We start from the raw sequence: 144,179 nt of genomic DNA, 5'->3' as shown, positions 1-144,179 counted from the left end.
CTGTCTTGAATTAGTCGATTCCAGTCTGCAAAAGACAATCGTCTAGAAAAATTAGTAACCAAAGCCACCGACCATGTGGCCCAATCAACGTGCGTGTGGCCGGTCTGTACATGCCACAAGAGCGCCGTTTTAACCAAACGTCGGATTCCCACTTGCAATCTGTGAGCATCAGTCCAATCTTCTGAAGTTGCTACTCTATCTATATGATTAATAAACCCTTGAACGTCCTCATCCATACGTCCTTCAAACTTAGGTATACTATCAACTACTGCAGTAGAAGGTCTATTTACCATTGGTCCAGCAGTTACCAGATTCCGTAAAGCCGTGTTCTCATCTTGTTGAGTCCGAAGCGCCTGCAGTAAATCATCGTGCTTCTGTTGTTGTAGCACTCTATCGTTCGCTGCTGCTTGAGTGAAGGCCGTCAGTGCCTATATGAGGTCGTCGTTGGTCGCCATCGGTGCTGGGCTCAATCTGGCCGAAAGACGAGATGGTCTTGTTGGTGACGGTTGACTGACAGCTACACTCCCTCCTGATGAACTTGATGCTGATGATAAACCTGCGCGCCTTGCTGTTGTGGCTCGTGTGAGTGTCTGGAAAGGGACCGCTGGTTGCTTTGAACGTTCAGACATACGACAGCTTCGTACTAAAAAAAAAAATAAACTTCCGCACACTCAAAAAAATAAACTCGAGACGAATTAACTTCACCAATGGCCCGGTACCTTGACCGCGTGTCTACCACGTGAGCTTCCTTTCGTCTCTTTCACCACACAAAAAAAAAGAATTTCGCCTTTTAACACTCTAAAAAAAAAGAATGGCTGGTGCCCGCGGAATAAAAAAGGCAATGAACGCGCGGCAACAATCACAAAAAAGAAAAAGGCACGGGGGCGTTTAACGAAGAGGGTAGGAGGGAGGGGGAGAAAAAAAAAGAAAATGGCGACTATAATTATTGGACAAAAAAAAATAAAAATCAAGATGAGGGCGAAGGGACCAAATATACAAAAAAAAAAAATCGGCGTGGGAACTTTTGTGACTATCTCAAAAAATAATGAGACAATTCAATGGCCACATCTCATCACTGACACCAATTGTTGTGGAGGCCGAGCGGTTGAATGCAACCACAACGAATGAATAAACTTAAATAAAATGGGAATTCAGTGACTTACAGTTTGTATTGGGAAACCAAGGGAATTACACTCAGATGAAAAGGGGGTTTCTTCGCGAGAGGTAGCCAGTGGGTGAACAGGGCTCTCTCTTAATTGCTGTTACCAGGATCACACGCTCGACTAAAACCGACTGTCCTCCCTGGCTTGGGAGACAGACGAACTTGCCGGTGTCCCTCTGACGGTCGATCTGCCTGCTCCTTGCGGCCAATCCGCAACAACAGGAGTGAGAACAAAATGGAGAAAAATCCTGGGTTTCGGCACCAAAATGTGTCACACTGGTTTCGCACGGAATAAGTAAATAACTTGAAAGAACTAGGTTCTATGTGGTAGCCAGTATATTTCGGCTGAGGGTTCATGCCTATAGCCAGACACATACATGCACAACTGCCCGACCCACGAAACGTTGGAGCCCGCCGTCCTTTCCCCTCGGCCCGGTTGTATCCCTGGTGTACGTCTAGTTCATCATAGCGGACATCCCCACCTCTGGTTCGTTGCTGTCGAAATCTCTAAAAAACGACAAATGGAAAGATTTTCTTTACGGTAAGCTGGCCGACGCTACAGGGAATGCGCAAACGCTTGAACATAGGGATCTAGTTGCCGTTGTGAGGGCTCCGTTACGCAACGATAACGCCAGCCGACGCCTGGTCGAGCACATTGTAACTCTTCTGGCCCTAAATATACTGTCGATATGATTTTTTAGCACTGTGTGCGTATTCTTCGTTGACTGATTCTTCACGGTCGACTCCAGCTGGTCGACTCCTTCCCACGGCATGGTCGGGATAGAATTCGAACGATATATTTATAACATGGAAGATCACAGCTTTAACCATTATACCAAAGAAGCTATAATTGTATGACAAATATCTTGATGTATAAAATATTTTGGAGATGCAAGTGAAAGTTTGGACTTTAACTTTCACTCAAAACTAATTTGAGAGAACACTCCTCTTCCATTCTTTATTCCAAGTTATCAATCCCATGTTACATTAAGAAGCGGATCACATTAGACATTGTATTTCTCTGTCTAGTGACCGTTAAATTATATTTATTATTTCAACACAGATAGAAACACACAAATGCAATTGTCATTTGTTTCCAGTAAGATACTTTTTTTTTCGTTTTCTTAGGTGTACAACCACATTAAACGTTAATCTTGCGAAAGAAATCGAACAACACAATATTTATAAGAAGGATAGGGGTGATGTTGGAAGGCGAATAGGAGTTAGATTGTTGACACGGATGCAGAAGTCTGGGTCTCCGTCAACGGACTAAATTGGTAGCCCCTTGGCGTGGGCAGCACGATACTTGCTTGGGATTGCGGCAGACTGTTTGCTACCGTCGACATGGAAGAAATCTTGGCCGTTGTCGCCGATCCATTAAGATTGTGGTGATGCTGCAACAACAAATAATCCTTACCTTCTCTCCTTTACCCCGTATTAACAATAACAACATATAAGAAACAATAGAACTCGGCAGCGTCATCTGTCGTATCCGTCCCTACACGCTGGTCCTGATGGATTCTGCATGTTATATTACAAAGAAAAAGATTGGTCCCGCTAAGCAACGTTTTTTCACAAAAAAAAATCCTTTATATTCTCACCTGGCTATTCTAGCAGAACCGTGAGACTTATTCATACGTTTGATTCATCTTATTAATATTCATCTACGTTGATATGATGGATATATTTTACACTTCAGCATCAATAAATGAATGATATCATAAATTATATCAATAAATGAATATTAGCGATGCACTATAACGTTTACTTACGCATTAAAATTTCCCAATCCCGTCGTTTAAGTCCATTTTGTGGTAGTTAATCGTTGAAAATTGTTGTTACCAATCACGAGTATATCCATATATCACATATTTTAAATAAGTCTGAAGGATTCCACCGGACTCGGCATGATCGGTAAATAAAAAAAATAAGCTGAAGTGAAGTGTACTAGTTATGTTCAGCTCCTTGCGTGAGTTCTGGCCGTCTGATAGCCTTGTCTAGCTCCGTGAGCTTCTCCCGCCGCTAAATGATGTGATAGGTGGACGAATATAGTCCATGGAAGATATATTGCGCCATCACCAGCAGCCAACGGAAAGGAATAATGCGCCCTGGTAGGCCTAGAATACAACGGCTGATTGAGTGTTTGATTTTTTATTTTATTTTCAGTGTCGAATATAAAAGATAAGGAAACGTATCGACGACGGCTATCTAATGAAATGAGAATGACCATTAAGTGGGAAATTCTGGTCTTCTGCTCTGCATGCAATGAAAAAAAAATCACTTTTGTCTTCTTGTTACATAGTCGTCGTCGTTTCTTTAAGTGAACACTGTTACTAAGTGTGTGCTTCAACGAGCATGGATAAAAAGTCCACACGTTTGATTAGCTTTATTCTCGTGGATACATTTGACGAATGTCAGTTATGAACGTGTTGTTCACTGGTAAATATATGTTGCTATGGAAGACGGCGGTTGGATGGGCCAGTAATTTTTTGGGCTGAGAAACTATTTTGCAACGCTATTTTTACGTCTTTCGTACTCTTCTAATATCAGAAGGGCTCACGTGAAAACTCTTGTAGAAGAACAATCGATCAATGCAAGTTAAAAGATTGAATAAAATAATCAGCTTGACAATTGTAATAGGTTACGCTGCGTGGGCGCACAACACTACTAGCATTAGAATTAAGACAACATCATGATTCAAAGAATAATTGTATTTATCACATTTTCTAATTCACTAAAGAACGGGAGATGGAAGATAGGCTGGAAGATTTAAGGGACGGATGATTATAAGACTTCTCGGTAAGTTTGTCCAGATATAGAATTCGGCAGGGTAGAATTGAGCAGTGTAGGTGAGGAAAAGTTTAGACGGAACTGAATTTTCTTTGGACAAACTAGTTCTATTTATTTAATTTTGAAATGTTGAGGAATAGCTTGCATTTGGTAGCGTCAGCTCTTGGCCTTGGCTTTGTCGCAAACCATAAGTTTAAATTGTTCTTGAAGTTATGGGTCCAGTTTTTTCAGTTTTTATTGGCCTTGACTCTTATAAATAGCGAGGATGACATTAGAAAGTCAATTGTTCCTTTTTACATGCTATCTGAGTCTAGCTGCATCCTTACACAATGTTCCCCTTTTTTAACGGATTTCTTTAAAGAGACCTTGTCTTTGAATTTCTTTGGCCAGTTCCTGCAAAGCCGTCAATGCAATTGTTAAGGAAAGATGAGGTATCACTACACAGAAGGTGAAGAGGGAATTGAACTCGATGGCAAGGAGACTTCTGTTTTGAAGTCGGTTGTCATGACATTTTGTTTTGACAATTGTCTTCTGCTTGTTTCATTATGTCGATAGGGCATGTCAGTCAGCAAGGTTTACAACAAAAAGAAACGTTGGGCAGACGACACGACTGTCTGTCGTCATGGAAGCAGATTTTCCATCACTTTAACACAGGGCAGTTTTTTTTTAACTTGCAACCCTGGCCATTGAGTGTAATTCCCTAAATCTGGCATCTTTCAGTGGGGGGGGGGTTGGGTTGGGGGCTGGGTGGGTACGAGAGTGTTCATTTTATTCTGCAAGGGATTATGGATCGTTGATCTCTTTCTTCTCATCCTTCTTTCTATTACTAACTTAACTAACTTAACGTCATGATAAATTAGACCACCCAGGGTCTACATAGCCTTCACTGCGTTATCTCTTTCCTTGAAATTGACAAAACCATAACGCCTTCTCATTTCGATGCTTTCAATTAGTTTAATCTCCTCAAGAATAGTCTTTAATTTTTGGGGGTCAATTCATTCGAATGAGTTTTCATAAGGCACTAGGAAAGACAGTGTCATTAGCTGTGTTTTTTTTATTGTCCTTGCGGTCTTTCTCAACTCTTCCGAAAAATTCTTCTCCGATTTGATAGACACACAGTTGTTTTTCTTAATTCTTCTTATTACGGTGCAGCCACTTCTTTTCCAGTTTTTTCTAGCTCTTTCTGCAGTGCCTTCAATACGTTTTCTTTTTCAATTCTTTCTCTTGCTTTTTTCTCTTTATCACCTTCTGTTGGTTTTTTCTCTAGATTCTTTTCCTCTTCTTCTGCTTTTCTTTTTAGCCTATTTTCTGCTTCTTCTTTCCCTTCTACAAGGTGGCTCACATCCGCGTCATTAACTTATGACATGAGAAAATCTAACCCCTATTCTTCTTCTTCTTAAAATACTTGTTCATTCCCATCATAATTAGCCATTTTTTTTATTAGATTGCATTTGTGTTCTCGAGTATGTGCGTCAGTTGTACTAATGCAGGTAGACAAAACCAATTAGCCACGGTCGACCCCTGTTTAGGTTCGTAGTAAATAAAACGATTTGTGTTTTTAAGATAAGCACCGCACAATCATTCAATTTTTGTGGTTTTATCGTCTGCTATCGTAACGGTATCTATAACTATGAGTTACTTTACTTTTGTCTTCCTTGTCTGAATTTGTTGCCGTACATTAAGGAGACGGTGAAGTTTATCGCGATTATCGATCCACAGTGATGCTTTGATGGAATAATTGGTCTTTAAGTCGCTCATACATTATGTAAAATATAGATGTAGGTGAAAAATAAACAATGCTGTTGGTTTGACACAGTGTTTACAGATTCATTTACATGTAGTTTGAAGCATGAATTAGTCTAGCGGCGCCCTTAGTAAGTTGAAAACCCTCCGTAAAAACCAATTAAGTGAAGGTATCCACACAAAAATAAACAAAACTTTCGACATTATATTCTTAACCATAAAGCCAAAAAGCCCTTGCCGTCCACTATCGCAATTTTGTTCCGGAAGATAAACGAAAGTTAAAAAAAAACATCGAATCTAACAACCTGATATTGAAATTGCTGGAAATTTTGAGTATGAAACCGGCTTCACCATTAAAATTTAGCAAAGGAAAGTGACGGATTAAATAGTCTCAATCTAAAACTAGTTAATGGGGGTTCTTAGAGATGAAAATAATGAAGTAAAAACAAAATAGAAAATTGTGTACTTAACTTATTTATTCGGGTTGTCCAATTGAACATCAAAATTTACGCCAAAGTATGTTTAACTATTCAGGATCCACATAAAGCCCTCAATGCATCCTGTCTGTCTTCAAAAGTCACAAAAGCATAATTTCCTTACATTTCGATGGTTTCAATTTGTGTCGTTGTCGATGTGTCCAAACTCCTCAAAAATTGCCCTCCATGTTTTCTTTGTCATTTCTCTCGTTATGTATTGCACACGGAGAACTTTTACCTGAATTCGAACAAAGATAAATGTCAATGGATGTTTACTCTATAAATTGGAAAATGAATAAAACATTAATTAAATCTTAATTTTCGACAATGAATTGACATAAGGTTTTAGGTTAAAGTCCAATTTATTAACGCAGTGGCTTCGCTTGTTTCTCCTTGTGGTCTTTCATCTCTGTCCTCATTGACAGATTCCATGCCTTGAGCTCAGTCATTTTGTCTACTATGTGCAAAATGAAAATTAGAGTCATTAATACATTGTAAAGACATTCACAGTCAACACAAACTTGGAACGGAAACTTTGGAACGGGTCGTTATGGGTTTCAAACTGTACTGTTGGCATTGACACTGGGTTGGAGTAGAAGCCACTCGTCCCCCTGTAGACCCTGACCTACTCCGCTGTTGTTGTAAAAAAGGTTGAAATGAAAATTACCTCTGACTGTTCACCAGTACAGATTCACGACACCACACACGGGATTTTTACATTGAAGGCGGCAAGTCCCTAGTTACGCCCGCAAGTGAAGATCCCCTCGTGTTTCAAAATATTAACCTGGTTCTGTATTTTTCAAACATAAATTAAAAAAAAAACCTTTAAAAAGTTTTTTTTTATTCAGGTAAAACGGATAAAATTAATAACTTTTATCATCTTCAGGGCTGCTAATGCTGCTGCTCACCATGGTTCAAACCCCTTGTTCTTCATCCATTTCTCTGATTTCCCCAAGAACCATTTTCAAAAGGTGTGCTTCCTTTTCCTGGTGTAGCTAGTAGTAAAAGGTGTAGCTTAGTTTCTGGTATTGTTCCCTGCCTCCCAATTGAATATTTACTTTAAAGACGTAATCTTGATTTAACAAGAATTATTGACGTTCCCAAGAGAACCTCACTTCATCCGAATTACGTTACACTAGCGTATAAAAGAAAGCCGTGTACTCCTTAGCAATTTCACCGTTTTTTGCTTGAAGAATATGCCCTATTCGTTGGGCTTCTTGAGTAAGAGAACCACCGTTCGAGGAAATTTGAATGAGAACGTCCGCACGAGGTAAATTGAAGGTAGTATCGGCGTATTGTAAAGACATTCACAGTCAACTCAAACTTGGATATTTACATTACATTAAAAAAAGCTCAGATTTTTCTAAAACATGTTCTGTATTTGAATTGAGAAAGTGATTCAACACCGCCAATGCATCATTCCCAGCTATATCTTTCAACGCAACTAATACATCGTGGCTCATTTCAGTGCGTACCATCCCTGCAAGCCAATATGGTAATTTTAAGTGTAAATTATTCCAATAATTTTGAAACGAACACGAAACCTATTTGATACTTTTTGTGATTGGTTTGATTTTTGTTGCGATTGGCGATGGCGCCGGAACTAAAGGCCCCGAGGGAACAGGGAGAGGACTGGGGGAGCGATAAAAGATTTTACGGTTGTCCAGGACGGAAAGTTTGAAGGGACGTTGAACTGGAGGCGGAACGGGTCGGAATGGGTTTCAAACTGTACTGTTGGCATTGACACTGGGTTGGAGTAGAAGCCACTCGTCCCCCTGTAGACCCTGACCTACTCCACTGTTGTTGTAAAAAAGGTTGAAATGAAAATTACCTCTGACTGTCCACCCGTACAGATTCACGACACCCCACACGGGATTTTTACATTGAAGGCGGCAAGTCCCTAGTTACGCCCGCAAGTGCAGATCCCCTCGTGTTTCAAAATATTAACCTGGTTCTGTATTTTTCAAACATAAATTTAAAAAAAAACCTTTAAAAAGTTTTTTTTATTCAGGTAAAACGGAGAAAATTAATAACTTTTATCATCTTCAGGGCTGCTAATGCTGCTGCTCAAAAAGGTGTGCTTCCTTTTCCTGGTGTAGCTAGTAGTAAAAGGTGTAGCTTAGTTTCTGGTATTGTTTCCTGCCTCCCAATTGAATATTTACTTTAAAGACGTAATCTTGATTTAACAAGAATTATTGACGTTCCCAAGAGAACCTCACTTCATCCGAATTACGTTACACTAGCGTATAAAAGAAAGCCGTGTTCTCCTTAGCAATTTCACCGTTTTTTGCTTGAAGAATATGCCCTATTCGTTGGGCTTCTTGAGTAAGAGAACCACCGTTCGAGGAAATTTGAATGAGAACGTCCGCAAGAGGTAAATTGAAGGAAGTATCGGCAAGTCCCTTACTGGTAAAAATTGTTTAAAATTGTGGGTGCTTTCTGAAATTGCAAAGCATCTTGTGCCTTTTGGTCGTAGGTGTTGAGCTGAAAATTAATGGTTTCTTCATCTTTTCAGCATAGTGTTTCAGAGAATAAAAGTTATCCGAAAAAATAATAATTTTTTCATTCCGTTGCTGGTGGTAGCGAATAAGAAACTGACAGGCTCTAAGCTTATTTGGGTCCATCAAGAAACGAAACTTTTCTTTGACGAGTTGTAAGCCAGATACTCGCGAAAAAATTCTGAATTCTGAAGGCACTGTACTTCAGCGCTCGTCACCCGAGCAAGGAATGCACCTTCTTGCACCTAACCCAACAGGTACACTTGCCATTCAGATGAAATAAAAATGTGTACAGCACAAGTCGTGAGATTATTGGATAAGAGTTTCCTTTTTTGTTAATTTTTCGAATGTGTGCATTTTTTTTTGCTTAGAAACATTTTTTTTTATTTAAAGAAGATTCATTTGTTTCTCTTCACAACCAATTAATTATTCTTGATCTAGTTCTTGGTTCATTTGGTGTGAATATTAATGTGAATATAATTCCATCTTCTCACAGTAATATGTATTCCCAAAAAACTGTAGGCTAAAAATCAGCTAGCTAAAAGTTTCCCCAAGATCTAATTACTTCTCAGAAAGGTAATTCTTAGCATCCAGCATCAGTTTCAGATGATCTGGTAAGTCTTAGTGTGCCAAGAAGGGAAATTGATTAAAATTTATATATTTTTGCTCTTTTTTATTGAAGGAAGAAGAATTTTGTATTTGTTTGAATCATCCACATTCTCTGCTTTCTCATTTATACATGTATCAGTTAGGAGGAAAAAGCAGATATAGAGTCATTTAGATTCTTATGAAATGCACTACAGGTGTCTGTTCTTTTGATTAATTTTAGAGGTGTCTACCATAAGTGACAGTAAGTTTTATTCGTTTCCTTTGTTTCACTTCGTAGATACATTTTGTGATGAGAGAAATCGGGAATATTCAATAATTTTCTTATTTCGTCCTCTTCTTTTGCTTTTCTTTAAATGATGCCGACAAACTCCTTCACAGACTATCTGATGCAGCAGATACCGAGTTTTGTGGATTTCTTACATTATGCCAACCGGATAATCTGCTAGCCTTCATTATTTCGCGAAAGTTCGAGATGGCGAAACATTCACACTTATTGATAATCCAGGTTATATATCTTTCAGATTAAATTGATAAATGCCCATATTTTTAACGATTTCTTTTCACTTCAGAAATCATTACTGAGCGAAAGTCAACAGGAAATTCCTATTGATGTCGGGTGATCGTGCTGTCGCGAACAGTGGATTAAAATATGTCCAATTTTACAGGACAAAAGGTATTTTAGTTGCTGTTGGCCTTTTTTTAAATTCTTTGAGATTTTTATCGCCGTTTTTATAGATTTTGTTGCAAACAATAGAAAAAGATAAGGACGACCAATACTGAACCAGAGGACAACTAGAAGCCAGAGAACTTCCTCGTCAAGCTCAGCTCTGTCACCATGGTTTTAGCGTTCGGGGGTATTTTAGTCGAGGTAAAAAAAAGCCGCATGATATCCTACAATGACGTAACGCCTGACGCTCACAGCAACAAGAACAACGATAACCACTGCTGGAGGCTGTAGTATGTTAATGAATCAATATTTCTTATCTATTTTAAGAGATAACTTTTGCTATCCGTTTTTATAGGTGGGATATTAAGCGTGCACTCAACCCGACGCCTGTTGGGATCGTTTGTTCTCTGTCTCAATACGTTCAGGTCTGTCTGTCCTCTCCATAGGCTTATTTACTATTTGTCCCTAATTTTCCTAATTTGCGATTTGAGTCTTCCCTCAAAGATATTTGAGTGTCCATAGATGATACATTTTATTATGAAGCCCCACTTTGTGAGATTTAGTTAGTAGTTGTGTTAGTTTACATTATATTATGTAAACCCAAAGACATTGGAAGAGTGGGAGACAGCATGGAGGGAGTAAAAATCGAACCAGGGGCCTTTGAAATCAACACATAGTTACCATGCTTCGTACAACTTTGGTCCAATCAAAATTTTCAAATCTTTAATCTCCAAAAGAGATAATAATTGATCAGATCGATAGGTAAATTACAGCATATACAAAAAATTAAATACCATCTTTTTGGGACGAGAGTGTTATCAAACCGAGATTGGAAGGAGCCTGAACAATTGTCAAGACACTGTCAAGCATGTAAGTTGAAATAGCGTGCACTTCGTCGAACACCATAATACCCCATTCCTGGTGCTGCAGCCACATTATCTTTCTGAATTCCATAGACGAACAACTATTCTGATGTGCAATCATTTTATAGGTTGTGATCAGGATTTTACTAGCTAAAGGATTATCGTTAGCATTTAATGTGAAACGACAGATTATACCTGAAATGGAAGAAGCATTTGTTATTTGTATTTCAAGCGAGGATAAAAAATATGAATAACTTAACTATTACCAATATCAGCAATAGACCATATCTTGAACTGGGCTTTCCAATACTCGACTGTCAATTCAGAACTGCACATAATAAGAGCCATTTTATGCACTTTACAACACGCAGCTACACCAACCAAACTTCTAGCTACACAAGGCAAACAAAGGAGCCCAGAGTGAGCACGATCATGTGCAAAGGTTTTAAGGAGACAATCTTTCTGGTAAGGACGTAGTAATCTAATCCTGCTGGATTCAACTCAATGTTAATGTGCTGTTTTTGAGTGTCGTTACGAAAATCATATTCCACTATCAAACGGTAATCCATCTGGGAGCATTGCTGTTGAAAGTATCCAATTTTGTCTTCATTTATTTCAAATATTTGAAGAGAAGATTCATTTGTGTTGTCTTTATCTATTTCAACATGGCATTCTTCGATTACTCCCAACAGTTCTGTCAAAACATCTTGATATTGAGTCTCAACAAAATAGCAATTGTTCTTCAAAACTAATGAAATTTTTCCAGATGTGAGTGTTGAGATCTGTATGAATTTTACGATTCCATCAGGGACAACAGTTTTGCTAATTTTTTTCAAGCTGTCGATGATGTCTTGCGTTTCCACTCCACAACAATCAGCAGCATATAAGAAGTAAGGAGTCAATTTGTACTCATGTATGCGAAAGTTGTTGACTTTTACGACGCGTCAACTTCACAATCGCATTTTGGCCTGTTTTTCTATTTTCATTGATATTTAAGAAAATTCTTTAAAATAATAACAAAACCATATATAATATTGTAGATCGATCAGATCTCTATCGATTGATATAATTAGTTAAGCGATTTTCTTAGTTTTTATCTTAGAAATTCCTTATCCCGTAAAATTTTTTACTAACTGACAACACAGAGTCAAAATTTTCAGCCGTGAGCAAAATTGAGAAATTTCAATTCATGATTTCTCAATTAATACAGCGTATTTTTAGATGCCCTTTTGTTAAATTGCGTATTCCCTGCCATATTTTGAAAATCATTCATTAGTTTTTGTTAGAATTTATTCGTTTTTTATAATTTTAATTTGAAAAAATAAACTTTTTTTGTCCGGCATTCGAGTATCCGAGATGCTGTCCGGAATTCGTTATTTTACCCTAAGTAGCGACAAGAAAAGAAGTTCTAACTTTTTAAGTTCTGAGTCTGACTTGATAGATAGTGATAGTCACGTGAAGAGAATGATCCTTGTGATTCCCGTACTAAGTCTTTTTCGATCACCCATCATAACAAGTTATTAAGGATATATACGCAAAAGAAATGGCTTCATTTAGTGAAGAATAATAATAATAACAAGTAGAATTTATATGCCATATTTGCATCGACGTCACTGGCATGAGGGCGGCCCGTGTTCAACACTATGATTAGATTATGAAAATAATTTTGACAGCTATAGCCTATTCAATCATGTTATAGAAGATAAGTTTCGTCGAAATAGAATTAACGATTATATTATTTCGGAGAATCCTTTTTTTTCCAATCCATAACGAAGATATTAAGTTCAAACAAAATTAAAGTGATTGAAAAACGTTCGACGGAGAAACCATTGATTTATTCATTTTCTTTAGAAATAATTTGCAAATTCTGGGTTATAAACCCGATCAAACCTGCCTTACGATGACTAAGACGTTGACGGTGATCTGTTATAATCAGCCACATCTTAGAGAAGAAGCGTTCACAGGGAACAGAGTTGACAATGATACAAAGTGCTTTTCTTGCTAAAAGCGAAAGACGAGGATATATATTTTGTCGGGCCTTCCACCACTGAAAGAGGTCATCATGTTTTCCAATAGCCGACTCCGAAAGGTATGACTCAACTTCTAGGCGAGACCCAGCACGATTCGAGTTTGACTGATTGACAAGGGCTCGATTTTCCTCCAGACGATCAAAAATAGATTTTGGACGTTGACTCGTTGGCAACTCGATTTCGACTTCATCAATGGTGTTATTGTTGTCGTCAAGCAAAGCTGCCTTCCGAAATAACTCACCTTTAATGAAAAAGTAAGAACAATTTATGAAGTAAGACTGCAAATTTAAAAAAGAAATACTTTTGGCCATATGAACTGCTTCGTCATTTGGTAGCCCAGCAGTTTTATAACGTGGGTCCAGTATAGTTGCAAGAAGAAGGATTTTGTTGGATGCATAGAAAGGAAATCCTCGTTCTAACGTTGAAGCTCTCATGGTAGCAGCAACAGCTGCCGTAACTTTGTATCTGTTTGCACATTGGGAACTGAAATCTGAAGCATGGTGCATAAGTTCAGTGACGATCGAGATATATCACCTTAAAAAAATATGTTAGAATTTCTTAACACCATAATTTAATTTCTAGTAGTAATTACCGACGAGGCAGTAACATTCTTCTCTGACGACATTACTGTGGTTATTTCTTGAAAGGGTTTCAGATAATCCCTCAACATGGCAAGGTCTTTCAAATCAGATAAGGACGGAAAAGCTAGATCAGATTTGAGATCAGTTAAGACGTTGTAAATAGCCTTATGTTGTTCAAGAAAACGTGCCATCATTAAGTAAACAGACGACCAGCGGGTTTCATTGTCTCTTATGATCTTTAAAATTCAAAATCATACTTATGAGCTAAAATCTTTTGAAAATTGAAAAAGCTATTATTTATGCTCTGGTAGATTAAGTTTTTTTTGTTCGGCAGTAAATAAAGCAGTTGCTTTCGCACTTTGGCGAAAGTAAGAAGCGATAATGGAAGCCAGAAGATTTGCACAATCCGAAATATTGAGACCATGTTTTACAACGAGATTAATGGTATGAGGAATACATCCAAACCAACTGACTCAAAGTTTTCGACAAGTGGCCTTCATTACTTCCGCATTGTGGGAAGTTAATTTTGTTACTCGTTCCATTAGCCCTTGGTGTTTGCTGACCATTTTTTCAATTAGTTGCACATGCCCATCCGCTGTTTGGTTGTCAAGTTTTTTTATACCTAACGTAGCCGATCTTAAAACAAAATTCTTGCAAATGAAATGGGCAGTAAGAGCCTCATAATTGTCACAAAATTTGGATGTCCAAGCATCAATTGTCAACACAACGTCTGTAACATCCCGTTGTTGAAGAATCTCGACAAGTTTTTCTTGAATTTCATTTGCAAGTTCTGGAACCAGGCGCTGAATGATTTTAGTTCTTGATGGAATGACGTAATCAGGCTTTAGAGCAGCAATGAAGTTCTGGAAATATTTGCTTTCTCCAGTTCGAAATGGCAAGAGATCGTGACATAGCCACATAACATAAAGTCGGTCCAACTTGCTCCTCGTCACGTTTACCTTATTAGCCACCCTTTTTCAATTTTTGAGCAATCTTTTACAGCCAGGATCTATCTTATGGACTGATTTCAAGTGCTACACAAAATTGAAAACAAAAAATTAAATCGTACTCTATTAACCAGATAGAAATGTAAAAAAAAACATAATACCTTAATGAGGTTACTAGTTGAGCTGCCAGTGCGATTATGCATTGACGAACAAATTTTACATTTAGCTTTCGTTTCGTCTTTCGGGTCTTTTTCAAAAAATTTCCAAACAGGACTAACATATGAGGAACTAGACCCTTGTACGTTATCCAAAACCTTTAAGTATAGAATAAGTTACCTAAACACAAACTTAATATAAAATTACAGAACCTCAATATTCATCTCCTCAACCAAACCATCAAAAAAGTCGACATATTCGTCGTCACTTTCTATAGAAGCCATTGAAAAACTTGGAAAAGCCCATTTAACTCGTTTTATGGAAGATGTGTGCGAATTCAGACTCAAATTTATAAATGGAATGGGAAATTAGTTAAGGCAATATAAAGTGAGAGAAGAAATTGATTGTTCATCGCATAAATTTGGTTTTGCATAACCAAACCAAATTTAGTAACAAAACCATCAAATTTAGTATTCCATACTCTTCCGGCTTGTCGACCTCGCCTAATTGTGATTTGTGATTCTGAAACGAAAAATTCCAGAGTTAATTTTCAATTAATGGCAACGACGAGCGAGAACAAGTTGCATGAAATTTTGAGTTTTTAAAACTAATGGCTGGCCCAAACAAACCTCATCGGGTCTCACTGTTTTGCGCTTTGATAGTCATCCCCCAACCTGTCGCGAGGGGATTAATTATCTGTGACGAAAATGATCGTGGGTTCACATAAGTCCCCCTCTCTCAGTCGATGTGTGCGTAACAAAATGGGATCGCTAGAACAATTGGGGATTAAAAGTGTTTATAGGGCCTTGATGACTTGAATGTAATCAAACATTTGTCTTATTAATTACAAATGCTTGGTGCACGGCACTCCAATTTTTGCTGTCTTGTGTGTGCCTGTGTAGTAGAAAGAATATTTTCCCACCTGGTACAAAGGTTCAAAAAGGCTAAGAAAAATTGGTATGAAAAAAATAGTTATATACTTTTAGATGGATGACGCCTTGTTTGAGATTTAGGTAAAACCAAACTTACCACTGAATCCTCCTTCCATCACGATTGAAGAATCTCCTCCCTGCCCTGGTCGTAGCTCACCTGGCTGCTGTATCTTCCATACCACCAAAGCTGTAGTCATTATCTTCCATGCTGCAAAAACAAAAACACGCAGTGTTACAAATCAATACATATTTTTAATGACCAGTTGCCAATCTCTTCCGAACAACAAAGGTTCCAAAATCAATTGTCTGAAAATAGGGTTTCAAACTGTAACAATGTTGCACTTATAATTAAGAATAGAAATGTTAGTTTGAAGTTTAAAATTTAATTCGAACGCCAGTATTTTTCGTTCAGATTCCCTTTTTTTTGAGTAAATTGCGGAAATACAAGTAGGCTTTACATTCAAAAAATTAATTAAACCATAACGAAGACTTGTTTACATTTTTCAAGTGAAGTTTCCTTAGAAGTTTGAGGTTGGTTCGATTTATTGACAGCACGCCATTTCTAGCTGACGAAAAGTTTTAATCAACACAAATGAAGGTTGCCATGAGCCGGAGCCCATGACAACAAAGTAAAATACAACTAAAAATTGACACAATTATGCGTTTTTTTTTATCGGTCTCATTTAAGATTTTATATCCAATAAAACTACGCGGCAGTTTAAGTTAAGTTATTTGAATTTAACTGGCCGTCATATTAAATAGCCGGCAACATCTTTCGTCTCTCCTCACTCCTCAGTATACATTCTTAATCTTTGAAAAATCCAAAGTTTTATCGATAAATATCACGATAACTAAAGATCATCTCATAATGGTAACCGAAAATGTGGTAAGTTAATAAAATTGATTCTTTGGTAGTTTGTTATTTACATGTGATTAAAATACAGGAAACGTTGGACCCAGAAAATCTTAACAACCCGGTGAGTGCAAGTTAAATTTTCCACCAATTTATATTATATTCTTTCTATATAGACCAAGAAACCAGTGGATGCAAACATTCCCATAAATGCTATGGTAATGGGCTATGTAGCTAAGGCGTTTGGAGATATGCCGGAAATAGCTTTCAATCTCATGCGACCTGACTTGACAAAGAATGCCACGGCCCACATGTTTGCTCCTTATCTTCCTAATTCTGCAAATATTTGTTGGAGGTTTTGTCTACTTCATTGACGTTACTAAGGAGCAACATACCCTCAAGTACAAAGTCTTGTCAAACTTGATGAATTTGCTCGGGCTCATTACTGCATTTTTCACTGCCACTCTGGCAATAATGGGAAAAAATTGCTATATGTTCAAGGGATAATCGAGTCTAAACTTTTCACTTTTTCAACCTTGCTGGAAATAAAATTTAGAATGGAGCATGTCAGTAAATAACTGTTAACTTTTCTATTCTACCACCAAATTTCATATTCAACACATGCAAAAATGTATAGACAAAATCGACAGAACTTACCACAAATTACCACCATTGACAGTGTTGGTCCAGAACCAGCTTAGCTTTGGGCTTTTAATTCACATTGGGCTCAAAACAATATCAGCAGGGGCAGATGTAGACAAATTAAGACCAGATCTGTAGACTTATGCATCTTCCTCTCGCAAAGCATTGGCATGGACAATCTTGAAAGCCTCGTGAGATCCAAACTCCCTAATTAAAAACAGTTTTTTTTTCAAGCTGCTTAAATTGGGCTTGCAAAATTAGATTACCTGAGCTGCATAACCAATAGCAGTAGGGACCCAGCCTCGGACAAGCCCTCTCATGACCTCCTCAGCGACAAAGACCTGTAGAAAATTACATAATAAACATTTCTTTAGACTAAGGACTTTGTGCTTTCACTTCCCTTGGGCTCAAAACAATATCAGTAGTGGCAGATGCAGACAAATAAAGACCAGATCTGTAGACATATGCATCTTCCTCTCGCAAAGCATTGGCATGGACAATCTTGAAAGCCTCATGAGATCCAAACTTGCAGATTCCCTTAAAAAATAGTTTTATTAAGCTGCTTAAATCGGGCTTGCAAAATTAGATAACCTGAGCTGAATAACCAATAGCAGTAGGGACCTAGCCTCGGACAAGCCCTCTCATGCCCATCTCATTCTCATGCAATCCTGGTGCGTCTTAATCTGGAGAACTTTGTTAACAATGGACGGTTCAAATTTCTTTCTTTCGTGATGACCCTTGTAGCCAGTATTTCACTCATCTTATTGTCTACCAAAACTCTGATGCAAGAGGGTGAGCGTTATTATTTGGAATGAATTTTCAACATTTGAACTCAATTATTCATTTGTAAACCTTCACCCACTTTTGTCACTCTACGTACAATTTGTCCTAAATTTGTCCTAAACTTGTCTTCAACTTGTCTACGTAATAAAAATTCACCTCAGATTTTAATTGCGATCGTAAAGAAGAATCCAACAAATCTTACCAACCCGAACAATGGGGATGTTGAACAGGGCCACGTTGACATTCCAACTAAGGTTAGTGAAAGTTAAATTTTCCACCAATTTATATAATAATTATTTTCTATATAGAACAAGAAGTCAATGGATGCTAACATACTTGTCAACGCAATGGCCATGGGCTATGTAGCTAAGGCGTTTGGATACCTGCCGGAAATTGCATTCAATCTCATCCGCCCGAACTTAACAAAGAATGCAACGGCTCTAACCTGTTTGCTACTAGTCTCCCTGATTTTCCAAATATTTATTGGGGGTCTCGGGGTATCGACAAAATCAATATCGTTAAATTTGATGTCGTATTGTCTCCCGACATATGGATTTTTTTTTTCTGGATCAGTTTTCATAATGGTTGTAAGTGAATAAGATTATTTTTAGAATAAAAGTGTAAAGTGATGCTTGATGGGATCATAATTTCTTAGAGACTGTAATTACATAATCCTTCGAAATCAAGAGTGCATCTATCTGAAATGTGCATATTGAGAAAACATAAAATCAAATTTTAATCCGAAGGAAAACACCTGTGGACGATCTTAGGAAAATTGTCATATTTTTAAACATTAATTCTCTGCATAAAAATTTATTATGTAGAAATATTGAGTTAAACTTGTGAATATCCCCTCTAATGTTAAAAAATTCTTATTTTTTCATTATTTCTTCATAACTAACTATTGACAGAGCTATCTACTGACGACGCTGTAGCCACATCAACTGAGACGCAGGCGTAAAATACAGCAATGCCATCGCAAAATATAAATCTTAAAACATAACATTTATTATATTACCATTAGGCAACGTTGCCTATTTAAAATAAGACCTTTTTTAAGTTGCTGATAGACTACTCTACTAGACCATGGGTATAGAGAGATGGTTCAATGGTTGGAATAAAATTCAATTGTCATGTCTAAATAATGATTGCTTACACTTTCAGCACTAGGGTTGAATTTGTCACATTTGGCACTATATACAACCGATTCGATACTGTCTACAGTTTCGAAGGACATACCGAAATGTACTGGGTATGCACATTCGGCACTGATGTCACACACTACAAAGTCGGCACTGAAACTGGGTGTTAATAAAAGAAAAAAAACGAATCTGAGAACTCAAATTTTAATCAAAAGAGGTAGAATTGTATTTTAAAAATGAATTTAAATATTAATCATCAAGTTGACAGCAGCGATCATCATCAGAAAGGGCTCAGAAGTTCAATTTTGCAAGTGAGAAACTCAGACGAAATTTATTTTCTGATGATCATTCCACAATTCAAAAAGCTTCGCAAATTAATACGGTATACGTCTTGCGCAAATTTCAAAAACCGATGCAAATTCCCAATTATTGGCTCTGTGGAATTGTAGAATTTTTAAAGGGTATATAGGCAACGTTGCCGGATTAGAAAATATAAAGTTGAATGTTTTGAGATTTACAGTTGGCATTGGCGTTGCTGTATATTCTGTCTGTATCTCAGTTATAAGGCGACAGCGTCGTCGTCAGTAGTTAGCTCTGTCAATAAAAAATATGACATCTATGTAATGTACATAACAGTCTTAATATACTGATAGCTTTAACTTTGAAAAATACCAGCAACATGAGGTGGTCTGTTCTTGGCTCCCTCAGATGGATGGATCGGCTTGACAAAGATACGTGAATTTACATTACTAAAAGTTGTCGCGATGGAATTTGCTTGTGAAACCTTGGAAGATCCTTGAGAGCTCTGTCAACAAAAAATATGACATCTAAAAGAGGCTGACTGGAAAATAAGTTTATTGTGAATTTCCTGAAACCTATTTGTAATAGATTCTTGGCTTTCTTCTGTTGGTGTGGGTAATGATGTAAAACATGGCATAGAAATCCCCGGTTCTCGTCAACTCTGTCACTTCCCCTGCTAAGCAACCGACAATGGCGGCTATGATGAAGGTTAGACGGCTCTGCCATTTTAGGATGGTCCTATTTTTGTCAGAGTCTGTCCAGAATGAAATGGCAATTTTAAGAAGAGTGAAAACCAAAAGGCACACATTTACAGAAAAAAACCATTTCGGTGAGTGCGTGGTCGAATGCGAAAATTATCGACATTAGTCCCTCCAAACCGGAAATGAGATCCGATGAGGCCAGAAGATTTGCCTGGGCATTAAAAGTCTGTAAAAAAAAATATATATATATTAATATTACATAGGGGTTAATTTAATATAAATACCTTGCCTCAATTGCCTCAAGTGGCGTTGGCATAAAAACCACCTGTCCTGATCAATTCTTTAGTCATGCCCGAAAAGAAAGCGACAACACCAGCAATGATGAAAGTGAGAAAACTCTGCCAATGCACCATGGTCTTATTTTTGTCTGAGTCTACCGCCAGGATCCAGGCAGCAATAGCAATCTTAAAAATAGTAGAGACACAACGGCCAACATTATAAGCCATACCCATCTCGGTCAGTTGGCGATCGAAATCGAGCACGATGAACACGAGCTCTTCGAAACCACTAATCACGTCCGCTGAGACCAGCAGGTTGACCTGGGTGTTAATTGTCTGTTTAAAAAAAAAAAATTATTAATATTACATAGGGGTTACATAGGGGTTGTAGAGGGCAGGGTAATAAGGAGAGGGGAGGTCCCACACGCGTAAACACACACACCACACGAGTTAACCGGATACGGCCCGGCATAATGCCCCCCGATGATAATTACTTTAGTTCGGCGGCGTTCGTTGGCTCTGCTTGAATGTTGGGATCTTCCGCTGGACCGCTTCTTCCGGCTTGTTCAATCGATAAACATCCCCTTACCGCCCTTCAATGCAAAATTCCTTGGGCTGCTCGAGATAGATCTCTTCGGTGAGCTCATCGTAGAGAAAAACGGACGAGACGTCAAATTTGAATAAATAGAGGTCTTCTGCAGCAGCAATCGATAAGATAATGAGTAAAGAGTCATATTCAACGACAGGGGAGAACGTTTGGTCAAAATCAATCCCAGCCTTTTGAGAAAATCCCTTCGCAACTAAACGGGCACGAAATTGCTCTACCAAACCAACTATGGAATGTTTGACTGCATGCATTTACCCAACGACATTTAATAATTGTTCGATTTGAGGGACGGGGCACTTAAGTCCAAGTTTTCAGGCGGTTTAAGGCATCTTTTTTGGTTTGCATGGTAAAGTCCATTCTTTGGCATTGATACTATCAATTGCATCGTCATAACAAAATAGGTTGTCTGGATCGGGAAATGCTAGTGTGTGAAGTTTGTGTTATGAAAGACTGGATAATTTTGGGATTTTCCAATGTGGTTAGAACGACGGGTAGGTGGTTCGAAACCATCAAAATGTGTGACAGTATCACGAGATGATAGAGGATCAGGTAATGATTCAATTGTCGCGTTGGATTCAGTAGGTAAATCAGTGATTTCTTTTTCAATGGGGGAGTCAATATTTGGAATGAGTTCTGTTACAGATTGTTTCGAAGTTGCTGGAATGGCTTCTTTAGTAACAGCGGATTTGCAAAATATCGCATCGCAACTTACTCTGATCCTGAGGGTCGAAAAATCTATAAGCTTTTTGTGTTTCACTGTAGCCTACAAACAGAAGTTTTGGACTTTTGGGAACTAATTTTCGTCGTTGTAATTTGGTATGTGAACATTCGGATTTTTAGAATAAACGAAAATAGGAAACGTCAGGTTTTCGATTCAAAATTCGAATTTGAAAAGTAGTGGCTTAGGTAGTTTTGCCATGATGCCATGATGCCATGAATCAAGTAGACTACTCATGGCGGACTCCATAAGAATTCTGTTGGATCGTTCACTAACCCCGTTTTGATCGGGTGTGTACGGAGCACAGGTCTCGTGTCGAATAGCGTTGGTAGAAAGTACTTGTTAAAATCCCCATCTACATACCCCCCCTCCATTATCAGAACGCAGAATTGAGATACAATGTTACGTTTCAGTAAACATTCGAGTAGCATAGATTTTAAAATGATGGAAGGCTTCACAGTTAGTTTTTAGGAAGTAAACCACCTGAAAACCTGATGCGTCGTCTTGGAAAAGAACAAAATATCGAGAACCAGTAATAGAGGGGACACTCATTGGGCCGCAGGGATCGGAATGATTAATCTCACCGATTTTTGTTGCTCGGCGAAGACCTGAGTTCGGAAATGGTTGTCTATGGCTTTTTCCTAGAGCACATCCTTCATAAGGCTTGGGATCAACAGGATCTTTTGAGAGGAATTTGCTATGACTGCATTTTCTTTTCTTCCAAATTTCTTTATGGCTGCATGATTCGCATATCCAAAACGGCGATGCCATATATCGAGGGGAAAAGCAAGAAAAGCGACTGAAGTTGTAGCTGGCACAATTGATGATGCCGCTATGAAATGTGATCCTTCTGGTGACAGAGCTTTGAATTTCAGTTGATAGAGATGTTTGTCAGCGCGAGTCCCGGTTAGTTCAAGGTTGCCACAACGGTAAATTTTGACAAATTGTTTCTCGAAATCGGTTGTTATTCCACGGTCAGTTGCTTTTCCAATGGGGAATAAGTTTACTCCGATATCAGGAACATAGAGTACGTCTTGAAGAATTCCGTAATGGACGACAGCACCAATCGTGACTTGAATCTTGATATCACCTTTCCCTTTAACAACTAATGGTTGGTTAACTTTGCAACACCTTTAACATTCCATTGGTGGGAGACAGGTTCAAAAGAAGTGAAGTATTCGCGATGATCTGTCATGTGTTCAGTTGCGGCGGAATCAGCACCAATCATTTAAGTTAAGTTGGTCGAGTTAAATGCAGCAAAAGCATGTTCGAGGCCAAACGCCCTTTGCTAGGGGTTTCTTTTTCACCCTATTGATTGATTGCCAAACGAGCCACACGCCTTTCTTTTCTTGGTCACGTTGCACCTGTGCTTCTCTTTGATGTCTCTGATGTGACGTGGAGTGTCAAAGCTCTGGAAAAAAGGCAATTATGCTCTGGTTTCGACACCCGGCTGAACCCGTCATAAAACTGTTGGCCTGCGCCTTGAGGCTGCGGCATAACACTAAAAATGTTATTATACAGGATCCTTGATTGCTTTCAAGGATATGACGTTAAATTCGCGTCATTAGAACTTTACTTGGATAGTGCGCGTTACAAATAAATCAAATCAAATCAAATCAAGTGAACGACATTCTTCACGAACATGATTGTGGTACAAAAAATTTACTTTGTAAACACTGTTACAACTCCTTTATTTGAAAACGGAAAAATAAAGAAAAAATTGGGTAGGTAGACTAGAGAATACTTTACAATACATGTAAAAAATATTTCATAAAAAATAAATACAAATAGAAATATTTGAAAATTAAAATTTTGTCCAAGATGACCCCGTTCTCCCCTACGTGGGCTTGGGACAATGTAACTTGGGACCCTAGTGTGTTCTTAACTTCATGTCCACCACAGGGACAACAGCGTACTCCCAGAGAGTAGGGAAATTAGCTACCTTTTTTCTTTGTGTCTCTTGTTACCTTGTGAAATTTGCCCTATCGAAACCACGTAAAGCGCAGCAAAACGGGCCCTTGCAGTCATTTGCGTTGCCCTCCTGCCCGGTCTCGCAAGCGGGTACAGTAGCGACATTAAGATCCTATGTTGGCCGTACAGGTACAAACCGGCAAACAAATAATGAAGGGATGCTCTTTATTAGCATGATTGCGCCCTTTGGGTCAGTAACGGGAAATACAGTCGGCCGTTGGATTTATCTTTCTGAAAGCCATAGGGATAAATACGACAGAATTCAGCGCGCATTCGACTCGAAGTGCGGCATCATCATTGGCTATCGCGCGGGAACTTTCTACAGATACGGTATTACAGGCCCTGCACTGCCATCCAAATAACGTTTAGCCGCTTTTACAATCGCGGAGTCAACGCAACATTTCCAACAACAGCAACAACCCCAGATTTAACGTAACAATATTAAACAGCATTCAAACTAAATTTCTACGTCACCATTACCTTTAAAAGCTTGGAATTAATATCAAGCACTCTTACATTTAACCTTTTTCCCAAGAAGGATCGAAAATCCTCACTTTAAGCTTTGGTGTTGGTTTGGCTGATTTTATCCCTTCAACGTGTATGTGAAGCGAAATTCTTGTCTTTCGGAGTCAATGTCGGAGCGGCTCCAATTGGCCGTTACTCGTTCAACTACAATTGCGGATATTTGTTCCGGATACGTGTCTTGACTGCCTTGACAAAAAAATAATTATTATCTATGTCCGTCTATTCCTGCATTCCATTTCCTGTTCTTTTAAAAATAGGAAATCATTGAAAATTATAAAACAATCATCTTCATAACAAGTAGCCTACCACTTTCCATGACTTAAAGAGGACCTATTGCAAGATCTCTAGCATAAACTTGCTGTCCATGTTGGAATAATTTGGAGATTTTTAACCCTTTAACACCAGATAGTCTTTGAGAACCCATATTTTTTTATGCTGGTTGATATTGTATTTGATAGGATTGGCGGAGGAGCTGCGATGTCACTTACATTACTTGTTGTTCACTCTAATGATTCTAAAGAGATACACACAAAATAAGACTAGATCGTTGGCTGGACGCTGCGGTGATGGCGGTCATGGTAAAAAAAAAATCAACCTCCCCTAGTCGCACTGAAAGGAAAATAAGTTCTTAAAGGTAATACGTTATAAGTAAAACGAAAACTTAAAAAAAAAACACAACCAATCACAAGTTGACGACATTGGCATATCTTTCTGGCAAGGGTGAAGATCCCATTTAACAATTTCTCCAACTTATTTAACTCCGTCTTGAAGAATGGTCAAAGCCTGTACACCAATTAGGATACTTGTGTTGTAAATCAATAGCCTATAGTGTAAAAAATTCTTATATTAAAATCAACCATACAAATCCTTACGGACAAATCATTAAAAATAACTAACAGATTTAATCAATTATGTAATTAGGAAATAAAAATATGCCCACCATATATGGAGAAAGAGCCCTTAAACTGTGACTGCAATTGCAAGTCGAAGTTAATAGGTGCACATCACCATATTTAATGCTTTCCTTATCCTTTGGTGAGACATTTCAACTACGGAGTCCTTGAATGAGTGACTACTGACAACAGAGAGCGTGGCGGACTCTGTAGACTTGTCTTATGGAACCCATGCTGTCTATCGCTCAGCCAAAGGTGAGATTTTGCAAACCAGGAATGCCGACCAAGAATAAGCTTTTATAGAAATTTCCTATAAAATTGCTTGCCAAGTTGATTTGGCGGAGACTTTTTAGGTCATTGTAGGATGATTTGTGGGGCTTACCAATGATCCTGACTTTGACCGACTTCCAAGCGACAGGGGGGCTGGAAGGCAGTTACTTGAAGGCAATTGAGACACCGTTTAACGTGGCTTCAAGGATTGGCGAACAAGATGACTCCGTCTCCGAGAAAAATGGTTTTCACAGCTCTGAAGGATTTCAGTAGGATCGTTTGTGGCAGAGCCATTAATTCACATGGTACTGGGGACACTGAAAGCCTTAGTGCTTACAGAAAAAGATTTAAGGTATTTGAAAGAGTCAGTTGGAGTCACCTTAGCTTAAAACTCCTTCCATGATTTGCTTTTAGCACGCCTGAGTTATCTAGCTGCACAGTGTCGGAAGTTCTGTCAGCTGAGGTATTTTATTATAGAACCAAGCCTTGAAAGCCTGTCGTGCTTTAAAAAGTAAAGCACACAGCCTTAGGGACCACCAGGGCATAGATTTGGACTTAGTTTCCGAAGTTTTGGTTAGTTTGGATAAAGTTGCGCTCTTGACGATGGCTCTAGTAGTCAGCTCAATTTGGTTATCAATTCAAGATGCCAAGATAAGGTGGGAAAGAGGAGGCACATGGATTAGTTCAAATTTTAGTAGTGCTTGGTACCTGTCCTTATTGATGCGATCAACGTGGAGGATGTGGACGGACTTGGATCTTTTGTGCAAGATTCGATTGGATGGGTCCAATCCACTTCAAAGTATAGAAAACGGTGGTCAGAAGGAGAGGGGTCGGGAGAAACAGCCACCTCATAATTTGAGTTTCCAAGCTAGTGAGGGTCACATCTACAAAAAAGTTGCCTGGTGGGACCAACTCCAAGTCATGATGGAATACATTTGCTAAACTGATTTCCTGTTCCTGAATTAACAGTTCTAGCTCTTCGCCTCTGACTCTCTAGGACTGTTCCACATCCCGCTTCTTGCATTTGAGTCAATTCCCAAAATTAAATTGGAGGTTGACAGAGAAGAAAAAATATTATTGAAAGAGTACGAGAAGAAGGTTAGTGACAGGCATAGGTATATAGAGGCTAGGCGATTAACTCAAGAGTAAGGTGATGTCAACGCAGGCCACATGATTTTCGAGGTGTTTGGCTGCTAGGTTGCAGTTTTTGAAAATATAATCGCGTAAAAGGACGGCAGCACCTTAGGCATGATCGCTGAGCTCTAACTGGTAAGGAGACGAGAAGCCATTCGGAATATTAGCATTAGTGGGAGGAAAAGTTCATAAGCGTACGGTTCCTGGATTAGCAAAAAACAACGATATTGAGATCGAGAACCACTTTTCAGGGACTCAGACGCAGCTTTTGGGTGTCGAAGGTTAATCTGAAGGCAGAGAATGGAGGAAGAAATTGGTTGTGAGTGGAGAGAATTTTTGATTTTAGTAAAGGTGGGCATATGAGTGGATATTTTAACATACTAGCGATTCAAATATGCACGAAAACATTCCATGGCACTGACTTGTTCCTTAAAGCTTTTTCGACCTGCAACACGACAAACGTTCTCCTACACTTCTTCAACGCTCTTTATAGCGATGCATACATACCGAAAAATTTGAAATAGGCCATTGTAATCCCTATCCCTAACCAGGCTAACCAAAAAACGATGCAAACTTCTGTAGGCACAATAACCTTCTGTAGCCTATTTGAAACAATTATCACAAATCGTCTGTCATGTGTTTTTTACCCCAATAATCTACTCAATACTGAACAGGTTGGCTTAGAAAACAACGCTACACGACTGAATAATTCTTTAAGCTACACTACGTTGTAAAATTGGGATTTAAGAGGGCTCTCTGCTACCCTGTGCTGCAAATTCACTGCAAATTTTTGTGGCATGCAGTCAACTGGCAGGAGAAGCCAGTTTTGTCTTTGCTGTTGTCGCATCAAACTGCAGTGGAATTGTACATACTGATAAGAGGACCGAAGGTTTTTGTCTCAAACGCCAACAAGTGTCTAGCTGGGCTATCAGCTGGGCCCTGCGTTTTGCACTCAAATATTCCAATGACTCCCTTAGCGTAAACATTTTTGTCGCCTAAGAACACGAGTTCAGATCTTTTACTCCATGGGTCAAGCTGAGCGAGTGCGAAGCGCAAAATCTGACTCTTATACTTAACATTAGGTGTAAGATAAATATATTCTTTGGCATAAACGATACGTTGGAGGGCTACACCATAGCGTGTAAAGAGAAGCAAAGGATGGCGAGTGGCCAGCAGACAATGTGGAATATGTTCCAACCTGACGCGCAAACAGAAAATCAATCCAGCTTTACAGTAGTCAGATCGTCTTTACCGTATATGATTGTGGCCTTCTCTCTTGAATAGTTCCTTAAAATCGGGACGACAGGGATCGCTTGTCTCAGGGCCCTATGAACCTGTTGCTCTACTAAAGGCCCTCATCTGAGAGTCTCAAAATGTTCATCCAAGTCAGGCAGGCACACAAAAAGGTTTTATAGGTAACCCCTGGGGCTTGCCTGAACTGACTCTATAGTCATCGACAGATAGGCCCAGTTTCCATTCTCTGCTCTGTATAAAATGTTTTAACTTGTATATAATGCTTCTTTGTTGTGTGCTCAGCTGTGTATTAAAACTTTTATTAACTCAATGAATTCACTGTGATGCTATATTACATGTCAATCGAATAAACGGTAGCTACGCTCTGGACAAGAGCAACGTGTAAACCCAAAAAAGAGGGAAATATCAACCGTCACCATTTTCCTTGATATTAACAAAGCATATGACTTCGTTTGGTAAAACAGTCACCTCTATAAACTCCGTTATAATCAAGTAAGTCATTCAAGGCGATTTCAGGCCGGATTTTAAATTTTATTAGTTATCGATTTATCTCTGTTCGTCTAGGCCACCATCAATCCAATTTTAACCCTCTCAGAAACATAGTACCGCAAGAAGCCGTAATTTACCACATTCTATCCAACATTACACTCTAAGTTTTTATCTACTACTTTTCCCCTACTTTATATGGTAGAGACAAAAAAGTGGGAACACAGTAGGAAATTCGTTCTGCTTTAACATAGTAGAAAAAGATTTGATGGTTTCTATTTTTAAATAGTCTACTTTTTGAGGATATTTTCTACGTGTCTAAAAGGCAAAAAACTTCAATTTTCTCTACATTCTCAAATATTAATTGCGTAAAAACAGGCTTTGGTGGCTTTCTTAATGGTAATGTAAATTATTCTTGAATTTTAGCTTGCCAATTAGAAGGCAATACGAAATATCTGTATTGGATATTTCATTGATTAATGGTTTTCCGATCATCGATCAATACTCATTTATTGAAAAAGTATTGTTCACAGTGAGGGAGAGCACAAACAAAATTTTCAATGACATCTTTTATCGAGTTACGGTTCGATTGTATCATATTTACGATAATACCAAGCCTGGAAATAGTCGTCTCACAATTCAAAAAGTTTATCAATAATTGATCGAAAGTTTTCGACAGCTTCCTAAATTTGGTCATGCTTGAGTAACTTCGTATAACATGAACCTGCATAGCCTCCTCCTAGAGAACTTTGAGATTTCCCCCCAAAAAACTTAGCACCAAAAACAGACATAATCTGATGGGAAATATTGTTTTACGAAAGCCAGTACTTAATATTAAGTTATTAACCATAATATAAGATATTAACCTTATATTAAGTTATTAACCAACGAGAAGTCGATGCCGGTGAACATGTTTGTGACAATCCTGCTGCCAACCAACGAGCAGCCGGTGCACGTGCGGGCAAAAAACGAGTTGTCATTGTGGCCGACCAACGGGTCACCTACAACACACAAGTAAACTTCCTGATGGGTGGAAATTTGTTGAGTGCATGCAACGTGATAATTAAGATCATGCTTGATTTCACCAGACGATTGACTAGTGCTGGTCTGGCTTTCAACATCTTTTACTTGCTAGCCACCATCTTTCAGTTGTCAATATCCTTTTGGTGCAATCCATGCAATCACCTCGGAGAAATTTTGGAATAGAAAATGGTTCAAGTGGCAAAGTCTGCTTACTACCCTTGCAGCTGCGCTCGCATTCATCTTCAATACTGCCATCAATTCGTTGACAACCGAGGAGATGTATTATAGTAATTCTTCTTTAATACCTCCAAAGTAAGAGACCTGACGGTCTTTTACATTTCGACAAGGTGAAACATTTGTTTTTCTCGGTTTTTCTTCTTTCTTGATTGATCGATTCCGCCAACTTTTTTTTTTAAATTGCCATTATAGGTTGTTTATCGTCGGCCAATGGAGGCTCAACGTGGCGTATTTTTTTAATGGTTCTCAACAAGCGCAGATAGAGGATTGGTAAACTTATTGCAGTAAGTTCAGTCCTTAAAAAATGTTCCCTTTTGGTATTTTTTTTGCAAATGCATCTGCATTTCTTGTCCTTTCTGTCTGTCCTTTGCCTCCCTCATTATGTATGGAGGTTTTCCTTTGTGGTTTCATTTTCTGCAGGTTAAATAGACACATACAGTTCTTCAATGAAGAAGTAAAATGTATGTCGGATTAATTTTCCAAGCTTTTCTAACTAAAAGATAGCATTTTCATTTATCCATGTAAGATCTTTAAAAGTTGTTTCGTGGTTCAGAATTCATCATTGTAGTTTCAACAGTTTTACTTTGCGAACATTAAAATACTTTCTCGTTTTCTTCGAAAAAACACTGGAATGGTTTGACGACAAATTTGTGTTTCATAATTTAGACTGTTTAATGATTTTCAACTTTAATCTCTCAAATAAAACTTGAAAATTGTATTACAAAGAGGTACCAGCCGACACCTCCTCGTTCATTCAGTCTTAAACAGTTGCCTTGTAGATCATTCCCAACTAAATAGTAAGAAATTGTAATTCAAATTCTTAAAATGTTTAAAGAAAATAACTGTCGATTGATTTATCATTACACTATCAATGTTCACATTATGTGTCGGATGATGGAAGACTTGTTAACGTGATAAACAAAATGTATCAACCGAAATTCAAAAGGGGAACACAAACACAACAAAATATTTGCTGCAAGTTTTTATTTAAATTTTTTCTTTTTGTGTTTGTTATTTGCTGTAGTCGAGTGGTAGACTTTCAAGAATAGATGCTCTTTAATGTGCCAAACAAATGACTGCCGCTGTATAGCTCAGAGGACCTTGTGGCGATGCCGAAACTTACATGTACAGTGCCGAAAGGGACAAAATCGTTGCCGAGAAGGACACAATCGAAGTGCTGAAAAGCAAAACTCAACAACACCCCCCCCCCCAAAAAAAAAAAAAAAAAAAACCATCGAGCAGCCGGTGGCCGGTGTGGCCACAAAACAAGTTGCATTGTTGCCAACCAACACACAGATTGGTGGACTTTTTAACTTCCACTTTTTGCTTGTGAAAGTGATTTTCGACTTCGCTGCTTCCGATCTTTACCGGGGAGCTTACACTTTGAATATTGCTTACGCCACGTTTCTCGCACTGGAAATTTGTGTGTGTTGCGTGATGGCTTGTATAACTTTGATAAAGAAAACAATCCCCAAGTTTTCGTTATCTCTCTTTTTTCTCGGAATTGTAGAAATGTGCTGCCTTACTGTTAAAGGGGTCATTAACATAATGGGTGCAAATGGTTTGTTTTATGGATTATTTTACATTCAGCATAGAAAAAACACCTCTATTGACGGATAGTCCCTGGTTTTCCTCCCTGTAATACTCTACGAGTAATCTAACACATAAATTTGTTTATGCAAACGCCACCGCCGCAGCAACTGTCCACGCCACCGCACTTGTCTGCGACCCCGCCCATGTCCGCGCCGACAACGGACGTGTCCACGCCGCGCCACAGCCGCTGAACGTTTCCCTGCCACAGCAGTCGCACGTTTCTCTGCCGTAGCAGCCGCTCGTTTCTGCGCCGCCGCAGCATAACCAAGGAGGAGTGAACCTGGCAGCAAATAATAATCTAAAAGCAGGTAACCCACCTGCATGAAGGGTTACTTTTTAATAATTAATTTATTCTTACCTTGCCGTATTAATAATCAACTTTTTTTCAACAGTAGGGTCTAAATGTTCTCTGTTCTCTGTTTTGGAGCTGGGGTCAATAAATTGACACACGATGGAAATTTTATTCGAACTCTACTCGAGTTGGGCCAAATTGAGCGTCACTCCGCCGCCATCCGCAGCTGCCTGATCTGCCTGATCTCTGTCTGATCTGACGGGAGATTGTAAGGTAGCTTACAGCGTCTGTCCAGTTTTACTTGGATTCAACGTTGTAGACATTGTTCATTCTCGCGAGAGAAATGACCACGCACTTTTCTTTTAGAGTTCAATCAATTGTATTTTGAGTGTCACAGTACGTTCAGTTTACAAAATCACTTTTAGACAATAGAGCGGAATCAAGAGTCATCGATACACACAATCAAAAGGGACACTAAAACTGGCAGCTCTCCGCACACCGCCGAGCTCGCCATGAAAATCGCCTAAAGCTACTTGCTCGAATCGGCGTGGGGAAGGGAAACGGGTGGTATCGACGACATCTATAGTTAAAGTTAAAGACTCAGCAATTTGTTGTTGTGGCAAGGCTAGTGAGCGGGAACATCGCTGGCTTCATTTACGATACTGTCGAAAATTACTATTGGGTTTTCCTCGATCACACACAGCTTGGCCACAGGTCGATGATAGACTCCTGCTTTATTTCGTACAAGAGCGGATCTTGGGATTCCGTTTTTCCCAGGGTAAACTTCGTCGACACGGCTGATGGGCCATCGCCCTCTAGAGCGTTCGGGTCGATGACGAGCACCAAGTCTCCTACTTGTATGTGTCGACGATCAGCAAAACACTTTTTTCTTCTTAGTAGAGAGGGAACTACCTCGGCGGTCCATCTTCGCCAGATATGATCCCCGATTATCTGAGCGTTCCTCCATCGCTGACGAGAAGTTGGATTGGACTCGTAAATCACATCAGCCGGGAGGCAAAGATTTGCTCAGCCCAGGAGAAGATGATTAGGCGTTAAGACGGCCGGGTCGTTTGGATCCGTGGAGCATCTGCCTATGGGACGGTCGTTCATAATGGACTTCACTTCGACTAAAGATGAGATGAGAACTTCGTCCGGGAAGGAATGGTCCTGAAGGATGAAACACAAAGCATCTTTGGCCGTCTTAATGAGGCTTTCCCATGCCCCACCGAAGTGTGGGGGGGGAAGGGGGGGAAACGTCCACTCGATGTTCTGGGCGCCGAGTTCCTCTGCAATGATGGTTTGATTCAGGCGTTCAAGACCGGCCTTAAGTTCCTTTTCACCGGCTGTCAGATTGGTTCCATTATCCGAGTATACTATATCGGGCCGAATCCTTCGACGTGCAAATCTCCAAAAGGCCAGGAGGAATGATCACGTGTCCAGGGAATAAGCCATTTAAAAATGCACTGCTCGAGATACCAGACAGGTAAAAATGATTCCCCATCGTTTCTCCTTTCGTCGCCCGACAGTGGTAACAATAGGCCCAAAATAATCGATCCTGGTGTTAGAAAAAGCGGGACGATCGTCTTGAAGACGGTGGACTGGGAGAGTGCTCATCAAAGGAATGTCCGGCTTCGCCCTGAATCTTTTACAGTCAACACATTTTCTTATCATTCTGTTGACGGAAGTTCTGCCTCGGGGAATCCAGTATATTTTGTGTACAGCAACGAGCGTTCTTTCAGCGGTCGCGTGACGGAGGAGTAAGTGGGCTTGTTGCACGATGAGATTTGTGACGTGATGGTTCGAGGGCAACAATATCGGATGCTTGATATCCGTCGGGAAATTGCAGTTGCCTAGACGACCACCTACGCGGATGAGTTTTGCCTTCGAGTCGAAGAATGGAGTCAGAGTGATTATAGGTGAATCAGGCTTTATCTCGTTCCCCTTTTCCAGATTTCGGTACTCCCCTTTGTAGCTTTCTCGTTGGGCTAGTCGAACGAGGATGACTTCAGCTTCTCTCAGCTCGGGAATCAGGGCGTAAGGTTTTAATCTTCTTTCTTCGGCTGGAACGGAACGATTATGGATAAATCTGAGGACCCAGGCGATAATCCTTTTTTACCGACACAAGTTTGAGTTCTTTTGAATCAGTGAATGAAGAGGATGAGATTCTTGAGCCAAAGTTGATCCTTCAAATTTAGAATGGTTAATTTCGGGGTCGTTGTCCGGCGGCTCGAAATGTTCCGGCATGGCTGGCCAGCTGGTTTTGGGTTGGCGGAGAAAGGTTGGACCGGTCCACCAGCAGTTGTCTTCCGTCAGACAAACTGCTTCGATCCCACGGCTACAATGATCGGCCGGGTTTAAGACGCCCGGTACGTGTCGCCATTGTTTGGCCTCCGTCAGAGTGAGAATCTCGCCCACTCGGTTGGCTACCCAAGTGTGGTAACGGCAATGGGTTGAGTAAATCCAACGAAGTACCGTAGACGAATCGGACCAATACGTTTCAGCGTCTTTTTTCAGTCGTTGTTCCCTTTTAATCGTTTGAGCCAAACGTTGGCCGAGGAGAGCGGTGGATAATTCCATCCTCGGTATGGTGAGGTGGTGGATCGGAGCTACTCGACATTTTGACATGACGAACGAAGTCGTGACGTTTCCTTCAGATTTCAGCAACAGGTACGACACGGCTCCGTATCCAGCTTCGCTTTCATCGACGAAGGTATGGAGCTGGATGGATGTTGGGGAAAATGGTTGCATGCATCGCGCAATGTTGACCGATTCCAAATGATGCAAATAGGCGACCCATTTTTCCCATCGCTGGATTTTTCCCATTGATGGAGGAGTGGTTTCGTCACAGTGGACGCGTGCAGTTTTGCTAGTTCATAGCTGACTGAAAGGACTGGTTGGTGGTGAACGAATGTTAGGTTAAATTGGTCATAAGACAAAGGAGGGCAATAAGAAAAAAACAAAAAATCAGGACCGGGGTTACCATCTGCGCCAGCATTACCGGCTGCCCCGTCCGTCCCTGCTGCCCCTTCCCCGGTGTCCTCAAGGACATCGTCACCGGAAAGCCCACGTCGCTTGTGGAGAAGCGTCCGCCGTCGCTGGTCCAAAGTGAGCCTTCGTCGGTTCAGCCGACGCCGCCGTTCAACCGGAAAAACGGTAAAACAACATTCAATTGCAAAGTGAACCAGCTGGCCACAGCGGATTTAATGGATAGATTTACCTCATTGATTTTTATAATCATGTCCTTCAATTATCATCTTACAGGCATGGGGATGGCAATCAATGTTTGCCTCTTCATTGCCACAATTTTGAAGATTGTAAATGCGTCCTGGGTACTTGGAGTGAATTCCGACAAAAACGAGAATAGGACCATGCTCAAATTGCAATGCCTGTTCTCCCCAATAATCGCCGGCCTTGTAATTTGCTTTGCTACTGAGGTGGCCAAATGGACCAAGGATGGGGAGTTTTTCGCAAACGCCACTCGAGGCAATTGAGGACGGAAAATGTGTTTATTTTGTATGCGGCTCCGAACGTTACCCTGCCACAGCAGTCGCACGTTTCTGCGCCGTAGCAGCCGCTCGTTTCTGCGCCACCGCAGCATAACCAAGGAGGAGTGAACCCGGCAGAAAATAATAATCTAAGAGCAGGTAACCCACCTGCAGGAAGGGTAACTTTTTAATCATTAATTTATTCTTACCTTGCCGTATTAATAATCAATTTTTTTTCAACAGTAGGGTCTAAATGTTCTCTGTTCTTTGTGTTGGAGCCGGGGTCAATAAATTGACACACGATGGAAATTTTATTCTAACTCTACTCGAGTTGGGCCAAATCGAGCGTCACTCCGCCGCCATCCGCAGCTGCCTGATCTGTCTGATCTCTGTCTGATCTGACGGGAGATTGTAAGGTAGCTTACAGCGTCTGTCCAGTTTTACTTGAATTCAACGTTGTAGACATGAAATAAAGTAATCGTAAATAAAAAATAAAAATAAATAAATAAAATCAATATCGTTAAATTTGATGTCGTATTGTCTCCCGACATATGGATTTTTTTTTTTCTGGATCAGTTTTCATAATGGTTGTAAGTGAACAAGATTATTTTTAGAATAAAAGTGTAAAGTGATGCTTGATGGGATCATAATTTCTTAGAGACTGTAATTACATAATCCTTCGAAATCAAGAGTGCATCTATCTGAAATGTGCATATTGAGAAAACATAAAATCAAATTTTAATCCGAAGGAAAACACCTGTGGACGATTTTAGGAAAATTGTCATATTTTTAAACATTAATTCTCTGCATAAAAATTTATTATGTAGAAATATTGAGTTACACTTGTGAATATCCCCTCTAATGTTAAAAAATTCTTATTTTTCATTATTTCTTCATAACTAACTATTGACAGAGCTATCTACTGACGACGCTGTAGCCACATCAACTGAGACTCAGGCGTAAAATACAGCAATGCCATCGCAAAATATAAATCTTAAAACATAACATTTATTATATTACCATTAGGCAACGTTGCCTATTTAAAATAAGACCTTTTTTAAGTTGCTGATAGACTACTCTACTAGACCATGGGTATAGAGAGATGGTTCAATGGTTGGAATAAAATTCAATTGTCATGTCTAAATAATGATTGCTTACACTTTCAGCACTAGGGTTGAATTTGTCACATTTGGCACTATATACAACCGATTCGATACTGTCTACAGTTTCGAAGGACATACCGAAATGTACTGGGTATGCACATTCGGCACTGATGTCACACACTACAAAGTCGGCACTGAAACTGGGTGTTAATAAAAGAAAAAAAAACGAATCTGAGAACTCAAATTTTAATCAAAAGAGGTAGAATTGTATTTTAAAAATGAATTTAAATATTAATCATCAAGTTGACAGCAGCGATCATCATCAGAAAGGGCTCAGAAGTTCAATTTTGCAAGTGAGAAACTCAGACGAAATTTATTTTCTGATGATCATTCCACAATTCAAAAAGCTTCGCAAATTAATACGGTATACGTCTTGCGCAAATTTCAAAAACCGATGCAAATTCCCAATTATTGGCTCTGTGGAATTGTAGAATTTTTAAAGGGTATATAGGCAACGTTGCCGGATTAGAAAATATAAAGTTGAATGTTTTGAGATTTACAGTTGGCATTGGCGTTGCTGTATATTCTGTCTGTATCTCAGTTATAAGGCGACAGCGTCGTCGTCAGTAGTTAGCTCTGTCAATAAAAAATATGACATCTATGTAATGTACATAACAGTCTTAATATACTGATAGCTTTAACTTTGAAAAATACCAGCAACATGAGGTGGTCTGTTCTTGGCTCCCTCAGATGGATGGATCGGCTTGACAAAGATACGTGAATTTACATTACTAAAAGTTGTCGCGATGGAATTTGCTTGTGAAACCTTGGAAGATCCTTGAGAGCTCTGTCAACAAAAAATATGACATCTAAAAGAGGCTGACTGGAAAATAAGTTAATTGTGAATTTCCTGAAACCTATTTGTAATAGATTCTTGGCTTTCTTCTGTTGGTGTGGGTAATGATGCAAAACATGGCATAGAAATCCCCGGTTCTCGTCAACTCTGTCACTCCCCCTGCTAAGCAACTGACAATGGCGGCTATGATGAAGGTTAGACGGCTCTGCCATTTTAGGATGGTCCTATTTTTGTCAGAGTTGGTGCAAAGTATCCAGCATGAAATGGCGATTTTCAGAAGCGTGGAAATTAAAAGGCCAACATTTACACCAAAACCCATTCCGGTGAGTGCGTGGTTGAATGCGAAGATAATGGACATTAAACAAGCGGACTCATATGCTGGTACTCTGTGCGGCCGTCCTTCCGCGACCCAACTGGGAGCAGTTCTTCTATTACGGATCGGTCGCCGTCTCCGTCTTTCTCCTGATCTGTGTCTTCACGGCCGCAACTTTGGAAGCTGATCGGATCCTCCGTTCTGGCGTCGTCTCCATGGTGACGGTCGTGGCCGCTCACTCTGCAACTCGGGAAGCGAGCGATTTAGAATATTCGCTTTCCACTGCTGCCCATTTACTTGATCTCAGGTACAAGTTTGGGTTTGTCTGTTTATTAAGCAAAATGTTATTGATTTAACTGTTTGTATTGCAGGGCTGTCGGAAAGGAGGCAACCACTCAATTGTCTTCGAAATCGGCTCCGTCTCCTCCTTCTGCCTTTTCTCCTTTAATTGAGGTTAGCGCCAAAAGTACAACTGGGCGTGGCAAGAAGAACAAATCCAAGAATAAATCACGATCGGCGTTACAACCGACGGCTCCACTGGGGACGGTTAAGCCTCCCCTCGTCTCTTGGACCCCACCCGCTCCGAAACGTTCAGCCACGCCTTCGCCGACCATAAGCAGTTCGTCTCAGCGGAGCCAAACGCCCCCGCTGTCTGCGAACGTGCCTCCACCACAACCTTCACTGCCAGTACCGGTTGAGTCATCACTACCAAGGAGGAGACACGTTTGTTTAAACCTAAACCAAATAATAAGAAGACGAAATCCAAATCGAATCCTACTGCTCCATCCACTAACGAAGACAATTGCAAATTCCCAATTATTGGCTCTGTGAAATTTCAGAAATTTTAAAGGGTATATAGGCAACGTTGCCGGATTAGAAAATATAAAGTTGAATGTTTTGAGATTTACAGTTGGCATTGGCGTTGCTGTATATTCTGTCTGCATCTCAGTTATAAGGCGACAGCGTCGTCGTCAGTAGTTAGCTCTGTCAATAAAAAATATGACATCTATGTAATGTACATAACAGTCTTAATATACTGATAGCTTTAACTTTTAAAAATACCAGCAACATGAGGTGGTCTGTTCTTGGCTACCTCAGACGGATGGATCGGCTTGACAAAGATACGTGAATTTACATTACTAAAAGTTGTCACGATGGAATTTGCTTGTGAAACCTTGGAAGATCCTTGAGAGATCTGTCAACAAAAAATATGACATCTAAAAGAGGCTGACTGGAAAATAAGTTAATTGTGAATTTCCTGAAACCTATTTGTAATAGATTATTGGCTTTCTTCTGTTGGTGTGGGTAATGATGTAAAAACAAGCGGTCGGAGCTAAAAGGTTGGGGGGACGGGACTATACGATGCAGGTGTTGTTGGGATTTTGAAGACTTCCATAAAATTCTCCACGAGTCAACATGACATCCATAACCTCTCTTATTGTAGCACACCCCATAACAATCAATGCGAACAAGAAGGAGAATCTTCGAAAAGCAGCAGCATTGTCGATCAGGTCAATGTTGACACATGCTATTATAAAGCAAACAATGATCTCGAGCGCCAAGAACACGACGAAAGAAATGTTCATGTCGTAGGCTATATCCGTTAGTTCTGAGGCTACAAGGTCGTGAATCACCTTGATGAGCGCACCAAAAAACGGTGCGCGAGAGAAACGGAGTTGAGGTAAGCACAACTTGAGGAATTCTTTAAACACGGGTCGCATTTGCACGTAGAATATAAAACGAACCCTGCCTTATCATGCCTCATGTTACGCCTGCAAAGAAAACGTCAACACAGGTAAAAAATGACAGAACGATGGAGAGTGGTAAAAAGGGTTGGTAGTCCGAGGTAGTCTGCAGTAAATTTCCACCCGCCAGGAAGTTTACTTGTGTATTGTAGGCGACCATATCTAGAATTATCCCGAATTAGAATTATTAAAGATACTGCTTTAATATAAATTTTTTTTTGTAATTAAAGTTACCTTGATTACGGAGATCGGGACAATTTTTTACAAGTTGTCCTCTTTTGTGGCAGTTATAGCAACCCCTTTTTCCAGGCCTAATAGTTGTAGGGATTGCGCCAGGCCAAGCGGAAGATGACGGAAGACTGTCTTGTGACGTGCCGGCCGTCACGTGACCGCTGCTTGGCCCGTCGCCCGTCTCCCACCGGCGGACCGCAAGGAGCTGACAATGAAGCAGCATATTGCTAAAAATTTGACATATTAATGAAATATATATATAATGCAATTTAAATTATGAACATCTTACATTCCAAGGATGAATACTTCCTGATGCATCCACTTCATTTGACAGTTGAGCAAAACTGCATCCGGGGATTCTTCGACAACATCTTCATCGATGGTGTCAATATCTATGAAGTTGTTGGTGTGAGGTGTTGAAGTCCGCTGTTTTGGCCCATCAGCATCTGTGAGATGTTTATTTTTGCCTCCCATTTTCCTGAAACTATAATAATTATTGAATAAATAATTTGATAATTGATGGTAAAATTATATTTAACTTACTGTTCTCTAAATTTCCTAATTGCTTCATTGCAATTCTCGTATAAATGGAAATACGGCTCCCTCGTGTTTTCAGCGTGGGAGTAGCCCTTCTTCTTGATGAAGTACATGGTCTTCTTTTGGTATATACAAAAAAAAATTGTCAATTCATAAGCAAAACCTATTACAAATAAACTAAAGCTTAACCTTTATCTAAAATTTCCTCGACTTCAAACATGTCAGCTCCCGTAGGCGATTCAGATAAAACCAATGTATCCGTGCCATGATGCTCTTTAATAGCCTCTTTCACGTCAACTAAACAGGTCCTACATTCATCTAATCTATTTTCGACAATAATGTAATGTGGTAAATATTTTTCTATGAACTTCAAAAAATATTGTTTTTTATAGTTAATTACTAACCAAAAATGTAGACAAAGTTGTATTCAAACAAAATAAATGAAAATAAACAAAATGGAACTTTCATTTCAAATTTTAAATTTAGGTGCATATTTTTACGGTACTCCAACATCTTTCACTTCACTTAATAACCTTCGTTGCACTGCAATTAAAAATAATAAGGAAATCATAAACAGGTTATGTACCATAAAGGACATAACAGAATTTTATACTTTTTTTTAATTTTAGCCAGAAGTTTTTTCCCCCTGATTTACCATCGAAAATATATGCAGGAGCTATTGAATTTTTCAAGAAATAGTTCATGACATTGACGTGATATTGACATGAAGACCATTTTTTCTTATCGGTTTCTCCAATAAGAAACAATTCACAAATAATTGGAGACAGAATTTCCAGAAGTAAGGGAATAATAATGAATCTTTACAAAAGAAACAGTATGTGGTTGTTATGTATTTTATTATGCCACATTTGCTGTTGGCTGTAGATTTCTTTGATGGCTTGAGAATAAGAAAATCTCCTCTATCGTTTTTAGCAAGGCTTTTTAATTGTTTCTAGAACTGGCCCTTATACTGCTAGTTGGAGATACTTGATCTTCAACTTCATTGGGGGGGAGGAATTCCTAAATAATTTACATGATCTCAACCATTTAAGTTATAAAGTCCCATTTAATAATAGAAATCCCTAAAGAAGCCCCATTGAAAGGGTGTAGGGTTGAAATTGTAACAGAGAACTGGATAAGGAAGGAAATACTCTACCTTCCTGATTGCTCGTACTCACAGCAGGCATAAAAAAAGTACTTGCTGGTTAGGGGTGCGGAATCTGATGTTGAATCTTGGGATCAGGGGAACTGGGGAACAGTATGCATCTTCTGAATTTTTTCATCGATTCGGTAAGAATTCTTATGTCACTAATTTCACACTCTCTGTGACTTAGACACCTACGATGATGTCAGAGCAAATCTATCTCGTGCTGAAAAAGGTCTTCCTATCTTATCAACCTTTGATGACTCATCAAAAATTGAAAAAGGTCATCGACAGATATTTGCTAAAAGGTAAAAACTTCCTGGAGAAGAGACTACAAAACGGTGATGGTATGGTTGACGAAAGTACGAGTGGCAGTAACTTCCAAGCCACAGTCTCCACCCATTAAGAAAAGACCTACTAGTAAATTTCCAACACCAGCTCTATCTTAATTAAGTAAAGGAAAAAGTTGGTAGTGAGCTGTTTTTTAAAAGGTATCCTGATTTTAACAACTGCATTATACTTTGTATGGCATTGCGAAAGGAAAAACTGGGCAAAGTAAAAATAGTTTACCAACCCCACCCGTTGGACTTCAGAGTAAGTATTTAGTGGTTGATACGTGTATTTTAAGTTTATGATATTTTGAATATGATTGTTTATCTACAAAGAAAAAAATTGACATGTAATACCACGAACAAGAAGGGGTTGGTCAGCAGTCAACTGCTATTACACGACAACAAAAGTTGCAGAGGTCTCCTTTGGTGTTTTTCAGGTCGAATCAAATCTCACGTTGCAGATCAGAAGATGATGATGAAATGTATGAATATGAATCTAAATGGCTTGGATAGCATCGATCAAAATAGTCAAGAGCTAACTGGTTTGTTGGATAATATGTAATATTTTAAGTTTACAGTTTTTACACGGTCTAACAGGAGAGGTAGACAAACGCCATGGCAGCAGACTAATCAAGGGACTTAGAAGGTTCCTTAAAATGCCGCTTAGATCGCGGCGTAGCTTGGCCACCAGCTGTTGTGTGTTGCACAGTCTCCCTCTCCCCCTTCCTTCTATATATTTGGGGAATCCCACCCCATGCCACCAGCGGCAATTGGCGGCAATGGCAGCATTGAAGAGTTGTGACCAAGCTACGCCCGCGATCTAAGCGGCATTTTGAGGAAGCTTCTAAGTCCCTTGATTATTCCGGCTGATCAGAGGGATAGGGCGTTAGTCTACCTCTCCTGTTAGACCGTGGTTTTTATGTTAATTTTAAACCCTGGGTTTATTTACAGACGCAAATGTGTACTCTACTGACCTCAATACTGATTCAAAGGGGATATCCAACAGTTAAATGCCATTAAAGGATACTCCATATCCAAGTGCTTTACCAGGACAGTATGGGAAATCACATTACCAACAACTTGCACCATCAATCACTAAAAACTGTAAATATTTCTATGAATAAAATTTTTCATAACGAGTAAACATATTCTTTTATTAGAGCCTAAAGGAAGTACAGTCAGATTTGTTCTAACTGCGTTGGCCCATATGAACGAAAAAATGTAATTAAAAAATGTTGCGAAACCAATCGCCAACGAGATAACAAAATATTTGAGAGACGAAGAAAATTAACTTTCTTTACCACTCAATACCCTTGAACAGTTTTTCTTTTGCCTTCTTGTTAGAGAAGAGAATTTCCTTTAACATAAATATTTCAAATGATTTTTGGGGCCGAGCATTTGTCCCCACCAAAACGAATTCAAGTGTTCTGTTTTCGGTTTCTTCACTTCATCAAAAGTGGGATTCGATGAAAAAATATGTGTCCAGACTGACTAAACCCAGTAAACTTTTGAACCAGAAGAATAGATATTTAAAATATTTACTAAATTAGCTAATTATATTGCTATTGATGATGCTTTTTAAACACTGGAGGCATGTCGTAGGCAAACTTGGGAAGAAGACTGGGAATTCTTGGTCAATCAACGAGGTAGTCGAACTGGCTATATGAGTGGCGTTGATAGAGAAACAACAATACTTGAAGAAAGAGGAAAGAGAAAGAAAAGGAATTAAGACAGAGCTCTTCGTTTGAACAAGAGGCAAAAAGACAGCAGTTAATCAAATCTGAGCGCCAACGTTATTGATAAGGTACTTTAAGTGAGGAAAAAAGATTATGGGCCTATTTCAAATAAAAAGAAGCAAAGTGAAGACATTGCTCCTCTTATTTTGCTGACGACCAAACTTTTAGAAACGACAAGTGAAGTGGCTGATCGATGCGGCTTGTCGAATAGAGACCATGTATTTTTTGCATCAAGTTAGTCAATGTTGGTAGAGGGAATATTAGTGACTTTTCCCTCTCAATATCTTCCGCACGGCGTCAACGGAATGCTGCAGGTGAGCAGTTGCTAAATAACGTCAAAGAAAAATGGATACAAGAAAAGCCAAAATAGGCTGTGGTCCATTGGAATTCAAAAATGATGACGTTGTTTTCTAAAAAAAAGAACGAGTTGCCTTTATCGTCAGTGGTGCACTATCTGGGTATACTATTAATATACTACTGTAAGTTGTTCTTAATTGATTTTAAAGATTTTACTTCAATATTTATTCTTTAAACTTCTATATCGTACTTATCGTAGCCCTAAGATAATTGTGATACCCCCAATGGGCGACGCAACAGGAGTCTCTAAGAAGGATGCTGTCGTTCACATGCTGAACGATTGGAAGGTGAAGGAAAATGTCGTCAAGCTGATTTCGACGTTCAATCAATCTTACAGGTATTCAAGGGATAATTTCATTTCTTCATGACATCCTTTTGTAATCATAAAAAACCCGATGTCATCCTTCTGATGTCTCTTTGGGGCGTCTGAAAGAGAAGCATTACTGTGACGTCTTGAAGGAAACTTTTAGGCGACTTATGTGGTAATATTTGGACACGCATTATAAGATTAAAAGTCAAAGGTTTTTTTTCCCATTTAAGCAATTCACATTAAGTCTATCGAGAGGCCATTGGGCAAATACAAAATAATAATAAAAAAGAGCACTTCATTTCTTTTATTCTTTAAGAGCACTTCATATTCTTTTTGAGCACTTCATGAAAACTACAAACATTTACAGCTTTTCAAATAAAAATCTTTCTGATTTTTTCAATTTTGGGGATTGCTGTTTTTCAAGATTCTCCATATTTAACTGCTTCAATGACGGACAGCTACAATCTGGATCCTCTAACTGCCAACCCCTTCCCTAGTGGAGTTTTTGCGGATGAATCCCGTGTTGAACTAGCGTGCCTCTCTAGTATAAAGTGGGATACTGGTGAATCAAACCGATGTAGCACTTCTTGTTCACGTGTTTCGGCGCGAATCGCACCAATGTTTATCCTTAGTTTGTTTTCTTTAGGTTATTATAAACTTTTGTAAATATAACCAGTAACGTTCTGGGAACATACACCCGTATTAAACTCGAATTTCAACTAGTGTGTTCCTCATTTTTTGTACTCGGACTTTTCAAATAAATGGTGCAGTTTTAAACCCTTTTTATGATTTGGTTTATTATTCTAGTTTTAAACCCTTCCTTTTTACTGGTTTATTGTTTCAGTTTGAAACTATTCCTGTGTCCTGGTCCACCACACTAGTTCTAAACCGTTTCAATCTTTGAGTACCACGATCACACCTTCTTTCTGTCGCAATATGCGAAGGAAATACGAATTTTATAGTTAAATAATAATTTATTTGAATTCTGGGTAGTATATTTGTATTGCACCATCAAAATAGAAATACAAATTGAATTACAGTAAAAAAATTAAAAAATCAAAAATAGTAAATAACGTAATTGCTGTTGAGTGATGGACTGATGCTGCCCATTGAGTTCCAAAAAAGATAAGTGACAACAAAATTAATTCTTGCCAAAATTAAGCCAAACGTTAATAACAGAGCAAATTAAAGGGTAAAATAATTGACTAGTGTTTGCAGTCGATCAATATGTTGTTTCAATGTAATTCCATCGTTTTCTTGAATTTGAGGTACTGTTGGAATATCAGGTACTACCTCATCTTCTTGTTCATTGTTACGAAAAATGGCACGAAATTCTCGAGCGTGCTTTTTCCTAGCATCGCGGACGAGCTGCTGGATTCGGCCCTCGTTTAATTTTTCTCCTTCCTTTTGAGCAAAAGTTCTTGCTGCCGCTAAATAAGATTGAATTCATCGAAGGGAAAATTTGCGAAACGAATTTGGCTCTCATACTATATATTATTACATATTACGAAATTTTTCAATTTTTTTGCCTAATGCATCCAATTTTTCAACAATCAATAGAAATTGTTTCGAGATATTGGCTTTGGTACCATTGTCATTTTCAAGAGAGGTTAACCGACCAAGGGCTTTAAGAACAGTGAGCATCAAAGATGGCTCGCTGGTCAGACCAAAACAATCAAGAATAAAGTAAATAGCATTAGACGTTTGATATCCTTAATTCTAGTATATACTCAGATACTGCAAGATATGACACTCACCTCCGTAATTTGATGGCAATATAGATGGGCAAGTTGATAGGTATCTAAGTTAAAAAATCTGTCAATTTGGAACATTGGTGGTGGAACTTGTTCGCTCGTCAGTTCCATTCAAGATGGTTCGATGGGTGTATTGGTCCCTTCTACATAAACCAACTTTTTATTTAACTTAAAGTACATTTATATAGCGTATATACCTTTATCAATGTCTCCATAAGCTTCCTGACTGTTCCAGTCATCTGCAAGCAATGTCAACACTACCCTTTCAATGACGTCGTAGTTTTCAGAATCAGACAAAATGGACTGAAAATCTTCATCATTACTGGACTTGGCTAACTCAGTGGCTGGGCCGTCAATTACTTCTTTGCCGTCACTGGTCTTCCTCCTTTTTTTTTTCTTTTTGGGCGTCTCAAATTCAAATTTTTTGACAACTCTCAGCAATCGGAATGCATTCCTCTCTGTGTTATTTTACATTCTGTGTGTGAGAGTTGTGATCGCTCGCGAAGCAAACCGATCGTATTACAGAAACCATCGCCCAAAATCGTTGGCGTTGATCACTGTAAAGAGAAGACAGATGTGAATTGTTTTCTATCTGCCTTATTTGAAGAAATCAAAAGGATCCCAATAACGACGTAGTTACTACTATTGGCCGCCCATTTATTGTTTCCATCCGATGTTTCATCGCTGACTGGCCTGGCTAATGCAGTCGTTTCAAAAAAGAGTGAAAGAACATACCGGATATTGGAGCTGTGAGCGTTGTGTTCAGTGTGGTGTTGCGTGTGAGCATCAATTCCGATCGGAAAAGTACGGCAGAGAAGAAAAAAAAAACATTCAGTTTCTTGAAGTGAACGCCCCGTCGAGAACTAACGCATATTTTCCGACTTCTTTCAATTCTGACGACTGCCCTGATGAACACCTAAATGGTCATCACGGTCTCAGTCCATTTCTAAAATATAATTTTCCGATGGTGTCTGGTTTTGTTGTAGAGCCAATGCATACCTTTTACGCTGGGTGTGTAGTAGGTAGACTCAAGAGCATTGCCTGCAAAGCAAACGAAGGCAGAACGTTGTGCATCACAACTGGATTGATCATGATCAGTGATTGATCATGATCAGTGATTGATCATGATCAGTGATCATTGATCACGATCAGTGATTGATCATGATCAGTGATCTTTGATCATTCAAGTGGATCAAGGAAAAAACTGATCTATGAAAAATGCAAACCTTACGAATATGATTGGCATGTCCGAAGCCTTACTAAGTGCGCTAAAAAGTACAAGCATCGTGAGATAAGAGATATGCTAATGTATACATCTTGATCCCAGTATTTAGTGGCGTCTTGCAGGATGATCACACATAAAATATTTTATTGCTTCTGTATTCCATGTTGTTGATCGGAATTTTCGCTCCCCCCCCCCAAAAAAAAAGAATATAAAGAAGCGCCTCAAGTTTTGAAATGTATGTTGAACAACTGAAAAATTTGGAAACCCTATCCGACCGACTACTCTCTTATCGTCACATTTAAATGAGGACGCATTGAATTATGGCTGCGGGGTAGAATCATTAAGGGGGTTTGTTTTTGAATATTTTAATAAATTTTTCCGAAATATTCTTTCATCGGGAAACTCACCGTTAGAACAAATAAAAAATAGGCTTGTTGAAAGATCAAAGTACTACTCAAAGTACTGCCAACTTCTGCTGGCGGAATGATCATAAATTCTTAGACCCAATTTGAAATAGAATTGAAGAAATTGGAAGCAAAAAACAGTGGCCAAAAGATAGTGATGACTGACTATTCCTAGTAACCTGACATAACCCTGCCAAATTTGCGAAACAGATGGTTTGCTACTCCTATCCGACACACCATCTGACTGCCACAACAGTAAAATCTCTCCTTAACTTAACCTTGTATATTTCGACGTTGGTTGCTGTGTATAGAACATTTGCAATTAAACGAACATTTCTTAATTGAACGATATAAGAACAATAATTAACACAGTCGATAACTCGGCGTGTAACGCTTATGAAACGCAGTTAACAACCTGAATTTGAAAACTACGTTGTATTGAGATTCATCCGAGTTTTATTCTGGTGTGAAATATAATAATGCAAACCAAAAACACAATAATTTTTGAAAAATAAATGTTAGTTGGCGAAACCGTTGTTCCACGCACTTATACCGCTGTGATAGCTTAAAGTTTCGTCATTTTAATCCTTATTCCTAAGTCCTCATCACGAAAAATATGTCATCAACACTGGGTTTCGAACTAGAATTTCCACCGTATGAGAACGGTATCGTACATAAAGGAATACGTTAAAGATACTGAATGTGCGACACCGGTATTAAACGTCTATGTTCCCAACAACTGTCGAATGGTAAGATGAATAAATTCTGTTTTTCAATCTAATTTTTATGCACTTCATTCTAATATCATACTTTTTTATTATTGTTCATTGTGTTGTGTGTTACTAAAATGTTATCATATTTGTTAGAACAATCCCTTCACACACACAATTAGTTATATAGTATACCTTCAATCCAAGGGGGCCATTCATAGCGCGACACGGCGGCAACTTCATATCGTGGTTTACTATGAGTTTCTGTTTTGGTTTTTGGTTTGTTTTTGGGGACGTCCACGAATTACGTAACGGGATTTTTGGGCATATTTTGCCACCCCTCCCCCCTCCCCTACGTTACAAAGTGAAACAAAATTACGACCCCACCCCCTAAAAATACGTAACAATTTTCTAACCCCCCCTTTTTAAATTTAAATGCAATTTTTTCTAAGAAAAATTTTAAGAAATTTTTCAAATGTTTATCTGTATTTAAAAACAATTTTTCCACAGTAACATCGACTACAAAAGCCAAGCAATAGGCTTTGTAAAGTTCATGATATAGTTTTTGACCGTCCATTTATAATTGATAACACATAGACTAATTTTCGTGAATGCTGTTTTATTCATAAAAATTAACAAGCAGATGACGACATGAACTCAACAGAGTCCTCTCTGTTCAGAAAATTACTATTTAATATTTCGATTTTTACCGCTAGATGGCATTTATGATAGCCAAATTGTATTTAACGCAGCGCAAAATCAAAATTATCATCCTGTCTGAGCAATTTTGTATGATAGAATAGCAGTCACTGTATGTTATCACCAAACGCTATCAATCTCCAGTAAAAGAAGTGCTGATAGGTAGTTACTTACATTTAATTTTAACAAGATCCGATATGACGTCGGGTGGCGGGGCGCAGCCTCCGCCACACCAAGTCACGCCATATCAGATTAGGTTTTTTGGAATTGAATTTGTATTTAATGTTTGGATAGAAACATGCGGAAACGTGCTTTTCATCTCTTTCTCAATTTCCGCATATTACATTCTTCCGGAAACTAAGGGCATAGCATTTTTAAAAATATTATTTTATTACTTTTTATAATACCTTTATAACGGAATATTATTATTATTTGATAACTATTCTATAGCTCTGTCTTTATAAAACTATACCAATACAACTATACCAACTAGTATACGCTTAGAATTCCCTTCGGGTACCTGTCGGCGTACGTACGCTGCCTACAGTTCTGAAAGATGGAATCAGCAAGGCCAAAAAAGCCATTCCGTCCTCCCGTTCGTCCACCACTAGATCGTTTCTGGGTTCGAAATCCGGCCACATGGCCGTCAATCCGTTTGGTCACAACAAATCCAATGCCAATCGGCGTCACATTGGCGTTTCATAGTCAACTTCCTCTTCAATCGCCCACTTAAACGAGACGAGTCACATTGAAGATTGCCTGCATTCACCCATAACTGCCCGGCAACCTGACATGAACTCTGCTTCCGGTGGAGGCAGCAAATGGGCCATCCGGCAAGTTGCCAATTCCGAGCTTCGAAAACAGCGATCTACCTCTATGGACGCCATCATGTTCCTGGAGCTTTTGGAGAACGAAATCAAAGAGATGTAAGGCGGAGGCGGAGCCAGCGGCGATGTATGTAAGGCACGGCTTACAGGAGGAATAATGGGAAGGTACTTGGGGTGCAAGACTATATGTATTACTTGTCAGGTAAACGGGAGTACAAGAGAGTAAATGCCGGGAGGGAGAGCGTAAGGCCGAGAGAGAGAAAGGAGGAGGGGGAGCGGCGGTTTGTATCTGGCGGGTTCGCCGGGTCAGCATCTCATCAGGTTGGTCTGAGCCTTCTAGGTTGGTTTGGAGTTGCGTGAGAGCCGGTCTTGGCTGAGAAGGTGCTGACTCGGGGGTTGCTGAGTCCGCATGCTGTGATGTCGGGGGTGACGTCGGGCAGTGTCGGTTGTGACGTCAGGGTGTGACGTCCTTGGAGGTGGCCATCCTGAAATGGGTGGGGCTGCCGCGGGGTATTACAGAGCCGTATCCTTTAAAGACGACTCTCGGAGTTGGCATTTATTGTTGAATATAATGCGAGGTAGAGGGAGAGAAAAAAAATTGGGAAACTGGGGTGAAGGCGGATTTTTCGGGAACATTATCTAGTCTTTGAAAAGAAGTAAGTAATCTTTGGGGAGGACATAGACCTAACGTAAATGCAAACATAGAAACTGAGCAAATAAAGAGAGTTAAGGTAAAAATAGAGGGTAAAAAAAACGTGAAAAACGGATGAGCTAAATAGAGAAATTTTCGTATGGGAGGCGTAAAAAGAAGGATATGTAGCTCGCGGTTAGTACTAAAAAATGTAAGGGAACTAGAGGAGAAACGGAAATATACTACTGTTTGGCACGTATGGTAAGCGAGAAAAGGCGTGAGAAAAGACAATGCGAAGAGAAACTGGGGAGTAATGCGGAAAGGAGAAACAAGAACCAAACAACAAATACAAATATATTGGCGCAAAACAAGGAATACAGAGAGAGAAAAAAATAGGAAAATTAAAAAAACATATAGATAAGGAAAAAATCAAAACAAAGGGGAATGATAGGGAAGAGAGAAAAACATAGTGATTATTTTGTTTGAGGGATAATATGATAAGGTGAAATAACTGCTAGCGTTGCTAGTGGCCGCTTTCGCCGCATGAGGGGCATGTTGGGCCGCGCCGTTGTTGCTGTTTTGGCCGGTCACCGCGCATGATTGCAGGCTGTGGCCAACTGATGGTGGTTCCGGAAATTTAAATTTTAAATTCCTTGGGACCAGCGCGTCGAATCCATAGACCAATTTCGCTGTGATTTCCGCGATTAGGATGAAAAAGTTTGGGTTGTGGGGTAACGGGAATTTGGCCTTACCCAAGATGTTGACGGTTGTTTTCGTGATCCGGTCGTAGATTGTAGTCGATTTCCTAGTGGACCCTTGTAATCGATAGCCACTGCGTCGGTGCTTTCTTGGAACCATTCTGGTGACGCCAGCGACATGGTTAAACCAGTCGAGAGGATTGTCCAATTTTCCCCAGGATTTGGGTAAAGGGGGTTCATGCGTCTTGCTTCGTTCACGATGATTTGCATTCCCAAGGCTAGGAGAGTGTCCATTCCTAGGATTACGGGAAATCCTATTTCGCAATCGGCCACGACGTACATGATTGCCGTCGTGGAGTTGTTGCCAGTCGTGGAGTGCTGTCACTGGGTCGGTAACGGTGTCCCGGCACTGGCAACGCAAACACTGTAAACACTTTGCCATTGACTCGCGAATGAGCGAGATGGCTAACCCTGTGGAGAAATACGCGGTCACTACCACGTTGTTAAACACTAGTAGCTTTTTTTACTCTGTTCTCCATTCTGTTGAAGCCTGCTGGGGTTGAAGTTTGAAGTCGACTGACCCAAGGTTCCAACAATCTCATTTGACGAGACTGTTGCCTAACGAAAAGTGAGCGGGCCCTCGTCGACTTGTTTCGAGAAAAACGAGTAGTCTCCGTTGAATCGGAGATGCTCATAAAGCTGCTGGAATTTACTACATTGTGTGGGGCCAGTTATTATATATATGGGAGAAAAAAACTTAGAGGCCTGTAGGCCTAGCGATTACTGATTACTGATAGCTATATTGGTAAAGAATGAAATCACCAAAGCGTTCCTCTGAACCTACGGAGTTTTTTCGTGATTGGGACGCGCTCGTAAAGAGTAAAGAGAGGCTTTCGAACGTTGTGATTCTACTTGACGAACGGAGAGGACGCTTTAAAAGGTTGCCACAAAAGACTTTTCAAAACTGCCGATTACTGAAATTGTCTCCCTTTTTCACACATATTTTCTTTTCGGCAAAATGCAAATTGCAAAATGCAATTCAAAGGTGCAGCCGTAACTGTAAAATTCATGTTTGCAACGAGAGCTGCACTCAGGGTAGAAGCCGACGAAAGTGTAGTAGGGCGACCTGCCCCCTCTAATTGGCGATGTGAGGTGGGAAAGGGCAACTTGTCCCCCCTCAAAGATGGCCAACCCACCCCTGGGGTAATTTTATCACGTATTTGAATATACTGGAAAGTAAATTAACTGCAACCGATGCAAATACTCGAAGAAAAAAAATATATTTATAACTTGAGGGATACGCTTCCAAAAAAAACATCATCATATGAATATTTTCCACCTTCGTCGAAGGAAGAAATTTTTTTTTCGAGTAACGGAGTGGGGTGAAAAAGAAATACGTAATATTTCAGGATTACTCATCAAGATTAAGTGTCTCTAGAGGGACAATCGTCTCATTTTCGATGGGGATTTACTCTTCCCCCGATCTACAATAAATCATTCTAGTCGGTGGGATTGATTGCCGATTGCTTAACAAAGCTAGCTCAATCGTTCTTATTCTTGCTGCCATGTTCTGATCGTTGAACAGTATACAATACTGCAACGCATTCATATTATTGTCGTCTGTTTTTACCAACACGTCCGTGTCGACCACGAATTCCCACTTTGATAATACTAGCGTGGTCCCTTGATTTCCCGACAATATAGCTGTCATCAACGGCGTCCGTTGCTTGTTGTCTTGGGCTGTCACCTCGGCTCCCCGCATACACAGATCGAAGACTATTGCTGTATTACTTGCTGCACACGCTAGCTGTAATGGGGTTTTGCCCGCTAAATTGCACGTATTTAAGTCGGTGAAATGTTCCAACATATGCCATGTGATGTGGACGGACGGTCCAGCACATGCGATGTGTAACATTGAATTTCCCAAAATGTCTATTTGTTTTATGTCAGCGTCTTGTAGCAAAAGGATGTCAACGGCGACCTCATTTCCATGGCTGACGACCCATGCTAAGGCGCCGTGGCCACTGTCGTCTACGAGATTAATATAGGGTATTTTTGCTAATAGCTTAAAGACGTATATATTTTAAAACTCTACTGCGATTTGTAAGGGGAATTTGTTCTGTTGCGTACGCTTTTCTGGACCTTGTCCAAAAGGAAGTAAATACTGAAAAAATTTAATGTTCCCTTTCATGACCGTCACCATAAGCGGGTCGTGTCCGTCATGGTCCTTCATGTCCATATCGATAAAATTTGTAGGTGGCAAATGTGTTAAGCTAAATTACTGTCATGTGAAAGCGCTAGCAAATGTAGTAACTTTTGACCGTCAGCGTTTTGTATATTAACATCCGCTCCTGACACCGTGAGGATCATGACCGTCTTCTCTGACGCATTAAAAACGGCATAGTGTAGGGCTGTATTACCTTGATTATCCCGTTCATTTACTTTGACTCCTAGTTGGAAAAGAATGGCGACAATACGGCAGGCGGAGTGCTGAGCAGCGGCGCTTAGAGGTGTTTCCAGTCTATTATTTTTAATGTTGATGTCACACTTGTTCACTTCTTCGCCAATTCCTCTCACACTGTTCGAACGGGCATATTTATGCAACACGCTATCACCATTTAAAGGCTATGGGCCTACACGTTTACTGAGGAGTCACTTTGAGGCACTCATTTCACAGCGTACTGACTGCACAATGCTACACGTTGAAGTCGAAGGCTGAACTGTAACCGAAAAGAGTTATGTTGGCGTGTGAAAAAGTTTTAGTCAGTTTGTTAATTAGTTGATTAACGATTGCCAGCTGCGTCAGGGGATACTGTTTAGTTGTTTTTAATTGCACCAACTGACACTCGATTTCCCTTCGCTCTACTCGGTCAGCATATGGGCTTTCTGTCGCCGTCTTTCTTGCAGTCCGATGGCGAGGTGTTCCAGGATTTTTCTCAGTCCAATTATACGTGACTTATATTTCCATATTATACTAAGTACAATTATAGGAAATAGGGCCGCGGCAATGACTGACCCGTACGAAACTTTTAGCTTGAATTTTGACTGTTAGCTAATAACAGCTCACCCGGCGCTAGGCTAAAAAATCAAACCAGCTATAATGCTGCAATCACCTCGAAATTTTTCATCTTAAAATAATTCCCCTTTTTTTAAGCAGATATCAGCTTTTTTTCAAGCTAGGGCGTTTTCTTATCTTGCTTGAAAAAATTAACCTGAAAACCAGCTTGAATTTTCCCCCCTTAATATTTTTCCTGACTGTAAGCTAATTCCAGTATGGAAATTTTAATCTAGGGTTTCGCTCCACTTTTTTAAGCAGATATTCAGCTTTTATTTTCCAAGCTAGGTTGTTTTCTGATCTGGCTTGAAATTATTTACCTTTAAATCAGCTCGAATTTTTTCCCCTTAACATATTTCCTAACTGTTTCAGCTAATTCTAGTATTGGATTTTTAATCTAGGGTTTCGCTTATAATTTGATCGAAATAAATCATGATATTAAAAAAAGGTTAAACAAATGCGGCATGTGGGGTGGTCAGGCACAGACACAAAATAATTAGGCCTACAATTTTTTTTTAATTTACAACCTAAAAACCTACGCATAGTAGGTACGTATAATAGGTATGGGCAAAAGGTGAAATTTAGAAAATATTTTTTACATTAAAAATGGTTTGTTTTTATATAAGTTTTTAGTGAAATTAGAAGTCTGTGTGAAGAATTAGGCCTATCGACACAATTATAACAGCATCAAATATTTTTTACTGAGTATATATCAAAAGATATCAGATCGGGACAACCAGCAACAGTAATTAAGTAGGTGCAGCAAAAAACTCTTATTCAGAAAATGGATGGGTGACCCTGCTAACAATGGGAATGCGCACGGAAAGATCTTTTTCTTCATTAGGTAAGGCAGCGAGAAAATTTCAAGCTGCCTTCAATCTAAGATTTATATAGCTAGGAAAATAAAAGCTTAATCTACTCTAAAATTCCCAACATGAAATTTAAAAATTTTGACATGAAAATTTCTAGCTAAAACCACCTAACTTCGTAGCTAATTCTAGCACAGAATTAGCTAAAAGTTTCGTACGGGGAGATTAATTATGCTTGGAGTTTCGATGTTCATCCCAGTAAGTTTCAGTGGCGAGACTCTTCATGCTCGTTCACTAATATTGCTGACAAGTTTTTTTAATTAAATTCGTGGATTCTGCTGACTATTTCGTTCACTGAAGTTATCGCTTCATACTCAAGTCTATCAAAAATTTCATGGGAGTTAATTAAATATTGAGCTTCGTTTTCTCTTAATTCTTCAAATTTTGCTGTAAGGTAGAGAGTAAAAAGATGAGACGATGGTTAAATTAAGCTCCATTCGCCATCTTTCCACATGTTTGGTTTTTCGTTTAAATTAACAAAATTATTTGGCCAAAAACACTCTTCGAATGGATGTTACGAAAATCCATCTTTGCCTACTGTAAAGTCTTTGTAGATGGGTTCCGATCCACATCTTGTTTCTTTCATCCCCACTGAAATATTAACTGGTGTACATTGTTGTACCATAAAATATTCACCACAAGTTTTAAGTCGTTGACACATAGGAAGTTTGTTTGCACGGGCAACTAGTAAACCGTTTTGCTCCGCCAGTAGCATTAATGTATATTTACGCACTTGAAGGTTTCCACAATAAATTTTATTTATTTATTTTTCCAACATGTTTTCATGGGTCGTCACTTGACGCTCCATATACAGATGAAGTTGTAGCAAAAGGGGTTGGCTATCGTCCACCTTCCGTTTAATACGAATTTTGGGTGGGCCAAATATCCATTTCTGATTTTTCTCTTGGGTGCTGTTTTTAGGGTAGATTAGCTACCGATTATTGCCGTTAGGCAACCTTCCCGCCTATTGGGCATGTTGGCCGTATTTTCAAATGTGTCGCTGTTTCAACGGAAATTTTGTCTTCGATCACAGTCCGTTGATATTACATGAAAATTTCTTATATTATCTTTATCTTTTACCTGCATTTTTCCCATGGTAGAACCTAAACCGTGCCTGAAATATTAGCGTCCCATACTATGATATAATCATGATGTCGAACAAAAGATACTTCAGAATTATTTGTAAACCAAAAGGAGAAGTGATCGTGCAATATAAGCAGTCTTTTCGGACAATAATCTTTTGGAGCATGCAATTAACTACGCTGTATTCTTTTGTTTGTATCCACGCACCATCGCCTTCCAGTGAAGCTGTAAAAGAGAACGATTCCGCTGCTTCTTTCATTATATTATTTACACATCTATTATATTGTACCATTTCCCAACATTCTTTTTCAGCCACTAGCCGAGAAGAAGTTGTAAATGCCGTATTATATGACCCAAAAAAGAACCTACTATCCTACTATTTTTTTTGTTTTAGCCCAAGTTCTAGAGACGTAACCCCCAATGTGCATGAGGTTCTTCCTTAATAAAAAATTGATACTTTTTAATAATTGGTTGTACGGCTACTTGTTCTTTACAAAATGATGGGAGCTCCCTGTCCAGCAAGTTGATTGCCTTGGGAGTTTTGCAGTCGCAAATAGTAATATTTACTCCTTTCACCGTGGCAAAAGCGAGTTTCGACAGCAGTCCAAGTGCGAGTTGACTGTCCATCTAAAACATTTCTTTTTATTAATTACGATATCTTTGTGGAAGTTTCATTTTTTCTCTGAAATTATATCTATGTGGGACTACTGTATTTTTCTGTTGTGGGGCAACTCGCACTTTTTACTTTGTCCCTCTTGCTGGGGCTACTACGTTAGTAGCCTGCGGGCTTGCGCGGCCTTGGACTTTTTTCATGCGATCGGCATGTACTACCACCAGCTTCTTGCCGTCATCTTATACTATTTAGTAGCTGACATTCCTTTTGTTTTCTACCACTGTATATGGTGTTTCCACTTAATGAAACCCTGAGCTGGCTTGTAAGAGCAGAATCTCTTGTATTTTGTTCGACTTGACTTTGGCTCATGAAAATGAACACGGTGTACTTGTGATAATGGAAGTGGTGGTGGTTCCTAAGAAGGGATAAATAAGGTTAGGGACATATTCAGAGAAAGCGAGCACGAATAAAATTAAGCTACCTGTGGAGACAGGCTACGCACAAAGTGAGAATCACTCGTATACACAGAGTCGACAACCAGAGCTGAATGGGCCTGGGAGGGAACATAGATTATAATTAAGGCAATTGACATGACTTCATTAAAAGAACATACCAAGTAGTGTCCTATGACACACAAATGTTGGATATACCGTCACACACCTGATACAACTCAAGTGACGTCTCTAAAGAAACATAGGACACAGAATTAGTAGGAAAAATGCAACATAAATTCACAATCGACATACCTCAGAAGAAGAAGAGCGACACACACACACATGGGTCCTTAAACCCAGTAAATTGTCTTTGGGCAATCAGGGACAAATCAGTTTAACACGAGAGAGAGAAAGAGTGAAAGCCCAGAATTCAACGTGCTTTACAGACGACATTAATTGACATTAAAGAGGGGGAAAGGAGGGAGGGAAAACGTTGCCAAATTTAAGACGGGATCGCTTTCGCCGATCCATATGGCCTTTCCCAGGGCATGTTAAATTTTCCGGGCACGATGGCCAACTACTTAAATAAAATACTTTCGCCTATTTCAAAATTTACTCTTTTCGCTGTTATATCATAATAAAATTTTCTCTTTCTCTTTCGCTTTAATTTATCTATATTTAGCAATCTTAATCGCGTCATATATTTTTGCTGTGAGAAAATCATATTAATATCTGTTAAATTCCGGTTGCACGCGAACGGCATTAAATCGTCCGGTTCTGGTGCTTCTCTTCCATACATTAAATAAAAAGGACTATAACCAGTGCTAGAATTGACTGCGATATTATAAACAAAAACTGCTACATCTAAGAAATATGTCCATGTGTGGGGGTTGTCTTTAACATAACAAGAAATTATATCGGCAAGCGTTCTATTTGCACGTTCGACCATGCCGTCGCACTGAGGGCGGTAGGCCGACGTTCTTATGGCTTCTAGGCCACGCTGTTTATACAAACAATACATTACTTTTAAAGGACATTTATGCCTTGATCGGTCAATACCATTTCTGGCACACCGTGGTGCATTAGAATATTTTTATGAAAACTTTAGCTAGCGATTCTGCTGTACTATCCGGCATTGATGCAACTGTTATATATATAGTTAAATATTCGCCCATTTCTAAAATATACGGATGATTTTAGGGTCCTCATGGGGTCAATAGGCCCATAATGTTCATGGCGACAAATTTTTATACATGATCTGAGGGTGGGATCGGATTCAAAAGAGACTTGTTGTCTTCAACGACTTTTCGTTTCGCGCAAAACTCACATTTACGTATATAATCTCTATTATTTTACCATAAACGGCCATTTAAAACGTCTTTGAATTCTCGCTGTAGTCTTTTTTACGCCTAGATGCTCCGCGAATGGGCTATCATGAAATCTGATTAAAATCTTTTCTCTTAACGATTTTGGTACTAGTATTTTCCCGTCGGCCGTGCCGATTAAACCACTCTTAAATTCTTTAATTTGTTCGTCTTCGTTGATGTCACTCTTATATTCGTCTTCTTCGCTTTTCTTACGTTTTTTCGTGTTTTCCCTTGTGTCGCCTACTGCTAGAAAATATTCTTCCATGAACTGATTTTGTCGTTGTTGTTCAATATTTTTCTTACGCTTCTTTACAAAATTTATCTTTTCCCTGTTCCTGTAAAAACATTTCAGTAGTCAAAGCCTAATACTTTGTGTATGGCCAGACGTTGTGGCTACCTCTTTTGTCTCAGGCATTCTGCTTAGCCCAACAGCGTTCTGATTAGCTACACCAGGCCTAAAGACTGTTTTAAAATCGAATTTGTTGGTGAACAAGGCCCATGTAATAGCTTTACGCGACATATTCTCTGTTATTTTCGGAAATCCTTTTAGTCTTTCGTGATCGGTTTCTACCGTAAATTTCGTACCGTACAAATAATGATAAAATATTTTCAACTTATGATATATCGCATACGTCTCTTTATCTTTCGTGTGCCAATTTTTCCTGTGTTTCTTTTAATTTCTGTGACGCGTATGCTACTGCATATTCTACTTTTTCTCCGTTCACTATTTTTCTTCGTGCTAGAACTGATCCTACGGCAAATCCCGATGCGTCCGTTTGGACAAAAAACTCGAGGTTGAAATCTGGGAATCATAAAATCGGATTTTCTAACAAACATGTTTTCAAAAATTTAAACGTATTTTTTTCTTCGGGGCACCATCTAAATTCTTCTTTCTGTCTCGTTAATATCGTAAGTGCTCTCGCTTTATTCGCGTAATCCCATATAAATAAATAATAATAAATAATATAAACTTATTATAATATCCTGATAATCCCAAAAAACTTTTTACTTGTTTCTTATTCTGTGGTGTCGGATAATTTCTAATGGCTTCCATTAACTTCGGATCGGGTCTCAATCCTTCTTCTGATATAATATGTCCCAAATACTTTATTACTGCTTTTTTTAAAAATAAACATTTCCATAGCTTTATTTTCAATTCTCCCTCCCTTAATAGATTTAGTACGCATTTAATGTGTTAAATGTGATCGTCAATTGTTCAAGAATAAATAATTATGTCGTCCAAGTAAACTAGTGCCCACTTGTGAATAACTGGTTGTAATAAATTATTCATATAACGCTTAAATGTTGCTGGTGCATTCGTCAATTCGAATGGCACACGATTAAATTCATAATGACCCTGGCTAGTTGTAAAAGCTGTTTTATGCTTGTCGGCTTCCTCAATTTTCATCTGCCAATATCCGCTTCTCCGGCATCAACGTGAGTTTTTATAATCCGCTTTTCAATGAGAAGGAGTTACTTTATTAACGGCTCTTTGCTTAACCACCAGTTCAATACGTTCATTTCTTTATATATATATATTTGTAAGGACGGACAAGATAAAGGTTCTCAAGAGAAAATGGGTTCTAGTGTTGATCTCGAGATTTCCATCGACGACGCCATCAGTTTGAAAGCGTCAAGATGTTGCGTGGATCCGAGTCGAACTTGTGGGGTAGCGAACTGGAAGCCAATTACGCCTCGTCCTGTGAGGAAATTTTGAGTTCCAAGGACTCGCTCAACTTCATTCCTTCAGTCAAGGTAACATTTCAATTCATTTGGGAATTATTTTAAAAAAAATTATATTGTTGTATTTTTACTTTCCATAGCGATCATTCGAGATCGCAAATGAATCACAACAACACAACAACACGGGTTGTCTTACGAAACCTCCACCTGACTCTCCTGGTCCGCGCCAACGCCCAAGACGATAACTGTTTAAAAATTGGTCTGAATATGTGTATCATACAACTGGGCAACCTTTTTATTTTAATTTCTAGAATCGGACCAAGAGTTGAAACCACCCAGGAGAATAGGAACCAGTCCCATCACACGAGTGATTTTTTTTTTCTTCTTGAATTATTTCTGGATCTCATCCATAAATTAACCTAATTTGTTCTTTCTTCTTTGCTATTTTTTTTGTACGTTTTCTCTTTTTTTGGGTGGATAACGTTTTCTTTTTGTTTTGTTTTTTTTTTGTGTTGAGAAGAGAAATTCAATGACGGTGATCATTCACGATCAATCACGTCTCGTGTCGGAGGCGATCAAGGAGGCCCAAGACAAAACCAACGTTGTTGAGCGTGCCACGTGGATGGATTGGATCTGTAAATCCGTCCACGGACGAAGTCTTCTACACCAACAGCCATACTGGAGCAAAGGTATATTTTCCGTTTGGTTTTCTATAAGTTTCTCTCATGGGTTTCCTGGTGACAATGGAACCCAATTTGCAGCCCAACATCACCAGACCACACAAACATTTTGCCAGGATGAACTTATCACAAAAGGAATTCCGGTTTAGGTCGGTTTTTCTTATCCTTAAAAGGAAGTTTAGGATTTTTGTGGTTTACCGATAAAAAAAGAATTCGTTTGAATTTTTGTCGAAGCTTCATTGCATTGTTTAAAAGTTTCGTTAGTCTTGATTCACTCTCTTGGTGAATGGACACTCACCGAGGAGTTTGCCTGTGTAAAAGAGCCGACGCGCCCGTCCTTCAATGGCTGCGCTCCATCCGATACCAAACGGCCAGTGAAGATACCGTTTCTCATTCGGTACGACTAAAAGATTTGATCAAAAGTAAAATAATTCAATCCATCGGGGTTGACGATGACATGAGTAGAACCTGGATACGATCACTTTGCCCATGTTTCCGCGATTCCAATGCCCCAACCGAAGAACAGGATCAACGTTTGAATTTACTGACAAACCAGTTGAGTACAGCAAGTAGTTTAACCCTTCCAAAGGGTGAATGCAGCATCTTATCGATCGAGGACTCTCCACGTCACGTTTCGCCTGGCCGTGATCAAGTCGCTTCTGAATCAACTGGCGCTGCCGATTTAAGTCGAGAAATCGAAGAGGAATTGGTCATTGTTCAGCCAGAAGTGGTGGTGCAGACGAGAAAAAGACTTATTGTCCGTCAGCCGAATCTGCCACGCATTTCTGAAGCTACCGACAGCTGCTTCAACCAAGTGGTTGAAGAAGATTTGAAATTTGCTCGACAGACTTGGATTCATTTCTCCCAATGTTTCGAGATTGATTTCTGCCTCCAGCCACCGACGCCCAGCACGGATAGACGCCCTCAGCTATATTCGGAACTTTGTGGTGGAGATGATGCGGCGTCGCCGTTAGTAGAGGACGCTAGATCTAGGCAGCATCAGCGACATTCTTGGCCCGCCGTCTTGACGACGCGGCAGCGTCGTTCCCGTTGCCAATGGCTCAGCCAGTCAAGTGTTTTCCTTTCATTCGAAAAAAACGAAGGAGAAGTAACAGGAGAAAAGAATTCCATTGCCCGCATCCTGTTGCACAACAGCCAATCGCAGACGCTGGAGCCGCAGCGTGTCCTCACATGCGCCAATGCCTCTGAGGCGTTTTCCTGGAACGACGCACTTGTTCTGCGAAATCGACTATCTCATCCCAACGATCTAGCTCAGGTGTCCTGAAAAACAATCGATGCATTTGACCCACAACCACAAAATAATTTGGCTCTTTTCTGTTCCGCGCATAATTTAAAAGAAATTAGTTTTCTAAATTTAATTCTATAATTAATCTCGTTTGTTTTCTTTTTTCACCAATTTTAATGGGTCATTTGCAGTGGTATACATCACTAGACAACGAGGGCCGCGTCTTTTTCTACGAAGATGATAGCAGCGAGTCTCTGTGGTCCCTTCCTCAAGTTACATCCGTTCCCGCTTTGACGTCAACAGAGAGTGAACCGGTAATTGAATAATTCTTTACAATTGAATGATTGATTGTGAATTTTTATTGCACTCGTCCTTTCTTCTCCCGTTAATCAATCAATCGAAGAAACAGCAGGGTATTCAGCAAGGTGTTTATTATCCAAAAGGGAGTGAATTCAGTCCCAAAATGAATGAACAAATGACAGTCACCCCCGTGTCTACATCCAAATGGGATATGGTCCGTCAAAGGACGTCGAAAGCCGATCGCAACAGCAAAACTCAATCAATGGTCTTGACTAACTTCAGGTAAAATGAAACGAACAAACGACTTGTATTCATTAACGTCATACCTTTCTATTTTACTTTTTTCTTTCTCTTTAATTGGAATGAATAAGTGGATGTCTCGATAACATTGCAGTCGAGAATGTAAGTGGAGAGACCAGTCGTGTAACGTTATTAGCCCCGGCCAAGACGGCCTCACTACCTCGCAATATTCAGCCACAATGGTCTAATTTGCAAGGGGGTAGCATCGTAAGTGATTACCTGAAAAATCTTGATATCGTAAGTTTTTCCTTGTCTTTTCTCTTCCTTTTCACTTTAATTTTTTGTTGTTGAACTGCCATTTTTTAGTATTTTGGGTTCTGTGTGTTTGGGGGAGGGGCGAATAGAGAGAAATTGCGTTTGGATCCAGACCGTCCACGATAATGTTAAGTTCTGCAGTCAATAAAACAAAAATTGTTTTTTTTTTTTGGCTTTTCCAACAAATAATTTACCACAACTGATTGCACTTAAATTTAGGAGCCGCGCTCCAATTCACCAATTGGCTTTGATTTGCCACTAATCATGACACTTGCTTGTTTTAGCTGATATTTTGAAAATTAAATGTGAATCATTTGACTAATTTTTTCATTTATATATTAGCGAGTTCTGCAACAGGGTTTCCTATACAAAACCAAACTGACTGATAACGGCAAGAAAATCCGTAAAAATTGGACTTCCTCTTGGGTGGTCCTGACGGATTTGTTCCTTTTTCTCTTCAAAGAATTCTCGTAATATATTAGATTGTGCTTCTTTACATACATTATTATTCGAATTCAATTTCCATTAACGCGCCAATGTAGGGCGAAAACTTCTAACACAGCCGCTGGATCATCCACAGGAACCAACAAGCCGGAATTATGCGTGGATTTGAACGGGGCGACGATCGAGTGGGTGGCCGTCAAATCCAGTCGCAAAGGAGTTTTCCAAGTGTGGACGCTCCTCGGCGTCCAGCTCTTGTTGCAAGACGAGGATGAAACCAACGCTGTTGTATGGTTTAATGAGATTAAACGAGCCATTCAGCAATTGCCTTGCGGGACAAAAGGTAGCAACATATTTATCGAGTTTCTCATGTGACACTTTTCAACCGACGATTCTGACATAGTAGAAACTACCAATCACTACCCTTCACAGCATTCGTCGCCTTTGATTGGTTCGAAACCCAAGAAATTGTCGTTGGAAAAAAGTTTCTCGCCGGTGGAATCGAGGCACAAACGCAACGATTCGCTAACACAATACTTACGTCCTCCTTCACCCGACTCACCAGTGAGCTTCAGCAATAGCAGCAGTCTGATGAAGCAAGGCAGCAGGAAAAACAAATTGGGACGGACCAAATCCACAAAAGTTCCTTTCCTTGGCAGTACGGAGGATTTGACTGCGGTTGCACCAGGATCCAGCCGGGAAAGACAAGATAACTTGAGAGACAAGCTGCGGAAATTCTTCGTCCGCCGCCCAACTGTCGATTTACTCGTCAAAAAAGGCATTTGGAAGGATGAGCCTGTTTTTGGTTGCCATTTGTCCGCCCTATGCAACTTCGACGGGTCGACGGTGCCCAAATTTGTACAGCAAGTGATCCAGCTGATTGAGAGCAAACAGGAGAACATGAAAGCGGATGGAATCTATCGAGCCAGCGGCAATCTCTCGCAAATTCAAAAGATTCGTTGTCAGGTAATTAATCATTTTCACGGTCTTGTGGAAGAATGGAGGATAACAATTTTCTTGTTGGAAATAGGTGGATCAGTACAATTGGGCCATTTTGGAAATCGAAGACGACGTTCATGTATTGACAGGTTGCCTGAAGCTCTTTTTTCGTGAACTTAAAGAGCCGCTTATTCCTTGCCCACTTTTTGAGAAAGCCCTTCAGGCCACCAATTATCAGGGACCCAATCCGGAACGAATACGTCGATATCGAGGTACGTCAATTTGATTAAAGTTGTTTTTAAAATAAACTAATTCAATTTTTATGAACGTAGACATCGCCGAGTCATTGCCGACAGAGAACTATGACACGTTGCAGTATCTGTTGCAGCATTTGCTCAAAATCACGGTATACCGCGAGTACAACCGGATGCACATCTCCAATTTGGCCATTGTTTTTGGACCAACTCTGATGTGGGCTGCAACCGTCTCCAACAACCTGGCGTTGGACATGATGCAACAAAACCTGGTTGTTGAAGCGTTGCTAAGCAACTACCACAATATTTTCAACAGGTGATTCCTGTTTCCATGGATCGGTCCTTCCACACACATAACTAAACACTTGGGTCCGATTGGATGAAATTAACTGGGTAGCAAAATTAAATAAAATCGTGTCTTTCTCTTGTGGTTTAGATGCCAATTATGGACAGAAGTTGGCCACTCTAAATTTTACATGCACACACACATACCCATACTTTCCAACTGCTGCCTTAAATTTATGTCTATTGTTGAACAGTTGTAGAATATATTATGGCCGCCATCTTCGTATCCGAAATCTGATTGTATCATATGAAATGACGCAAGGATTTCCGTTTGAGAGATAGGCGTTTGCTGTTTCTTTGATTGTGATTGCCTTCCCTTTTCTTTCCACACAAATTACTGTTATCTTAATGTTAATTAACTGTTTGTGCTAATCAGAATAGCTTGTGAAGATAAAGTGAGAAATTATAATTAAAAGGAATGGGTAATAATTTTGTTGTATTTAAGTGAAGAATTAAAATTATAGACTACTACTGTGTGTCTATGTGTAATACTGAGGTGTGGCACGCAGTTTATTATTATTGAAAAATCCTTCGATTCTTTTCGTGTGACTTTATTTTCCTCTGCCCTTTTATTCTCCTCCTGCCCACACATCAAAAACACATCCACACATTTCCGGTATAGATTGTTTTATCAGTAACATTGATACATCAACAAAAACGCTGTTAAAAGCGGAAATGTGAAATTTCAGAGAATTATTTCATTTTTAAGGAACTGTAATACAACAAAGTTCGCCCCACTCAATGACCCCTCAGACTTTTCAATCAAATCATTTGTTGCGATTTCATGCGAAATTGTTAAACTAAAATTGTTCAACTGCATTACAACGTCACTCCAAAAAAATAGTGGAAAACAATGAACCAAATAATTTAACCGCACGCTCCCGGACTTCCCTTATAACAGCCGTACGCGTGTTGGTTAGAAGTCGAATTTAAAAATAACCCATGATCTCACATATTTAGTAATTTCGTAATCTTTTTATTTGTCTTTTATTTGAAGCAAGCTAAATCAAAATCAAAGTAAGCTTACAGCTAGTAAATTTTTTATAGATAATGCGAACCCTTTTGTGTTTTTAGGTTGTAACTTTCAGCGTTTAAATCATACGGGTGACGTGAAATTTAATCGCCACTGCGGCCACTACAAATTACAATTTAAAGCTCGAAACCATGCAGAATAATACACAAAAGAGAATGGTGGGCGGAGTTATTTTTGCAGTGTAGATCAGGCCACTATTTTTTACAACAGTGCAGTGTAGAGAGCTAGGGACGTCTCTGTTGGACTCTATGACAAAGAATTCAGCCTATGGTTGCTTCTTCCTTAGTCTCAAGGCACACTAGGCCCCCTCCCCTCCTCCGGAAACCTACGAGACCAAGAGAAAATACGTTCAATTTCCTCCTATTTAAAAATTCACAAACAGCAGACAGCCAAGAAAAAAAGAAGAGTTGTTATTAAATCAGTATTAGGACTTACAGTGGGTACCGAAAATATCCGTACGGATGAGAGGACCAGTATGGAAAACGCGTTTTTCAAAACGCTCCTATTAATAAAATTCTCGGTGGAATCCAATAAAAATTTTTTCTATGGTTAGTTTTAGGGTGGGGTTTTATGTGGTTTTGGGGGGAATTTTTCAACAACGCGATATGCGGTTTTTATTACGTTGCGTAAGTATCCGTACGGCCGAGTGTCCTAGTAGGGAATGGGTTCACTTTGGAGGCCTGCTATTCGGTAATTACGTAATATTATAGGAAAGTTCTGAAATAGAGGTGCATGAGCTCTATGTGTGGTATTAAGATCACATTTTTAAAGTTTCATTTATAGTAATGAAATTGAATATGAAAACACGAATTATAAGTTTTCCGTTTATTTCCCCTCAATTACCTCTCACCAGTATTGCCATATCCAAAAATCATTACTTTTTCTCTTTCTCCCTCTTACGTCCAAGAAAAGAAAGAGATTCTGGGAAAAGAAAAGAGAAGAAAAAAAACAAGAAAGAGATTCCCAAAAATAGCGGTTATCTTAATTTTATTTATATCTTGAGAAATGAAATAGATGGAAACATCAAATTACATTGTCAGATAAGAAATAATTTCTTCACATTAAAATAATTTTTTCATAATTTTTTTCCTAAATAGTTTAGTCACCGGATCATTTGTCAAATTCACGAGACGTCAAACGCAATCCCGCCCTAAAGTACAAAAAAAACCCACACGAGTTTTATTTGGTGTGCACAAGTTGTTTATATTTGGATACTTTTGGTGGTTTTATTGCGCACCATGGTGAAAGTTTGTATAAAGGAACATATGTTCGCAAAATTAAGGAGAATGCTGTTTAAAAAAACTTTTGCGCGGGTTGCGTTGTTACAGAACCAGACCGTACGAAGATTCCGAAGCTCAAAAGTAGGCCACTGGTTGGAACGGCATAGATCAATGAATCGGCCCTTACATTAGTCATAACAGATTGAAAGACTAAAACCATTATGTATTTTGACAAAATGAAATTTACGTCGAAAAATATCATGCAAGTTCAATCGGGGCATTCATTACTAGAACTAATTTTTAAAATTCTAAAATTGGCATCAATGTTGAATTTGCAGATGAGTGGAAGTATTAAATTGGTGTTGCGTAATAGTCCTGATTTCCATTCTTCTAATTCAATGGACACTAAGCAATAGAAACTTTATTATTTGTTATGTTTTACCAAAAGGTCTTTTTTACTGAGGCTCCCAACTGGTTAACCGCATTAGTGATTTGGGAAAACTTGTTTTTTGGGAAAACAAAATTTCAGATAATACAGAGAGCGTCAAAATTCTTAAGCTTTGCTTATGCGGCGTTGCCCTGTCACACGAAATCGTTAAATGCGGAGTTTCAACTAATTTTTAAGTTGACACTTGACGAAATGCAAGTGTTGTTTACCACCTGTCTAGATGTGAAAAAAGAAAGAAATAGCGATGGAAGAATGACATTGTCTAACGAGAAATTACAACGAACCCATTCCATCAGAACGACAGAGAAAGCAGCAATACACAGACTTTCGTATAACAGGCAACGTCGCATAAGCAAAGCTTAAGCTGAAATTTGACGCCTCCACAGACAACCAAACAACCAACAAAAATGGCGGACATCGAAACAATTGACACGTGAATCCGCGATGTCAATTGCCTCTATAGGAAACATTGAAAGTGAATGTTTCACTGCAGAATGTTTTTCTTTAAATTTAGTGGACGAAAATTTAATCCATGGCAAAATACAAATGAATATTTATGATTGAAATTCAATGGAATGGTACATTTTTTGGAAGTTAGCCCAAAATACTTTCTAGAAACCAGTGAAACAAATACATTTTTGGTAGGTTTAAAATTTTGACGTCAAAGAAATTCGATTGGTTACTAACCTAATGGCGAGCTTAAGATATTTGGTGACCTTAGGGAAATGGAATTTAGGTACGAAAAGGAAAATTTAAAAAATTCTTATTGCAGAGAGAATTTGTTTAAAGTATTAATGTTAAGCATTTAATCTTGTGCATCAAAAGAATAAGAGTAGCGCTAATTTCCGTCTAAAATAGATTTGTTTATGTTACGCTAGACTCGCTAGAAACTCGCTCGCTAGAAAACCTTCGTTGAATAGACTGATGAATCCTGCAATAAAAAGTTTTAATCTACATACTTCTAGATCCAAGGTTATTTCTTTAAAAAAATTATTTGAATATAGAATCTTCTTAAATTTAAAAAGAGATGTATGTCTTTCCAGCAGTAATCATATTAAACTGAAATGTAGGAAAATGACCATTTAAGATATTTAGATAGTTCATTTCGTTTCCAAACATTTATCATCTATAACTGGATTGTTGAAAAGAGATCAGTTTAAGACATTTCAGAGGCAAGTCTCTTCCCAGAATTGGGTCAATCCAGCCGAAGTCAACCAATCGTTGGCGCGCTCATATTTTAGAATTGAGCGAAATTTGAGCAGTAGGTTTATACTACCCTAAACAACTTATTTTCCAAATTTCGCTTATTTCAGACTATTAGTTTTTAAAATACAGCGAAATGAAAATTGATTTTTTTCATTTTGCCGTAGTCCATTTTTCCCGTGCGTTTTTTTGTTTTTCTTTATTTATATACTCATTGTTTAAAAATCAAATTTTTTAAAATACATAATTTTAATCATATTTTCACGGGCTATCTTTTGGTTAAATTTGTTTTAAAAAAATATTTAGTTTAAGGTTACTAATTTAAGGACAAAGTTTTGATACCCTCCCCTTTTTAAAAATCAATATCTTCCCCGGCTGCAAAAATTTTCACAAGCCGTTTTCATAAATATATAGAGGAGATATTGATTTATGCTATGTATAACAATGAAAGGTGTGTTATTTCTTGTTTGTCTGATTTTATTATTCTAATTTTAAGGTTTTTGGCGAAAATTAGCGTCTTTTTTGCTCATTTCGACCTTGGGGGTGAAGCTTCATCTCTTTCCTTTCGCCGCTCTGAACCCATTTTTCGCCCTAGGCTCTGAGATGAGAGCTATCCCGTAGGAAAATGATAGCTAGTTATATAGCAGTAACTTTCTAGCTTTCTGCTGTCATGCATGCTGTTGCTTATTTGTTTTCCTCTAGCATGTTTTTTCTCTGAAACATGCTAGTACCACCCCACCATGAGCATATTAGTTTTAAACTAACATGATCTAATGAATATCTGATGAGTACCGTACCCCCCAATTCATTATGAAAAAAGACAACCACCCGCACACACCACGATCTACTGGCTTCAACTGGCTAGTTACTTGCTAGGGATTTTTGGCGCGCGAAGTCTCTTTGATTTTCATATATGTTATTTTACTTGCTATTTACCTACTTCCTTTATTATAACTGGTTCACCCATCCATTCACTGTTGGTCATCTTGGTTGCTGCAATTGATTATTTCGCTGGATCCTTCTGGTGCCGGTGTGGCATGGGTTGATTGATAAAATCAAAAAGTTTTGAGGCAGGAACAGAATCGGTCTGTCGGTCCTATTTATCCGTTTATATTATGATAAGCCTACCACCATCATGAATTGATGCACTATTATAATAAATAAACCATCTTTAAATAAAAGATGCATTATGTCTACCTAAACGAAGCAATATTTTAAATTCCCATTATTTTTTTTTAAATCGGCAGTTTTTCACCAATTAATAAGTGTACCAAAGTGCCCACTATGTAGCCGACATAATTTTCCTCTTAGACAATTTTTTTATTTATTTTATACATATGAGCTGATGCGCATTATCTTATTAACCTATCTTATTTATTTCTTAACAACTTATCAGTTATTAGATATATTAAGGGGATTTATCGTCATACAGTTATAGTTATAGATTGAATAAATAACGAAAAATATATATGGATACTAAGATGTGAATGCCAGTCAGCAGTTATTTGTCTGCTTTTAACGGCTTTTACGTATTCGAAAATTAGCCTAAGTTATAAAACGTATTAACCATATACACAACAGAAAGCCGCTCGTTTGCAATATACATATATGCCCGTGCGAGTTAGTAACCAGCTAGCCCTAGCTAGCAGTTAACCCGTTATATTTAAGACAGTAAAGCGCTAGTCAGTTCCCAGCGCGTTACAAGTTAATCCCCCCAGCTGCCCTCTTAGCCAGTGCAAAACTAACTATCTACGGATATACGGCACAGTTTTTTTTTACTAGTATGGGAATTGCTAGTAAGAATTAGCAAGGACCCCTCTTTAGCTGTCTAAATTTTCGTACGGGATATCAATCGATCACAAATTGCATGAGATGCAATTTGTGATCGATTGATATTACAGTACCTGAGGCTGTTGTAATTTAAAATTTTCAAAATTAAAATGTTTATTTATTTATTTGCCTTTATTTATCTCGCCTTGACTGAGAATCAGAACCTCGATCCTCAGTCCATTGGCATGATTGAACGGATTGCTAACCATTATATCACCGTTGACGTTTTAGCAATAGGGAAAAGATGGTGCCGTTTGGTATGGCCCAGGTAACCCCCCCTTCTCTTACCCCTCTCCCATGGGTACGTGCAATCCCCCCCCCGTCCGACCTCCCTTCTGGCCGGCTTGGGCTGTGCGTCAGTCCCGTAAAAATCGAAACTTTCAACACAATATCTTATTTCCGAATAAACCTTAAATTGCATATCAAATTGATATTTCTAACAAATGGGCTTTATTAACATGATTGTATTCAACCTTTTCATAAAAAAAAGTTAAAAAAGTTTTGAAATATACAAGTTACAAATGAAAAACGAACTAGACTATTACTAACATAGTTTAATTGGCTGAATAGTATATGAACGGTGCCGGATCTACGTTTCAATCGACTTTTGGTAAATCCGACAAGGATGCCAGATCTCTTCTCTGTTGAAATAGAACAGGTAGAAATAGGACTAGTGGATGTTATAAATAGGACTGCTCGTAAGGAGAAATAGGACTGGCAATAACGAGATGCAAAAAGTAGTCCTATTTCGACCAGTCCTAAATTGACTAGTCCTAAAACGTAGTCCTATTTCTACCGGTCCTATTTCGTTTCAGTCCTATTTCACCGACTACCTTGACTTTCCATGAAATCCATGACTTTCTTTTATCAAGTTTTCTGCAGTTAACTCAGCTTTATTGAAGAATAGCTTGGTTAGTAACAACACATTATTCCTTGATGACTGAAACATTATCAATTGACTTAGTTAACGAAGACACAGTTATAATGATTAGAAACTGAGACGGCTTAAGTTGTTTAAGTAAGGCCTGACTTAGTCTTAAAAAGATGAGTGGACTTGTTTACAAGTACGACAGACGGGTTTCCAATACTCGCTATTCGGCATTCAAAAGTGCTATTTATTCTTGTTGCTCACCAACTAGCCTCGCTTTCTTCTTCTTCAGTTCCTTCAATTCGTTCGCAACAATTCTCTTCATCTGCTCTCCAACCGTCGCACTCTCTTCTCTTTTTTCTTGTTCTCCTCTAGGGCAGTTCTGTAGCGTTGACGGGCTTAACATATTTTCATTAAGATTTATAAAATAATTTTTTAAGGCATTGCTACAGAGATTCACAACATACTTGACACCCATTTCCAAAATAATAATGCAGTTGTTCCTCCCAATGTAAATCTTCTGTTATTTCTTTGAACAATACGAAACCAAGACTTATTCAGGGCCATTGGAGACTGATTTGGCATTTGGAAAGGTGATGAATTATCTTAAGGCTTGTACGTCATGAAGCAATAAAAAATCAGGTGAAGCTCATTACCTTTTCCTTTCCACCTGAAAAATATTTTTGGATCGTGCTTCCAATTTCATTCGTTGGCCACAACGCAATTATCAAGAAATCAGCAAAGAATTCCGGCTTTCATACACTATTGGTATATATTTCAAGAATTAAAAGGATAAAGTTTGGAACTATTTATTTATTCTAATTTGCTTTGCTAGGTGTGCTCGATGGCACATTGATAAAAATATTACAATCCTTCGAACATTTTGCTGCTTATACATGTCAAAAGAAATTTTGAGCTAATATCCTTCAAGTTACCTGTATTAAACATTTAAAATTTACACCAGTAAGCGCTGTCTTGTCAAGATCAATGCATGATGCGCGTGTATATGTGAACAGCGAGATTGGCCAAAGTTTCCCTGACAGACTTGCTGGGACCGATAACCACATTATTACAGATCTTGCCTATCCTCTGTCCAAATTTCTGTTAAAGTCATACTCAAGAGCAAGTGCGAACGAGGTAGAGCGTTTAGTGTGCCTGTAACGATTTTTTAAAAGTTACGGTTCTATAAAACCAAAAGCCGAGCGACTATTCCACTATTGCGCATCGTAGCGAATTTTCGCTCTGCAGAACCATAGAAATATTCAAATGCATAATAGATCCAATCATGTAATACGAATGATAAACACTACTATTTTTCTTCAGAAGCAATTTGTTTTCAACGGCACACTAAACAGTGATGTTTAGACAACAGTAGAGCGTGCCATTGATCGCCTTAAAGGCAAATGTCGCCGGTTGAAATTTCTGTACATGAATTCGATTAGATTTGATATCAAGTGTTATTATTGCAGCTTGCTGCATTCATAATTTTGTAATAGACATCGATGGTATTGACGACGAAGATTTTGTTGGCGTCGAGGAGGAAGCTGATGCAAATTATTTGGTTGTAGATCACGAGCCATTGCTTGGCCAAATTAAAAGAAACCTAATTGCATCTATGTTATTGTGAAATTTAATTGAATCGTTAGTGCACACAGGTGTGATAGAATCAATGTATTGATCTTTTTGTCTTTAAGGCTCAAAATATCAAAATTTTGAATTTAGATAAATGAATTGTTTTTAATAGCCTTGTTCGCTTTCATGGCCATCTTTTTCATGTAAATGATGATAACTTGATTAGCTTCCTACTCTCATTGTTTCGGTTTTTTTCTTTAACGTAGACTGGATCGGTTTTCTTTCCTTTAGTTGCTTGGGGGCCGACAACAGTTTTCAAACGCAAATATCACGCAACGATCCGAGTCGCAGAGCTGAAATCTGAAATACCTGTACAGTACCCACGCCAGGTATTGGATCCTCCCGGTCAAAAAAGGCGTTTTAACCCGCGCGAGATAGGCCTAACGGTGTCTCGCGCGAGATTTAAAAAAAAAAATACTTCGATTAATCGTACGAGGTTTATTATTTTTTTATCAGAAAGATAAAGAAGTATTCTTCATCTTTCTGATTTTTAATTTTAAAAAAGTGTTTGGGTTCTTTATTTAAATGAATCGTTTTTAAATATTGGATCAACCCAAAAAAGTCGCATGGCCTGTCCCTTCCCGTGGCATTGCCTCAGGATATGGTGGACAAAGGATTCCTCCCCACCATATCCTAAGGCCATGCCGCGGGTAGGGACAAGCCATGCGAGATATTTCTGACTGATCCTGTATTTAAAAATGATTCATTTACACATAGAACCCTAACACTTTTTGAAAATAAAAAACCAGAAAGATGAAGACTACTTCTTCGTCTTTACAATAATTTTTCTATATTTATCTTTAAATCTTTTACAGATATTTTTTACTTTTATTTTATAGTTCATTATGTGTTGTGGGTAGAAGATAATAGATATGGCTCATCGACTACTTCCAGGGTTTGAAAAAGTAACAAGTTAGAATCTTCAACAAAACGAATCACATACATTTAATAAAATGCTTATTTTTTATATACTGTCAGCTACCTGCGTTAGGAAGGTGGAACGAAAAATGGAACTTTTTTGTTTTGTTTTTATTTTAGGGATATTTTAGAAAAGAAAAGTGGTTTTGCTTTCAAGTTCACAGTGAAAGTCAGCTTCTGATTTGAAATAAATTCCAACGTCTTCTGGATCTTATCCGGTTCAATAATGTAGTCTTGTTTTGTATTGCCCATTTTTGCTTTAGCTGCAGCCGACTTGTCTGAAGAAAATGGACTAACAACTAGAATTTTGACGGAGGCGTCTTTGGTATGTTGAGGAATTTTATACCTTACGAGTGTTGTGTTCAGTTTTGTTAAATAGAGATGACCGGTGAGCCGCGTACCACCAATAATTCCAATTTCGAAGTGGTTCTTTTTTGCATTTATTTCTATCCTGTAACATTAACATTTTATTTTATTGTTTTATATCCGCTTCAAACTTCATTCACCAATTGGTGCTAAATGGCTATAGTTGTAGTTATCTAGTGAAACAATCGCCAACTAATCCCACCTATACCACAAAAACGTGATTAGAAACCCTTCGGAAAATTTTATTATTAAACACCTGTATGAGTGAAATTCTCTTCGTGAGTAAACATTGAAATGTGGTCTGTATCAAATTCACTTATTTGGGATACCCAAGAATCACTACTGTAGCGACTAGACTTGCTCCCAGCTGACAGCTTTCCTGTTTTCAGAATTGAAATATCATATAATTTAAAAACAATACAATGTAACAAAATATTATAAAGCAATTTTACTATAGATGAGACAATTCTCCACTTTATCGTTAACTATTAAAGATTCACATTCTTCTGCAAGCCCATAAATTCATTGATCTCTATTATTATCAGAAAGACAATTGTAGAAGATGGTCAAACAAAAGTAACTGTATTTTAAAGAAAACTTACCTGAAAATGTTTTCACACACATGTAATCTCGCTTTGGCTAATATCTCAAACATCCAATAACCCCTACACAGCAGCGGCAAACTACTTAATTTGGCCCTTTTCAGTATTTGTTTTAAACTAGTTTCAGTAGTTATTTTAAACTACTGAAAAGGGCCAAATTAAGTAGTTGGCCGCTGTATTAATAAGCAGTTTAGAAAAAGTAGGATTTATCATTACTTAACTCAGAAATTGCCCACTGAATGGTGATTCTTCCCACTTATTATTGTTAATTTTAACAGAAAGTTAAAAATTAAAAGTAGTTTACCCAAATTGAAGTACTTAAAAAATCAAGTAGTTCTGAATTTAAATACTTATTTACAAGATGCATACTTTTTTAAATTTATTTAGTTATAGCAATCCAGTAGTTTACACTACAATAAAATACAACTTTAATTATTCATACTTATTTTATTGGTTATATAGCAGTTTAGTAGTTTGACATACTAAAATACTAAAATTATTCATACTTAAATTTGGAAAACTTATTATTTCCGTTATCGATTGATAAGCTAAGAATTGATTTGTGGATTTGATCAAAAATACTCAAAATTTTTTTGTTTTGATCAGGAAGCAGACTACACACCAATTGATAACACACTTTACTTGATGGCGATTGACTTCATTCATCGTCATGTCAAATTCTATGCAGTGTTCGATTTGTAATTTTCTTATAAGGGTAGATAACGCCAGCCCCACTGCATTCTATCAGCACGTGAAGCATGAACACAGCCATAAAGCCCCATTTCACGTTGTGTGCTGGCATCCTGGCTGTGATAGCCATTTTCAAGTTTTTCATTCATTTAGACGCCATTGGAATAGACATCATGGAAATTGTCAAGTGGATAACAGTGAGTTGTTCATATTATAATTAACATCAAGAAAAAACAAGTTAACCTAGCTCCTTTTTTAGATTTACACAGTGTACACTCTGTGTTGATGATAGCAATGATAGCTGATGTTGCTGGTGTACCTTTATCACCAGCAGCTGTTGAGGGACCTTTGTCATCAGCTTATGATGGACCTTTATCATCAGCTTCCGATTGACCTTTGTTGCCAGCAGCAGATCCCGTGACACAGCAGATTATTGGCCAACTTTTGATGCTGGATAATGTGATAGACAATCTTTAAATTTCCTCTCCTGACAACCAGGAATGGGAGTCTAGAATGTTATTCCAACTACATCACACATTTTTATACCTTTTGAGCAATTAATTAGTGTCAGATGCCATTCGTGAAAACTATGCACCATGTGCATTCCTCATTCAGTATCTATATGTTTACATTATTACTCCTGGTGTTATATAATCAATTATGTTTATTTTTATTATTTTTAATGCTGATGGCAGGCAACATTCCCTTTAAGGATTCATGCATTTAACTCCAACTTGTATTCCAGTGTCATACCTATATTACTGAACTAAAATAACACACATGCATCAGTTACACAGCATTTGTTTATTTCAATGAATGTATTAAATAAGTTAATGGAGATTGTAATATATAATTTCTTTTATTGAAGGAAAAAGTTATTGCCCTGGTCCCGTTTTACTCTGTCGGGTGTGCTTTATTTAAAGCAGCCTTTCAAACAATTCACGAACAAGAACAGATGACGCACTACAGACTAGAAACTTCTTCGACCAAATACTTCCCCATCATGCCAGTGGAAGTAATTTTAAATCCACATGAGTCGTCGTTTGAATGGATACACGATGACGACCTTGGAAATGTTATCGATCAGGTATTCCAAACTGTTTATGTGATCCAATTTTTAGATTCCCTCCGGCAATTTTGCCATGTTTGGGACGGTCATTATCTGAAGAACCATCCTTTTTACATTGAAAACCGTGACCATATTCTTCGCATTTAAGTTTATATTGATGAGGTGGAGAACGGAAATCCCCTCGGAAGTAAGAAAGGAAAGCATAAAGTGTTTTACTAGCAATTACTGAATCTTCCTCACATCTTCCGTTCTTCTTTAAGAATTATTTTGCTTTTCGGGATAGTTAGTTGTGCCATACTAAAATAGCGTGGTGTCGATGTCTTTTTAAGGCCATTTATTGACGATCTATTACTTTTGCATGCAGGTGTTATTTTTATTTACGATACGATCGTCGGAAGTGGTATGGGATGTTATTACACTTCGTATGTGACACAAGTTTCAAATTTTGTGGGTGGGTTTAAAGAAGGGGTTGGGTTTCGCTAAATTACCTTGCTGTTCATGCATGATTGTTCGTAACGATCTCGAAAAGATACATCATGAATCGGATTGTATTATGAGGAACCAAATTACTCATGAGCAGCAATGTACGGAAATCGAGAACGCTGCTATAGCGACAAGATATATTCTTTCAGTGAATTATGGTATGGTATGGCCTATCAGCTTTCGACAGATTACGCTAGTTTGACTCAACTAAATCTTTTATGCAATATTTGGTGCATGTGGGACCTAAAGGGATTTTAAATAATGGTTCCGGTTTATTACTGAATTATCTTATCCACGATCCGGTTATTGAATTAAAACTTGATATAGTGAATCGTAATCTTTCAATGCTTATGAGCGATAGAGAATTCACTGTTCCTCCACCGATAAAACAAAATTAGGTGCTAGAGCAAAAAAAATTTTCTTTTTCGTCTTCTGAGATGATGTCTTTGACAATGTATTTACCTATTGTTTGAGTGGAATTTGTTTCTTTTGATAATCCTCATTATGCTCGAAATAATAGCGTCCCTGCAGTGCTATCAGTTTTCTGAGAAGGACTTTTTTTATTCTCACAAAAGACATCACAATCACCAATTCAAATCATGTTCTTCTTTATCTTAGGCCGGTAGAATATGAAAGCAAAGCAATAACCCCCAAATTACATACGTTGCTTCATTTTCTACTCAATTATGGCTATTTCGCCACCGATATCATTGTGTCATCTCATGGTGTTTTCGCTTTGAATAAAAAAATGCGTGACTTAAGAAAATCATGAGTAGAAATTCTAATAATCATAATGTCCCCTGGACTTTCACCACTCGCCATAAAAAAATGTTGGCGCAAGATATAAAAGAACATGGTGAAGGACATTTTCTAAGTGGTAACATTGAAACTTTTACGGTACACGGTAACCATTCTACAATGGAACCAAAATTTGCTTGGTGGTGGGGAAATTCGTGTTTTGATAACAGTGATTGTTTGCACGAAGAATTAAAATACCAGCCTTTAAAGACACTGATCATAACTGGAAGAGTTTTTAAGGCTGGAACTGTTTTTTTTTGTCGTTTTCAAACTTGTGACAGTCAGCCAGTCTTTTATCGAATTTTCAAAGCCTTGGCTGCCATTGGCTGGCAAAACATTTCTGGTAATGGAAAACCTGAAAACTTTCATTTTTACGTGACGGATTTTTTTTCATAGTAAGCGCTTTGAAAACTTATGTTGTTCTTCCCACCAAAATTTAAAATATCCTAGACCGCTTCTTTCGTTTTTATTTAATAATAAGCTTATGTACATCCAAATTTTTATCATATGCTGCTGTGATGTTTATTCCGAAACAAATCATAAAACAAATAATACCATCAGAAACTGTTATAAAAAAATAACTGATTTCAAAGTGTGTTTAGCGGAACAATGTTGGTTTTGAGTTGATGGGAAAAATTTGTACCACTAATCCAAATTAAACCATCTGCTCTCATCGTCACTTTCCTAACATTATTATTTATTTACGTTGCCTTAACGCTCTGCACAAATCATTGACGATCCTTTAATACCTGACCTGGTAATTTAAAAGAACTGTTGTTCAAAGAAATGTTGGTGGTAATTTGAACACACGCGTAGAAGATGTTTTAATAATGAAATTTGACGGAGATTTTAAGATAGTAGTGGATGTGGATTCGTCAGAAATATTTCTTCATCTTGAACAAAATGTTCTTAAAAAGCTGGAACAATCTGAAACGAGTGATGGTGATTCTATTATCCATATTGCTGTGGATGAGGAAGTTAAAGTTAGAAGTCTGAAACGGAAAAAAACTGAGAATGGTGATTGCTCTTAAACAACTAACAAAACCCCAGAAGGAAGCACTGATTTTCTCTATTTAACTTTAGATTGCATTCTATTGCAGGTTCAGATCAAATGCCCAAGATTTATACAACAAGAAACCAAGCTGAATGAACAAAATCAGCAACAAGGTAAGAGTTGCTTAAAGGTCACAATTTCTTGATTCGAGTAAGAATAAATTTAAAAAGCATGTTTGTTTCTAAACCTAAAACTGTTATTTGAAATTTTTCCTAAAATAGGAATCAAAGTTGACGATGTTGACAAGCAGCCAAAACATCACATCAGTCAGCTCATAAGTAAACTACACAATACTGTTGATGGTAAATAAACCTATGCTATTTCATTTAACAGCTTTTGATATTTAACAGATGATGATGGTGCTGATTTTGTGCTAAAGGCAGCAGTTCACAAGCAGCTGGATCATGGTATTCAGTTGATCCATCTCACAGCTCAGTTTCCCAGTGAAGGTAATTGTGACAACTACTTACTATGTATTAATTATCCTTTGCTCTCAAGCTATTAATATGAGTTTAACACAATTTGTTTTTTGAATATCAGTTGACCATGTTGAGCTTTTCCCAAATGCTGAAGTTAACCAATAGCTTGAACATCGTAATCAACTGACTAAGCTTGGTAATTGCGATAACTACTTACTAGATAATAATTACACTTTGCTCTCGACCTTTTTTTTAGTTAACACAATCTTTTTATGTAAAGCAGGTGACAATGGTGATCTAGTGTCCAATGCAGTAGTAAACTAGCAGCTTGAACATCGTAATCAACTGACTCAGCTTCCTTTTTCTAGTAATTGTGACAACTTGTGTCTATATAATAATTACACTTTGCTCTCGAGCTTTTTGTTTGAGTTAACACAAGCTTGTTATGTAAAGCAGGTGACAATGGTGATCTAGTGCCTAATGCAGAAGTTGAAATTAACCAACAGCTTGAACATGTTAATCAACTGACTCAGCTTCCTAATACTGGTAATTTTGACAACTGCTAACTATATTTTTTTACCCTTCGCTGTTAAGCTATTCGTTTGAGTTTAGCTCAAGCCTTTCGTTTTTATTGTTTATAGAAGTATGCTGTGATTTGTCGAACTGCACTCTTCCAGATGAACGATATGAAGAGTGGGAGATAAACCCATATCTAGCCGCAAAGAGAACAGACTTACTTTTAATGTTAACCAATTCTTTTGGTTTGTGCCAGACATACGTAGAATAACTTTTGTTGAGAATGAGACATAGACGAGCGTTATTGATTCAACTGAATGGGTCTAGAGAAAGAGAGAGAGAACAAAATATTAAGTGCAGATTGATTTTCATAAAGAATATATGACTTAAAAAAAAACTTGAGGTAAAACATTGTGACTAAACGGCTCACTAATACTCGACGGTCTAAAAATCGATTAGAAAATAAACAAAATAGTGGAAAAGATCCCTCGATAATTCCGGAAATGTTTGTTTACGCTTTGACTTCTTCGACGTAATCGTCTTCAGCAAGGTGAATGTCGACGTGAAAATTTTGTCGATTACCATCGGGCAATGGCAATAGTAATATAATATAATAATATAATCTTGTTTCAAATTTCGGTTTCCGTTCACCCGTTACTTCTCCGTCGTATCCTAAGACTCGGAAGGTGAGGCAAATCTCAATCTGATGAAGCAAATTTTTCGACCTGTGGATTAATCAAAGTGGAAAAAGTTGGTAATTGATAACGACCTCAAGTAATCGCAAACATTTTCTACACAAAATGTTTGTGTTGTATACTTTTACTATTCGTATAAAAGAAAATGGCAATTACGAGGGGTCCTTGGTCCCAGTTAGCACAGTCATGTCAATTTAATATCAATTTGATATGCTAATGTCATTTTGACATTCTTGCCTGAAAGTGTGACATGAAATTGACATGACATACGTGTAATATTTTGGATATCACGGATTTGATGTAATAAAGATGTCCATTTTATTTGTAGAAAATCACACCTTTTTACATCTCAAAAGTGATGTGAAATTGATGTTTGTTTTGGTATGAAAATGTAGATATCCAATTTTGAATAGATTATTGATGTACTAAATAACACAATTTGTCTTACATAACTTTGATTTGACAATGATGGTTGTCGTTATTATATCTAATTAAAGATATCAATTTTCTTACATTATTTTGACATGAAATTGATATTTTATTTTATACATTCTTTCCTGTTTGAAATGCGATATGAAAAATATGTCGTAATTGTATCTTATTATGGTTATCAATTTTTGCTACATTATTTTGATATCTTTTATGTATTGTACTAAATATGATGTGAGTTCGTGTCTTAAATCCGATATTAAAACTATTAATTGATGTAAACGCCACTGATGAGTACTGAAAATGATTACGGAGAAAATATTATTTTAAAATTTGTTTAGTATTTCTCAGTTATCATAAATGTGTAAATTGTGTATATATTTATTAAAATCAATTACAGATTATGCAGAAGAGAGAAAAATGCAAGGCTTTATTCGTAATTCAAACCAACACATTTAACAGCATTATTAAAATCAATGAATTCCATACTAAAAGTAGGTTTATGTACATCAGACTTGGGATCATCAGCAACAAAAATTTTCAAAAGAGAAGCTTTAAGCGGAGAATCAAAGAGATTTGAAAATTTCCCATGATTGTCTTTTTAAACAATATATGACGAAAGAAATGGACTTATCTGTCTTTGCAAGCACTTTCAAAACCTCGAATTTTGTGTTAATCACATAACAGTCGGACGAAGATTTTACCTTAATGGAGCTGAAATTAAATTGGTATGGACCGTAGTGATGTTTCTGACAATCTGGGTTATAATTTACAAAATTATCTATTTCGGATAACCATTTTTCAGTTGTGCTAATGGTCTTCTTGTACCCCGCAACATCTTCTGTAATCTACCAAGAAAATTTTCGAATGGGAATGAACTGAAGCAGTCTAGAGAACCCTTTAAAAAACGGCAGTCATCGGCCAAGTGATTGATGGAATGGACATTATAAATCAGTTGGTAACTTCCGTAAAGAACACCAAATTGAAATGAAAAGTATTTCAAACATTGTCCTGCATAGGTTAATTGTTCTTCTGTTGACGACGATGAAAAAATAATCCGGATGGCTGTATGGAAGTATAAAAATTGTTCGTGCTGTTCTTCGGATAGAACACCTTTCAAAACTATCGGCCCGCTGTAAAGAAGGAATGTTCTGAACTCTACCGCTTTCCGGGAATGTGGTGGTGTAGTGGACTAGAGCGTCAACGCTTTGGAAAAAAGGCAATGAGGCTCTGGTTTCGAAACCCAGCTGAACCCGTCAAAAACCTGTAGCAGTCGCGCCGACGGAAGGCTGCACGCATAACACAGGGATCCTTGATTGCTTTCAAGGATATGACGTTAAACATACGGTGATGTGTTCAATCACATCTTCCAAATTGGAAACGAAACAGCGTCATTAGATCGGGATTCAGTTCCATGCGATAGTGCGCTATATAAATTGAGAACATACATACATACATTTCCAATCTTCTATTTCATCCAAACTTCGACCTTTTCTCTGGAACTCCATAGGGAAACATTTGCTTAACGGAATTATTCTGTTATTTATCGTAGTTTGGGCAATTGCAGAAAGACGGAAAACTCGATCTTTGGCCTGTTTGTTTGTTCGCTTAGTTTTTCTGGGTCTTCAGTTATTGGCTGATTTTTTCTCACCTCTCCACAGCAGCAGTAATTTTTGCATCACCCCTAAACATACTAGGTGCATGTAATCTAGCGGAAAACCTAATGAAATTTGCAAAAACAATAATGAGATAATACAAGCCATAATAACAAGGAATATGTAGATAATCTTCACAGTCTTTCATTATCTCCATATCTTTAATAATCTTTCATTATTTTATTCTTTTATTAATTTCTCTTTTTTTGCGGCGTCCTCGTCTCGTATACAGTTAAAATAAAATAACATAGTTTAATTATGATGTTGGTTTGAAAAACATGTAAAAAGGCGATAAAATTTTTTTATTTAGGCTATACCGTTTATATCCGTTAGAGAAATTGCCCTATTTATATCAATATTACACAAAAAATTCATATTTCTATTTGCAATATACATAATAATTACCTTTTATCATGTCAATGTTAAGCTCCGTAAATGGGCTGGTTCCCTGATGATGTTGTTTATTTCTTTGGTGTCGAAATGACATATCATTTCTCAAGTCTGAATCTGTTGCTTGAAATTTCATTGAACCACCAATTTTTTCACCTCTTTGTACGCAACGTTCACATCCAAAGAATGCTCCGTGTCCGACACATTTTTTAACGAAACTGCGGACAGGTGCATCACACACAACACACTGTAAATTAACACTAAAAGATCTTCCGTCAACGGTTACTTTATGTTTTTCTAATTTCTTCATTTCTTCGATGAAGGGACACAAGAAGTCTTCCAAGCACGGTAGTTTTGAGGGGCCGTAATATATGCCTATAACGAAAGGTCTTGAGTCTTTTATATTAGTGATCCTGCCAAGTACAGGCCAAACATTTGTTTTTGAAAAGCGGTACAAAGGAGCACCATCAATGTTAATTACTAAATTTAGTTCGATTACACCTACACCGACACCTTGTCTAATTTTCTTTACGATTTCAGCAAGAATCAAAACGAAATGTTCGAAATTGCTGTCGCTTTTTTCTCTGGTGGTGTCAAGAAGTGTCCTATCGTATTTTGGAACATCGTGCCCCAAATCTCTCAATAAACATAAAATGTTATTCGTCGCAGTATGCGTCAAACTGTTCTTGACTGAAATTCTTGCAACTTCTGATTTGAGGTGAAAATTCATTTTTTCGACATGATTGGCACTAAATGTCATAGATGAACAACCACTCCATCACTGGGAATGTTCAAAGTGCAAAATTATATATTCCACTTGTTTGAAATTGACTTAATAAGTTCCTTTCTTCAGCGTTTGCACTCGCGTTTGCACTTTCACTTTCATTCTCATTTCGTTTTCTTCGTTTCTCTTCAATCTGACACTGTTTAATAGCGTTTGTAACATGCCTCTCAAAAGATCTCTTAGAAAGCATTGGATCCATGATGTTAAGGAGGTTTAAAACGGAAGTAAAATAGCCTAATACTAATCTGCACACTCACATCTCTAATGGCTCTGCTCACATAACATGGGGATGAATAATAGGCAACTGTGTACACAAATTATAAATATTATGTCAGAACACATACTAATTTCACGTAAATACATATAAAAAAACAGCATTTAATTTATCACACAAGTTATAATAATTTCTAATTTTAGCCTTTAATTTTGTAATATTTTTGAACTATTAATTGGTAGATTAATCCAATTGGAACAATTTTCTTTTTAGTGTGAAATATGCAACGTTCATCAACATGAAGCTTCATATTCCGTCTGGCATACTCGCACGTTAAGAAAGTCGAAGCTAATGCTACTGAGTTTTGTCAAAACCTTTTTCAGAAAGCATAATACAGAATTAAAATTTCTCAATCTAAAATTACGAGGAAAGTTGTAGCTGGACGTTTAATTGTTATAGTTGGACGTTTAATTGTGCTGTACGTTCCGAAAAAGTTGATTGGAAACAAAACGAAAGCAGCAGACGACACTAATATTCTAATTAGCCGCCTTGGGCCTAAGATATCTATAGAAATTAAAAATCGAACCCTCCCCCTAAATCCGAACCGCTCAATTTAAATAATTAAAGCGGTTTTATTACATCCGCTGAACGTATCGGGAGTATTTTTAGTTAAACTTTTATAGTGATTAAACATTTTTTTTCAAGCTAATCAAATATAAATTTTTCATGGGCGATATGAAACAAAATATTTCGTTTTAAAATTTTTATCACCCCTCCCCCAGCAACCGTAAAAAAATGCGAACGATTTATTTTTCAGACCCCACCTCCCCAGTTTTTATTTTTCTCCGATTTTCACGACCCTTCCTCCCCCTCTACTTTGTACTTATTTCATCTATATGCAAATCAAATACAAAAATTAAAAATACGAATAACAATTCATTCCGCAATAAATATATATTTTGTGGATCCATTTTGTGTTTGGGGTAAATAACGGTCTCAACAGCAAGTCATTCACGAGGCGAAATAGATTCCGATAGATTCACGATGACGTCATTCATAAATCGAGTTTTTATAGAGTTCGTTCGGTATAATGTTTAGAATATACTATATAAATATTTTATGGTTTAACATTCAATTTCAATTGAACTGTGGGGTGCAATTTGACAACGACTAGAATAAAAAGAAACACAAAAGCGTCTCCCGCGGCCATGGGTGTGGCTACTGGTGTTTGCCTATGTAATAATATTACATTGAATTGAATAGCTGCCACATGTGAGATATGTTGCGTAACATCGAAATGGGGTCTCACTCGTATGACTGTCATCGTTAAAGTCTTGAAAAATATTCTAATGAGTTCCAGATTTTCATATAGACCGACGATCTATAAAAGCGTGGTGGGGGGAGGCGAATAAATTGATTGGCCTTGATGCGATGCAATGTAACGAATATGACATCAATATATGTGAAAAACGTTGGAAATATCTGACCCAATCGAAGAATATCTTTGGGCTGGTGCTGGCGTGGTGTATACATTGATTATATACCATCGGATGAAATCACAGGTGAATTTTTTAAAAAACATTGAACAAATTAATGTATATAGATAATTATATAAGAGTGTCACATCACATTTGCCCAATCGTCTTTCAAAATATTTTCTTTTTTTTTCTATTTTTGGTAATTGAAATTTAATTTTTCAAAAGCTGAGGAGGAATGACGACATTTAAAAATAAAAATGGCGACGAGAATTTGTTTGTTTTTGGTCGAATTTCTTTTGTATTTAGAGAAATGCTGCGGCAGATGAGGAGCTGATGGCAGATGAGGAGTGCACCGCCTTTAATGGCCGCTATATGGTCAAAATATGCCCATATATGGTCAAGCATATGGCGACATTTAAAGAGAGTAGGTGGGGGAGGGGGAGGGAATAACGTGTGACCAAGGGGCGGAGGGGTTAAAAACCACAAAATCAATAAAAAACGCAATTGATTTTAATCGGATATTTTTGAAAATAGATTCAAAATGACGAGCAAACTCGGCGGATTGAAATGATGTAACTTGATTAGCAATCCGACGTCTGTAACGTGCCCTTAAAGTTCGTTGAAAAATTTTCAAGGTTACACGCACAGACGACCTGTTCTGACACACCGGAAAATATGGTTGGAGGCGCTTTTTTGCTACCCCTCTCGTGCTGTGCTACCCCTGTGCCCTTTTAACCTTGTGTTGAGTGCGTTGCCCTTCAGGCCTTCAGTGACATCGCTCTGTTCCTGGTGGAAGGACCATCTCTCTCGCCCCACCGCCCAAGATTCCAACGGATCTCCAGTCTTCAACCATTTTCTTCCAGTTTCCAGTTTTTACGGGACATCCTGCTTTGTTAACCTGAAAACGAAATTGTAAGTGTTATAAATTTATGTATATATATGTTGGTGTGTGTGTGGGTACACATGTTTGTGTTAGACGGTCCCCTGTGGGCAGTCGACGTCTTGTTTGGTTGGACGTGGAAGATGATTCATTTTTGTGCAAAGGTTCCATTTGCTCGGGCGTAATCTTGAGAAAAGCTTCCGATCGGCTTTCGGAGTTCTGTCCATCAACTGGTGGACCCCCTATAGGAAGGTGACCAATGTCATCATGAATTTTCCATGACTAATTTTTTTTCCTTGGCCACGACTTCGTATCCACTAATTTTGATTAGTTTCGTTTCGTTCTTTACCTACGGCCTGCTGGATGCTTCCAAACAGTGGATTGTATGTTTGTTGTTGTTTTTACAGCTACGTTGCGTCATGAATCTTTTTGTTACACCCTGAATTGGACGCATTGGCTTTGTCACGATCGTAAAAAAAGTGAATAACAAATAAGAGTTGACAGCAAGGCGATTGCGGTCGGTAAAATTCCACTGCCCTAAAGAAAGGTGTGACCCAGAGAGACAGGCGAGGAATAGCCTTTCCACTACTTGTTTTCTTTGGTTGATTGGCTCTTCTCTTGAATGAGAGTAGGAGAGAAAAACAGTTGACATTCATTTCTGTATAAATGCTCTTTATAGGACAATTTTGATCGTCCGATCCCATTTTTCCTTGTGCCACTCTTCGCAATGTATATATATATTTTTCTTTTTATTTGTAATGGAGGTAAACATTTAGGGATGTCAAAGTTGAGCGTGTTTTCTCTCTCTCTTGTTGGTTCTCAGAGCACGAAACTGTAACGCGATATCTTTTCCTCGATAGGCGCTCGTCTTGCTTCTTATAGTACCGGGAGGGAACTAAAAAGTAGGATAGATTGGCCGATTGGTCTTGACTTTAAGTTGCTCACCGTTTTTGCATAAGTGGCTCGGAAATTGAGGCAGATCTATGCAGATCCGATTCCCGCGCTCTTATCTCTCCTCCACATCGATTTGAATTTGACTTCAGACTGCTTGTCGTGTCTCTCTCTCTCTTGTGCCGAGGAGACGCGCTGTCTTTTCCATTTTGATGCAGCTCGAAAAGAATGAGATGAAGGGACGGCTCGGAAACAAAACGTCCCATCATTTCTTACATAGACCCACTAACCTCGTTAACGAATGATCCTTTTAAAACTCATTTCCGGCAACTGAAAATGATAAAAATTCACTTGGTAATTCCAATAAAACGAAACAGAATTTTGTTTTTTCTTTCTTCCTCTCTTCACTTCAAATGCCTTCTCGTCGCTCCGCACTGCCTAGCCCCTTTTGATGGCCTAGTCGACGGAATACGGTGTTTTGTCAATGGCTTTTTTCTACCTTTTTTTTATTTTTGAAATCCCTACCTGTTTTTACCTGGTTCACTCTTAACCGGAGGCCACCTCCCTCTGACTCTTGCCACTTATTTATGGAGAAAACCTGTCAACCTGCATAGGGGAACTTCTCCTTCCGCGTTTCCCTATTTTGGGGAATGTCTCTTATCGTTTCTTTACGAGTAACGTTACCATATCGTGGGACCCCTCGGACAAAGTCTGGGCAAAAAGAATTTTTCCTATTTTAAATGAAAAAAAAGAAGAATAAAGAGGTGTTGCACTGAATGACCTGATGGAAGTTTCAGGTTTCTCCTTTTTCTTCCGCGCTTGTGTGGCCGGTGAAATGAAACCACACTACACCACTTCATACTGGCGTGTGTGTCCGTCTGATTTGTGTTTTTCCCTCTTTAATAGAACACCACCCGAGGAAACATTTTTCTTTTTTGTTTATTTCCGTCTTGATCTCTCTTTGGCAATTCCCGAAAAAACAAAACAAATAATAGTCGCGAAGATTTTTTTCTGCCGTTGAATTTTTTCTCTCGAGTTGTACCAATTCTAACTAGAGGTGAGGAGAAACAAAAAAATTTGTAAATATTTCCTCAAGGAAACGCCAGGCCCCTTTTTTTTTCTTCGTCTTCTTCAGTCGAGTAGTTAAGAGGGGATTCTCTTGTTGGCAAAGAAAGGAGGAGGAGCTCACCCATTGCCAGCAGGTACAAAAGGTATGCTCTCTTGTTGTAGAAGTACTATAAGAAGTCGAGTCGTTCCGCTCGTTCAAGTCATTCCTTTTCCATAGACTTTGCTGTTAAAGTGTGTCTAGTGCGCTGAGAGAACCGGTTTCGATCAACACTATATGGCCTCCTCGACGTCATTACGCCCTCTGTGTAGTCTGTCTCACTTAGGAACTGCTCAATGGAGTGTATAGGGCTCCTTCTATGGCCCTTTTCACCCCCCGAGGAGATACGATCCAGCAGGAGATGAAGTCCCCCCTGCCACACACACACACACACACACAAATTTTGTGTTTGGCAAAAAAGGAGTTTTCCAGGTCCTTTAGAGCCAATTTGATACAGGGCGGGGTCCAATTGTTTTTCTTTTTGGGTACGAAGGTTTTATGTATGATTTGCCGGAAACTTTTCTTTTTGAATGTTTGCCAAACCGTCTAAGAATTGATTGAGTCCAATCCGGAATCGATTTTTATTTCTCTTTTTTTAAAAATGTCCAAGATGAAAATGGTTTTAGTTTTGATATTTTACCTTGTGCTCCTTGTTGAGTGCGAAACGCAATCGGTTGCGACTTCCTCGCCGCTGGAGTTGATTCTCCTGTTGGGTGGGAGTGCGGATGCTCTGGCGATTCCGGTGAGAGGCCGCTGGCGCTGCCGAGGGAACATGGAGAGCAGCAGCGGCTCCTGTTGACTGGGTGGGACGAGAGATCAGGAGCACCCGACAGTTGGGCGTTGCCGACCGAGGGATTGCGGCTCCGCCGATTCGATCCTTCCTGATCGTCGTCGTCGTAGACGTGGATTTCGGCCGTGCTGGCGGCCGACGAGGAATAGCGGCGATGGGGGCAGTTGTTGCTCACGCTGCGGGGAATGTCCAGCAGCGACATGTTGTTGACCTGATCCAGTCGACTCAGCGGATGAAGGGCACCGGATGTCTGGACTTTCTCCTGGATTTTTCCCTTTTCTTTCGCCTGATTCTGCAATTTCGACTCGTTCCTCACCGTTCCCATCAGGGAAGCGCAGGAAGAGGCGGACGATGACGAAATGCAGACGTCATGGTTTGGCGGCCAAGTTGTTGGCCGGCTGACACCGTTGCAATGGTTGCCCACCCAGCTGTGGTCCGTGCTGTCCATCAAGGAATTCCGTCGGTCGCTGTGACGACGGACAATAATCATGGCGGTGTTGGTGTAGAGACTGGGCTGGTGGAGAGGATGGACCAGGAGAGATGACTGGACCGGTTGCAGAGGTTGACCAGCACCACCGACGGTCGCAGCCGCCACTTTTTGTTTGGCGCAGCTGTTGGTTCTGGTCATCAGCAAATGACTTTGGGCCTTTTTCTCCTCGTCGACGATCCGTTTGGCCGCCTGGAAGATTTGGTAATAGACGGCCGCCATGATGGCCAGCGGGATGTAGAACGAGCCCAGGGTGGCGTAGATCTGGTAGCCAAACTCTTGACACACTTGACACTGGTAATCTTGTCCGGCAGCAGCCGTGTCCAATTCAATGAAATTGGCCAATGGTCCGTTGCTGGACATGGTCATCGGACTCGTTTTACTGTTGTTGTTGTTGCTGGGCTGGATGCTGCTGCTGGTGGTGGTGGGTGGATGAGAAGCGGCGGATGGTCCGTGTTCGTTGCCCAGGACGAGCAAAGGCGGCAGAGAAATGCAGGCGGACGAGATCCAGACGAGGGCGACGCAGGAAATCATCCGGGCCGGCGTCCGTTTGACGCCATAGTCCAGCGGGCGGGTGATGGCCCAGTAGCGGTCGACGCTGATCATGCACAAGTTGAGGATGGACGCGCACGGCCGTGCACGACAGGACGTCGAAGGCCACCCTAGTGTCGCAGGCGCTGGCGCCGAACGGCCAAGTGCCCAGAACCTCGTAGACCAGCGCCATGGGCATCACCAGCAGGGCCACGCACAGGTCGGACACGGCCAGCGACACCAGCAGGTAATTGCACGGACTGCGCCTAACAATTATTTAAAGAAAAATCAACACACATTTTAAAAAAATCCCTCCCAGAATTAATTGCCAATCGCATAATAATTCAAAAAAAGGCAGGGACCGTCGACAAGGTCAAAAAAATGGACATGATATTCCAATTAATTTTCTCTGCTGTTACACAACAGCGAGAGAGACATTGTGAGTGCACAGTCTCCACGATAATTGGATGTCAAGTAAGACTACTCGAGAACAATGAAGCAAATTACAAATGGAAGAGGATCTCTAACGAGATGATACAAGTCCCCCCGTCCCATTTCCCTATATCGACATTGAATATGCGCGGACATTAATACACACAGCAGTAGCAGCAACCCCTTGACAGTATTCCAATTCACAGTTTGTGGAGTTTGTGCTGGGCGTCCATTTCAATTAGATTGGGAATCCGGGAGGAATAAGACGTCGAAAAAAATCAATGTTTAATTCCGCATGGCCAGTCAGCAAAGCCGAAAACGTCGTCGCCACTCAACCGACGATCCGGCGGAGTGGCGAATTTACACGAGCTTTACTCAACCGGTCTAGAATACGGATCGACTATGCTAAACCCCCTCCCCTCTCCCTCGCCATTCATTATTCATAATTCCGGCCCTATAACAGAGCCGGAACCGGCATAAATAGGTGGCCGTTTGCATTTAAGAGACAGCGGCCGCTCCCGTATAACTAAAATCCGGCCGGATTAGGAGGGTAAAAGGAGACTCACAAGCGACGGACTAGGCAAACGGCGACGCAGACGAGGATGTTGCCGACGACGGTGCCGACGATGATGAACAAAAGGGCGGCGCTGATGAGGATCGTCTCCGTCAAACTGTAATTCTCAATCATTCCACCGCCTCCGCCTCCGCTTCCGCCGATGGCTATTGTATTGGATCCATCTTCTTCCAGCGGATCCGCCGGGCTGCCAGTCAGAGTTTGGTTGTTGAGGTTTGACGGATCGCCGGAATAATCCAACGAGCCGGCGGCCATCGTCAACCAGATTGACGACTGTCGTATTGTCACGGACGGAGTGTTGACGTTTGTTTCTGTGTATTTCAGTTGAAGGTCTTTCGCCGGAAGCGAATAAATTCGACCTTGTTATCTAGTCAACGTTGAATCGTTCACTAGGATTTGGGATAGCTCTGTGTGTTGGTCATCGCTTCTTGGTATTGTTTGTTGTTTGTTTTCCGGGGATTGTTTTCGTGGATTGTCTTTCTTTTACGCTGGAGTCTCTTGGATGGCAGATCCGTCTCAGACTCACAAGAGCGCACCCGCTTCTCTGTTTGTTCGTCTCAGTTCTCTTTTCTAGTGTGTAAAGCGTATATCAATCTACTGGTTATTGTGCCAGTAGTGGCGATTACGCTCTTTGACTGTGTTTTCGTCCAACATCGAGTTGTTTTTCCCCTACTGTGTACCAATCTCGCCGAGTTGTGTAGTTAGAATAAAAACGCCCGTGACAGTATATTGTTCTATAGACCAATCGACCCGTGTGTTGATAACAAAGCAAGAGACCAGCAGGATCACAAACAAACCTTGGCGATTTCGACTTTGGCGTTAAAGCAAAGTTAAACAGATAAACGGCAGCTTTCAATCTAATTGTCAAGGTGGTATCGTAAAAATCTTAATAAAACAGGAGAAAAGGCAAAAGCTATTTCATATCTACGCAACGTCAGTTGTTTGTTTGATCTCTAAAGCGTTTTGAGAAGGATCTTGTTTTTACATTCGACCAGACGCCACCTCAGCAATTTATCAGACTACTTCCATTCTGAAAGGGACCTATAGTCAAACAAGACTCATTAAACGGCATCTGCACGATTTGGCGATCGACTTTCGTTGCCTGTCACGTTCCACGTCACGTCAAGCGCAATACTGGCATCAGTCTTTCCAGCAGCGACTTCGGAGAAATAGTTTCGCTCAACAAGTAAGTTTTACCAATGATAACAACCAAAATAGTAATATTTTAGTTAAGTTAAGACTAAGAACTATTTCTCCTAATCCATTTAAAACTAATACAAGTTAGAACAGTAAACTCGATTATCTTTCCCTATCTATATGATAAACGATGATAAGCGTGAAGCGATTTAGATCGTAAATCAAAAGAAAATTTTGTTTTGTGGCAGGAATCTTCAATTCGTATAAAAATCGCGGATGTTTATGATGTCAAACTTGTCGAGAAAGAGTTCCTAGGCAATCAAACGGAAACTATACCACGCCAACTGAATCCGCGACTGAGCCCACAGGAATTAATCCAAAAGTCACGTGACCATAATTTTTAAGAAGACTTAAAAAATGAGCCTGAAAATTAGTCTGAAAAAGAAGAAAAAGCCAAATTTGGATTCAAATCCCCAAGAAACTAGAATTCTCAAGATGATGAATTGAACAAGGAGTGCTCAGAGAGTAACGCCACAGAGGGAAAACCGGATGAAGCAGCAAATAAAGTCATTGATGAAGTCGAAGATCAAGTCAAAGAAAAAGGTAAAGTGAAAGAAAAAGTCAAAAGTAAAGGTAAAGACAAAGTCAAGGAGAAAGTCAAGAAAGCAGATGGCAAATCAGAGAATCGATCAAAGGGTGCCTTTGGAAGCCTTTTTGGCAAGAAAGTCGCAGCGGCTGCAGAGGAAGCGATTGGTGATTTGGACAAGTCGATTGCAACAAACGGAGAAGACCTGCCTGGCATCGATGAAATAATCAAAGATCCAACAAACTTGGAAGTTTGGGTCGATGGAGTATCACAAGTCGTTGATGGATCGATCGACCAAAAGGAAACTGAATCCACGACTGAGTCAGAAGAAGAAGCAAAGGGTACGTTACCAGAAACGAAAAAGAGCAAGAAAATGAGCCTAGGAATGAGCCTGAAAAAGAGAAAGAAAAAGCCGGATTTGGATTCGAATCCACAAGACGATGGGAAAGAAGACGAATTGCCCAGCAAAGATTGTCTGGAGAGTGAAACCACAGAGGAAAAACCGGATGAAGCAGCGGATGAAGTCACTGATGAAGTAGAAGATAAAGTCAAAGAAAAAGTACAGCACGACGAACTAAAGCGGCCCAAAAAATTATTGACGAATCGAAGAACAAGGAGGAGAAAGTCAGACAGTCACAACGACAAAGAAAAAGGAAAGTTCGTTTGGTAGAAGATGATGTAGGAGTTCCTGTACCAAAAAAAAACTCGTGTTACTAAAGTTAAAAAACCATCTACTGCTCCAGGTATTATTGGAAAAAGTATTTCATTAAACTGTAAATCGTTCGTAACCTCATTAACAACTTATAGTTTTACTACCTGCTTTATTACTATTAGCTGTAGGTGTCCTATTATTTGTTTTATTTTTTAAATTGTTATTTAGATATTTTTGAGGATGGGATGATTCCCGTGAAAGAAGTTGTGAGTGTTATTTGTGAACCACTTCACTCGATTACTCAGCACTTTTAACATGATGCACAACCGTTGAATTTTGAAAGTGATGAAGATGAAGAAAACAGCAACGAAAACAGCAATACCATATTATCGTCACCTGATGGTCTTGATGAACATCATCAACAATCTGATGAGTCTGATTCATCCAATTCAGGTATTGACATATTAAATATGGTTGCTTAATGATGTTGTATATATTTCTGTTTTATGTTTATTACAGATGATTACATTCCTCAATCAAAAGGGAAGAAACTTATCTCATCATCTTATCTGTTTGATAAAAAGGAATCTGGTAAATGTTATATACAAGTTCTTTTTGTTCCCAAAAGTAACCATTACGTCATAATTTATAGTTTCTCATCAAGCAACAGTTTCAATACGTGTAACTGATGCTGTTGTTGTTGAAGTTGATGAGAATCGGGGTGACAATGACTCAACAAGACCTGGAACTTCAAAACAATTTTCGAGACCAACAACTAGTTCTGTAGAACCTCCACTGTCTACGCTTCTATTGTAAGTAAAATAAATCAAAGATACATTTTTATTTTTATTATTTCATTTTTTTTAAATACACAGAAGGCTTGAAACACTTACTAGAAAAGTAATTAGAATGGACTCAAAACTGGATTACATTATCAAAGGTAATTATTTGCAAAATTTTTCTAAACATATGGGCCATATTTGATTAAATTTCCCAACATCATTTGTTCTTTTTTGGTTGGTTTTGTTTTGGTTTTTTGTTCTATAGGAATGACAGAATTGCTTAATAAACGTCGTAGTAACAATGAAACACCTGTAAATGATGATACAGTTTGCAATTCGTCAACTTCGTTTATTACCAACAGTTTGAAAACAAGGTTCCCATTGAACTCTGTAGCGGAAGTGGTGGAAGTGGAGTTGGCTTTAAAGAGTAATTTGAAATTCGAATTCTGTATCAAATAAAATCAAACACGTAGTTGGTCCGGAGTTATGGAAATCATAAACTTTCTATGGCATGGAAAAAGAAAAGATGGCGTCCTTTAATGCGTTTGATTTATGCCAGTGCATAAAAAGTACGTATGCACATGTCTAGGCCTACATACAAAACTTCAAATTTGACAACCTTTGTTACTTTTAAATTTTCAGATGCCATTAGACGTCGGTTTCCCTTGGAAAGTGAAAGTACTTTCAACAGGAGAGCAGTTGAAGTATTCACAAAAACAAGGAACCTCATCAAGAGTGCCGAAAAAAAATGCAGTATGGAATACTACCTTCCTTGATCGCCCTTTTGTAATATTACAAAATTTTACATGTGATTCACAAGAAATGAAGAAATTCTTTGTTTTTCATTTGGCTTTTTAATGTAATACTAAGTTGTTATAGCAAAATAGAAAAAGGGATATCAATTTCGCATTATGTGTGTTATATCAAATGTATATCAAAAATAAGATATCCATTTAATGATGTATATTGTATGTTTATTTTGCAATATCTAAAGCATGTCAACAAAAAGATATCAAAATATTGATATCTGAAGGATCTACAAAAGAGCGACAAGGGAGATATGAAAAAGATATCACTATTCAGATATCTTATGTCTAAAAATGGATATGAAAAAGACTTTTTTGGTACATCTTTTTCGTATCCCATTGCTACCTGGGGTCGTTTGAAATAGAAGAATTCAATTTTTCGACTAGTAAGATTGATCAAAGTTAAAAAAGTCGGAAATTGATAACGACTCCCGAGTAATCGCAAACATTTTCTACACAAAATGTTTGTGTGATATACTTCAACTATTTCTATAAAAGAAAACGTCGGTGACGAGGGGTCTTTAGCGACTTTTTGGTATTTTAAAACTTGAATGGCACAACAATAGCAAACTATTTCGTGTCTTCTTGCGAGCAAGAACAGACTTCATTCACGAAGCTACCCCTATTGGTTTTCCAAGCTCCCTCGACTGTGTTATTGTTACTGGGTTTTCAAATTTTTTAGATTCTTGGTGACTACGGGAATTGTGTTAAAACAAGAGATTTTGCTAAAGATATCGTGTAAAAGCAATCAAATAAGATTTATAATAGATAAGAATTGTATTATTTTCAATAATTGTCGTTTCTATCCGAGTAAAGGTGATTGAAACAAGGAAAAGAACAAAATGGTATGACTTTTTGAATTTATCCAAGTGTTTTGTAGCTTTTTTTAACAATATGTACCATGTTTCTAGATGTCAAGACATAATTCAAGACCTGAACTACCTCCAAGAGAGGAACCAATTATGGAACCCATCAACGAGCAGGTGCAACCTCCAGTTGTGCCTAGCCGCCCTGGCAGAGTGACAAACCAGCTACAATTTCTGCAGCGTACTGTCTTGCTAGCACTGTGGAACCACAAGTATGCTAGGCCATTCCACGAGCCCGTTGACACCATCAAGCATGGCTTATCTGTAAGTCTACAAGTTTTTTTTTCTTCTAGTCTTTCAAGACCGCTTATGTCTTGGTGTTACTTTCTCTTCGCAGGACTACTTTAAAGTCATCAAGTTTCCATGGATCTGGGAACTGTGAAGAAGCGACTGCAAAACAACTACTACTGGAGTGCCACAGACTGCATTCGAGACATCAACAACATTTTTTATAACTGCTACACCTACAACGACCCCAGTCAAGATGTGGTAAAGATGGGCCAGCAGTTGGGAAAGATTTTCCTCCGAAAATTGGCTCTGATGCCTAAAGATGAGATTGAAAAGACTTCAACTCGGAGCAAGGCTACCAAAAAACAGATTGGGCCCCAAACATCAGCAACACAAGCGATCCTGCTGCGCCTTCATCATCCGGAATTCAGGAATTGTTGCCCTCGTCATTCGTTGGATCGTGTTTTCCTGTAACGACGCCGACGTCAACAACGACAAGTATGAACATTTATCGCTTGTTTATGTTTAATTTTTTAGTTTCTACATCATTCATTTCTCCATTTAGATATTGCAATTCCGCAAAGAGCAAGTGTCATTGTTTTCGCCCCCCTTCTAGCAGCACGTGTTCATCCGTCAGAAAACACCACTCCGCCTTTTCCCGCCCAGCAGAAACACTGGAAAAAAAGGTTGTGCAACCCTGCTAGTGAGCGGCCCTACATAGTCGAGGATGACAGATTGGTTAGTTGACACATTACATGTTTCAGAAAATGTTCATATATATGTATATGTATTGTGTATTTACTCTAATCTAGGAAATGATGGGAGGGAATACTTTGATGCCTCAGTATTTTACGCCTTTTTCTCTTTTTTCTTAGGTAAGGAAAAGAAGAATGGAAAGAAAAAGAAAAAAAGGCGTAAAATACTGGGGGTATGGTAGACAACAAAGTATCCCTTCCGTCAAATTAAATTAAAAACATAGAGAGCCATTTTCCTGCTCAAGAAACTTTCACGGATGACTGTAGACATAGGCAACTGAACTTTTTCACAATGCGTAAAGTCTAGAATTTTCAATCCGGCAACGCAGAACTTATCTATACGTATTCCTTTTATTTTCTCCCCTGGTTATTCCCATTTTTCTGATTCCAGCTGAAATGCATTTTTTGAGCTTTTCAATTGATTTAAGCAATGGTGTTAAAAGTGAATGCTGCCAAACAAATTTGATTTTGGCTTGTTTGTTTGCCCTATTCGGATTGAAGAACGTAAACTTATGGTTAATGTCGATAAGTTAAAAAAAAATTACCAAACCTAACAAATGTTGACATACTCAACTATTTGTAACTACAGTTTAAGTAGGAATGAAGGAAATTGACGTGAAAATCTTAAAATCTTGGAGCTACAACAAATATGAAGAAGGGTATGTCATATACAAAGCCTTGATTACTTTAACTAGTGGGCGAGTCATCATGTAGGGAAAGTTATATCTTTATTTTGGTCGTGCTTGAGGCACCCTACAATCATGAATCCGCAAATGAATAGTTGTACCTTCTAACATTGGTAATAAATTGAAGGTTTTATTTTCTGAATTATTATCTAACTATATCTGATTTATCAGCTTGTCATTCGGAAGACCAAAAGAAATTTACTTCTTGAATACAAATCAATATTTCCTACTTTCAGTATAATGATCCAACACCATGATGGGACCAAATTTAGACTGATTGAGCTTGAGCACCAGTCCAAGCCTGTTTTTTAGTCACCAATGATAATCATTTTACCACTAATCTTTACTGCATAACCTTCAGATATGTTCAACAAGTACTCAAAATTTTACGAATTGTCTCATCAATACCAGCAATGGACCGAAAATGTCCAATCAGATGGAAGTAAATGTTATTTATTGGCGGTGCTAGTTGTTAAAAGGTCTTAATCTTATGAAAGGAATTGAAAGAATAAAGATGAATTAATAGAATACACTTCAAATTATGTAGAAGACAGAAATCTACATTGATAGCTGATTGAGTGGTTGCTTGCTTGAAGATAGCTTGAGAGCAATTCTATAAAATGAATATGACTCAGTCCAATACTACTAACAATGGAGGGACAAATTGCGCCTTGGATTAGAACACATGAAATACAGTAATAATAATAGTTCACGGCTCGGGTTGCTGAATATTATTGCACGATTCTTTCACGGTGTGTAACAACTTGTGTGAAAGGTTTAACGAGCCTTACGTTCAGTCAGATTGTTACGATGTTGCAATTGTTAAAATAAAAGTAGAGTTAAACAATAATAAATCTTTTGTCAATATTTTGATTGATTAACCAATTATACAATAATGATGTTTTACATTTTTTCATTGACATATGAAACGACAAGTGGGACGTTTTTAAGGTGGTCTCGGGGTTTCCCCACGATTGATTTAGGTCAATATTGACATTAAGTACCAGGCATCGGAGTATGAGAAAGCTTTGGTTATGTAATCATTGACACTGACTTCCGCATTTAAATTAAAGTTAACTTATTTAATATCAAACCAATTGAACTAATGTTTTATTGGAAAAACATTTCACATCCGATTAACACGATCACTAATTTGAAATAATTTAAATTTTATTTTAGAACGGTTTAAAATAGGAAAAATTGAGTTGCCAATAGACAGTTGACCACCAAAGGTTACTTATAGGGGAAAGAAATTTCTCTTCTCTCAAAAGGAATTTCTCCAATCAAACGTCTAAAAAAGATTTGCGATTCCTGTTCCATCTCTGATATATGTGTTTTTATTGATTACACCCTCTTCCTGACATGTATAGAAGTCCCCCATCCTATCTATCCAACCCCTTTAGGAGGAGCAGAGAGTTTTCACCGCGTGAGTTTTCAGTCAAGATCTCAAAAGAGCTCGATGTTTGGGAAATATCAAAGTGGAACTATAGGTGGGGTGGGTGGGCCGTCTATTATATAGGGAAACAAGGGGGGTACCACCATATGCTTGCTGGTGCTGCTCATATGTTCAGTTTATGAATATCAATCCTACTTTTCTTGCCTTCATTCAGTCATACATTAACCACAAGGCAAAATATGTTGGTCAATGACATAACCCAATTCAGCTGAATAGCACATATTCCCTCAAGTTCAGTGGTATTAAGTTACACAATTTTTCCTTATCTACCTTGTATCTTAACTCTATGATAATTTCATTGCCGAAAGCAAAAAAAACTGCATAGTCTTGACTGATCAATACATTTTGTCTTCTTTCAGGCATCGTGTGTATTGAGCTTTCCAATCAAATGTTGAAATAAAGTACACACAAAATATCTGCTTTCAGTAACCTTGAGCACGAGAACTTTAGGTGCATGTAGCTTAACTGAATCTCGAAATTATGTACTGGACCTAAGGAGGTAAAATATTTATTTGAAAAGCATACAAAATAGTGAATCTCAAGGTTTGAAAATAAAATCATTATTAACATATTGTTTTACAAGGATCGCAATGGAATTGTTTTTAGGTATCTTTAGGGTGTCGGTGACACATTTGGTGATACAATTCTCCGCAGGTGTCAAATTCATTCATATCCCACTAGTTTCGGTGGAGTAAGTTACTTAGTCCTTCGACACAACAGTATTTAACATCGATATGAAGAGTAATTTCTTTATCGGCCTGAGTTGACAGACTTTCGAAGATGAAAATGGCGTGAATCGGTCATTAATCAAACACCCATGGATATGTTTCTCATACTTCTACCATCATATATTTGGATTGACTCCGTTAGCCAGTCTGGTTGCGTATACAGCGGGAAAAATACAGTCCTAGCCGTTATTCTGCTGTTGGCAGCTCTTAACAACAAACAACGTTTGCTTTTCTAGAGTTTGCTGCAAACTTGACATAGAACTAAGTATATGAGATCGATTACAAATTGGTTGAGACAAAATGTCGTAAACCGCGTCTCGATCACTAAAGAACCCTTTTGCCACAAGAGGTGGTTAAAATCATGAACCACCTGCATCCACTTATTACCATTGGTTTTCAAAAACTCTAAACTTTTCCCGAGGATGCGGCAGAAGAGACCAATCTCTGAGAACTGCACCTTCAGAATCCGTTGTAAATTGTTTATTATTTAAATTAGCTTTAAATTTTAACTTACCCTGTAAATTATTTAACAATTTTTTAATTTTAAATTCTTGAAATCTTCAAGCGGATTTGCTAAAATTATAAATCTAAAATAAAAATAAAGAGGAGATTTTTAAAAGATTGCCCGACATTAGAGGGATTTGACTGCCGATAGGTTCTGGATTCTTCGTAAAATGCATACATTGAGTCTGCAATCAAATTAATTTTGAAAAATTGATGTGTACAGGCTGCACTTAAGAATTGGTTTAATCAATTTACAGATGGCTAAACCTGAAATAGTATACATAAAATGTTACACCTGTCATACATATCCTAAATTTTTGACAGTGTATAATCACGTATTGGCTCAACATTAAGAAAGAGTCTTTGATTCAACTGCTTCTTGAGATTTGTTAAAAAAAGTCAGAACAACTCCTAGGCCAAGAAAACAGCTTTTCTCTTCCTTTTCTCGTTAAAAAATATCTTAAATAGCAGCTAATGGCTTAACACAGTGCATATACTCGATCAATAAGTCCAAATCGTCTTACGTAAGAACTAAATTCCAATAAGTGAACGAAATACTGTGTTTGCAGCGTTCAATCTCTTGTAGTGTTTCAGAAAGGAAGCGACAGACTATAATATAAAGAGTTTGAAATGCAATGCACTTATTGATCTTCCAATATTGTTTCAAAGAACACTCATTTTGGACAAAGCTTGACGAAGAGCATTGCGTTTTGTAAATGTGTTATTATCGAAATTATTTTTTTGTTTTTTGTGGTATTCTTACTTACCTGTTTTCACTCCCCCCTCCCAATCATAAGAAATTCAATTATTCATCGTTAAGAATAATAGCAGTGGTATTACAAAAATTTCCCGCCATTCGAGTAGGTCACCTATTTATGGAAACATATTATCGGGCAAGTTTCGTTCTCACTTCTTTACAAACAATTGTGTTTTGTCTTTAAGGTAAAAAAAATTTCTTGATCATTTCTTGAATGAAATTCGACCATTTGAAAATGCAAAATTTTCACCGTGGGATTTCCTCTCAATCAGTGGACCTAGCCATTTCTTAAAAAACATAAAAAACTGATTTCACTATAAACGACGAAAATAAATAGTGGAGAACAAGCGAATTTCCACTCTACTCGGCAACATTGTTGCCAAATTACGAGTTTGAAAAAGGGGGCTATAAATTTTATACGTAAAACGAATACGTAAAAAATTAGTTTAAAATTACAAATACATCAAGTCAACGTAAACGTTAAATAATTGCCAAAATTGACGTTACATATTAAATTACGTCACAATTTGACGTAAGTCATTTTTTGACGATCCCACCACTGGCAATAAAGCAAGAAAGTTTCGATTACAGTGATAGAGAAATTCAATGCGCTTTCGGTCCAACCCCAGGAGTCGCCAAACAATTGTTCACCCCCAAAAAATGATTTTCTTGACGCTACAGTTTTACCATTGAAGTGAGTGAACCGTTTCAATTGAAAAACGAGTGTAAGTTATAGAAAGACAGTTTCAGTCGACGGGTGAATAAACACGTCATTTATTGAAATTCTGAGGTGAGAAAAATTTAGGGAATGGCTTTTGGAAGAGCAAGAACACTTTTAATGCTTTAGACATTTTATGCGCATTTATGATGAACTTTGATCTGAGCAACAACAAAAAATCGATTTGCACATAAGTTCAAGGTTTCTTGTGGCTATCACGTGAATCTTATGGGAGGTGACAATTGTCAGGTCATCAACCTAGCCAGAGACCAGGTGAAGAAACGGAAAAGAAAGCCTGGCGACCACATCAATAAGAATTGCACAGAGAAACGGGGAAAAAGCTTCACCTTGTGGGCACCCATGTTTTCACTGACCTTACTGCCGACCATGGGATCATACACTTTCAACCTCCAATTACTACCTTGATCTATTCATCCCATATATACTTACATGTTATATCAATCGGATTACCCATGTTAATAGGAGGTTTTAAACGAGATGACTTTTCAAGTCCTTTAAACTACAAATTGTCTCGTTGGCAAGGGATAAACTGTTTTATCACAAGAATTTCAGGTGGTAGATACTCGCACTCAGCCCAAAGCGCACAGTTTCTCGTTACTAGTTTGTTTTCTAACTACTGTGGGTGCGTGTACAGGTAGTTTATAGATGGATACTATAGAAAAACAGGTTTGGATACTTCTAAGAAATCATAATTTCCCCAAATAAAAAAATCTTTGTTTTTCATAATTGATTTGAAATTCCCACATTTTTTTCAACATTTTTATCATCTCCATGAACTTTCCTTTAACACGTAGGAATTTCCGTGAAATGGAGAAATTTTCACGTAAGTAAATTTTCTTTCCTCGACCTCTCTCTTTTGGCGTTGCTTTTGCGGCACAAACGGTTTTGCTGCTTTGAGGACTTTGCTTGTCCTCAAGGGGGGGGGGGCTGTCCAACCCTTTTTCCTTTCTGCCGCCACAGTGTTTCTTCTCATTCACTAGATTGCATCTCTTGGCGGAAATCACGGGTCCTCCACGCGTACTGCAAGCTTAAATTCTGATTCCCTTACCCCATTTAGACACCCGTTAACTTCATTAAATGAGAAAAATTTCTGTCAACTCACTCAAGGTGGGTTTTAAGAAAAGGTTCCTTTTTTCTGTTTATCTTAAAAGGTACAATATGTACGCATCATTCAGTCTTTTAAAGTAGATCTTTATCTTTCCAACAATTGCGTACAAAATTTTGTTTCTTTATGAGAACAAGTGATAAAAGCATGTTCTTAAGTGATAGGCTCTGTTTATAACGTCAAATGCAGAAATTGCTTTTTGGAACAGAAAAAAGCAACGTTCAAAGCTGGAATACGCTCATGCATGGTGAAAACAGTTGCCCGTTCGTATTTTCGATAAGCTAAGATTGTCAGCGGTAGGCTCATTGACACAAGATGCTAACTCTTTGGGAAACAATATGAACACACAGATTCTTTGGAACTCTTATTTGAAAATATTATATCACTAACATGAAATTCATTGCATAGCAGTTGAAGACGGAATACAATAATTTAACTAGTTAGTTCTTTTATTGTATTCCCTCTGCCTGACTATGGCTATCGGAACGAAGGTGACTACGTCTGTTTGGGATCTATGTTTCTCAAAAATTTGTAAAAATTTTGATCTGTTTGATTTTTTGATCATTTGATGTTTCTCGTCACTTGGGAGATTCACTCAAAACATAGATTTTATCATCGTATTTCATCGAACATTTGGGAACGGTACCCACACATTCGTATGCTGGTGTTGTTTTTGTATTCATTCCTTCTTCTTTTGTGTTGTTCTCATGTGTTTTTATTTGGCTCATAGTTACGACGACTGCAGTTCGCTGTCCAGTGGCATACTAGTTCTTTGGACTGACATTTATTGACTAAATAGTCATCACAAGTGACGCAGAATTTAGATGCTGAATTTTTAATAAAAATGACGAAAAAACAGAAGAGAAGCGATTCATGAAGAGAAAAAAACAAAGAAGTCCAGAAGGAACAACAACATGATGAAGAAATTGTGATCCAGCGCGACATGGAGAGCGGTGAATATTTTGAGAAGGCGAATATTTATCGTGCCAATAATGGATCCAGCTCTTTCCAGAAGATCAAACAACAGCAAAGAAAGGTAAAATCTATTTTAGTTTTTAAATTTCGTCGTCGTTAAAGTCGTCTGCTATCGAGCGCCCTGAGTGGCTGCACTAGTTTGACGGTCCTGATTTTTTTCATTTTTCCTGGTTATTTTGGTGAAATTAATGTTTGAAAGTTGGTTAATCTGTTATGGGATATCTTGGGCATTTCTTGTTCGAGTTTGGCATTTCTTGTGCAACATTTCTGCTCTCACCTCTCGTCCTGTGAGTCACATCATGCTGGTTGACTGTTTACTTTCTGCTCCATCGTCTGCTTCCAGATTTTGTGTGCCTATTTCTCGTGAATTTATATTGACTTTAGGCAAGAACTCTCCACTTTTCTCATTGTGTGAGGTCTGGTGTGAGCTTGTTGTCACACTTGGTATTGCAAAACCTGGTTCTCATAGTCCTAGTCAACGGGATGCATGCGGTTGGAAAAAAGGCCGTAGAAAATGGAGGAGTGGAAGGCGGGCAAAAAGAGCAAGAGAGGTGAAGAAATTTTTATCTTTTGGCCTTGTTAATGCAAGATCGGTGTGTTGCAAACCAGATGTAATCACGCACCACCTATTATCCAATAGACTCGATATTTTGGCAATCACTGAAACTTGGCTCACTGTTCAACATGGTGAGGATATACTACGTGGAATTTGTCCGGATGGATTTGTTGCTGTTCACAATCCCAGGATTATGACTTCAGGTGGAGGTGTCGCGTTACTCTTTCGAAGTACCATTCATGTTGGTTGCTTGTTTCCTGTGAATTTTACAGCCTCGTCGTTCGAGTACCTGGCCACATCTCTTACAGTGAACTCTGTCTGCCTGCGTGTTGTGTTGATCTATCGTTCGACAAGGGAAAATGCTTGTCATTTTCTACCTGAATTCTCTGAATTTCTTTATCTTCTAGTTCTATTGCCTGGTCGCCTGCAAATTTTTGGAGATTTCAACATTCATGTGGACAATCTTGCCGACTCAACAGCTATCAAATTCCTTTCCATTGTCGAATCACATGGGCTTTTTCAACATGTAAGTGAATCCACTCATATTAGAGGCCCCATCCTTGACCTTGTGCTTACGAGAGTGTCTGACAATCTGGTGATGGGCTGTGAGGTTGAAGAGCTCATAAGTGACCATCTGGCAGTGACATAATTGCTGCAACTGCATCGTCCTCTCCGTCCGCAAAGATCCATCACGTTCAGGAAACTGAAATCGATTGATCCTGTCAGGTTCAGAGAAGATCTAATCTCCATGCCTCTCATTTCCAACCCAGCCGATAATATTGATGAGATTGTTGAGCAATACAACACCTCTATTGCTCATGTGCTTGAAAAGCATGCTCCATTAATAAAGAAGATTGTCACAATTCGCTCGGATAATCCATGGCTGACGGATGAAATCAGGTTGGCAAGGAGTCGAGCTCGGAAACTGGAAAGAAGATGGCGTCGACGTGGACTTGAGTTTGACAAGGAAGAGCTGATGATCTCGGGAGATGATCTGAGGAGGTTGATTAAGGAAGCAAAAGAATCGTTCCTTAACTCCAAGATTGCTGAGTGCTCGGGCAAGAAGTCTCTGTTTAAGATCGTGGATTCTTTTCTACTGAAGAAGACTGGGCTCAAGCTACCTCAGCATGTCTCCTTGGCGAATCTTCTGAATGACTTCGGCTGCTTTTTCTCTGATAAGATCTCTGACATTCGGGCTAGTCTGGATGCTGAAGGGCCACTGGCGATGCCTGAGGAGCCAAGACTGGTGAACATGTTTTCCTGTTTTTCTCAAGTGACGGTTAGTGAAGTTGCATCCCTTCTAGACAACTGTCCATCACAGTCCTCGCTACGTGATCCAATTCCTACTTTCATGTTGAAAGAATTTTCTGCTATCATTGTTCATCCCATCACAAATATTATCAATTTGTCGCTATCATCTGGCATTTTTCCTGATGAAATGAAGTTAGCATTTGTCACCCCACTGTTAAAGAAATCGGATCTTGACCCAAATAAGCTCTGTAACTACCGTCCAGTGTCGAATCTGTCATTTTTATCCAAACTTGTTGAGCGAGTATGTGTGAAACAAATCATGTCTCATCTCCAGTCATCAAATCTGCTGGTTCCAGTGCAATCTGCATATCGACCAGATCATTCCACGGAGACAGCGCTGCTTCGAGTCATGAATGATCTGCTCATGGCCGTAGATGGCAGGAATGCTGCGATCCTCGCACTGCTTGATCAAAGTGCAGCGTTCGACACAATTGACCATTCTGTACTTCTTGATCGCCTATCAGCTCGTTTTGGTATTTGTGGTTCGGCCCTTGATTGGTTCAGTTCCTATCTTGCAAATCGCTCCCAGTCTGTTCATGTATTTGGTGTTACGTCTTCCCCGATTTTCTTAACTTGCTGGGTACCGCAAGGGTCAGTCCTAGGCCCAGTTATGTTTACTCTGTACAACAGCCCGATCCATGATATTGCCGTTCATCATGGAATCAGCGACCAGTACTATGCTGATGATGCTCAACAACACAAGACCTTCAAGCCGACTGTTGATGGGGTGGAACAAAGCATTGCATATGCTGCTTTGTCAAACTGTATTGGTGAGACAAGGCAATGGATGTCGGCGAATCGGATGAAATTCAACGAAAGCAAGACGGATGCGCTCCTTGTACATGGATACCATACGCCCCATGAACATCCTCTGATGGTTGGTGATGTGCCAATTATTCCGTCTAAAAATGTCCGTAACCTTGGTGTAATTTTTGACTCTCGCTTGACTATGGAGCCCCAAATTAATTCAATGTGTCGCAGGGCATATTACCATTTGCATCGTATTTCGCGAATTAGGAAATTTCTTTCCGATTCTGCGGCTGCTCAACTTGTACATGCTTTTGTTACATCTATTTTGGATTATGGGAACTCCCTTCTTGTTGGTCTCCCTGCGAAACGACTTGATAAACTACAAGCTGTGCAAAATATGGCTGCGCGGTTGATCGCTAGACGGAGGAAGTACGATCATATCTATGATGTTCTTATAAATTTACACTGGCTCCCGGTCTCTTCTCGAATAACTTTTAAGATTGCTCCCCAAACTTATCGATGTATTAACAATTGTGCCCCCGTGTATCTGTCTGAGCTGATATCTCGGAGGAAATTTCGCTCTTCCCTCGATTTGATTCTGCCCAAAACCAAACTAGTCAATTATGGTGATCGCTCATTTGCAAAGATGGCCCCCAAGATCTGGAACAGTATTCCTTTGCCCATCAGAACAGCCAATTCCTTATCTCAGTTTCGATCAATGTTGAAAACATATTTGTTTAAACTTGAATATCCCAATGCAAAATGATATGTCTACTTTGTTCTACTCTTTCGATGGAGTTATAGCGCCTTTGATCATGCTTGTAAAAGGCGCTCTATAAATTAATACATTACATTACATTACATTAAAGTTAAAGTCTGATATTTTAATTTTGTCATGATTTTTTTCATGACATTAAGTGAGATAAGAAACAGAAGACCGGTCAAAGTGAACGTAACTCAAGCAGGAGTGGGGATAATTAAGAAATAATTTAAAATATTAATCAAATCTTTTCTTTGCACTCAAGGCTTTCCTCGATGCCGTTTTATAATTTTGTCTGCAAGTTCATTCTCAGATGTTACATCAATTTCAATGCGACATCCATCCACAGCACCTACAATCCCACAAAAGTTAGGTTTTTCATTAAACTTATGTGCTGTAGTTCTCATTTGGTTCCTAGCTGAAAATTTAATGAATTTAAATTGTGTCTGGTAGAAGAATTTCTATATAAAAATAAACGACATTCAAGACAATTGATTTTTTTTCTGTTGAACTTATCATCATAAACTCATTGAACCCTGGTTGCCAAAATATTAAGGAGTATTTCACTGTTTGTCATTGGTTCAAAGCCACCATGATAAATACCTCTGAACGAAAGTTGTGAGTTGTAGAGTGAAAAAAAAATACAAATAAGGCTCTGCTTACTCGAAAATGTCTCCAGATCTCTTGATATGAGTAATGAGAGACCACTTGCAGATACCCAACTTGGCGAGATTTCTCTTCTGGAATGCAAAGGCATTGACAAACACAGCACAAATTTATACTTCATCATTATTCGGGCTAGATGAACTATCGTCAAAAAAATTTGTGGATCAATGGAATCAATTGAGTATCCACTGAAGTAAAAAAAGCTTTGGAGACTTAAGTCTGTTCAACAAAGGGGAGAAAAATGGTAGGAGAGATTACAAACATCATTTGTTCCATTTTTGTGTAAAACATAAAGGTACGATAAATATAAAGATGATATAAAAGTCATGCCAAACGGTTCCCTAAAAAACAAAACAGCTTGAGCTGATGATGACAGCAACAGCGGTTGAATCCAAAGCAGGGGAACGCTGGACCAACTAAGCTAACGAGGAAGACATGGGAACAATTCCACTGCGGAGAGGAACAATGCTGAACGACTGCCAGAACAATGGAGTCGCACGACCAAATTTTGCTTCCTGCAACGGCACCCTGACAAGAGTATAAGCCTTCGCTATTACAGAATTTACTACACCCAATGCCTGGCAAGCCGGTTCAGAAGTTTTAGTAGACGGTGTGGACTGCGGCACCACGTGGAATTGGGTGCAAGACATCGTAGCCGGATACCACCAAAGGAGGACAAAATACTATTAGGGTACATATGATTGTTGTAAGGGAGAACCCGAGTGAATCACCCCATGATGCAAGAAGATCGGAAGCTCTTGTGCTAGGAAATCTCGTCGAAAGAAAACCTGTGCTGTACGGACACCGAAGAAGGAATAAACATGGACTTAAATTCCAAAGGAAGGAATAGAAGATTTCCTCCAAAATTGGCACAGCAGCAAAACTGACGACACTGGAAGAGTTGAAGACAACGGATTCAATCGAATGGCCGCCAACAACTCCCACAGAGACTTCCCATCCACGAATATATTAAGCATAGTGTGCTTCGCAGTTTGTCTATGGCGTTCTACCTAACCATTTCACTAGGCCAACCAAGGACTGGAACTCACCTGTCTAGCTCCAACAAGACGGTGAAATTCCCCGAACTTGGCACTGCAAAATTCTTAACCGTTTTCCGAATCCAGTTCTTTCAGACAGCCAAAATCACAGAAGAACCGGAACCATTCACTAATTATTATGATCGATGAACTGTTTACCACGGCCACTTACTGTAAGCATCCACAATCAGTAATTAGCCAACTTTACCTCTTCTGGTCGCATTTCATTCCAAGATACAATCAATGATAAGTCCAATAGTTTCAGTGCCGGGTCCAATTCAAAGTGCCATATACTATAATTCGATCAGTCAAATTTGTAATTCGATCACCCAACGGGAATGATTGATGAGTGATTTTTTAGATCTAGATCCCATTGTGGTCTTGTACTAAGATTTAAACCGACCCTTCCCGCCAAAAATTCAGCAATCTTATTTCTTTAATTGAATTTCCTGTGGTCCTTAAAAGTGATAGAAAATCTACAGTATTTGGCAGTGTTCCATCAGCTTACGATTTTGTTCATATTCTATTATTTGTAGGCTTCCCAGTCCCTTGTTTTTTTCCACCTGTCTGGTAGCAGTGTTCTGCATCAGGTCGAGAAATAAAAACAGTACATTCAATCTGTTTGGTGACCAGGGGCCACTTCCCGTTTCAACTATCTTCACGAAGAAACTTAGCTGGAATTTTGGTATAATTTTAATCACCAATATTGCGTCACCAAGAAATTCGTTTCCACTTTGCCACGGCCATGAACGATGGATGGATAAAACTATGCGAATTATTGTGTGTATGATATGTGGGTTTGACAAATTTTCCTTTTGTTTACTCATCAAAAAATCATAGGTATTACTCTATTTGACAAATCCGGCCAAGAATATGAATTCCACAAAACTTTTCAATCCGTTGGCAAGATTAAACAAAATGCCCAGCATTCAGTTAATGTTTTTGTTCGTTTGAAAAGAACAGAATACAATAAATATGCACATAACCTTTCATTGCACAACAATCACCAAACCGATTTAGAAACTATGTTTGGTCCTTTCCTTATGACCATTTTTACAAGAAAAAATTAACCAAAGTATAAGATGGTGGTTATCTACTGTTTATAAAATAAAGCCTTGGGATATCCTATTGCTATCAGGGTAAAAATACGATCATAAACAGAAATTTTCATTTCCCCTTTCCATCTCTAATCTTGAAAATAATCCCAAACCTTTAAACATGCCCTTCCTCAAAATATCCTTGCTCGCTTCTTTACAGGAAGGAAAAATATAATATAAAATGAATTTAATTTAAGAAAAAACTTTTTTTTGTTGAGCGACAAAACTGGATTGATAAAACGCACTGGATTGATACAGGTTTATTGGATGGACAAAGTTAAAAAATGCAATATTGAGAATTCAAACATAAGGGTATTTACTTACTCGTTGCGAATCTCTTTTGAATAAGCCTAAATTTTTTGTCACCGAAGCGCTTAAAACTTTATTATGGAGTTTTGGTTCCACCGTAAATATTTTTTTAAATTTAAAAAAAAAAATGAGCCGTTTGTATCAGCTTGTACTAGAGTACTAGAGTACTCTGACAACATGACTGACATGATAACTGTGGTTGTTCTGGACGTGAAGACAAAATTGAAGTAGGTGTTAAGATTAAAATTAGAAATAATATTATCTTTAAATTATTATTTAATTTTAAATTGTCCATTGGAATGTATATGAACACGCCCGTTAACGCAGGAGCTATCAGTTTTGATATGTACGATTTGTTTTAAAATGCTGAAATAAATACAGCGTATTGTAAATGATGTTTTCTTTATCCTCTAAACTTTTTTTCCTGAATTTCCGATTAATTTTGCGAGTTTTTTGGTTAAAACAAAAAAATGGGAATCGGACAAAAAATTTTGGACGTTTAGTTTTCAATTATTTTTATACTTTTAGAAATATTTTCATAAAACCCAGATAGCTATTTGATAGGGTTTTCTTTCTAGTTTAAGAAGTGTTCCGTTTTGCCCCTGGCTTTGTTCCGTTTAACCCTAAAAAAATTTGTTCCTTAATTTGTTCCTCTTTACATTTAATTAAATAACTATTACATAGTTAAACGAAAAAATATGAAAAATAACTCACTCCTATATTTTTATTTTAACTTAATTCTGCTATTTAAAAAATTGGCAGCGTAAAGAAAAAAAAGTGTCCCATATAGCCCCGGTCTCCCCTACACCCAAACTTGTCTTCGTAAATTCTTTCCGCAGAGTTAACGTACCAAAGACATTTTTCATATTCAAATACATTCCTTCAAATGTTATAATGATGAAAATAACCGCCGATACCGAGACCCCGCCAACCTTGACTCCAACAACGAAGATAATCAGCCGTCAGTAAAACAACATCGGCAATGAAGTTCAACAGACAAAAGATTAAATTTTATGGATTCCCTGTTTATGGAGAGGATTTGGAACCAGAAAAGAGGGAAAAAATTGCTGGCCATGCACTTGTGCTAATGTTTCGAAAATACAGGGTCAAATGGGTCCAGCCAATGGGTGTCTATGCTACGAGTGGGCCAGCTAGTTCTTTTATGCTTCAAAAGCTAGTTATTAGAGCCCTTGCAGATCTTCAAACTTTAAACGGTGCCGTCTGTAATGTAACGTGTAATGGTCATCAAACAAAAAAGGGTGTTCATAGTCTCTTCGGAATTACCGGCAAGATGGAAAATGTTACTTGATTTTGCTTTGATTGATCATCCTACTGAACCAAATGAAAAGATAAATTTAATGTTTCAAGTGTAGCAAAAATAATATGATGAAAGTCAAGAAATTTTAAGTAAGTTCCAAGTAATTTGTTAGCTTATTAAAATGAAATGTTTAATTACCATGATTCTACACAGTTCGGTGAAGATAACATAGATTACGATCTGTTTAAGCTGTTGATTAAAACAGAAGAAGAATTTGCTACCAAAGTTTAATCTAAACTTACGCTCTCTCACATTTCAATCTTCACATTCAATTTGCAAAAGATGAATTTAAAATTACCTACCCAAGTAATAATAATTGATGTGGTAATAATGAAATGTTAACTTACATTAATATACTTCTTCGATTAGCTATTTTCTCATAGCATGTGGACAGGATTCAAATATTTCAGTGAAGAATGCAACCTTACTCAGTTTACCGGAACCGTACCAATCGAGGATATGGTAAAACTTCTAAATGATGCTTTTGATGGCCTAAATGGAAGATGTCCTCAAGAAAGCATTAATAATGACAACTTAGATGATAAAACTTCCGTATGTCAATAAAGATATACTTATAGGTATAAATTTTACTTCATTATACATTTGTGCAGCATTTGTTCCATTTACTGTATAAACTGGATTCAACCGAAATGTTCATGAAAACAGGAAATCGAACATCGTTTATATCACAAACATCCATGGACGCCCTATAACTCACAATCACAAGCATATTAAATTAAACGAAGGATCCACTAGACAATGATTTTAATTTTGTGCTAACAAGAAAATTTAACCAAGACTGCATCGAGGTAAATTTACCGGTTCTAAAAGTAACAAAATAAGCTTTAACTTGAGTTTCCTTTTCTGTAGAGATTTTTCGGACTTTTTAGAAATGCCAGTGGTAAAAATAACCATCCATCAGTTTCAACTTTTCTGAAACTTTTCAGACTACTAAGCATTGTCTTACCATTCAAAGATGCAGTGAAGTTATGCCGCCAAGGCATTTGGACAAATACCAAAAATTTATTTCGATCTGATGAGTGGCTTGATGAGCAGCAATGGAACGCTGATTACTGGATTCCTTTGACTTGTACATACTTATTCAAACCCTTCTCTCAATTCTACTGAATATCAGTAGAATTTCTTGTTGGACATGTAGCTACAGCTTTTGTTGCATTTGTTGCCTTATCAGATCTGTGCCTAACTTATCCTTGATTTTTTGTCGAGTTCTGGTCTGATGGGGTAACAATAAGGACAGCAGCCACTAAATTATAATAAGTGTTCAGCATTAGAACTTTTATGTCAAGAAGTAAAATGTATGTTAAAATAGAGTAACCTACTTGTTTGATTTCTTCAAGCAGTGTAAGGGCTCTCTCATATTTCGTAGGATCCTCTTCAAACTCTTCTTTCAGCAAATACCGAAAGGCTTTGTGTGTAGTATCTTTCATTGTTTTCTAAATACTGAAAGTGCCAAATTTTATTTCACCTTGAACATCTTAAATGGTTTAAACACTTCATAGAACGGTTAAACTACACACACCTCTGGTCAACAGACGGACACAGAGAGCTACAGACTGTCAACACACAACCTAATTGATGTTGTGGTGGTCCAAAGTCAGAAAACAACGACTAAATCCGCATTTTAAAAAATTAAATTTAGTATTACCAGATGAATCGCCTTCTGGTAGTACAAGTACTACCTACCCTCAGGGATAATTATAATTCGAATATTGTCAAAGTTCAGAGTCAAATAGGGTTTTTAATTAAAATCCCCGAGTTTAAAATCCCCGAGTTTTAGTCGGAGTTTTGAACGGACTAAAACTCGGGAACAAATTTGATAGCAGACGACAAAATGGCGACCCTCGAGTGAAATACCCGAGTTTTAGTTCCCCGACCCCCGACCCCCGAGTTTTAGTGATACCCTACTGTCTTGTGCAAATTCAGGGCTGATGATGGCAGTGGTCTTAGTGAACATCTAAAGTAGGCATATATGGTTGTACCAACTAAATTGAAGCTTAATCATTTACAAGAAAGAATAAATAATTTAAATTGCATATATATCAGTATCCAAAGTAGCCTAATTAAAACAGAGTCATTCAAGGGGATGATCAAAGTAGCCTTATTGAAACAGAGTCATTCAAGGGGATGATTTGTTCTTCATCACTTTTACCCCCTAATTGGCAGAAGAGAAAATATTAGGACAGGTTTCAAATTTCAATTATTATAAAAACTTACAGTATTTGATTACAGCAATGTTTATTGGTGCAATGCAAGTACTTGATCTACTTTTGCAGTCATGTCGCACTTCAAACTTGGTTTTCTGAAACAATCTCTAAACAAGTTATATGTAAATAATTAACTCACCAGATTTAAGCATATATTTTACCTATTAGTAGAGAAGTAACTAGCCTAATTTCTTCGTTCTTTCACGTGTGCTTCACTAATCCCCAGGTTGAAATGAGTAACAGCAAATACGTGAAGTACATGGCTCAAAAGGAAAAATTTCAGGAATTAGAAAATTTAAAGGTAGTATCTTAAAAACTATTTAAATTTTAACTTTATACTTAAACTTATTACCTTTACAGTTAAAATTGGATGGATTGCGAGGAAAGAAGGAAAATGGAGAAGAGTTAACTGACGAAGAAGAAACAGTGCTGCACGAATATGCTATTGTAGTTCTCCAATTGGAAACAATGAGGCCATTGTTGGAAGCCTTCGAGGAAGAAGGAATGCCTTCATCAGATTTGGTAAATATAAAAAATCTAACCTAACCTTACCTAAACCTTTTTTAATCAATCTTTTTCTTTTCAGAACAAAGCTAAAGAACTGAAAGATGATCTGGAACGGAAAAAAAATTAACGGATAAACCAGACCCCATAAAAGTGAACACGGCAATTAACTATGTCAATTTTGCCCAGATCACAGATGTCTTTCGTGCAGCTGTGCCAGTCATGAAGCAATTCAAAACTGAAACCGTGGATTTAGTCGACAAGATTCTCAATTCATTTTTATTAGGATTCAGTGGCTTCTATATTGTCTTTATCATTTGTCTAATATTTACATATTTGGACAATGAGGATAATCGTGTCAAAGTTAAGAGATTCTGTGTTTTGATCGGTATCCTTGCCACACTGGTGAACGGTCTTTTCATTTTAAAAAATAATTTGTAAGTTTTCTTGCATAATTTTGTATTTAAGAACGCATCTGTCGACCCATCTGTCGCGGGTTGCAATCTTCAAACGGCAAGACAGTTAATTATGAGACTAACGTCTTGGCCGCCGACGTGCGCAATGCAATTTTAGGTAACATGCCGTGGTACGGTATTCGGCCAGCAGTCTCTGCATTCCTGTACGCCGCCGAAGTTGGTGAGTGTTCATTTTTTCATGACTATTTCTTCGCTTTTTTTTATGAATAATTTGCGCCCGTCGAAACGTAAGTGTCAGTAAGCGCGTACAGACCGCTACCAGGGCGCTTCACGAATGTGGAAGACGACGGAAGTACCCCCTCACAGGTGTCACTCAAGGTAAAAGATTCTTGGCCACAATTTAAAATGACATTTCCTTTATACGGTAAAAAAAAAGAACTGTGCGTGTCTCTCGTGTGCTGACCTGGAATTTGTAATTGAACACAATTTTTTTGTAATCTAGGGAAAGCGCGCTGAGGAGGACGAGTCACTGCTGTGCGATTATCCGCACTGTCGTAGCCGCGTGATTGGCTCGAGACTGGTGGCGCAGTGCGGAATATGCTGCCACTGGTTTCATGCGGAGTGCATCGAAATCTCGTCAATCACGGCGGAAGAGTTTAACGCAAGATATATCGAGTGGCTTTGTCAACCCTGCGCCCACGCCTGTCGTGGTTGGCAAACGATATCTAATCTACGTTGACGTTTGTCAACATGGTATGAACATCTTTTTGTGGTCAACTCTTCAAATGTTGAGGTGTTGTGCCGATTGTCGAGGATTTCCCGGGAACCCTGGACGTTCCACGACCCCGCACACGGTCGGTCAGGAAAATAGTACCTCCGGCCCAAGCGCTAATCTCCACTAGGTACCCAACCGCGGGAATATTCGGCCAAAAACACCGATTGTGGATCACCATAGACCGAAAAACCTTCCACCCATCAGTAGTGGAGCGGTGTGATCAAGGTAAAACAAATGTTCCGAAAAAATTAAAAAAAAAATTCTAACGAAATCTCATTCTCAGGAAAAGCTCTGCGCTCAGTCAGCACAGAAGCTTTCAAAAGTATCAGTCAGCCGCTCAAAACCGCTGAGGAAGAGGAAACTGATACTGAAGACCTAACATTTGAGATAACAAGTCTCAACACTCGCAGGAAAATTAAAAAGGAGAAAAAAGAGAAGAAGGAGAAAAAGGCCCAGGTGATGAAGGCCAGGTCAAAGAGCTCCAAGGTAGTCAAAGTAAGTGCCCCCCGCACTCTTGACCCGCTAGCCTTGCGTGCTCCGCCAGTGGTGGACGATCTTGGACTGAATGAGTTACAGTGCTGGTCCACTTATAGAACCGGCCTGTGTGCGGTTCTATAACCGGGTGGTTCGATAACAGAACACTTGATCCCAGCGCCATCTGCCGTCGATTTTGTCTATACGTAAAACCCTATTGAGTAAAAGTAACATCAAGTTATTCGATTTGCCGTGCTGCCGTGGGTGGAGCTGAAACACGGCAGAGCCATTTCGGTTCTATAACCGGAATGGTTCTATGATCGGGCAGTTCAATAAGAGGACCAGTATTCGGATCCATAAGTGGGGACGAGGATAAAAACGAAGAAGACCTTCTTAACTCTCCAAAAGCCGGCCCGGTCGACCCACAATACCCGGAATCGATCGAGGTGGACGCAGTCGATCTTCAGCACCCCTCTCAAGCGGAAGAGCTCATCGCTGACGCTGATCGCATCATCTTCAATAAAAATTGAAATATTTTGGGTTTTCTGCTAATCTAGAAGCCAAGTCAATCATTGTTGTGTTTTCAAGCCACCAGGCGGTAGATGATGAAATAGCGCCGTCCAAAAGCTCTTTTGGTTTTGGGATCAGATTTTTTCGTTTACGTTATATTTTTTTGCTTTTATTGTTTATTTCAATTAATTCTTAGCTAAAAATACAACCTGTTAGATCTATCTAAAGGTGAATGTCCCAATTAGCTCTGGTCTGTGATTTCACTAAATCGAGATTTTTCACCATTCAAAATTCGGCAACGCCGCAACATCTGCACTCCACATAGCAGACGAAAATCGCAAACAAAACAAAATAATATTGAAATGACGTACTGTCTGTCCTATCGTTTTCTCTGCAATTACTTGCACCGACAAATAACTGGCTCTAGATATGCAGTGGGATTATTAAGAAATACTGAAAAGGTTTTTTGTGGCCATGGAGGATATCGATCGATGAGTTCATTACACCAACCCAAGATTTTCCATTTACCAGCCATTGGTTCTCCTTCATTTCCTAGCTGGTGTATCATAAAGCATTGGAATATTAGTTTGAAAAGCAAGCGATTTTATTCCAAAGCAAAAGGCGGCGAAAAAAGTATGTGATCTTTATTTTGGTTTGCAGCTTGTGTCTAATATTCTTTATTAACAATTTCAGAAAAAAAGGGTTCAGTTATTATAAATGAAGATGAAATAGCAGAACTTGTAAAAGTATCAAGCCTGAAACAAGATCTTCAAAAAGGATTAGACCAACTCAAAAGTGACTATGTGAAACATTTGTCTCTGCGTTCAGCTTCTGGTAGAGTAATCAAGTTTACAATATTATGTAATGTACTGTTTGTTAATCTCAAACATAATTTTTATAGGGTCTATAGAAAACCTTAAAATAGATTATGAAGGTGAGACTTACACTTTACAAGAAATTGCTCAAATTGGAAAAAAAGGATCCCAGCTACTAGTAGTCAATTTATCTGGTTTTCCCACTTTAATGAGGGATGTTCTCAAAGCTATCAATGATTCTGGAATGGGTTTAAACCCACAACAGGATGGGACAAAAATTTTTATTCCTATTCCAAAGTACAGTTTTATCTTTAAACAAATAAACAAAAATTATAATTTGCTTAATTATTTGTAAATTAATTTATCTTTTGAAACAGGGTTACAAGGGAGTATCGTGAAAATCTCGCCAAGAATGCCAAAACAATGTTTCAGAAATTTAAAGACCATAGCCGTGACATCCAAAATAGATACATCCGTGATGTAAAGAAAAAGGAAAAAGAAGTTTCTTCAGATTTATCTCACTCTGTTCAGCAACAAATTCAAACCATGACTGAGCAATACGTTGTTGAAGGTGAAAAAGTCATGATTGCCAAACAAAACGAACTTCTAGGAAAGGAATAAGAAAGAGTAAAGACATTTCTAGAACGAATTCGTTGTTATTTTCAAAGTGTAATTCATTATCTTCATAGTACATCATTATTAGTCTGAACGGCATTTCAGTATTTCACACCACTAAGCTAACCAATCGTCTTCGTTATCAAAGTCATCGAATAAGGGGGGTGGGGGTGGATCGGGCTTCCACATTGTTCCGTGCTCGTTTTGAAGACTAGCAGCTGCTAAAGTGCTGTGTAATGTTTCTAGGAATGAAATAGAACGCTCTTTGCTTTCGTTTTCGGATTGAATCGTATCTACGATCTCCTCGCGAGCACTAATATTTTCCTCCGTGACAATAGACCCATAGTCTCCCTGGACATCCGGATCTACAACTTTCGCTGAATCAGTCTCGTCCACCACTGCGATTATCGAGTGATCCACATCCACACTGATTGTCTGGGAAACAAATGTTGGTTCTACAGTTGGTTCCTTGTTCAATACTGCTAAAGTGATATCCTAAATGAATAAATAGAAATTTAAATGTTTGATTACTGCATAGCAAGGCAATGTCTTCTTACCCGTATAACCACCGAAACGGTTGACTTAATAGTGTGGAATGTGTAACTTTCGTCAGGTTTGAATTGTTTTGTGATCTCCTTGTAGACTTTGTTCATGATGGTCTTAACTTTCTCTTCCACTGGTTCCTGTTCATCACGATTAGACTTGTTTCCGATTTCCGCTTCAGAATTTTTAAGTTGTAATTGAAGAGTTTCTACAAGAACCTGCCGACCTGAAGACTCTTTTTCCAGTTTCTGGACATGTTCTTGGAGATCAGAGAGTTTCCGTTCCTTGTCTTCAGCAAGACTTTTAAATTGCAATAGACGGCTGTCAGTTTCATTGGACCTTGACTCGTAATACTCCAATTTCTCTTGCGCTTTTTTACACTGACTTTCTAATTCTTTCTCCTTTAGCAACGATTTATCTAAGAAAGAAGTTAATCGCATGTTCTCCTCTCGCAACTGATTCAACGTTCCGTCTTTCATATTCCGGTTAGAGGTTTCAAGATCATCTTTAAATCGATCATTCTCTTCTTGAAGTTGTTGAATTCGAACGTCTGTCTCCTTTTCTCTGTCAGATTTTTCACCGATTTGATGAACCATCCGATCATTCTCTTGTTTTAGGTGCTGGATAATACATTCCAGTTCTTTTCTACTATCCAGCCATACCTGTCGCTCGCTACAAAATAACTGGTCTATTGCCTTCGTCGGATTGATGGAATTTTCAACGTTTTTGTTTGAAGCTGATATTTCGGCAAGTATGAGGTTCAGCTTGTTCGAATGCTCATTTGATTTGACATGAAGTTTTTGCAAATCCGTTGCCATTGCATCAAGATGTGGCTCAACAGTCCGAGAATTGTTACTATCTTTATGATGAGATTCTAAAACACCGGTCTAGTTTTAAAAACATGAATGAATAAAGATCAATAAATACATTTACGCTTCCCTGGGTACGCTACCTTCTGCAGTAAAAGGTCAATCTTGTCAGTCAAACGGCATAGATGCATACGAACTTCACTACTTTGCATCCTGTTTTCTGACATCAGCGTGTCAAAATGATGGGTGCTATTACCCTGATTTCCGGTAAAAGCAGGGGGAAGGAACTGCATCATTGGATAAGGCTGTTGTCCTGACATTAGAGGAGCATATTGATGCGACGGTACAATCATGGAATTGAGGGTGCTATCGAAATCAATCCGATTCGAAGGTTGAGCAGCCAGAACAGGTCCAGGCCTAGCTGCTTTCCTTGGCTTAGTTCGTTCTTTTAGAGGTTCTGGTTCGGAAGTTGACTGCATTAACTAGGAAAATATTAATTACATCTTCAGCATTATATTATGTAAAGAAATGATAAATACTAATACTTGTTCGGAATCACTATTATCATCTGCCACGATTGCTCCACTGAGGGGTAAAATGGGCTGACCAAGTTTAGCAATTCTGTAGTTTAGAAACAATCAAATATGTTTGCATAATACTTGGAATTATTTAACATTTACTTGCATTACCGAGATATAAGTTTGGTTTTGTTACTATCTTGACTGAGTGTTTCATTTGCAATAGGGTTTGTTAATGGGCCATCTATTCTATCAATGGAAGACGCTTCTGCAGATGATGGCTTATTCATGTGTCCAGCCAAAACATTTTTCATTTTATCAATCTACAAGTAATGTCAAATACATTTAAATTATAGTGAATCACATATTGCTTACACTTAACAATTATTTAATACCTCTCCAAGAAATTTCTGAGCAACTTCTTTGGAATCAAACAGAATTGCCCAGTTTTGCATGTGGTCATCATAAAATGTACAGAAGTTGTTTGGTTGACTCTGCAACAAAACAGTGGAGAAACATTATTTAAGTTTAAATAGTAGTGTAAATAATCCCCCCCATCCACAAAAAAAATTGTACTTACAATTATGGTAAATTCTGAGGTGACCCTTACACTTGCTAGTGGTTTCTGCTTATTTTGGTAAAGGATTATCTGATAAGTTTTATTACTTTCATTTTCTTCCAATAAGGCTAATCCTATTTTTCCAGGAAGTGGTTCATATTTTTCATTATTTCTGGAAATGATAAACAGGAGAATAAAATAAATTAATTCTTTGATTTGGCTTTCCTCCTTACAGTTTATAACATGTGACAGCAGCTGCAGCAATAACTGCTTGGGACATGCCCTTTGTGGTTGGAAGTGTACTACTTGGAGGTTGTTTAGGTGCCGTATAGATTAATGACTTTGAATTGGATTGGTGGATCCCCGAATCGTGAAATATTGATGCTAAATTAGAACTAAAATAGCGATTTAGTGTTATAATTTTTTATATCATGAACATCTATTCCTAATAGAAATGACTTAAGAATGATATTACTTAATTGAAATTGAGCCAAAGTCATCATCTTCTTCATTTGAAAAACCGAATGACATTTTCACAACATTGAGTAGAGTTGATAACGCTTCACGGCGGATATATATATTCTATTATCGTTTACTGAATGAAAATCAATAGATGGCGTTGAAAAGATTACAGACAAGATTACGATGGAATTTCCGAATAAATAAACAAAAAAAGCCATCTAGCGGCTAATATTTACTGGAAATAAATAAGAAGAGACATTGAAAAGCAACGTACTACCTACTAGGCCTACTTCATTTCTTTATATTTTCTATATTATATTTTCTTCCTTCAAATTGTGTGATTCTAAGGAATGGGTTCTCTTTAATCATGTTTTTTATAAGAAAACTTCGCGCTTTCACCACATAATCATGAATTCATAAGGAATTACTTGTACTGCACACACACTTCTTCTTGTTACTAATAGATGTCACCTTACAGAAAAAAGCCTGTGTAGAAATAAGGCCCTAGGAGAAAACGAGATCGACTTCGCACACATATTTGTTAGGGTGGCGAACAGAGGCTTGAAGAGGTAAGATTTATTGAATTTCAACTGTTATGTTTACGATTAATTGTATTCAATTTTGACTTGGAAAATATTCAACGAAACAGGAGGGGTCATAGTGTACACGGGTATGGTAATTTCGTCGATTCAGCAATTTTTTTAGTGAGAGTCTACATAAGAATGAGAATGGTGACTTGGGGAGAGTTTACATTACGTGTTCTGAAGGGAGAGGTGTGCACAGTTTGCACACGCTGAAGGCTAGACAGGGAGAGAGGGCGCGCATTGCAATCAGTAAACTGATGAGTAGAAATCATTGATTTTTGGATTTGTGAACTACATCAACGGCTTTGTTAAACGAATTACATCACGTTTTGACACAAATTTTCTCACCCATAGAAAAATGAGCAGCTCCGAAGAAGTTTCGTGGATCTCCTGGTTTTGTGGCCTACGTGGAAATGAATTCTTCTGTGAGGTAAGATAAAATTAAAATTAAATTTGATGTGATAGGTCAAAACATATTAGAGCACTTAATATTTCAATCAGTTGATCAGAAAGTGGTAGAATTTGACTGATGAAAATCACAGAATTTTCTTTGGATTTTGCTATAACAAGTGCATTTGATTCATTAAGACTTGGAAAGGAATAATTGTAATTTCAAATTTAAACAATTAATCTAAGCATATTTTGTAATTGCTCAACAGGTTGATGAAGATTATATCCAAGACAAGTTTAATTTAACTGGACTGAATGAACAAGTACCACACTATCGGCAGGCACTTGATATGATTTTGGACCTAGAGCCAGGTATAAATAACCAATTGAATTCTTTCATTCATATTCTTAGTGTAAATCATTTATCCAGTATTTTTCATTTAAGATGATGATGTTGAAGACAACCCCAATCAGTCTGATTTGATAGAACAAGCTGCTGAAATGCTTTATGGGTTGATTCATGCTAGATACATTTTAACAAATCGTGGAATTCTACAAATGCTTGAAAAGTATCATGCTGGAGATTTTGGTCATTGCCCAAGAGTATACTGTGAGAATCAACTGATGTTGCCAATTGGTAATATAAAAAAATATGATTTTATTTGTTATTACTATATATTTTACTATTTATTATATTTTTAACTTTCACTAGAAATTTATCTTTTATCTTGAAATATTTTTGGGTTCTCCTTCTCAGGCCTATCAGATGTTCCAGGGGAAGCTATGGTGAAGCTTTATTGTCCAAAATGTATGGACGTCTATACCCCTAAATCCTCCCGTCATCACCACACTGATGGAGCGTACTTTGGGACAGGATTCCCCCACATGCTCTTCATGGTTCACCCTGAATATAGACCGAAAAAACCAACCAATCAATTTGTCCCACGACTTTATGGCTTTAAAATTCATCCGTTGGCCTATCAGATCCAACAACAGGGCGCTTCTAATTTTAAAGTTCCGATGCGTACTGTAAGCTACAACAACGGGAGAAAATGAAACTGAATCTGCTTATTCGCCACTTATTCATTCAATGTTACCATTTAGCATAGGCGACGTTCAGAAATTATGTACTGCGATTTTTGGCTTATTTTTTTTACCCCCTCCTCCCCCTCTTGTCAGATTGTCACAAAAGCCCCAACTCTAACAAAAACGTAACGTTTGCCGACCCCCATCCCCTATTTTCTGGAACTTAATAAAAAACTGAATGAAAATTGAATTAAAGTTGGTGCCTACATTTGGTTCCATTAGTTAAGCGCTTAATTGATTGGTGTTTCTCGTATCAGCCTATTCCTTCATTTGTGCTGTTCGTTTTTATGGTGAAAAGGTCGCAACACAAGCTGAAGAGATATTATGTCATGGTGCGTCAAGAGTGTCTCAACCCGGAATCCCATTCGTTTCTCGAAACCCATCTATTTCTTTATGTTCCGTACTACGAATCTACTGCATAACTTTTGAACGTCGCCATAGCAACTCAATACCCTTTTGATTGGTTACATGATTAACCCGAGCTGTACAACAAATTTGATGGAAACAAAAGATAATGAATTTTTTTCTTGATATGTTATGTACTTTATTTGTCAGATATTTAGTTATCTTAACACTTATGCTTCAAATCTACGTCAGGAAAAAGACGTAGGATGTTATTATAACCGTACAATGTTATAGAAAAAAAAGGCCCAAAAACCTAATAAGCTTGTTAGCTCCAGTGTATAGGAAATTCACTACGCGGTGTTAAGTTACTTGGAATTCTATTAAGTTTATTTTACTTTTTTGTTTGATGAGATTTGTCAGATGAATAGACCTTTTTCACAATGCGGAAAGTCGGGATTTTACAATCCGGCAACGCCGCAATCGGCCATCTTTGTTCTAATTAATTTTTCCCCGTGTAAATTCCCATAAGGAATCGGGGTCCCTTTACTTTTAATTCATTTTCTACTTATTGGTGTCTTAAATCAAATATATTTCTCGTGGATCTTGTTCCCCGAATAACTGGTAACATTTTCATGTATGGTAAGTATTACTTGTGGCTTATATTAATTATGTAATTTGAACTTTCATTAGGTTGTTTTGATTCTGGAATGTCAAAACCAAAACAGACATGTTGTGTGTTTGCCGTTTGGCTGCGGTAACAGATACAATGTTTATGAATCTGTTACTGTAAGTTTTGCATCCCAAAAGTTTTATTGGACATCCACAATATGTGTTAACAATTCCCTCAAAAGTATTTGGGGTTAACTAGTTTAAAATTTACTAATTCAACTGCTTTAACATTTAGTTTCCTAATCTGACGAAGCATTCACTATGATTTGGCTACCTGATTCATTATCGTTATTTATTTATCAGTTTAAGAATACTCACGATTCTTTTTTCTAGAGAAACATTGTATTAAACGAGGTGAAAAGAAGTTTTTAATACAGATACTGAAGATGTGACACTGTTTCAACTAGTTATTGTCTTTTCATTTTTCAATACTTTTATTCGAAGAACCAATGCCTGGTTTTCTAATGCAAGAGCTGTGTTGCAGGTAGATGGATGCTGCTCGTTTGTTGATTCACCAATTTGTTGATGTGTTAATCAAAGGTGTTCTGCATTGGGTATCTCCAGCGTTATCTTTCATGACATCAGTTACTGCTTCTTTTGGAACGTGTGGGTGTCTATGGGAGAAAATGATGAAATATGTTAAGTAATGTTTGAAATGACATAATCAATATAAATAATATACCATCCTCTTACATCTTTTAACATTAACTAGCAATCTGCCTTCTTACAGAGCGACTAATTCTTTTAACAGTAGCCATCCCAATGGAATTATTCTCATGATTACGTGTTGGTGCCAGATGCCCAGTCAACATCTTTAGTTAAATACATAACTTGGCTGACCTATTCAGACACACAAACACACAACATGTCTGTTTTGACATTCCAGAATCAAAACAACCTAATGAAAGTTCAAATTACATAATTAATATAAGCCACAAGTAATACTTTCGATACATGAAAATGTTACCAGTTATTCGGGGAACAAGATCCACGAGAAATATATTGGATTTAAGACACCAATAAGTAGAAAATGAATTAAATGTAAAGGGACCCCGATTCCTTATGGGAATTTACACGGGGAAAAATTAATTAGAACAAAGATGGCCGATTGCGGCGTTGCCGGATTGTAAAATCCCGACTTTCCGCATTGTGAAAAAGGTCTATTAGATGGTGTGATTGAGAAACCAACTTAGCATTTCGCAAACGGAAAATGAGTTCCATTAAAATTCAATAATTAACGTTTCGTTTCTGTTATCTTAATTGCTTGAATTCAATTTTTATGATTACGACCCCAAATTTTGTGGTGACGGTCGAGTCTCAGACTCGGTTCTACAGTGGACGATGCGTCGTGGAAGATTCACATTTTGGTCAATGAAATAAGAATTAAGTTGCTAATTAATTAAATATAGAAAATATTAATTACTAGATTTCCATAATCTTTCATCGGGTATTTAAAAAAAAAAAAAAACAACAACTTGGCAGTCTCAGCCGTACTGGTGACTTCGATCTTCCGTCGCCTCTATCGGCATCTCGGGTCTCTAGACCCAGTGGAATAAGACTAGTAAATCATATCAATCATATAAGTCATAATAATCGCATACATACAGTCCTAAGTTCTTATTATATTATAACAGTACAAGGCATGTTCGGGGGTATACCGAACAGCCAAGTATCAATCCCAGAATATACATATACGTATATCTTTGCGAACAGCGCTTATTTGTAGGAATTATGCAATGCTTATGTTGTCATCCAGCCCAGCCCACTCAGTAGCTAATATGTTAAACAAAAACATCAACTACAGCGGTAAGCTAAGCCATTAACGCGATATTAACTGAGGTGGGCCTTAAACGAAATCCTTGACGTTTAGAACCAGAAACCCCTCCCTGCTCCTACCATCAAAGTCAATATCCAATCGCATGCAAATATCAGCACTCCATGCCGAAATTAAGCTAGTCAATCAAGTCACGATCCTAGAGATGAACGATACCATAACCTCTCGCTTGACCTTTGCTTCGACCGGCTTTGACTAAGAAAAAGTTGATACAGTTTGATTCCTGAGGATGATCGTTTCGACAACAGCAAAAGTGGGAGACGCGCCGTACATTCTACCGCAAAGCAACGCCCGCAACGCCAATCACATGGAATTCTACTGAGCAAAGTAGCTGGAAAATCCATTTGCGTTGACTGGACATCCAGACACTACAGCAAGTACAATGGTAACTTAAAAGAGGGTTTGGTTTCGCTTGAGGAGCATTGCTTTTTAGTAGTATTTAACTATTTGGTAACATTGCGTAACATGCCTGGCTTTACAGGATAACATACGAAGCACAAGATTTCTAGCTTTAGCATGAGGTGGAAAATGTATTAAATTTTAATACAACTGAAAGAATTAAAACAAACCCGATATATTGAAGGGTGAGCCAGCACCCGCCGACCAGACGAAATAAACAGCCGGGGGTTGGCAACTCCCCAGAATCCTCGTACACCCTAGCCAGAATCTTGTCAGAATCTTAAGAATCCCTCCAGAATCCCCGGAATCTCATAGAATCTTCAGAATCTCGTAGAATCTTCAGAATCTCACAGAATCCCGTAGAATCCCATAGAATCTCGTAGAATCTCCAGAATCTCACTAAATTAACCCCCTTTTTTAACTTTAAACTACCCCAAAACCGTCTAAATTCCAGATATTTTGTAGATTTGGTCTTTGAAAAGCTCCAATTGTAAAAAAATGCACTAGAAATACTGCAAAATGTAAAAATATGGGTTGCGCCAAATCTTCTTTAATTTTCCCTCCTTTTTCCCACCGCTGGGTGGCGCACACATTTTTTCATCTGCTCATGAATGGAGGATGGGGTGGGAAAAATTTATGGTTAAAAAAACTTAATTGATAATATACCAATAATTCCCAGCAATTAAAGTTAATTTTCCCCGTATATTTTATTTTAAAATTAATAATCTGGACTTTTAATTCAAACCTATCTAATTTCTAACTATCAGATTACTTCATCCTACTTGAAACTACAAAACCTATTGTAGCACCTTTTCCTATCAGTAAATTATCTTAAAGATAATACGATCTACATGTCTATATAAGCTGTATAGCATGCCAAAACGCCAAAACGGTGCTACGCCCACTACGTAACATAGTGCATACTTCTGTAGAGAAACTGGGCCAAGGACTAGTGGCGCCCCTAGCGGAATTTTGGGGAAAACTTGATTCAGAATCTCGCAGGAATCTCGTAGAATCTCTCAGAATCCCTCAGAATCTCTAGAATCTCTCGGAATCTCTGAGATTCTGAATCCTCGTACACCCAAATTTTGAGTTGCCAACCCCCGTAAACAGCCTGTAACTGTAAGTTCGACCTGGTTTGGTTGATTTGAAGAATTAACCCCCCCCCCCCCATAAAAAAAGAAAGAAAAAATAAATAAATGTTCAGTGTTGGCAAAATCTTTGACGATTTAAATCTTCTTTTCCTGATTTTGATTTAAATCGTCTTCGAATTTTGCGATTTTTTGGATTTTTTATCTGATTTCAGTGCAAGAAAATCAATTTTTAAAATTAAAATTATTTTTTAACAAGCGATCCGCCACTCAAAGACAAATAGACCGTTTTGGGGGTTTTTGATTTTGCGGAAATCGTCGCTGAGGGTTCTAAAAATTAACAAATAGATGATTTTTGTGAAAAATTTTTCGCTTTGTCCATTGGTGAAAACCATATTGCCTACATTTTGTAGTTTGGGAGATATTACAAAAAAACTGAGGGGGGGAGGGTAACCAAAATTTTGACTTTTTTCGGTTTTTGTGCAGCAGTTTTCTCGTCAACTGCTCTGCTGCACCTAAAAATAATCTAATTTTTTATTAATGATGGAACAGTCCATCTTTTCAACCTATTTTCAGGGTTTTTCAATGCAGTGGTGGTCCACTAATCGAACCACCCGATTATAAAACCAATCCGGTTATAGACCTTATTAAGATCCAAAGGTATGGGTCAAGCCGACCCCTTTGCGTCGCGTTGCAGTGTGAAGGGGTGCCGTGAACAGAAGATTTTTATTTGGCTCGCCCGATGTGGTTGCAAGCCAGGCTTTACGGGTAAATCGTGCCCGAGGGAAGAATAGGGAGGAAAGGAAAGTCTGGTCCCCTCTTTTTTTCATTCTTTTCTTCTAAGACTTTTTTTTTTCTAAGACTTCTAAGACATTTTACTTTTACGTGTTAAATCGATTTTTCACAATTTCAGCGAACTGGCAACTTTGGACGTTAGACTAGGTCGACCCTATTGCCATTTCGGTTCGCAATGGCAATAGCCTTTAGAGGGCTATTGCCATTTCAGTGTTAAAACCCCATCTATCGGCGTTGGCCGTAGATAGCGATGGAATAACTGCCGTTGCCGTTGGTGGCAGGGCCTTCCTTACTTATTTTATTTGTTTGTTTATTATTTACAAACATTTAGTTTGATGGTTTAATTGAAATTCTCATTGTAAATTCATTATCTAAGGTATAGTTTAACATATTCCTTGAATTTTAACAAAGCCATATATACCACATGATTGAAGGCATAGAATAACTTAATATTTTTGACAGACTTTCAGCTTGTTTTGAGAAACATCAGAGTTGAGACAGAACTAACTTGTTATCAATGGATAATATGGATTCAAATTCAGGTGTTTATAGACATATTGTTAATAGACAATGCTTTCTGACCATTCATGCTTTTAGTAATGTGAGTAATGTGAGTGTTTGGTAATGTGAGCGCAAAACGGTAAAGATCTTAGGCATAAGCAGTTCGTCAACGCGTATTCATTGGTAACACGGCATCACGATCTTTGAATGAAGAATTACCCTATGAGTTAACAATGTAACATGTATTGTTTTTCTAACACACGTTGTAATACATTTCTCTGTAACACAGTGAAGCGTGTTGACACCTTGGTCTTGTCGAGCGTAACCGCTGAAGGTCGAATCAAGTAGTTCGTGGAAAAACTATGCGAAGGAAAGGGACAATAGGTTGAATTTCAGCAACATTAACCGCAACGTGATTCACTTTTTGTTTATACAAAACAAATTCCACTATTACACATTGCGTGAATAACTGAATTTTACAGAAGTTTACTTTTCACTTACTGAATAAAATTTCGAAATGTACATTCTATGAATTGAACCTGTAGCATGTTACAAGAATATGGTCAAGGTCGCAGCTTATTACCATAGATGAGTTGAATAACTTAAAGACCCCGAGTTACAGAGTTTAAACATATCGGTATAAATTTATACAGGAAATTATGCATAAGAAGTGCAAACGAGAAGAAATGGTTATATCTTATATGAGCTTAAATAGGTAGATCACACAAAAATCGTCAACAACAAGGTCAACAAAATCCCATGCTTGTTAGCCAACAGGTTACAGAATAGGCCCGTTCCCGAAGCCCCGTTCTGAGAACTCTGGCTCGACCTTCAGGCAAGTAAGGGGGCGACAGAGGGTGACTCACTATTTCGTGCGTTTATAGCGTGTTCAACAACCTGTTTAAATCCTTACTTTGAATATAATGATATAATATAAATAATAACAATGAGCAAATAGAGCAAGAAATTGAAATTGAAATGTTTACAAATTCTACTTTATTCCTGTTGATAACGAAATAAAAGTTCCTTCTATACACTGACTATTTTTATTTATTAGTGATATTCAAATATATTTGATTGTTATAAATACATTTTATTTGAATTTCCAAAGAATTCAAACAAACAAATAAAATAAGTAAGGAAGGCCCTGCCACCAACGGCAACGGCAGTTATTCCATCGCTATCTACGGCCAACGCCGATAGATGGGGTTTTAACACTGAAATGGCAATAGCCCTCCATGGCTATTGCCATTGCGAACCGAAATGGCAATAGATTTCACGGTTAGACTACTCTATTAGTCCCATTCTTATATTAATCCATTGAAGTCTTGCCTATCAATTTGCAAACTTTAATAAATTCATAGTTGCAAAACCAAATTCACAAATTTTTATATTTCTGCCACCAATTAACCATCAATTACCATCAATTAAGCTATCGATATCTTCTTTTTTTTGTAGGAATACAGACACTTTTTTCGTCATCGCCAATCATTGTCTGCTATCGTCGTCTGCTCAGCATCATTGCCATGTTTTCTTTTTGTGACGATTCTTTTTTTTTATTCAATGGAAATGCTACCACTTAATTTCAAAATAAATCAACTGAAATAATTAGAATTATTCTTTCATTTTATTTTTCATTTTGGCACTCCGAAAGGGTCACACAAAAATAATGTAAAAAGTTTCACCGAAGCGCCGTTTAGTTCTCTATTTGACCACTAGATGGCGCCATGGCAAAACTTTTTTTTACATTATTTTTTTAACCCTTTCGGCTTGCCATAGAGCAAACCAATGACGCGTACCCCATGGCCTCCCCATCCATGGCAACCTCGCGGCCGCCATATTAGGTAGCGCTTTCACCCGAATTGCGTTTGATTCGAATCGATTCAACTCGAATAATTGTGTTTTTTGAGATTTTTCGAATATTCAGTTGAGCTCAAATTGGAAAAATCAAAATTCATATTCATTTGAATTGTGATTTTTTTGGTAAATATTCATGGAAATTTACCTGAATATTCATTTCCCGATTCATGAAAATTTATGTCAGTTCACGTCAAATTGTTTAAACAAATTTAAAAACAAAACATTTACACTCTTAGAGCAGAAGCAACTAGTCTCTAAATAGTCATTTGGCTAGCAGACAACAACTCGTGCCTCTATGGCCGCATTTGGCATCTAGATATGCATCTATACTGCAACAAGTCCTTCCAGCGAAAGAGGCTTCAGCACTAAGCGAGACATACTGGGTATCACAAGACACAACAGGATGAACACAGACATGATGCAACACAGTCACCTTACGATGGAAGCTTGCATTTGCCTCCGATCCTGTACCCGGGTTTGAGGACTAGTTGCTACAAAAACTCATCAGTTCCAAAATGCTCGATAAGGAACACCGTGAATGCAAAAGCGTAAGAATAATCACATTTCTTTTGCTTCCCAATCTAGAAGAGCCATTTGGAACATCTTGTAAACATCATGTTTAAAAGATCATGTCATCATGTTTACAAGATCAAACATCATGTTTACAAGATGTTCGAAATGGCTCTTCTAGATTGGGAAGCCAAGGTAACTGGAAATAAACGATGCTTCGTCAAAACAAGTTTACCGATTAAAAAGGCCTGAAACACCTATACCATGGGATCATTTTGAAGGGACAGTGCATTTAAATTTTCGAAACTTTCGACTTCGTTTTGGTTTTTCAAGGCACATCTTTGTACCAGGCCTTGGCTAAGGGTCCTCTTCAGAATGTTCGGTATGTTACTTTCTCCTGGAAAACGCAGTTTCATAGCTTTGACCCAGTAGGTATAACCGTATCTTCGGCCTTCGTCACCCCCATAAATACACACGTACAAATACAAAATAATCGATTACTTCAGTCATTTTTTTTAGTTTCTCTTAGTAGAATAAAAAAACTAGGTCATCTTCTTTTGAAGTCTTTTTCAGGATGAAATTGGGGTATTTTCCCATTAGAGAGTTGAATAGTTTATAACTTTCTAAGATTTTGGCTGCAAACTGAAGAGCGGGAAGAGGCAGTTCTAAAATTATCTGATCTTTACTCACTACAAGAGGTTAAGACTCCACATCCCTTTTCTTTTTGGGATTAGCATGTTCTTCATCACGTTCAGGTGTGGTATTCCTCATTCCTCAGATCAGCATCCTTCAACATTCACTTTAAGTTTTTCCGAAACACTATGAAGCACAGAGAAGTAAAGCTTTTAGTATAAAATATATTGAAGAATTTCATAAACTTTATACCTGCTAATTCAATGAATAACAAATCTCAGCTAGATGTGAGATAGTTTAAAATTCAACTTCAAAATTGGTCGCACATAATCCAATATTCTTCTATCAATCAATTTTTACATAAAAAGTTCAAATAACTTCAACTTTAAGGAGAAATAAAGGTTTACTTTTTGCGTTTAAAAACAATATCGATAATTCAGTTGCTAATTTCATCCAAGGGCAGATAATAGCAAAACAAAAAAGAATTTGAGGTAAATTGTTGTATTGCTAAAAGAACAAATGAATAACTGAAAACCTGTTAGCTGTCACATAAACAATTATCCAAAACAACCTACGCCGTCTGTGTTGTGTTGAACGGTGTTGAATGCTACGATATGCACTATTCCTTCACAGTATACATAGAGATCAGAGCTATGAAAAATCTATAATCATAACGAAAATTGCCTCAAGTCAACAGTTCGCTGAGAACAGTGATGGCTGAAAATAGCAGTTGCAAGCCACGTGAAAAGTCTTCCGTTTTTATCGTTGGGTCTGTGGTTTCCCATAAAAAAATAAGCCAGCAGGTATTCAAATTTTAAAAAACAGGGATGTCGAAATCATCTACACTCAATCATCATCACATCAATATTTCACCGTAAATCACCCAAATTTCTCGGTCGAGTGAGGCTAGGTACATTCCGTGAATATAAACTCCTTTTGGGTTTGTTTAGATGAAAAGACAAATTTGAATATAATTGCGGAAGAAGAAAAAGAAAAGAAAAACAAAACTTGAAAAGAAATGATGACACACCAGAAGTCTGTCCAGTACGAGTACCTCAGTTAATAGACAAACTGGCAGACCAATACGTAGCAATTTATAACTCCTGAATAGCAGTCAAGAGAGAGCGAGCAAGATGAACTTGTTCTGCATAAGTAACCTATAGTAGTAGCTAGTACCCATATAGCACAGAGACGTCCAAGGGAATTACTATGGGGGTTTCTCATGGGATATTGGGACATCCATAGGACGTTAAATTTCAGGCCAGTTCACGTCCCATTCAGATCAAATGTCCTACCCAGGATACATCCCATGGAAGTCCTAATTTGACATCCTTTAGACGTCCTTCGGATTTAGAATAAGGACAAGAATTGGACCTTTTCCTCACTAAAACTGCGCTTTAATTGGCTTTCATATTTAACACACACACAAAAAGGAATGTTACAATTTTTTTTGTTACTCCATTAATTTTATTTGTAACAATCATGGTACACATTAATAGACCACATCCAAATATACCTCTATTAAAGTGATATTTAGCAAACAAAATTGTTTTAATCTTCATCACAGGACGAAGATGGTAGTGGCCTTCTGTCTACTTCGGAACCACCCTCTTTTTCATTGCCTTTATTCTCTTCCTGACTTCTTTTTGCTGCCGCTGCCAACTCTGCTTTCATACCATCCTTTGCATGTTTCAGCCAATTTTGTAGAAAATATCGCCTGATGGTTTTTCAGATTTAAGGATAACATCTATTAATTTAACAAACATTTCAATTAGAAGTTGTGTCTATCATGACTGCTTGTACATATTATAAAAACTATTTTGAATGATACCTAGCATGACTTGGCCAAGCAATGTGTCTTTAAGACACATATTTCCCCTTTTTCCTTCCCAACTGAAGTTTCGAGCAAACTTTTTATTCAAGCAGAATACACAAATTTTGCGGACGATATCGCCAACGTCCTTTCCTCCAATAGAGTCAAGGCGGATCCTCTGGAATGATAGAAGTTGTAATTGAAAAAGTTAAAATAAGTTTCTGGTAATAAGAAGACAAACATTTTAGATCTTACAAGTTGTTAACGAGTTGTTTTGTTTTGAAGTTTCAAGTTAACTTAATTGAAATAATCCATGCAGGAAATTGGGAAGTCATCGTCTTCCTCATCGCTTTCGTTTGTTGTGGTTCTGGATGTTTTCAGCATGTTCTCAAGTTCGTCGATTTTATCAAAAATTTTCTTACATAAAACCTTGTTATCCTTTACCCCATGATTAGGTTTTTCGATTCTTCGAGTGTTGAAAGCTTCTCTGCTTTCTAATAATAAGTGTTTCAAATATTGATGTATATAATGTAATATTGTTTTTTAAATATGTTTTGTAAATATTTTACCTTTTTGTAGTGGTTCCAGCAGTCCATAATTTTTAGATAATTTGAATTCAGATACAAGATTCCCATAGGCATTAATCATATTCTGCTTGCCTAACAAAATAACCAACACATTTTTACATTGTAAATGAACGATTGTTCCTGTTAATACCATTTGCTTGTTGTTTTTTTTTCAACATTACTATTTTCTTGAACTTATTCGTAATTTTCATCATTGTCTATTTTTTCGTCGATATTTTCAACATCTAATGGCTGTTTTTGGATTTCTAAATGACATATTTAAATCGATAAAGAATTTATTTGTGTTTATTAGATTAAGTTATACCTCTTTCTGGGAATTTACAACACATTTTTTTTTTCTTTAAAACTATTGCAGTTGACGGGCCTGGAAGGTCAGTAGAACGCGTTCCGGAAAAAGGTTTTTTGTTGTCTTCTTTGTTTTGTGTTTTTCTTTTTCAAATGGTGAAGTTGGTGGCGTAGGAATTGGCCCTCTTGTAGCTTCAACGCATTTTTTTTTACTTCTTGTGGTTTTGATGTTTTCCGTGATTTAGTTCGTCGGGCTCACTGTCCAAATACTTTTTTTTAGCTACTCTAACACGTTTCGTGTTTCTTTCGGTATCTTTGGTTTCTAATCAAGATCTTCTGAGTTTTTTATTGCTTTTTTTATTTGATTGGTGGCCTTCTCATAATTTTCTGTAAAAAATAAAGTATTTAACGGAGAGACGATGGTAAATATATTATGTTAAAACAAACCGTATGCTTTTCTTATTTTTGCTGGATAACCAATCAAATCTGAATCCGGTTTGTGGCCATTTTCATTGAAACCTCGCAACTTATAGGAGAATCCTTTAATCTGGGTGGCCATAAACACAGTTTTTTGTCATCGTGATACCATGAGCGATGGACAGCCTCTACCCAAGGTTTATCAATTCCTCACAAATTAAATATGGTAGCTGCATCAATAACATTTTAAAGTTAATAAGTATATTACATATCATGATTAAATATTAAATAAATCAGGAAACATTACATATTTTATTTTTTTTATTAACAGAGGAAATACGATGCAAACTACAGTCTTGATTCTAAGTTAAACAGTGCAATCAGCTGTTGTCTTAATGCTAAATCGCCAAGGATGAAATTTTACTTCTTGAAATTGTCGCGCTGGTCGAAGGCTAGAAAACATTGGACCGCTTGTGTGTTTAAAGCGAAATTAAATAGAACATTTTTATTTCAAAGGCACCCCTTGCAAAAGTAAAACATTTAGCTCCATAACCCTTTTTACCATCTGTTGAAGGACTTGATTCCCTTTTCTCACCAATTTTTTGAATATTTGGTAGAAACTTTCAAATGGGTAGGCAGAAAAATTGTACAAGGGACCGAATCGTATTGTGAACGTTTTAACATAGAAATTATTTGCCATAAATGACACAACTATCATTCACAAAGAATATCAAAGGGTTTTTTGTATAGGTATTTAAAGAGTGGCAGTATTTCTTTGAGGACATGAAATATTCTCTTTCTGGAAAAATATTCTTTAGCACTATAGGACCTACGTAGGCATTAAACAAAGCAAGCTCAGTAGATTTAAATGATGCCAAAAAATCAAGAGATCGTGGTATCCTAGCAAACTCAAAGGGAATAAACACCTGTAATTCAACCAAAAGATTTGATAATTCCTGAATTTTGTACGGGGAAGTTTATGTGGGCGAGAGCCAACTTTCCATTTTCTCAGTATTTTGTGTGTTACTCTCAAATCAATTAGATGTTGCGGACAATTCGGAAAATCTAAAACCATTTCACAATTTAATTTTTCTAGATGGGGATCTCTTCGTGAACACGTTTCCTAAACGAAAAATCAGTTCTCAGTCTGGAGTCAGTTTCTAAGAAAACAGTCCGTATTGAATGCAGTAGGCAAAGGACATCCAAAGAATCCGGTATGAGACTTAATACACTTAAGAAAAGATGATCGAGCTGGTGCATCACAAATGTAAAGGACAATTCGAAATCGTATGCGTTTCCCACGAAAAGTGAAACCGTCATCTAATAGTTTCTTAGCTTCTTCAATAAATTCCCTCAAATACTCATTAACGTCTGAAGGTTTTGAATCCCCATGCCACAAACCGAAAATAACAACTCTTTGAAATTCAAGATTGGTTATCAAACCTGTCAAAGGCTACAATTTGCTTTTTGCTACTCTTGGACATAGGAACACCATCAACACTAATTTAAGCAGGATTTCTACTAGAATACTATTTTCATCAATGATAACCGACACAACTTTTAACAATTGTTTTAAAATTCTAAAAATGAAAATAGTGACCAGCCGCACATGGTGTAAGGGAAACCTTTCTTAACATTCTACCAAGTGATCTACAGGACTTCGGAATACTTTGTTCCCAAGGGAATTTACGAAAATTGGACAGAAATTCGTCGATTGCATTCTGACATATGTAAACAGTTATTTTTCAAATAAACTTCCAATGAGCGCTCAGGATAATGGCACCTTATTTTTCCCAAAGTGTCGACCCAGTAATACGGGAACTCTTTTTGTTCTGTATCATCGCGTAAGTAACGGTTATACTTAGCGTTTTCTTCTATGAAGAGCTGATTTGGAAACTGATTGTACCTTTTTTCAGCTTCCATTTTTTAACTTTTGATTGCTCTCGTTAGCAGTATTTGTAAATGAATTTCGATTCCGATATCGAGTTGGATGGACGAAATGCGGTGTAGATTGCTTGGGTTCGAGATTTCTTTCGACATTTTATATTGCTCTTTCCCTAGCACATTGCAATTCAAATTCCTGCTTTCGTTTCTCGAATTCTCCTTGCTCCTTTTCCATTATGATTCTTTCCTTTTCTTGGTAGTGCATAACCATTTCTTGATGTTTTGTAGTTGTCTTCGGTAGTAGTTTTCCATTTGGTTGCTTGAAATGGCTGGATTGTAATCCACTGCACTGGCAGTTTGTTGATCGCCTGGTGGCATGGGAGTGATTACGGCTGAATAATGTAAAAGTAATTAATGGGATCAATGGTGTTGGGTTTATAGGACCAGCATGGCTTTTGCCGCAAAACTTTGGAGTCTCGATGATGTTGATTCACCAAATGATCCAGGTTTTCTAGTAGGTAGACTTGAAGTTTCAATGCCGCCAAATAGTGGAGCAGGTGAGATAGTCGATTATGTTGATTGACCAGATAATCTAGGTTTTTGTGGAATACCTTCAGCGCTCAACCAATTTTCATCAAGCAACGGTACTTTGGGTGGAACAATGTCACATTGATGGGAATCAGACTTTCTTTTTGATGGAACATTTTCAGTTATTTCAATCTCTTCAATGAAATTGACAACTATTTCCTAAATAAATAGAACAAAATTTTAATGTTTATCACACCAACAAATTCAAGTAAAATTACTTATTACCTTTAACTCCGGAATCAAAAACACAACAAATGTATCTTGTCCATCTAGTTGGTGGTGTTTCATCTTCTCAAGTGCTTGTTGAATTTTTTTCTCACACAACATGTCAGCAGAAGGGTAGAATTCTTCCACACATTTTCCAAAGTGATTTTAATGATCTTTCAAGACATGTTTGGTTATTTCTGCTGAATTTTTCAAAATTTGCGTTCCACGTCCTCTATATCCCTGTGGCGCTTTTGCAATAAAATAACAGTGGCCTCACTAATGCATCGTTCTTTGGCGATTTTCTTAATGAAAAACTCCTGGTAAGTTAGCACAATTATTGATTGTGCGTTAAGTTGCTTTCGATCGTCCGGAAACATTTTTGAAATTAACGTATGCAACACCTCTGTTATTTGACTCTAATAATAACCCTGTCATTGCTTTCGTTTTTAACAACCCTTATTTTTACTCCTTCTCCATTTTATACATTTGTGTTCACTTAAACATTTTTCGTCTCCCTTCCCATTTTTTTTTTACCTTGAACGAGTTTATATCGTGCAGTTTTAGTTCAAATTACAGCGAATGTCAAGGAAACAGTTTTAAAATGGCTTGGAGTCATTTTGTCTGATTTTTTATTAAAGTTATCTTTAATTTAACTGAATATGAGATATCAGTCACTGCAAGTGCAAACGCTCGGGGATGATGCACGGTGGAGAAGGAGTGAGATTTTTCTCTATTTTGATGTTATTAATATTAAGTTGACCAGTAGTGCGATGTTAAAGTTGAGTTGGAATTTTTACCCGAAATCTCAAATGGATTGCTTGCACACCCGTCTCAAGACGCTGGACAAAGGGATTTCGCTATCTCGCACGCAGATTTTTGGACTCGTGGAAACACGTAATTTTTTTATAAAGTAGAACGCGTTTTTAGTCGCTGATAGCAATAGAGGCAAGGAGTTCTACAGAATATTACTCTTATCCGACTCCTACACCAACTCCGTCACCTGTCCTATATGTAAATCTGGAAACAGTGGGTCATGGCAACACATATATCAACACCTATCTATAAAAACAAACCTTCCTGGTTTTCCTGATATTGAAGATTCTCTTGTTGGCATTCCGGAGAAAACTAGTCGTGGTAACATTTTAATCTAAATGTATTCATTTAAATTATTATATAATTTTTATAATAAAAGGGGCTTCATTTGGAAAAGAACATTTGATGTCAGCGTTAGCAAAAATCAATGATAAATTAAATGTGATCGAAAATCAATTAAGCCAGTAAGTGACGAGGAAGCTGGGGAAATTCCGGAAGACTTCGATTCTCTTCCTTTAACGAGTTTAGAGCAATTACATTCTTTTGAAAAAGTATTAAAAACTTATATGAACATTCTCAAGAATAAGCTCGTATAAGAATAATATTTTTTTTTATTTTTTTTTTAAATATCGAAGCTTTAATTTTTAACAACTCAGGTATCCGCTTATTCGTCTTTTAGGTATAAGAAGAATTCCCAAAACAGCGATGCTGACTACGTCATAAGAGCCAGGAACATGGTTTTTTGCTGATTCACTGTCAAAGGTGGTCATTTTGTGTGGTAGACGAGATAAGAGAGTCAAAAATGGGACAGGAATGGATCAGGAAAAACAGGAATCCGTTTGGGTGTCCACCCGTTTCGGCACTTTCTTTGGCACATTCGATTTTGGCGTTGCAAGTCATCTAGGGGTGCCGGACATTCAGGCCAGTGACCTGAAAATTTTCGTTACTTTACAGGTCTGTCAACTTTACACTTTGTACAGCCGGAACCGTGCCACCAGTTCATGGTAGTGTTCACTATGGAACGCGTTTCATTTTTTTGGTGAACACCCGAATCAATTTGGGTTTGGTGAAATGTTGAATATTTTTTGGTGAACACAGTGTTCTCTTTGTATTTCTTGTTTTGTAGCCCTCCAATACAATTTTGTACACACACTTAATTTCTATGTCTCTAACTCAAAGAGACGAACATCATTCGCCGTTTTTTCATATTTAATTGCGTTGAACTTTGTGTAAATATCTGCACATTGTTCTAAAAGTTCTGCGGTGGTTATCTTTTGTTTGGAATAGTTGTTCCACAAACCAAACAGCTTTAAATTTAATTCTTTGAAAGTGTTTCGCTGTCTTCACAGTTGTTGGCCCTGTTCAAGCATCTTGGTGTTTATATCAACCTGTATAGCCTCCTTGTAGAGAACTTCGAGGAGGATATACAGGTCGAGGCCTTTACTGCTAATGCTAAGTCCAGCGTGATTTGCGAGATGTGTGTCCCAGCCTTCAACTTCATTTGTGGTTGTCACCTTAAGCATGTTAGAGTTAATATAATCACACTCTCTTCTTCGATCGTCTTGATTCCAATTTAAAAGTATTTATATTGTTTTTGATAAATAATTTTGTTATCTTACGTTTCTAACACACTTTTTTCACTGTATAGAAGAAAATGGTCAACATGCAGGCGTAGATTATTCGGGATATTTCCGGTTCAACATAGGAATTAAAATTATCAAGAAAATTTGTGGATAAATCCGTTTTTGTTCGCGTTATAATGTGTAATATTTTTTTTGTAACCAATTACTTCAACTTGCTCTTATGTTTTAATTTTATTACGATACGGTTACTTTTGCAGGTCATCTACGGAATCTCTTATGAGATATGTTTAAAATATCGTGGAAATGATCAAGTGAGCAATTACCAATAATGAAGACAGTTTTGTTGTGACTTTGCATGACAATTTAGATCTTATTCCCGAACAATACCAAGTTTTTGGATATTTTGTGCTCATTGGCGTGTCATTGGTGCTAATCAGTTTGATAGGTTGGTTAAATCGGGTGAAGAATCCACTTTGGCGTTACAAAAATCGACGCCTGGCCGGTCATCGTGAACTTGTACAGACAAACACCTTCAATTCTAAAGTTTGTTAACAATAAGGGTTTACCTACTATCTCATTTTCAACTTTTCCTTACTTATTGTTTCTGATAGATATTTTTTTGTAATCCATTTTGTATTTTTCATTTAGATAAACAGCATCCAGTTTGACTACCAGCCGAGTTACGGATTTCTTCCCCTTTCTTTAAATGCCCTCGTGTACGCCCATGTGAATGTGGATGTATTCACGTGGACACCCTTTACCCTATCCTCCTTCCTGGTGTATTCAACTTTTCTACGGATGGAAAACTTGTGAAATGATGCCTGGCCATATTTCCCAGGATCAAAGGTGGGAAAAATATCTCTCTCTTCATTGTCTTTTTGGTACTATTTGGTGGCGTCGATTATAAGTCGTTACGGAGTACGATTATTTCTTATTTATGCGTTGAATTAAACGTATATGCATCAAATCATCAAACGGGGGAGGGAGTGTGTCGTTCGTCGTCGCACGTCAGGAACCGAGTCAGGAGATACTGAGCAGACAGGATAGACTTTAGGACTTTGGGCGCCCTGTCACGACCGTGCGTGATGAATAGTTTCCATTGCGTCCTACACACACACACACACACGGGAGGGATTAAAGGGTCAGAAGATGCAACGAGACGAGAGGGGGGAGAGATGTGACGCCGCAATGGGCCTCATGAAATGCCGCGAGGGATTGAACGAAAGAATGCGGACCCCTCACATTCAAGTTTCAGTCAGAAGAAGGAGAATAATTTCAAACGACCGTTTGGGTTAGTGTGTAGTGGTGCAAAAATCTGGAAAATAAAACAAAAAGGGACACACACACACAAAGTCTCTCTCCTGTTTGTGGTGGGCCTTTCGTTTTCAAGCTCAACTTTTACGGGACTTTTGGCTTGTTCGCATATTCCAGTAGTTCGACAGTTCAAACATATTCAAATGCGGCTGTAATTCTTTTTCTTTTAAAAAAAGGGGAAATTTTATTTTTATTCACCCAAAATATTCGTTCGCCCGTTTTATTGTCCTTGTTCGTCCCGTTGGTCTGATGAGATAGTGGTGAGACGGAAGTATATGATGAAAGTCCCTCATCAATGCAGAACGTCGATACAATTTCCAATCCAGGGGGTCAGTCCCAAACCTTTCTTCGTTTTATCCGCGGGATTCTTATTCCGAAATGGAGAGAAAAAAATGGTTACAATTCGAATTATTCCTGCCCAATCAGTGAATATCTTGAAGCCAAGGGCGAATCGAAACACATTCACGAAGACTTTGTGGACATGGGCAAAAACAACAACAACAACAAAGAAGGACGAGTAGTGGTGGGGGGTTGAGAAGCAAAAGGCGAAACAGGATTATGTGACGTATATGACGACTTGGATGCCCAGCAGCTTTTTCCGTAGCCATTAGTATTACCACCGACTTTTGATCCAAATCATTTCTCGAATCCAATCAAACGAGTCTCTTTCTCCCCCCTCCCCCTTTTTTCTATAAGTTGTTTGTTGTGTTTCTCGTTATTTAGTCGATATTTACTACAACTCCCTTTTAAATTGCGTCATCTCAGCCAGCCAATAACTTGTCACTTTCTTGTTTTCACGTTCGGATCCCCTCCCGCTCTTTGATGCGTCGACTCTCTGATGACCAGGCCAGTCATCGGTTGGTAATAGATTCGAACGAAAAATTAAAACGCAGCGTAAATTTCACATTTACCGCACGTAGTAAAAGACTTGTCTTGGAAAAACTCAACAACTTGTTTGTTTTGGTGTGTTGGTTTCTCCTCTAGTGTCTGGACTAAATATATGTGGGCTGATTCGACAGCGAACGAGGCGGCCACCAGGATCAGCGTATCCAGCGTATCCAGCGTCGTCAGCAGGAGCGGCGACGGCGGGCACAGGGACGACAGCAGCATCTAGCAACCCAGCCATCGTGTTACCTCGACCTACATCACTTCCGCCACCAGCACCGCCAGCACCAGCCATGCCTTATCCTTGGGGCCATCACCACTTGCGACACCACGAACACCACGAAGAAGTTGCGGTGAGTCACACACATACAAAATATTCGCGTACGTCAATGATTGTGTGTCTCCCATCTGACGGGTCCATACAGAAAGGGAGGCAAAAGATTTCCGGCGGGTATTTTTGCTGCAAGAGATTGGCTTTTGAAAAGAAGTTGAAGAGACGATCAAAGGTAAAGATTTCGTCAGCAACTTGAGCGACTTCAGAACAGTTCTTTTTTAAAAATAATAAGAAGAAGAAGTCAGTCCGGCTCACTTGTTGTGGGTTTTTCACCGTCCACCCCGTTTTTATTTTGGGTAAATTACCACAAGAAGCGCGCGGATACCCACGACGTCCACTGGTCCACATCTGGTTCGATTCCGGTTGGGCAGAGCGAGTGGAGCCATTAGTGCAGTTCGTCATCTTGTTCCCCAGCATCTCATCGAGCTCGCTTATTAGCTCTTTAAACTGTTTTTTTGTTTTTTTCTCAACCTAACTTTTAACGAGCGAACATCGTCCCCGAAAACTGTGTACCGGTATATATTATACCAGATATTATGTACAGGTGGATAGATATAAAGTACATGTAAGTAGTGGTCGCAAGTTGCCCGGCAATCATGTCGTCCAGGTTTTCTTTATGAGGGGAGCTTGCGTTCACTGAACTGGATGTGTAGAGCTAGAGCTCTTTGCGTTGTGCACTGCCACGGTGTCTTATAATTACTGTTACATTCATTTACATAAGCTCTCGGTGCAATAGAAGATTGGGGAAAAACATTGCTGTTATTGAGTTTTTGCTATTTTTCCTTTGATATCATCCAAATTCAAGTTATACAAATTTTTAAAAACCTGTTTGTTAATTCAGATCTACACATATCCTTAACCATTTAGATAAGTGAACACATGACGAAATGTTAACAAACAGAAAATCAAAGGGATGATGAAATCAAAGGGAACCTCTACAAGTCATATTGTGAAGGGTGTAACATCAATTGTAGGACAGTCAACGCGATTGATGTGGATGTATGATTCAAATTACGGTCTATACGACTTGAGCTGTTCTCGTTTCGGAAATTATCAGCGCCAATATTAATACCAACTGCCATAGCAGCGATGGAAAATGATTTTTTTCTTTCATCGAACCGATGAAAAGAAACAGAGAGAAGAGGTTCCAGGACTCCTTTCACTCTCTCAAAGATCGGGTTTATTGGTGGTGGACAGCCAAGAAACCAGAAATAAGCTGGATAACAAATTAAACGTACTATATCAATGGGTCATTTTAATAGTAAACTGACGTAAACCCAATCAATTAGCTTGCTATATCTTCAACACGACTGATGCGAAGGAAGATAATTGCTTTGTATTTCCAACCAGCTATATGTATAGATGAACACACTTCATTATCTCCAGCGACACTTTCAGACTTATTAAATTCAGAAAATCCGAACGAAACTGTTAAAGGAGGAAGGAATTCAATTTTACTCATTTAATGTTACGCAGTCTAGATGGGACAATGTGTGTCCGTTTATGTTAACTTTTTGGTTGCTGTGGGTATAGAATTCCTTCAAAAGGATATACGTTTTATTATGCGTCATGGCTCATTTTCTTCCATTCTTCTGCTGTTTATTTTGCATTAACTGTTTGAGATCTCTTGGTGCCTGGACAGCTTATTCTTCACATTTTTTCAATTTTTTTTTTATCATATTCCCATATATTTCAGCAAGCTTATCAGATTACTTTTCTTTTACTGTCTCCAAAACTGATTTCACTGTTATGAAGAACGGCTTTTTCACATTTTTGTATTTCCACGGAAAAAGGCTGGGTTGATCACAATTGCATCTCCTTTCTTTGCATTTCTAGTAGGGAACTCCATATTCCATATTGTAAGGTCAACCGCGACATCGGAGAACGTCATTTTTAAAAGTTTATTGAATTTTTATTTTTATTCTCAGTTGTTGCATTTTCTTTCTTTCTAGAACGTCCTTTTTTCTTATTTTGACTTGTTTTCCCTCAATTCCGTTTCTCTAATATTGCCCTCTGTAGTTGCATATATTTAACTTATTTCCTTCCAGAATGTTCTTTTTTTCTGTAGCAACGTTTGTACAAGTTGCTATTTTAGCCGTATTTTTTTGTATAATAGGTTATACTCTCTTTTGATCAGCAAGCAATCCTTTTCTAGCTGTTGTACTGAATACACGGTACAACCAGAAAAAAATGATATACAAAACCCAGCATGTTAAACCACATCATGAACCTATTACTCCTGAACCTGAAAATAACGTCAGTGCAAGTTGGGAAATAATAGGGGAATATTGATTATGTATCTTCCATATAGATTGAAATACACTAAGGCCTTTAGAGACTTAACAGAAATTTTGATTAGTTTCATGAAAGGGAATTTAAC

General features: G+C 38.2%; 7 protein-coding genes and 7 long non-coding RNA genes across 23 annotated transcripts; 8 read left to right on the top strand and 6 right to left on the bottom strand.

The window, feature by feature from the left end:
* Positions 1-33,268: 33,268 nt before the first annotated feature.
* Positions 33,269-33,979, bottom strand: LOC124201647. The gene has a single exon (XM_046597810.1). The coding sequence runs from the start codon at positions 33,977-33,979 to the stop codon at positions 33,269-33,271; it is 711 nt and encodes a 236-aa protein (XP_046453766.1).
* A 22,217-nt stretch (positions 33,980-56,196) lies between these two features.
* LOC124201782 lies at positions 56,197-56,781 on the bottom strand. Its single transcript, XR_006877681.1, has 4 exons — positions 56,620-56,781; positions 56,487-56,556; positions 56,355-56,426; positions 56,197-56,288 (listed from the first exon to the last, which is right to left on the bottom strand). It is a non-coding gene; the product is annotated as an uncharacterized LOC124201782 (long non-coding RNA).
* A 3,514-nt stretch (positions 56,782-60,295) lies between these two features.
* Positions 60,296-64,859, top strand: LOC124201879 (rho GTPase-activating protein 15-like). Of its 8 annotated transcripts, none has more exons than XM_046598134.1 (9): positions 60,296-61,313; positions 61,475-61,597; positions 61,687-61,865; positions 61,955-62,090; positions 62,481-62,608; positions 62,681-62,922; positions 62,983-63,545; positions 63,610-63,790; positions 63,851-64,859. In XM_046598134.1, the coding sequence occupies exons 1-9, from the start codon at positions 60,324-60,326 to the stop codon at positions 64,090-64,092; spliced, it is 2,784 nt and encodes a 927-aa protein (XP_046454090.1). In that variant the 5' UTR covers positions 60,296-60,323; the 3' UTR covers positions 64,093-64,859. The 8 variants fall into 8 exon arrangements, with proteins under 8 accessions (XP_046454090.1, XP_046454089.1, XP_046454088.1 ...); XM_046598133.1 differs by having other exon boundaries at positions 60,297-61,313; positions 61,693-61,865; positions 61,955-62,120; positions 62,986-63,545; XM_046598132.1 differs by having other exon boundaries at positions 60,297-61,313; positions 61,693-61,865; positions 61,955-62,120.
* A 9,995-nt stretch (positions 64,860-74,854) lies between these two features.
* On the top strand, positions 74,855-75,719 carry LOC124201777. Its single transcript, XR_006877678.1, has 2 exons — positions 74,855-75,124; positions 75,187-75,719. It is a non-coding gene; the product is annotated as an uncharacterized LOC124201777 (long non-coding RNA).
* A 9,958-nt stretch (positions 75,720-85,677) lies between these two features.
* LOC124201646 lies at positions 85,678-90,876 on the bottom strand. Its single transcript, XM_046597809.1, is given in 5 exon segments — positions 85,678-85,809; positions 85,873-86,033; positions 88,428-89,697; positions 89,699-89,861; positions 90,594-90,876. Coding segments are annotated over 5 exon segments (1,989 nt in total). The 5' UTR covers positions 90,857-90,876.
* A 465-nt stretch (positions 90,877-91,341) lies between these two features.
* On the top strand, positions 91,342-92,137 carry LOC124202404. The gene is made up of 2 exons (XR_006878067.1): positions 91,342-91,787; positions 91,987-92,137. It is a non-coding gene; the product is annotated as an uncharacterized LOC124202404 (long non-coding RNA).
* An 18-nt stretch (positions 92,138-92,155) lies between these two features.
* Positions 92,156-93,458, top strand: LOC124201645 (transcription initiation factor TFIID subunit 11-like). Its single transcript, XM_046597808.1, has 3 exons — positions 92,156-92,171; positions 92,234-92,981; positions 93,320-93,458. The coding sequence occupies exons 1-3, from the start codon at positions 92,156-92,158 to the stop codon at positions 93,456-93,458; spliced, it is 903 nt and encodes a 300-aa protein (XP_046453764.1).
* A 55-nt stretch (positions 93,459-93,513) lies between these two features.
* Positions 93,514-93,951, top strand: LOC124202738. The gene is made up of 3 exons (XR_006878325.1): positions 93,514-93,567; positions 93,629-93,788; positions 93,852-93,951. It is a non-coding gene; the product is annotated as an uncharacterized LOC124202738 (long non-coding RNA).
* A 17,995-nt stretch (positions 93,952-111,946) lies between these two features.
* On the bottom strand, positions 111,947-113,744 carry LOC124203285. Its single transcript, XR_006878488.1, has 3 exons — positions 113,554-113,744; positions 113,403-113,499; positions 111,947-113,340 (listed from the first exon to the last, which is right to left on the bottom strand). It is a non-coding gene; the product is annotated as an uncharacterized LOC124203285 (long non-coding RNA).
* Positions 113,619-117,595, top strand: LOC124203283 (ribosome-recycling factor, mitochondrial-like). Its single transcript, XM_046600003.1, has 7 exons — positions 113,619-113,693; positions 113,753-113,914; positions 114,815-114,902; positions 115,401-115,582; positions 116,773-116,905; positions 116,973-117,183; positions 117,264-117,595. Exons 1-7 carry the CDS (start codon positions 113,625-113,627, stop codon positions 117,505-117,507), a joined length of 1,089 nt encoding a protein of 362 aa, XP_046455959.1. The 5' UTR covers positions 113,619-113,624; the 3' UTR covers positions 117,508-117,595.
* Positions 117,536-120,607, bottom strand: LOC124203280 (FK506-binding protein 15-like). 2 transcript variants are annotated; one of them, XM_046600000.1, is made up of 9 exons: positions 120,406-120,607; positions 120,164-120,325; positions 119,952-120,102; positions 119,767-119,865; positions 119,543-119,694; positions 119,399-119,474; positions 118,997-119,335; positions 118,059-118,931; positions 117,536-117,996 (listed from the first exon to the last, which is right to left on the bottom strand). In XM_046600000.1, the coding sequence occupies exons 1-9, from the start codon at positions 120,459-120,461 to the stop codon at positions 117,619-117,621; spliced, it is 2,286 nt and encodes a 761-aa protein (XP_046455956.1). In that variant the 5' UTR covers positions 120,462-120,607; the 3' UTR covers positions 117,536-117,618. The 2 variants fall into 2 exon arrangements, with proteins under 2 accessions (XP_046455956.1, XP_046455955.1); XM_046599999.1 differs by having other exon boundaries at positions 119,393-119,474; positions 120,406-120,578.
* A 214-nt stretch (positions 120,608-120,821) lies between these two features.
* LOC124203282 (casein kinase II subunit beta) lies at positions 120,822-122,983 on the top strand. Of its 2 annotated transcripts, none has more exons than XM_046600001.1 (5): positions 120,822-120,961; positions 121,331-121,406; positions 121,636-121,738; positions 121,812-122,003; positions 122,124-122,983. In XM_046600001.1, the coding sequence occupies exons 2-5, from the start codon at positions 121,335-121,337 to the stop codon at positions 122,420-122,422; spliced, it is 666 nt and encodes a 221-aa protein (XP_046455957.1). In that variant the 5' UTR covers positions 120,822-120,961; positions 121,331-121,334; the 3' UTR covers positions 122,423-122,983. The 2 variants fall into 2 exon arrangements, with proteins under 2 accessions (XP_046455957.1, XP_046455958.1); XM_046600002.1 differs by lacking the exon at positions 120,822-120,961 and adding an exon at positions 120,993-121,062.
* A 241-nt stretch (positions 122,984-123,224) lies between these two features.
* LOC124203286 lies at positions 123,225-123,858 on the top strand. The gene is made up of 2 exons (XR_006878489.1): positions 123,225-123,418; positions 123,488-123,858. It is a non-coding gene; the product is annotated as an uncharacterized LOC124203286 (long non-coding RNA).
* Positions 123,787-124,585, bottom strand: LOC124203284. Its single transcript, XR_006878487.1, has 3 exons — positions 124,434-124,585; positions 124,160-124,364; positions 123,787-124,080 (listed from the first exon to the last, which is right to left on the bottom strand). It is a non-coding gene; the product is annotated as an uncharacterized LOC124203284 (long non-coding RNA).
* Positions 124,586-144,179: the final 19,594 nt, after the last annotated feature.

Source organism: Daphnia pulex, chromosome 9 (genome assembly GCF_021134715.1).
Source record: "Daphnia pulex isolate KAP4 chromosome 9, ASM2113471v1".
Taxonomy (NCBI): domain Eukaryota; kingdom Metazoa; phylum Arthropoda; class Branchiopoda; order Diplostraca; family Daphniidae; genus Daphnia; species Daphnia pulex.
Note: the sequence above shows the minus strand (reverse complement) of the source record. Positions and strands in the feature narration are given on the sequence as shown.

Coding starts and splice junctions, on each gene's coding strand:
- LOC124201647 (XM_046597810.1), bottom strand. CDS start 33,979: ATGGGAAAAATCCAGCGATGGGAAAAATGGGTCGCCTATTTGCATCAT.
- LOC124201879 (XM_046598130.1), top strand. CDS start 60,324: ATGGACACTCACCGAGGAGTTTGCCTGTGTAAAAGAGCCGACGCGCCC. Junction 61,598..61,686: donor CGTCAACAGAGAGTGAACCG/GTAATTGAATAA, acceptor AATCAATCGAAG/AAACAGCAGGGTATTCAGCA. Junction 61,866..61,954: donor ATGGTCTTGACTAACTTCAG/GTAAAATGAAAC, acceptor GGAATGAATAAG/TGGATGTCTCGATAACATTG.
- LOC124201645 (XM_046597808.1), top strand. Junction 92,982..93,319: donor AACGACAAAGAAAAAGGAAA/GTTCGTTTGGTA, acceptor GAATTTTGAAAG/TGATGAAGATGAAGAAAACA.
- LOC124203283 (XM_046600003.1), top strand. CDS start 113,625: ATGAGTAACAGCAAATACGTGAAGTACATGGCTCAAAAGGAAAAATTT. Junction 113,694..113,752: donor AGGAATTAGAAAATTTAAAG/GTAGTATCTTAA, acceptor TTACCTTTACAG/TTAAAATTGGATGGATTGCG. Junction 113,915..114,814: donor GAATGCCTTCATCAGATTTG/GTAAATATAAAA, acceptor TTTGTAATCTAG/GGAAAGCGCGCTGAGGAGGA.
- LOC124203280 (XM_046599999.1), bottom strand. CDS start 120,461: ATGTCATTCGGTTTTTCAAATGAAGAAGATGATGACTTTGGCTCAATT. Junction 120,103..120,163: donor GCTGTCACATGTTATAAACT/GTAAGGAGGAAA, acceptor TATCATTTCCAG/AAATAATGAAAAATATGAAC. Junction 119,475..119,542: donor AAAACCAAACTTATATCTCG/GTAATGCAAGTA, acceptor TCTAAACTACAG/AATTGCTAAACTTGGTCAGC.
- LOC124203282 (XM_046600001.1), top strand. CDS start 121,335: ATGAGCAGCTCCGAAGAAGTTTCGTGGATCTCCTGGTTTTGTGGCCTA. Junction 121,407..121,635: donor GAAATGAATTCTTCTGTGAG/GTAAGATAAAAT, acceptor ATTGCTCAACAG/GTTGATGAAGATTATATCCA. Junction 122,004..122,123: donor TCAACTGATGTTGCCAATTG/GTAATATAAAAA, acceptor TCTCCTTCTCAG/GCCTATCAGATGTTCCAGGG.